The sequence below is a fragment of the Marmota flaviventris genome, chromosome 7 (genome assembly GCF_047511675.1).
Source record: "Marmota flaviventris isolate mMarFla1 chromosome 7, mMarFla1.hap1, whole genome shotgun sequence".
Classification (NCBI taxonomy): domain Eukaryota; kingdom Metazoa; phylum Chordata; class Mammalia; order Rodentia; family Sciuridae; genus Marmota; species Marmota flaviventris.
Genome location: NC_092504.1, coordinates 90,407,976 through 90,552,154, shown reverse-complemented (window position 1 = coordinate 90,552,154; position 144,179 = coordinate 90,407,976). Strand labels below are relative to the sequence as shown.

The following is a 144,179-nucleotide window of genomic DNA, read 5'->3' as shown; positions in this document are numbered from 1 at the left end:
TAAGACCTATTTGAGGGAAGATAGGTAGGGACACTGGTAAAGAGAATTTTATGCTATATCCAACTATAATTGTGGGTTAAATGAATATTATAAACTTGGAGAGTTTGAGTCTGAGTCCACTTTGCTATCATTAAGACAAAGCCTGCCTGTTAATAAAGCCAACATAGAAGAAAAATGTGAAAGGATAAGAAAAGAAGTGCTGTCCTGATAACATCATGGATAGCACTGGATTCAGTTATGTCAGAGTCTCTATACACTCATTGATAAATGCTCTAACAAAGATGTCTAGGAAGGTGGTGGAATAGTGGAAAGAGAATATAACTGGTCCAGCATGGATTCAAGTTTCAGATTGTGATATGGCTACGTGTAAAATCAAAATTTAAAAATTATCCAGAACAATTTTGGCCATAATGCAACGGCTTGAGCTCCATTCAACTAAATAAGCCTCCTGCAAAAAGCTACTATAAATTTGGATAAGAACTATGAAGGCATTTGAGATCAACCAACTCAGAAGAACTTGAGAGATGATAATACTTAGGAAAAGAGAAGTAAACAGGCAAGTTCCACATTAAGGTTACATATTCTTTGAATGCAATTTCCACATTGTGGGGCAGGGGAATAGCACCTAAGAAGATAGAATCGATCTCATTAGCAGTCTAGACAAATAGAATTTGAAAGGAAAACTACTGAGGAAGATTTTTATAATGATAAAATGATAATATTAGGGATACTAATAACAAATACAAAGGGATGATTAGGCCAAGTTCTGGCCTAAGTATTTTGCATATTATAGTACATTTAATCCTCATTACAACTCAAAGATATATGTACTCTTGTCAATGATATTTAGTATATGAGAAAAGGGAATTACAGAGTGGTTCAATAACTTGCCTACAGCTAGAAAGAGTTAAAGCCAGAATTAAATTTCTGGCACCATGGCTCCAGGTTCCATACTATTAGCTACTGATTATACTGATCCTGAACACATATGCAAGAAGAGACTCTGAAGATTTGTAAATGGTAGAATATAAATGAATACATACACAGAAAATTTTACTTCCAACCCATAAACATTATACATTTTCAGCTTTTCTCCAATCTCACAAATATTTCCCACACTCCTCTACATCTCCAGCTCAAGCTTTTATCCTGACTTGTCTATCTATTTTACCCATCAACATCTCAATCTTCCTTTGTTGAAACATCATACTCCTTTACCCATAGTCCGGATGTGTCCTGTATCACTTTCTTTTTCACTCCCTGCATCAGACCTATCAGAAAATTCTGTTTGCCTCATCTTAAATACACATTCACAATCTAACCCTACTTCACCACCTCCACCACAATGACCATGATAGAATTCATCATCACTGATCATCTTGATCACTGACTCTTCTTGTTTCCATTCCTGATCCAACAATCTGTCCTCACTCAATAATTAGTGTTTTCAAATGGGTGTAATGACCACCATGTAAATCTTCTGTGTTCCGAAGCTTTCAGTGACTCCTATCTGTGTCACAGTAAAAGCCATCGTTCTTGAAATGGTCTGGAAGGTGTTCCATAATTTGGCCTCCATGGTACTATATTGCCTGAAAGTTTCAGCATTTTCCCACCAGAAGATGCTGCCTGATTGTCCAACAAATTTGCATATGAAAAGATTTTATGAGAAGAATAAAGTTCACAAGCAGCAAAGAGAGTTAATAACAGGTATCATGACACAGAAAGCTATAATAATAGCTTCTGGTTTCCATGCAGGATGTAGAAAAATGGCCAGGGGCGGGGGGGAGGGGATCATTCCCATCCTGATAAACAAAAATTCAGACTATCTAAAAAGTCATTTTTGTTCTTCAACTTCCCAGTGAACTGAGGTTCCATCGTGACCTGTTCTCCCCTAATCTAAAGAAAGACAGGTGTTCCCATTTCATGTCTGGGCTTAAGAGAAAGACAACACTGCTCTACATCTGGGGAAGAGGTATTCAGCAGAAGTTAACAAATTGCCAAAGTCCCAGTATGGGCAAGTATAAATGTATAAAGTCCTTGGTAAGGTGAATATGAAGCTTCAAATATAGGGGAAATTTGCAAGAATTGGTAGGCACTGCTCTATAGATTTCAAGTGCGCTCTCAAGAAAAATTACAGGTAGAAAAGCAAGAAACCTCTTTCAACAGTACAGGCTTAAAGAAGGATCATAGCTGCTGCTTGTGGCACTAAGTCTATGCAGACTCTCCCTCCCACCTATAGAGCAAAAAACACTAATTTGCCCTAATTTGATCTATATATTCCCTATAAACTTATAAAAATCAGAGGAATTTTAGATATCTAAGGACTTTGTACTTATTTGAATATCCCCTTCAAAACTTTTTGAATAGCCATTCTAAAAGTATGAGGAGGTGGGACCCTTTAGAAGCGATGGTCTCCGGCAGGCTCTCCCCTTGTGAATGGGTGAACGCTGCTACACCAGGAGTAAGTTAGTTATTTCAGGAGTGGGTTCTCTGTTTTGCATATGCTTGCCTGCCCTCAGCCATAATATGATGCAGCACAAGACATCACCAGATGCCAGCACCATGTTCTTAGACTTCCCAGCCTCCAGAATCATGACCCAAATAAACTTCTATTTATAAATCACCCAGTCTGTGGTATTCTGTTTATAGCAGCAGAAAATGGGCTGAGACGGGCTTATTCTGAAATACACCCGGAAAGGCAAAGGAGCTGGAATACCAGAAAACATTCTAAGAAAGAAAAACAAGGAGGAAACACAATTTCTAGGTTAAAGGCTTACTATAAAGCTAAAATAATCATGGTACCGGCAAAAGAAGAGTCATACAGAACAATGGAACAGAATAGAGTGCAGAAATAGACTCTCATATCTGGTCAATTATTTTCAATAAAATACAAAGGAAATTTAATGGTGCCAGCTTAGTCTTTTCAATAAATGGCACTGGGTCAAGTGGACATCTACTTGCAAAAACTGAGCCTTGACCCATAACTCCCAACATATACAAACAATAAATCAAAACAAATTGTGGTCCTCATTGTAAAACCTAAAACTATAAAATGTTCAGAAGAAAACACGATAAAAATATTTGTGACTTTGGGTTAGGCAAATATTTATAAGATCACTCTCCCAAAGTATTATCTGCAAAAAGAGAAATTAATATAGTGTACATAAATTTTTAAAATATTTAAAGTTAAAAAAAAATTTAAACCTCTTCTATAGACATTGTTGGCGGGGTGGGGGACGTCAAGCTCGAGAGTAAAATAAATATTTGCAAAGCATATATCTGAGTAAATGGCCTACATAAAGACTATATAAAGAATTCTTAAGGGCTGGGGATGTGGCTCAAGCTGTAGCGCGCTCGCTTGGCATGTGTGGAGCGCTGGGTTCGATCCTCAGCACCATATAAAAAATAAAATAAAGATGTTGTGTCCACCAAAAACTGAAAAATAAATATTAAAAAATTCTCTCTTTAATAAAAAAGAATTCTTAAAACTCAGTAGTAAGTAAACAAATAACCTAAGAAAAAATAGGTGCAAATAGTTTTTTTTTTAGGGGATTTATTATTTTTTTAAAGACATTTCACAAAAGAAGATATAAGGATGTTAAGGAAACACAGAAAAAAAGATGCTTGATATCATAAGTCAGTATGAAAAAGCAAATTAAAATCATAATTAGGTGCCAGTATATACTTATTGAAATGACTGGAAAGAGAAAAAAGAAAAATAAAGGTTACTGTTTGTCGTTGAAGAGGATGGAGAGGACCAGAAATCTCATACATTGCTGACAGGAAGTCACAACTTTGTGATCACTTTGGAGAACAGTTTGGAAATTTCTTAAAAACATAAAAATATACTCCAGCATGTCTCAGTTCTTAATATTACACAGTTATGTAAAAATCTGCATTCATTTAAAACCTGTATGTCTGTATCGATAATAGTTTTATTCATAGACACTCAAAATGATAACTAGCACAAATGTCTTAATTGCAGAATGTGTGAACATACACTGGGATGCCCAATCTATGGCTTGTGACTCAGCAATAAAAAAAGAACACTCTATTGTCTCAAATAAAAGTATGAGAAACAAAAGAAGCCATTCCCCCAACTCTGCGCACTACATGATTCCACCCACATGATGCCATGGAAAAGGCACTATAGGGACAGAACAGGTCAGTGGGGGCCAGAGGCTGGGTTAGAGCTAAGTGGCCAATACAAAGGAAGATGAGGGAATTTGGGGGTGGGGGTGAATTTGAGCTACATATCTGTTAGAGTGGAAGTAACATTGAAAGTGTGTTTGCCAAAAATCATAGAATTCTGACTCAAAAGGGAAACTTTCACTGCTTGTAAATTATACCCTAATATACCTGACAAAATGTACAATATAATAAAGCTGTAGTAATGACAAATATTATGAAATCAGCATAAAACAGAAAACTAGACAGAAGAACACCAGTGAGAATATAGAAAAAGAGGTATATATGTAAAAACTGGATTGATGAATTATCCCTCTTAAACAGTTGGGGAAAATAATGCTGAGAACACTGTTCACCTGTGTGGGGAAATACAGCTCAATCCCTACTTCACACCACATAGAAATGGTGGGCTTCATACTTACAGGTGAAAGGTAAAAACCACAGGCAAATAGAAAATATAAAAATATCTTATGATCCAAGGTTAAGAAATTCTTGAACGAGACTTCAAAACAGAAATCTTAAAGTGAAAATAGCACTTTATCACACAAAAATCAATTATTTTGGAGGAGTGCATGGGAAACTCAAATGGCTAACAAGTTTATTATGGATTTTGAATGTTAGCAGTGAGCAAGTGCAAACCATAGGCACATTTAATACATATTAAAATATAAGCTTGTGAGAATGTGGGAAGCCAAGAATTCTGCCTGTGGCACATCTGTAATCTTAGTGGCTCAGGAGGCCAAGGCAGGAGGATCATAAGTTCAAGGTCAGCCTCATCAGTTCAGTGAAGTGTAGGCAACCCTGTATCAAAGTGAAAAATTAAAAGAGACTGGGGATATATGTCACTGTAAATCACTCATGGATTCAATCCCCAGTATAAATAAATAAATAAATAAATAAATAAATAAATAAATAAATAACAAAACAACTCTCTGTAAAGCTACAGACACAAAAGCTACTTAATCTGGGTTCCTTCACCTACAAAAGAGGAAATAAGAATTATTGAGAAGACAAATAATTCAGTATACATAAAGACTTTAGTTATCTGACAGAATGATAAGTACTCTAGTATTTACTATTTTATTATTGCATAAATATTATAACACAATGATTTCTAATAGTGTTAAATGGAAAAATTAGAATTAAAAAGTTAAAAAGAAAAAGAAAAAAGATGCATAATTCCTACTACTCCAAAGTCAGCTAATTTTGTAAGTTGAAGCTAGAGTATCTCAGAAGTTCATTTTCTTCCTTTCTTATCCTTCTATCACCATCTCAATAAACCCTGAAAATTCTAAATAACTTATCACTCTTCAGTCACAAACTCTGAAACTGTTTACAATAAATTCTGGCTGTATTGTGCTTGTTTCCCCACATTTGTTTCCCACAGATTCTTCCACCCACAGTTGTGACTGCATTCACAGAGGAGCTGTAAGTGCACACCATCGCCCTCTGCTGGATGAACGTTCGGTATCCTACTAAGGGAGGGGCCTCTGAAGTTAAAGGATGTTATGATTAGCTCATCAAATAATATCGATGATATTTAATCTCATCCTTTAAATAGAACTTGGACTCTGGATTACTTGGTTCTTTTTTTCTTCGTTTTAGAAAAGAAAATTTTAATGAATTTCAGTGGAATATAATCATGCAGTGAATTTATCTGCTTCAGATGCTCATGCATTTATGTGGTGAATTTTGTTTTGTGACTGTTTGGGATATTGATATTTTCCCCTTTATACAGAATTGTTTTAGATGACCTCTTTAAAAAATAACATCCACACTAATTACAGCTTTGAAATCTGAATTTATTCTTCCCATCTCATATGCATTAATGTTTAAAGCAGTATGTTCTTTATCTTTCTGCTTCTTAAATTATTTTCTGACACTGAGATTTGTTCAAAGATGGCATTTTGTTTCCTGAGAAAAGCTAATTTTCAGGAATGATAGTATTCATCACGCTTCACAACTATTTCAATCATAACTTTTCTTTGGATTAGTGTCAGCTGCTTATCTAAGGCAGAAAAATTCTATTGTATTGGCTATCAAATACTATTTAATAAATGGATTGAAAGGTAAAGAATTTTGACACTTTGGGGACTTTATTTATTTATTTATTTGTCTATTTATTTATTTATAGATATTTTGTTTTAGTTACACGTGATTATAGGATTTATTTTGACATAATTATAAAAGTATGGAATATAATTTGTTCTAATTCAGTCCCCCTTACTTCTCCTTCCCCTCCCCTCCTTCCTTTCCCTGTTCCCCTCCCTCTAACCTACTGATCTTTCTGCTATTGATTTATAGGTGTGTTTTTTTTAATTAGTGTCTTAGTATACAGATGGTGAGATCCACTGTGGTATATTTATATATGTACATAGGAAAGCTGGGTCAGACTCATTCCACTGCCTTTCCCTATCCCATTCCTCCTCCCTTTCCTTCACTCCCCTTTGTCCTTTTATCCAAGTTTTAAGAAAGGCATGTTTTGAGCTCCTCTAGCAATTACATTGTAGGAAAGGCTTACTCTTCTCCCCTCCCACACTCAATCCACAGTGTCACAGTTGATGAGGGTTCTCAACACAGTTGCTTTAGTTCTATTAAGAATTCATTATAAAGAAATAGTTCCAAACCTTTTCCATGAGTTGGGAGATGATCAGTGCTGTGGTCGGGAAGATCCATCCTCAATAGATATACATTCCAAGTACCCAGAAGCAAATCTCCTTAGCAACAAGAAAAAGGCAGAAAGGGCTGAAGGGGCTCTGAGGGGGAGTGGAGTGAGAGTGTCTGAGGAAGCTCCTTTGAGAGTATGTTGTGTGGGCAAATAGGAAGCCTCTTTTCCAGTGTGATGCCAGGGAAACAGCACTGGGAATGAACAGTTATGAGATGAGACATTAAACTTCCCACAGTTGTGAGACAAAGTAAGAGAGGTGAACTTTGAATCTACTTGATAGAGATCTTTCTAGGGTGTCCACATGAAGTTCTATCTATCTAGCAAGAGGAAGATGATTTTACAAAATCCATAAATGTGAAAATAACACATTTTAGAAGTCACCTATCACAGATCTCTGACTCTACCTCAGTATACCTGAAGCTTCATTGGCTGACAGCCAGGACAAAATGAGTCTACTAAAATTGCCAGAGATTTATTTGCATAACTTTAAAGAGGGAGTGGCAGAAATCATACCTTATATAATATTCTTGCTGTTGTTTGGGTGACCCCCTTTGGTTATCTAGCTTGATATTGCTTACTTATTGAAAGGCAGAACTTGGGGGACAGCATCCATATGCAAATGTTATGATTTTAAAAGACATTATTTTTGTAAAAGGCATTGCATTTATAGAAAGAGTATTTTGATGTCATACATTTTTTTTCCAGTATGTCTAGCAACAAGCTTCCTAAAGCTAGGGGAGGGATCTTGAGAGAGAAGAAACCGAGATTTCTTAGAAGGTAGGTGAAGGACTCATCTAAGAAGGAGAATTCAATGTTCCAGTTTCCTTGTCATTAGCAACAGAGATACCTGACATTGAATTTACTGACTCTTCTGATACCTTCTTATTGATGGTCAATTTGTATTTCTAAGTCTATAAGATAAATATAAAATGTCTAACTTACTGTGTGTGTGTATGTGTGTTTCTAGAACTATAATGGAAACCCAATTTAAGCATTTTTGTCTTTTATTTCTTAGTAGCAGCTATTTCTGAAACAGGATTATGACTAGATCTTATTCTTTCTCCCATATTCCATGACATGAATTTATTTGTTGTTCCATTCGCAACCAGGCCTCCTGGCATTTCTACCTGCTCCTTTGCACTACAGTTGCTCAGAGTAAAGGGCTCTGAGTGAGGGTCACCCTGCTCTACAGTAGCTGAGTGTCAAAACTTTCTATTATTTTTCCAGATTCACACCAAGTGGAAAGTTAAGTCACAGGAGTCTCTAGCATCAATAGAAACCCTCTAACATCCAGTCCCTGAATTGATACTGGTCAAACTTGTTAAACTGGGAAGTGTATTTCCCAGAATCTCCTTCCTGTGTGGTGCAGATTAGAATTGTATAAAGGAAAAACTTTTAGTAGTAAGACCTAGAAAGCAGAAATCAAGCAGATCTCTTTGCAATCGGGTATAGTCAGGGTCAGATTTAAAGATGCGTGGTGGATCCAATTTTCCTCTCTGTCCTCTCCTCTATGTTCATATCTTCCCCATTCTGGGTCACACTGAGCAGCAGTGGGTTCAGCCCATCAACAGATGCTTGATTGTAAACTGGGAATGCCCGGGATCTCGTGGCAAGCCTGCAGGGCATGAACTTTCTTTAGCTGTTCGTCCTTCACTCCATCTTTCAGATCTTCATTTCCCAATTCCTCCCACAATTAACTAAAATACAGTCTCTATAATAAATGTTCTACAACACTCCTTGCATCTCTGCTGCCCCCAGAGGAACATTAACCAATAAAATGGAAATTTGCCCATCTTGATATTTTGAAAAACTGGCCCAACTATCTTTTCACATTTTTTCTTCCATTTCTTCAGAGTTTCAGATTAGTCTTTGTGATAACTCCTACTCAATATTTCCCAAGAGTTAATTAACTCCCTAAGACTAAAATAAACAAATAAAACAAAACAAATTGTCTTTCCTAAAGTCTACACCTGTTCTGACGAAACTTTTTACTACATAAAGGTTAAAAGTCAGAGTTTTTAGATTCATGGATCTATATTGATGTGTTGGTTGACTGACTAGGATGAACCAATTTTTTTTTTTAATTTTTTATTGTTGGCTGTTCAAAACATTACATAGTTCTTGATATATCATATTTCACAATTTGATTCAAGTGGGTTATAAGCTCCCATTTTTACCCCATATACAGATTGCAGAATCACATCAGTTACACATCCATTGATTTACATATTGCCATACTAGTGTCTGTTGTATTCTGCTGCCTTTCCTATCCTCTACTATCCCCCCTCCCCTCCCCTCCCCTCCCCTCTTCTCTCTCTGCCCCCTCTACTGACATTCGTTTGTCCCCCTTGTATTATTTTTCCCCTTCCCCTATGAACCAATTTTTGATTGAGCAGATAGCAATCAATGAAGACACAGTCATTACTCTCATGGAATTTAAGATCAAAGGATTGATTACTGACAAATAGATGAGCATGTGCAATTTGAGCACTGTTATGATGGGGCAGGTACAGAGGAAGAATAGTATCCTGGACTAGCAGAGGAGAAGGTCCAAGGTATTTCCTAAAGGAAGTGGGACCTTCCCTGACATTTAAAAGATTTGTAGACATTAGCAAGATAAGAAAAAAAATAAATACACATTTTCCATGGAGAATAAATAGAATATGCAATAGCCCACACTGAGAGGGAAATGATAAAGTTCTTGGAGAAATTGAATATATTTAGTATACTGAGAACATGGTCTGAGGGGTGACAAGTAACAAAACATTTAACTGGAGAGGTTAGCAGGGATTTTTCAAACTGCATTATTTTAAATGTAAGAAAGAACATTAGTCCAAGAAATTAAGCAATTGTATTTTGTTGTAGAAATATCGCTGTGATAAGAAAAATGAATTAGAAGAATGGATAACTGGGGGTGAGAATAAGAACAAAGCAACAAGTCAGAGAACTACAAAAATAATCCTCCTGATAGTCATCCAAACTAATAGGTATTCAGGATCTGTGGGACTTAACAATTCATTTGATATAGGGGATAGTAGAAATGAATGCCTTCCCAGTTGTTTTATTTGGGCAAATGCAGATTTGGTGATGCATTAAGAAATACAAGAGGATATCTAGTATTGGCCAGGAGAAAGAAAGGAGATGAGAGCAGTTTATGTGTTAGGCTGGGAGTGTCTATGAGGTATCTAAGAGGTATTATTCTCAAGACACATGACATACGGAGATATTCATGGGAGATAAAGACTTTAGATTTGTGGTGGATGCATCTTATTTTGGCTCATCTAACATCCATTCTTCCCACTCTTGTAACAGAATACCCATTTCTCTTTGAGGAACCACCACTGCTCCACTCCCAACTTAACATTACTCAAATTGACTGGTCAAATTCACAGGCTTTGAAGTTGAACAGCATCTAAAACTGGCTAATCAGAGCCACAATAACTGGTTCTAGAATAGGCAAAGAACTTAACTAATGAAAGACATCCTAGAACTTCTAATAAAACTAAGGAAAAAAGGATTTTCATTTTCCATTTGTCTGTTAATCTAGAAAGATATGTGTTCCTGAAGCTGAAGCTTCAGGTGACTTTTTTTTTTTTTTTTTTTGCACAATATGCAGAAAGCCTATCCATAAAGAAATCAGAGCTTGGAGATCAAATCCTGCTGTATGAGGGAGAGGACAAGTTATTTCTCCTACTGCCACCTTCTCTTTCTAGGATATTAGCAACTTCATCTTTCTGGTTACTGGAGGCAGAAACATTTGTGTGAATTTCAATGCTTCTTTCTCTCACATACTACCTTTCATACTTCAGTAAATTCTCTTGGCTCAACCTTCAAAATATAGAAATTTATTTATTTAAAGAAAATATTGTTGTTCATTGACCTCCCTACATAACTTTGCAATATGACTTTGCAGCTTTTCCCATAAATTGGTAGAATGATTCCCTGTTCTTTTGTTGAATTGTTGGCTGACCTTGTGACTTACTTTGGTTACCAGAATGTGGAAGTGGTGACTGTTGCAGTTGTACCACTGGATCACAGAGGCTTTGTGCACTCTCACTCCCTCTTGAAATTTGGCCACCACCCTGTGAACCAGCTGGGGCTAGCCTGCTGTGGATGAGGAAGCTCGGAGAGGAGATCTCAGTCATTGCAGCTGATGACCTTCCAGTTGGGTTTACAGTCAGCCAATCTTCCAAAAGGAGGGATGGCTGAGATGAACAGAGTTACCTTGTGTCCAACCACAAATACACCAAGGTTCAGCTGAGGTCATGAAAAGAAGACATCCAGATGACCTGAAGATGCCTGAGTGATAATTAATGCTTCTAGCTTTTAAGTCCCTGAGTTGTGTAATGATACATCCATCAATTAGTCTTCCTGATTCCAACTTTTCTCCCTTTATTTTAACAACCAGAATAATCTCATCAAAATATAAGTTATGTCATAATGCTCTTTTTTTCCCCTCAAAATAGCAGTGGTTTCAATTTCATTCAGACTAAGGACCCAGGTTCTTACAAAGGCCCCTCAGGCTGCCCACTAGCAACCCCGCTGTTTCCATCTAAAACTAACTACCTCCGTCACTCCTGCAGTCACCTGAGGACTCCTTGCAATTCTCTCACTCTCTAGACTTACCCGACTCTAGGCATCTGCACTTGCTGTGTCCTCTGCCTAGAACGCTCTGCCATTGTCCACATGGCTCGCTCCTTCAGCACCTAATGATTTTGTCTCAAATACTACCTTCTCAGTGAGATATGTGCCTATTTACAATAGTAGCACCAATCTCTCCTGGGCCTCCCTATCTCCTCTCTATGCCTTATTTTTCTTCTTAGAACTTACCAGAATCCAACCTACAACATTATTTATTTATGTGCTCTTTAAAAATGTGTTTATATTTGTTGATCAATCGTATTTCTTCTTCTGTGAAGTGTCCATTTATTGATTGGGTTATTTGTTTTTGGGGTGTTCAGTTTTTCGAGTTCTTTATGTATCCTAGAGATTAATGCTTTATCAGAGGTGCATGTGGTGAAGATTTTCTCTCCTCACTTTACTAATTGTTTCAATTGTTGAGAAAAATCTTTTTAATTTGAATCCATCCCATTTATTAATTCTTGATTTTACTTCTTGTTAAGGAAGTCAGATCCTAGGCCAACATGATGAAGACGGGCCTATTTTTTCTTCTATTAGGTGCAGGGTCTCTATTCTAGTGCCTAAGTCTTTGATCCACTTTGAGTTGATTTTTGTGCAGGGTGAGAGATAGAAGTTTAATTTCATTTTGCTACATATAGATTTCCAGTTTTGCAGCACCATTTGTTGAATAGGCTATCTTTTCTCCAGTGAATGTTTTTGGCACCTTTGTCTAGTATGGCATAACCATATTTATGTGGGTTTGTCTCTGTGTCCTCTATTCTACTGGTCTATAAGTCTATTTTGGTGCCAATACCATGTCGTTTTTATTACTATAGCTCTGTAGTACAGTTTACATTTCACAGAAGAAGAAATACAATTGATCAACAAATACATGAAAAAAATGTTCAACATCTATAGCAATTAAATAAATGCAAATCAAAACTACTCTAAGATTTTATCTTGCTCCTGTCAGAATGGCAATCATCAAGAATACAAGCAACAATAAATGTTGGCGAGGATGTGGTGAAAAAGGTGCACTCATACATTGCTGGTGGTACTGCAAATTGGTACAGCCCATATTGAAAGCAGTATGGAGATTCTTCAGAAATCTGGGAATGGAACCACCATTTGACCCAACCATCCCACTCCTTGGTTTATACCCAAAAGACTTAAAATCAGCATACTATAGTGACACAGCCACATCAATGTTGATAGCAGCTCAATTCACAATAGCTAGACTATGGAACCAACCTAGGGATCCCTTAATAGATGAATGGATAAAGAAAATGTGGTATATATACTCAATGGAATATTACTCAGCTTTAAAGAAGAGTAAAATTATGGCATTTGCCAGTAAATGGTTGGAGTTGGAGAATATCATGCGAAGTGAAATAAGCCAATCCCGCAAAACCAAAGGCCAAATGTTTTCTCTAATATGCAGATACTATTTCACAATAAGGCAGGGGGCACTAAGGAAGAATAGAGTTATCTTAGATTAGGTCGAGGGAAGTGATGGGAGGGAAGGGGAGGCCTGTGGGGATAGGAAAGACAGTAGAATAAAACAGATGTTATTACTGTATGTGTATATATGACTGCATGACCAATATGATTCTGCGACATGTACACTCAGAAAAATAAGTAACTATATTCCATCTATGTATGACATATCAAAATGCATAAATGTACTCTACTGTCATGTATAACCAATTAAAATAAATTAAAAATTTAAAAATGTATTTATGTACTTATTTATTATAAATGACATGATGACAGAGATTATTGTCTAATTGGTTCACTTCCCTCTCCCTAATCTTTAAATTAGTTCTTGGTGCAGAGTAGGCCTCAATTTAAAATATTAAGTGAGTGCATACATTGAGCACCTTTGTATACTTATGCCTAGAATTTTCTTTTGTGTGAACCAGTGAGAATACATTTTTTAAAAAATTAATTCATTTGCTTTAATTTGGGTTTCTGCCACTAGTCTTTGGCAGATTCTTGATAAAGTGAGAAATTACTCAAGTGAATGGAATCTAAAGCCAAAAGGAAAGTGCCTGGGTCACTAAGGGGAAGGAAAAGGATCTAGATATTTGAAGCCCAGCAGATTTTCCAGGTACAGGGGTCTCAGTATAAAGGCCTGGATACGAGATTGTAGTATATATAAAAGGAGAAGAGAATATTCCAAGAGAAAAGTTTGATAAACCATGTCAGATTTTACCAAAGGGTAAATAAAATAAGACAAGTTGGAGGAGAGGAGATGACTAAATTTCCATCTTTCACCTTCTCGCTCAGCATGTGACCTTTTCTTTTTGTGAAAATTGTCCAGGGGTTCTTTCTCCTCTCTATTATAGAATCAATTTTGTGATTTGTTCTCTGATCGCCTGTATCTTTTTCACATTAGGATTGAATCCCTCCAAGAACTTCTGAGCTCTGCACCATTCTATTTTAGATCATCTATTTGGGTTGGAACACCAGTGGAATGGTGCAACTATAAAGACCAGAATCACTTCACCATAATCTAGCCTTGCATTTTTTCCATATATATTTTTGGAGCTTGATTCATGAACAAGAATCATTCACCCTAGCTGCTTACAATGACTTCAGGGAAGAGTTTCTTCCTTTAGTAATTTTAGAAGCCATGGGGACCACATAAGGACTTTATAGATGAATACCATGAATTAAAAGAAAGAGGAAAGCCAATGGGGGTGCAGGATGGGGGGGGGGGACACTTTATAATGGAAAGTGTTAGCATTTTAAAGATGAGCAGCTGGGATTTCTATATCAGGCAATCAGAGCTAAACCCCTGTGTATTAATGCACTAATGCATTCTAAAGATTTTCTAAAAGTGTTTTAGAGTCAGGCTGTACATGCTCTCTCACTCTGTCTGGGAGCCTTCATGTGCATAATTTCTAATAAAGATGGCCGCGGCTCACTTTTCCCCATACCCAAGGGAATAGTTCTGCTGAATAAAATTTCTCAGTTTATTCATCACTCTACCTTGTGGACTCTGATATGAAGGCTGCACATGCAATCATTCTATCTTTCCAAGTGATAAATTTTATGTTTCTTTATGTTCCCCAAAGATAGCATTAGGCCTTGAGAAGGAATCCTTCAAAACTGGAGTCCTCTACAACCTAGGGTCAGAGTGAGAATAGGGTCCTGGCCACCACTTCTCTAGAGGTGACCACTAGAGTCCCGTCCACTCATTCAGAGATGAAGCCTGTCAGTAGGAAGGAAAAAATGTGTCCCCATGGCCCATTTCCACTCTGAGTCTTTTTTGACAGAAAAAAGACTGCCATTTGGACCAAAGCTGAAGTCCTTTTGTTATGTGCTGGGAACTTGAGTTCTCTGGGAATAGTGCCAAGACCACCAGACATATTGAACTCACAACTTTTTACCATCACATCATCAGAATGAGTTCCAGTCCCTCTGGTCAATTTTGGATTCTGACCAATGTGAGTCAGGTGAAAGGTTACTAACTTAAAAATTACTTTGATTTTTTCCCCCTCTCCCTCCAACCCTTTCTCATTGTCTTCATAATTAAATCGTGTTTATCATTCCTTAATACAAGTTTATATGTCATTGTACACTGCACTCCAGGCTACTGGTTGACAAATGTTTGCTTATCTCTAGATGACTATAATGGTTGACATGACCATTTTTAGCCTTATTTAAGAAGGTTTAGTTTATAGGAAACTGTATGGATAAAAATTTAAAAGTAACTTTAAAATCTGCTTCTCATGTTGTGTATGTGTGCGCATACACACACACACACATACATACACATACTTCTGACTCCTCTTTTGGTCTTGCCTTTCTAAAAATAGAAATGGACATGCCAGTTTTATTGCTTTAGCTAATTAGGGTTATGCCAACAGGGAATAATTACACGGGGTAGGAAAGTAGAGTCAAATTCAATGACACATTAAATTCAATAGTGACACCCATATCTGCGTGAGTGATGATATATTTCAAAATGCTTTCTGTAGCAGCTGTTATCAAATATTTGTTCAGCATTTCATGAACTACCACCTTTCTCATTAATAGTCCACTTTCCCCGTAAAATGAGGATGAGAAATAGTCATCCTTTGTAGGCTTCTGTTTTGACAGAATCTGTTACTGTTACAGTCAAGGAGTATTTACTGAGAACCTATTTTGGGTCAAAAATACATATGGGAAACCAGTTGTTTTTTCTCTTAATGGAATGTTCTCCCCCCAGCACCTACTGGTGAAAGATTAACAGGCAGAGTGCGGTTATACTGAAGCTTTCAGATTCTGTGACTTGAATAAGTTCAAAATAATTAAGTTTAATAGTTCCAACCACAGTAGTTGCCCCAAATTCCTAACACAAAGAATAGCACCAAAAACATATTAATCCCTCAAAGTAAAAGGTAAGTATATTTTCTCTTGATGTTCATAGAGGTACATATTTGGGGTTTTGTTGATTTGTTTGCTTGTTTTGATTTATTTTGTAAGTCAAGGAGTATATTTATTATTTTCCATACAACGCAATGCTTCTCTTTCAGTCTTTCGTACTCTTTTTAAAATATCAATATCACCTTCATATTATCATCAAACATGGAATGGAATTGCCTTTACATAGAAATAGTTACTCAGCAAAGGTCACAGCTGCCTAAGAACCAACACAAAGGGTTGTATCTTAAAAGGGGCTCTCTTAGAACTGAAGAAGCTCTGACTTGTGCTCTCCTCAGCCAAATCATTGGTCTCCAAGAAAGTGCTTTCTTCCCTGAAGAAAACAGGCCAAGCATTTTCAAGTTGGGACACTGTAAAGAGTTGGGGGCTTTTGGCTTCTATTCCCAGTGACACCATTAGTTCATAGAATGACCTTCCATAAGTCAGCTTCTCCATGGAGCTGAGTACCTGGTTAACTAAATTCAAGAAAGAGATAGATGCTTGTGCAATATTTGCTCCAAACATCTTGTCTGAAAGGTGTTGCATGCACTTTGAGAGAGGAAGGTTAGCGTGTGATGTCATTCCTTCCAACATATGTTTAAATGTCAAAGAAAAACACGGGGGAGGGAGGATAACTAAAGCAATACTATTTTCTTTGAGGGTGTTGTCAGGGATTGAATAAGGGGCGCATAGATAAGTAGGTGGCAGATTGTTTTCCTACCATAAAGCACAACTTGTGTATCATGTCATTCTGACAAGTGGAATTTAAAGACTATTTCCAGCAAGGTGTGATGTACACTGGAAATGTTTGATGAAAGAACATGGGGAAGTGATTGGGGACCTAGAAATATGGACTTGATTTGAACCCTTGGGTGAAAAACCCCTTTTTCTGGGTTGTTTCCATGACTTGTAATATTACAGTGATGACATTTGCATTCTCCAGCCCAGGATTAGCTGGAGGGGAAGGAAGGACTCAATCCAATTGCTTTAGTGAACACATAAACTATGAAATCTCCCGAAAGATAATTCTAATTAAAGGATAGCAAACCCTAAGACTATTTGCCTCTCAACATGGGTAACGAAATTATACACAATTGTGACATTTGCCTGAATATGAAGAGGAAATTTTTCTTCATTGTCATCTGCATCCTGGTTTTCAGTTAAAAGAAGCCATAATTTTCAGATGGTGATGTCAGATCCATTCCCACAACAGAGATTAGACAATACCACAAACACAGATTTATGGTTTCATGGGAGATATCTCCTGTTTTCAAATATTTTTATTTTTAACAATAGGCTACTGGCAGGGAGTGAAAGCTACCAGTCTCACATGAGAGGTGGGGTATCTTGTTGTCAATGATAGCCAAGACACAGATCACTGGTTCCTTTCGTTGCTCCCACTTTTGTCCAAGACCAACACTTCTCTTACGTTGGCCATTATACACCAAACTAGCATAAAATAAATGGCTCATTTGCATAGAAGAATTATCAAAATGTTTATCACAGTCAAAAAAGCATGTAAAGTTACCCTGTATTTCTACTAAGGTAATTTTTTTCTTGCCATTTTTTTTTTTCGGTACTGGGGATTGAAGCCAGAGACACTTAACCACTGAGCCACATCCCCAGCCCTTTTTCATATTTCATTTAGAGACAGGGTCTTGCTGAATTGATTAGGGCCCTGGCTAAGTTGCTGAAGATGGCTTTGAACTTGTGATTCTCCTGCCTCAGCCTCCAGAGCTGCTAGGATTACAGGAATGTGCCTAGTTCTACCAAGGTAATTTCTATATCAAGGCCTAAAAAACCCTTTTAAAATCCATATTTGATAGTTGAAGAAACTAAAGCAAACTCATTGTAACTTTACCTTCCTTCTCTATGATGGCAGGATTTGGTTAAAATACTAAAACTCCAGCTAGCTTTAGAATTATCATCTTACAAGTTTCTAACTTGTTATAAGTTGTATTTTCTAATAGTATGATAGCACTGCACTGAGTAATTTCACAATAAACAGCTATAAGAAGTCACTGTCTCCATCTCAGCATTCTATGGTGATCTAGTGCTTTTCTGTTATTGTTTCTTTAAATACTAGATTCTTTTTTATTCTCAAAAGGATTCAAAGGGATCAGTAAATAGGCACAAAATAATGTAACATGAAATAAACTTATAATGAAAGTAAAGGGAAAAGGAAATAAAGGATGGAATTAGAAAGAGGGTAGTGTGGCTGATTAAGACTTTAATAAAGTTGGCTGTTTCCCAGACATGAATCTCATAATTGGATCTCATCTTTCCAAATGCTGGAAATTTTGAATAACACTAATTGTAAGATTCTAGTTTCTCTAAAGCAATAGTTCTCAAAATGTGACCTGAGAATACATGAGAGACCCGCAGGTCCTTTGAGGGTCTGTAAGATGGAAATCATTTTTATTCAAAGCCTTGATGGCCTTCACATTCCCACTCCTTCATGATGGTGTGGAAGAGCTTCCCAGAGGACAAGTGGCATGCAGTGGCACTGTCACCCTGAGGGTCAGTGGAATGTGTGCTATATCTGCTTACTTTAAAATTTTTCTGTTTCAAAAATAATTGTCTCAAATCCTAGCATGGTAAATATTAATAGAGCTAACATAAACAGAAGCACTTCAGGGGACCCCCATCATTGTTGATGATATAAGGGTCCTGAGGACAGTTTTTAAATGAATGAACAATTTCTTTTTTGTTTCCACTTTCCTGAAACATTTCCTTTGCATAGTTTGATATTAGTGATTCTATTTGATGATGAATAAAACAAAAACTGGGGTAACTTATGATGAATTATAATCATTGGAAGTGTGATAGATCCCATTGTCCTCTGGTTTTGAGGCTATTTGACAAAGCCCCTTTGAGGAACTGATGAAAACTATGAACCTTCTCACTTCAACATAATGGACACACAAAATCTTCACAATGTTTTTGAACACCCTAGAGTCTGTTTGTTGACACCAGAGAGTTCTAAGACTCCTGCATAAGGACAAAGAAAGTAACAGATATCCTGGTTTCCTATGACTGACTTGTTTGAGTTGCCTTAAAACACACTTTTAGAAGTCTAAAGCACTAGTGAAACTTAAGCAATAAGAAAGACTCAGTAAATGGTTATTACTTTTCTCTTCTCTGTCCTGGGATTCTTGTTTCTCTCTATAGCATCATTTAAAGTGAAGCGCATCTTTGTTAAACTCTCACTCATTATATAGCAGAAAGAAATAGTGGTCTGGTCATGTTGGTGTACGGAAGCTTTTGGAAGTTCAGCTTTGCTTTTATTGGATTCTGAAAATAATTATCTCAATTAGATAGCATAAATCCATTTCCTTGGAATACTGCAATGACCTCCAAATATTAATGCATAACTTTCACAGATCATATAAACTTGTCCCTATTCAGTGAAGTATGCTAGTGTAGGACTGTAGAGATGGTCATCTAGACTGCTAAATTCCAATTACAGTTTATGAATTCATTAAGATATGTGTACTGAGTGTCTACTAGAGTATAGAACTGGGCACTGAAAGGGCTGAGTATAGTTAGACATTTGGCTAAGACTCAAATAATTTATAAAGATATAATTAATAAGTGAAAATAAACATGAATACATACAGATGCTCTTTAATTTAGGATGGAGTTACATATACTGGTAGACCCATCATAATTTGAAAATATTATAAGTTAAAAATGCATTTAGGCTGGGCATGGTGGTGCATGCCTGTAATCCCAGCAGCTTGGGAGGCTGAGGCAAACTGAGGCACTAAGTAACTCAGTGAGACCCTGTCTCTAAATAAAATACTGAGGATGTGGCTTAGTGGTTGAGTGCCTCTGTATCAGAAAACAAAATGCATTTAATACTCCTAGTCTACCGATCATCACAGTTTAGCAACACAGTACCCCATAGAGTGTTTGTCATTTGCCCTCATGATGATGCAATCCACTAGGAGCTGCCTCTCACTACCACTGCCCAGCATTGCAAGAAAGTGTCCTACTCCATATCACCAAAGATCAAATTTCAAAACTCAAAGTCTGATTTCTGTTGAATGCATGTTGCTTTTGCACCATGGTAAAATGGAAAAATCTCATGTCAAACCATGGCAAGTCAAGGACCATCTGTAGATGGGAAATTGTGGAATGTGATCAAGCAAAATGGCTAAGGAAAAGGTCTCCAAATTCAGAAACTTGGGTGGATTCTAGCATTTGCTGATAATGGCTTGAGAAAAATACTCAAAGCTGGTGTATTGAACTGGCATAAAGGCCATATCTGATGCACAGTTATGGTGAGCATTAAACTAAGTAATATATATTAAATGCAGAGAAAAGCATGTGTCATATAACAAGTGCTCAGTCAACGTTATTACAGCAAAGGACTGTGGAGTGGAGTTCAGTGAAAAATGCAATATGAATTTAGAAGGAGGAAAAGCTCACCAGGGGTCAGAGGGTCTAGGGGAAAGTTTGAGGGGGAGGCAAGTCTTCAGCTGTTAGGCTACTAAGTGAAGCGGGGAGTTATAAAGTTCTTGGTGCACCATAAATTTAAAGTCTAATGGAGGAGAGGGGATCAGCCCCAATATGTATAAGCACAAGTGTCAGAAACATGGAAAGAATGCTCAGGTCTCTAGAGATATACATAGAAGTGCTAAAACACAGGCAAGTGAAAAGGATAAAGAGTGGGTGTGAGTTATTAAAATGATTGGAGTGGAGCTAAGCACTACTTATGGGACCAGATTGTTCCATTCATCCTTCCCAAATTAAATTTCACTTTTCTCGTAGGAATCTTTTGAGGGTAATGGTTCCAAAGGGAGGATTTGTCTTTAATTTTATTTATTTCTGAGGAAAACACACCTTATGCAAATGGAATACACACACACACACATACATACCCCCAAAAATGAAGCATCAAACTCTATGTTTATGTGCTTTTAAAGTCATTTATATTTTTTGCTCTTCATTGAAAGAACTGGAAAAAATAAAAAGATTTTGGAAGGAATTTTGGAAAAGACTTACAAGTACATGTTAATGGAAACATTTCTACAGACAAATTTCAAGGATATTCTAAAGTAATGGTTTTGTGATTCTTTGTCAATTTTTTTTAATGGTCATGATGATATATCCTGGCTTTGTTAGTGCACTTTCCCTGATTAAGAACCCCCCATTACTCTAATTAAAATAACACCATCTGGTTTTCATACTGCACAATAAGTCTTATACCCCTTAATCCCAGGGCTGAAACAGTATTCACAATCTGGACCATACTGAGGTCATACAGTGTTAGTTCACTTGCTGCTACAATTTATGAATTCACTGGTAGATGTGTCTGGGAAGTAGTGGAGCTGGAAATTTTTAAAAATGTCGAGAAGCCGGAAGAAAGAAAGATCAGGACAAAATACTGGAGTCCTATGCATAATACTAGATTCTTCTGTCAAAATGGAGACCTTCAGGTTTTAGACCCAGGACCTTTTACAAAGGTAACACAGGATTATCCTCAGGAAGCCAGTCATGACATTTGAGTAGAGATGTGTTTGTGGAAACTATACCAGGCTGGAAGAGCAAAGAAGAGATGAGTTTGATGAAGCAAGCCTGGTGAATTCAAGGAACAGAGGAAAGAAAATAAGCTTGTTCAGAGTGGAGCAAGAGGAAATGGGAGAGATAGGAAACAGGTCAAAGTGATGAACCAGGTCATGCGAGACTTACAGGCTATCCTAGGAGAATGGGAGGCTGTGGAGTACTTGTAGGTGAGGAATGTATGGCAATTAATTTTTTCCCCTTAATATTCAAGAAGAAAAAGCCTATACTTGAAGAAAAAAAAAAAGTGGTAAGGCAGGGGAATGAATACACAAAACATCAGGGAGTGGTGGAAACTAAAAAGGAAGAGAATCCTAGCTCTCTTAGCATCAGTGGATTATCCATAAACAGAACTTCAAACCAGAATCTTCCTAGAATTTGGAGTGTTTTGTTTTGTTTTGCTTTGCTTCACTTTTCAGGAGAATCTAAAAATCCACATCCTATACAGTGAACTTTCAATTTTTTAAATGTTGGCAAATAATTAAATTTTTCCTAGAGTCAGTATATAAGCCAGCCCTCTGACAACAAAACTGAGCGTGTTTGAAAGCCAGATGAAGCCCTGACTCTGATCACTTACCATTGTTATGCTGTTACATCCCGACTCTCACTGATCGTAAATAACAGTGAGAAGGAAAATCAGATTAACAGGTCAAGTATCAGTCCAGTCTTGGGAGGACATAGGTGACAGACAGTGGTAGGGTGACTGAGGGGAGATGGATGAAGGGACTCCTTATGATGGCGTCAGCAGACTTAGGAAAAGGCAACAGGAATGTTGAAGCCCTGGACTAGGATCTGTAGGCATTACCACCTGAAGGGGCTTCTCCTGAAACCCAGAACAGCTGCTCATCCCAATCCACAGCCTGGGTGCAGAAATACAGCCTCTGCCAAAATGTGCAGGGTCAGCGCAAGAGCCAAGAGGATACATCCTCTGATCCCTGTGTCCTCATTGTGAGAGCTTCCTCAGGTTTCTTCCTTTGGACAGACCCAGTGAGGAGCTAAAGGTATAGGGAGCCCGACCACTGAAGCAGTGTATAGAAGATAATCTCCAGAGACACAGGAGGACAAAGAGAGAACATCCCACACAAATCAGGTACCTTTTTAATTTTTCAATATATTACTTGTATTTCAAACATAAATGATTTCAAATATATTACAACATTAATAATTATATCAATCCAGTAAGCAATAAAGATCTCTCCAACTTGGGCCATTTATATGGAAACAATTACAAACTGCTTAAAATCAGTAAAAAGCTACAATCATTTTCTTTAAACTTGCTTATTGCTAGTAAATTATAGTCATTATGCATTTTTTTATTCAAGTTGTTGATTTGTTTAAAAGAAAAAAAAATTGTTACAGAGAACATTTTATAATTTGGTAAAAATCACTCTTCATATCCATGTTGTTTTTTAATGACCAATAATCAGCATCACTTTCCTCTTTAAGGACCTGAACACAATGAGTTGATGACATTAGCGAAGCCTTTGTCATATAAGTAATCCATGTCTTCCAGAAGCTTATAAAATTCATTATACCACACTACACAAAGAAATAAAAAAATAGTAATATTTTTTAAAAATACATAAGAAAACTTGGTCAACAAACAAGCACAGGTGTGAAATGAAATCTTACTGGTCATGGTTTGGGCAAACCTCCACCTCTATTTCTCTGACCCCCAGTGACCTTGGCCAGTCTTTTTGTTCAGTATATTTTTATATTTCCATCCCAGGTGATTGGACATTTAAAAATAGAGATTGATGAACAATTTCATCATGTTTAGTAATTATGTATATTATTATAACAGAAATAGTGTTTTGGTAAGGGGCAAAGAATAAAGTAAAAGGTCAGAATTTTAAACTGACTTTAAAAATTTTTTTTTCAAAGAAATGGTGGTTCAATTTCTACTCTGACCTCTATTTTCACAGCAGAATGTGAGTTGGGGTGGATTGGCAATTTGATTGCTATCAGTGTGTTAATTATACTAAGGCTAATTCCAACCACATACTCCCCATGTCCTGTTTGAAAAAACCCATTTCTCTTTTTATTCACTTAGTAAAATGTTGAGCTTTTATCTTTTTATATATACATAAATTATATATATATATATATATATATATATATATATATATATATGTGTGTGTGTGTGTGTGTGTGTGTGTGTGTGTGTGTGTATAGTTGGATACAATTCCTTTATTTTATTTATTTACTTTTATGTGGTACTGAGAATGGAACCCAGTGCCTTACACATGCTAGGCGAGCACTCTACCACTGAGCCACAAACCCCAGCCCAATTTTGAGCTTTTGAATCACCTTCAAATTGCCCACATATCAAATAATTATAACCTGCAGAATGTTACATATCCATGAACCATTCTTATTAACATCATCCAACTAATAGGGGAATTTGTCCCCTAAAAAGAAACTAACAGGGAGAAATATCTGCTGGGGGAGAAAGTGATATATTAGGCCATTATTTCAGCACTAGCTACTGTGCTTTTGGAGAAATTTAGGGAAGTGATTTAGGAAAGAACCCAAAAAGATTGTAGTGAATAAGTGATTACCAAAGATAGCTGTTATTCTCTGTTCTAATTCTCATAAACTCTGTGTCAGCAAAAAGCTCTAGAGTACTCCACATTATAAAGGAACAGTTAATGAAAGCAGCATATACTAATGTTTAAGAGTGCAAACTAGGGCCCCAGGCTGTCACAGCCTCAAATCCTGACTCCTTTCCTCTTGGCTATAGAGTGGCTGCCGTAAAGAGTGACCCAGGATGATACAGAGGTACCAGTAAGCCAGCACCTGGCACACAGTATACATTTAAAAGAGACAGGAGTTACAAGGTTATTGTAAAAAATAAAGTGTGGAAACACATTTGGTGGCACTCTGAGGCAAAGCAAAAAATCTCAATAAATAAGATTATTATCATTACTATTATGTTTGTATCCTACAGGAGAATTCTTAGGAATAATCTTTCTTGGCAACTGACAAAATAAGAGCTAGATTCTCAGTAAAATATTGGACTAGCACAGTATTATTTAGATAGTCCCTAAATCACTGGCTTTTCTGTGATGCCTTCACTCCTAAAAGTTAAGTTTTTATTGAATTGATTCTAGGAACTTCCTTTATTTGTCTTAATTCAAGGCTAACGAAACTGTTTTTCTAAGAGGAAATTCCATGTCTCCTGCTCTATGAACTTTTTTTCCATATTTTTATTGGTGCATTGAATTGTACACAATGGTGGGATTCATTGTGGAACAATATAAATTGACCAATGTCATTTCCATGAACATTTTCTTGCCTTTACCTGCCCCTTTCTTCCAGATGGTCAGCCTTTTCAACCTATCCTAAACCTAACACTGAGTAGTGCTTTCCTGGGGTGCTTTTTCCCCCCTATGAAATCACAGATACCTATTCTCTTCTAACCTTGAAATAGTATTTTGAGCAACTTCATAATTTTTTAAAGAAATAGATCCTAAGCACTACAAGTTTTCTTTACCCCTTTTATTTTTTATTTCTTCTAATTAATTATATATGTCAACAGAATACATTTTGACACATTTTACATAAATGGAGTATAACTTCTCATTCTGCTGGTTGCACATGGTGTAGAGTTACACTGGTCATGTAATCACATATACACATAGGGTAATAATGTCCAATTCATTCTACTATCCTTCTTACCCCCATACCCCCTCCTCCTTCTTAACTTCACTCCTCTCTGTCTAATCCAAAGTACCTCTATTTTCCCCTAGCCTCCCGCCTTATCATATCAGAAATATGTGGTTCTTTGGGATTGGCTCATTTCACTTAACATGATGTTCTCTAATTCTATCCATTCACCTGCAAATGCCATAATTTCATTCTTCTTTAAGTTTGAGTAAGCAAGTTGGTTCCATAGTTTAGCTATTGTGAATTGAGCTGCTTAAACATTGATGTGGCTGTGTCACTGTAGTATTCTGATTTTAAGTCCTTTGGGTATAAACTGAGGAGGGGAATAACTGGGTGAAATAGTGGATCCATTCCAAGTTTTCTGAGGAATATCCATACTGCTTTCCATAGTGGTTCACCAATTTGCAGTCCCACTAGCAATATATGAGTGTACCTTTTCCCCCACATCCTCATAACATTTATTGTTGCTTGTATTCTTGATAATTGCCATTCTGACTGGACTGAGATGAAATCTCAGTGTAGTTTTGATTCACATTCCTCTAATTGCTAGATCTGTTGAACATATCCCTTTTTTTTAAAGAAATATTTTGCATAGCATCTCCACATTCCTCCACAGCTAACATTGATTTTCATGGTTCCAAATTGAATCCTCTGGTGTACTTGGAAGTTTATTCCCAATAGAAAATTCAAGGTTCCTTGAAATATATACAATGGAGTTTCTCTGTGTGTTCCTCTTAGGAATTATAAAAGCCAACATCACTTGGGAAGTTATAAGGCATGGACACATGTTAAACAGCTTGAACATTACCATTACCAGGGGAGCTCCATATATGTTACTTGGTCTTCATGTTATCTAAAGCAACTTTAAGTATGGCATACAACTGGGCACAGAATCAGTAACTGTTGGGACAGATGAGAACACAGCTGGAGTGAATGATAGACAAGGTAGAAAAAGAAATGGAAGACAAAAGCATCTCTATTTCAAGGTCTGTCTGAAAAGCTTAAGTAGGACTGAGAATATCTTACATGTGCTAGCTGATCTGATGTTCTCCATCTGTTATGAGGCCCTGGAGGCTGACTGGCCATTAAACACAGAATGATGACTGGTGTAGCAGGTGCAGTGAAGTGGGGAGGTGTGGAGCAAATAAAACAAGTCCATGGCATCTATAAGAAATGTTGACCCCAGGAAATTTTAAAAGGTTGTGTGCTGTGGTATCCATGACGTATGTGTGAGAAGTATGATGGCAAGTGCATTTCTCATGCAAGTGCTTCCATTACATGCATACTGTTATTCCTTTAGAATTCCCAGGCCCTGTCCTATACGATTACTTAATGCTCAAAGAGAACCATGACTGGCTTTGACAAATAGGTCTTTAATGCAACTCACTGGCCCAATGTCAATGGGAGCTTTTGCCTGAGCTACACCCTTTGCTAAAGTAATTTTCTAAACCTACTGCTGTGAGTCAACTATCTTCTTCCTGTCAGTTTTCCTTGACACCCTTTGACATCTGTATCAAATTGAAGCTTCTTATTAGCACCTTTTATGACTTCCAGCATTCCACTGATGCATCTCTTTCTAATACTCCCTCTTGAAACTTTGCTCAGTCTCATTGCTCCCTCGGTTCTCTTCTGCACACCATCCTGCGGTCCTCTCATCCCTACACTTCAAAACCTCTTCTCCTAGTGCAGCGAACAAACTCTTTTTGCGAATGTAATCTCCTCTTCACAGAGTTCCTTCTTAAGATCTCAAGATGGCTGGTGAAACATGGAGGGCAATCTTGTAAAAAATTATTGGCATTCTGCTGAGGACAATTCTTCCTTCAAAATAAAAGGACACTATGCAAAAGAGAGATTTTTTAAAAACTTTTCTTGTCAGAAATTTACCTTCCTGTGCTCCTGTTGTCATGCTATACTTAGACTCCTTTTTTTTTTAATTTCACAGACTTTACCTATTCCAACAGCAAATTAAGTTGGATCTATCTATCACCAACATACCCGAAATCCAGTCATGTCCCAGGGTCTCTACCATACCTCCCTACTCCAAGCCACCAGAGGTTCTTGCCCAGATGCCCAAATATCTATCCTTCACACAGCAGCATGTGTGATCGTTAGAAAACATAAGTCAGTTAATGCTGCTCCCCGAATCAAAAGGCTCTGCCTACTCTATACATCTTTCAGAATAAAACAGGATTGTCAATAAGGTTCTACACAATCTGTCCTGTCCTGTGTCTCTCTTTCCTCATTCTTGCCATTCCATTCTGCACCAAAAAAATTGTACCTATTGTCAAGTTTTTGCCTTTCTCTTCTTCTGCCTGGGTTGCTGATTCTGTAGACATTTGCATTGCTAACCCTTTAGTTTGCTCAGGTTTCAGCTCAAATCCTTCCTTCTTTAAGAGACCTTTCCTGACTAGAGTATATAAAATAACACTAACCATTATTTTATTCTCCTTTATCCTGCTTCAGTCTTCTTTACAGTGCTCAACTCTGTCAACTATAGTATTGATTTGTTTGCTATTTAGCTTTCTCTTTTCCATCCACTGTGCTAAAAAATAACTGAAGTGTAAAAATGAGAGCATGAATTTCGTTGGTTTGATTCTCTGCTTTTACCCACTGCATGTACAAAGTTTCTTAGCATGTAATCGGTGCTTGGTGAACATGCAAAGTGAAGAAATGTAAGTTAGGAGTTGTATTAATATGTTTTGCATTATTATAACAAAATGCTTGAGGTATGAACTTTACAAAGATAAAAGATTTATTTAGCCCACAGTGTAGGAGCTTCAAGGCTATGGTGCTTACGTTAGCTCAGTTCTGATAAAGACTTAATGGCAAATGGGAGCTCTTCAGGTAGGACCATCTGTCAGAGTGAGCAGTCACATTTTAGGCCAGGAAGCTGAGAAGATGACAGGTTTCATACAACCCCTTCTGAGGGCATGCCCCCAGTGAGCTAAGGACCTCCAAGTAAACTCTACCTCTTAAAGGTCCTTACCACAGCTTGAGGACCAAGTTCCCAACACATGAACATTTGCAGGGGACATAAAGCATATTTTAAACCATAGCATCGGTAACTTCTGGGCTTTTAGGAATGTATCCTTAGCTAGTATCAGTCGCAATTTTGGCTCAGGAATCTGTTGATGTCCTTCTACAATGAAAACAAATGCAGGTAAGAAGGAGTAAATAGTTCCACACAGCATGAAACAATGGAAACCACACTGTGACACAGATCTACAAAATGCTAGCTTCTAAGAGACTATGGAAGCGACATCACTGGACAGAGCCTATTCTCAATTAAGCACTAGTGGCACTTGCATATGCTAGGTATGTAAAAGAAAAATGAGGCTAACACCATGATGAATTTCTAAACTTGACCAGTTGTACATGAAAGAAGCAAAACCTCAAATACCACTCGTCCTGTAAAAAAAGACAGAATGCACAGGTGGAGTATTCACCCACACTACCATGTTGAAATAACAGTGCCATATTTAACTTCTTGATGGGACATTTTTCCCAAGTAAGCTCAAATTCATAGGCCACATATTCCATATATCTGGTTTAGATTTTTCTCCATCTGTCTTGCTTCACTTGGATTCTGTACATTTCTGCTATGGTTTTGGTAATACTAAGTCTTACGTGTATTAATAGCAATTTGCTTAACATATCTGCTCTAAGAACAAGAGATTAAATATGGTAGCATCTTTTGCGTAATTTTTTGTGTCCTACACATCTACTGTACTTTGTTAAAGTGAGCAATATCAGAAATTGTTGTCAAACTAACAAATCTTCTGAGGCCCTATGGAACCTGCACTCGGTCCAGTAAGAGACTGTCCAGGCATTGTTGTGGAAGGAGTTCCAGCTCACGGAAGTACCAGCACTCCTCTTGTTGAGACAGAGAAGACTATGGAATAATGAAGGAATATAGTAGCCCCCAAATGGAAGATTTTGAATTTTGATTCCTTTGGATTCATTTAAAAGAGAAAGATAACAATTACAGACTTTAATTCCTTTGGACCTCAACTTATTTTGACTTTAATGAGCAAGAAGATTTCATTTTTGTAGTTCAGTTTCTCCTTATGGAATTGTCAATAGAGGAGGAGTTACATTAAAATGAGGGACATTTCTATATTATTGAGACTTTATTTTCTAAATGAATTTTTATATTGTATTATCAGATACTCAACATGTCATTTATTTTCACTGAAAATCTTTAGTAGGATAAATTAGATAATATGACAAACATAATTGAAATGGTAAAAAGAAAGAGGAATTATTTTCCAGACCTGGTTAAAAAGAAAAAGGTCTTGGAGGTGATTTAATTTATATGCTATTTGTTTTTACCCATTTTGCAAATTCTTGGGAACAAAAATCTTCCTGAGAAGATACACAAGAAGGAGTGATTGGCTGTGAGAGGATGATCTTTTGAGAGACAGCCTGTGTTAGTCAGCTTGCCATTACTATAAAGAAATACTTGACACAGATTATGCATGAAGAAAAGGGACTTATTAAACTCATGGTTCTACAGGCTGAAAGTTCCAATGGTATAAGAAGGTTATATGGTAAGGGTATAGCCTATCTGTTGGGTAGATTACCTCATGACATGGATAGCAATCATGGGAACAAGCAAGTGATTAGATCTCCAACCAGGAGCAGCGAGAAAGACTGGGGTCCCCCCATCCCTTCTGAGTACACACCTCCAATGATCTAAGGACCTCCTGGTAATCACCACCTCTTAAAAATCTTGACCATCTTCCAATACCACCATCAGGGGGATCACATTCCCTACAAACATTTCCGGGGAAACAAATATTATTCAAACCATAGACTGTTCCAGTAGATAGCTGATGAGATATCATCATATATCTACTGATTCTAACCCAATCTTCATCATAAACAAATGGTTATGTATTGACTTAAAAATTGATTCAAAAAAAGTGATTCAAACTCAACCTTCATCATAAACAAATGGTTATATATTGACTTAAAAATTATCTGGGGAATGATGTATTTGTGTGGGAAGGACCAGTCCTTCTTTTCTTATCCTTAATGTTAGTTAAATGTAGAGTGGAATAATAATCTTGGTTGACCTGCATCCCTTCCTTGTTTTTCTTATATAATAGAAATTGTCTAGTTTGGTAGAAATTTGAACAAGGTTCTTGAATGAGAAATACATACTTCAGCCTCTTCCCTATGACTTCTTCTTTGGTGCTAACTGCCAGAATGAAGTGTGTCATTCTATCCTGCCCATCCATATTGTAAATTTTACAGGGAAACTCCCGTAGTGTAGAGCTGATGTTTTTAATTTGATAAAACAAATAACTAGGAAAATCCTAACTGACTGTTTAAAATGATGTGGAACTTACCTCAGCAATGCTTGAGGTATCTTCAGCTCTTACCTGTAGCTATGGGACTGGTTTAGCTCCATGGCTACACTTAATTTACCCCACTGTGTTACAGAATGTTTAATCTCTACATCTCCAGACCATTGGTATTTCTAATAAATCATGGCTTTTACAACTATTCTTGGTCTCATAATTGATGAGTACTGTTGGTCAAACCCTCCTGATATCTCTAGGTTCAGAAAGCAGAGGCAAGAACTATTTTCCAGGAAGTGAATTTGAATTCATCAGGGCCCTTACTTAGTCTATCACCATCCACATATAGAGACATCTTGTAGCTTCTTTGTGCTGTATGGAAATGAACCAATCCCTAAGCATGATGGCACCTCCACTTTGGAAAATTTTAGCCCAGAGAAGATTATGAGGAAGATGCTATCTTCAAGTATTTAGAAAAAGTCTGTAGATTCCTTGCTCCAAAAAGCTCCAAAAGAAGAATAAATGAGTGGAAATCACAAGCTGGAATACTTTTATTTAAGTAAAAATTAACTTTCCTACAATTACCACTGTCCTACCATGTAATGAGCTACCTCAGTAAGAATAAACTCCCTTGGATTACCTCATAGTGATATCATCCAAAGAATTCCCACTCAGGCTACAGAGTCAGACCAAATACAGTTAAACCATGAAAATTATGGATCCATGAGAATTTTCCCCATAAGCAAAACACAAGGAAATTTGAATTCAATTTTTTGGAGAGAAAATTTTAATATATTTATCTTATTATACATTTCCCTAAATTACAAAGTCAACAGCTGCAAATATATTCTGCTACAAAGCTTTCTGTAAGAAATATCTCTATAAGAAAATACATCTCATTAACATTTCCTGTAAATAAATTACTTCAAATAATAATTTTGAAAGGGTGAACATAAGGGAAATAATGCAGAAACCAGATTGTAAATGTAATTGCTATATAGGAAATGTTTGACTGAAATGTTCCATTTTCATGTCACTAAGCTTATATAACTTGTTGACACAAACTTTGGCTCTTGGATAAATTAGCTTATAATTTTAGTTTTTGTAGACATGTGCAGAAAACGTAAGTCTTCATCATCCTAGTAAATGTGTGTGGGAAGCTGAAATTCTTAGTAGATATCCATGCTCAGATTCAATTTCTACCAGGAGAACTTAAATTTGAGATTGCAGATGGGGTTTAAGTAAAAGAAAATTAAGGTGTGACTTGCAGCCTATAATAGTTTAAAATAACAACTATAAGATAACTTTCTTCCTTTTATGCTGTAGACATAATATTTAGAACTGGTTAAAAATAAAAGTAGCAAAGTGGTTTTGAAGAATTTAGAACTGTGGTTTCTATAGGTTAGCAATATGTAGATTTTACAGGTTATTATGTTTTTTCAAACCTCAGTGGCTGCAAAACCAGATACTATATCTTTGACAATAAAAGGCTGTTGCAGAGAGAGGTTGGTGCAGAAAAATTAGATAGCAAAATCAGATGGTTTATCAGTTGATTAGAAGCTTAAGAGGACAAGGAACCTCATGCACTGTCTATCTCATGAGTAGTGAGACATACTCATAATTAAGATTCTTTTAGTACCTCAAAAAAATAAAATAAATATTTTGAGGATAGGAAGGGCAAGTGAATTCACAATGAACTCATCTGCATAGTAAGGATTCTAATAGCGAATACCATGGAGAACTTCCATGTAGGTTTGCAGTCTCTGGTTTCAAAGATGAAAAAAAGTCAGCTTGTGCTTCAGACATATGATGTATATTTATATAGATCTATGTGTTGCCCAAACCTGGACAATTGACAAAGCTTTCCCCATTTCTTTACTGTGCTTCAGTGCAATATAGATATTACTCAAGTTCCTATTATCAGCTTCACTCTAGTCCATTGCAGAGCATGTAAAAAAGAACCATATTTATCAATCTAATACTATCAAAACTTAGAGTGTGTCAAACTTTTCAAAATAATGATGTCTCCATTAGCTTAATTTCCCACATATTTTGGATATCTTTAAACATTTTGCAATCTGTGAAAACTCTTCTCTGTGCATTTATTGCACTAGTCACAACTAATGGATACAGTTTGGAAAATAAAATGTACTCAGGGTAGGAATCTTATACAATCAAGAGAGATGCCATGTCATTCCTTCAGAATCAAGGAACTGTTTTTTATTTGTGCATTTAATTATACATAAAAGTGGGATTCATTATGCCATATTGCTGCAAGACAGATCATATTAAGGAACTGTTTTTTATTTTATATCAGTTCTTATTAATTACAAGTGAAGTTAAATTTTTGAAAACAATGTAAATAAGCAGTTTGAGGAAGAACAAGTTTGTTTTTTCCAAAGATCTTGATGAAAGACCTGGTGTTATTTTGAAATCATTTGGAAAATATTGACTGCTTTTTTTCCTTCTCTACCCAAGGCCTTTAGTTGAGCATTCAAAGTAGAGTAGCAAATTAAAAAGTGATTCTCTTGCAAATTAACTCTGCTTTATGTTTTCAATTCCTGTTTATCAATTCTTTCCATGTTTTATACATCAAAGTAAACTGGGGGTATTTTGTTAAACTAGAACTTTGAAAAGAAATATGGATTTTAGGTTATTTTTATAGGCAATCACCAACCTGAAGGAACTCTCTCCTCCAGCACAACCTAAACTCTTGGAAATTCATATGGAATTCAGTAATTTCCACTATGTGCTTTTTTCCTTATTAATAGCATTTTCACAACTGTGTACATTATTTACATAAACAAGTTGCATAATGGAAGCCTGCTGGTTGCGCTGAGTTTGACACCCTTCCAATTCATTCAGTCCTCCTTTCTTTCTTTCTTTCTGTGGTCTATATTCTTATCACCTTCATCATCTACACCATTCTTATGCATTCCAAACTTTATTTTCCACCATGCCATAATGCGTTAAATACATGAATTCACAGTCTCTAGTGGTGATTCTCCTCACTGGTGATCAGATTTTCTGACACACGTGGAGTCTGGCTTTGGAAGAGTAGGTGGCATCCTTCCACACTTTGCAAGACAAGCCTTTTGCACAGTCACACCGCTGGAAAATTTCCAGCCCATGAGAGCCCTTCTTGCGCTGTTTGGTACAGACTTCGCCCTGATGGAGCACTGGTTTGCAGATTTTGGTCCAGAAGTGACGAGCACAGCAGAACCCTTCAATGCAGTCTGATGATCGCAGGCAGGGGTCTCCTTCATGCCCTGCAGAGACCACCACCAAAAGATATCACTGTAAAATGTTCCCCTTTGCAATCTGAAGCACATAAAATACTTTACTTATAGTATCTTATACAATTTACAACGAAAAGTCTTGGATTCATACTATCTGTCTCTCCCTGTGCTCATATAAATCCATTATTGTCTATTTCCATTATTTGCTATCTGGATATAAAACTTAATGATTAGCCAGGATTGTGCTTCATCTCCCCTTTACTTTATGACGGCCTACTTTTAGATAGTTCCCTGATCATTAACTATTTTTTTTCCTAGAGGGTAAGTGACAAAAATGTAAAATAACTGATCTCAAACTAACTTTGAGATCCACAAAGTAAGTTTATTCTTCTTGAGAGATCAGAACAAACTTCTGATTCAAGGAGAAGGCTGAGATGCTCAGGGACTCCTCTTAAGACTACTTTACTTATCAATTACAGTCAGGAAAACAGAAACTTTAAGTGTTCAAACCAGAAGATATTGTATGCATAGAATTGGTCACACAGTAGTGGTTGAGCTAAGAATCACCGGAGGATGGTGAGAAGATGCTACTACCACATTTAGGCTGGTTGAACCAAAGGAGGAGGTGATGTCAGAATCCAGAGGCTGGATTCAGATGCTAGCCAAGGTTGGCATCCTAACAGGCATACCTATCAGGAGCTAAAGTGACAAGGAGACAGCGCCCTGCCAGAAATACTACCTGAAGCAGTAAAAATGGGAGAATATGTTGGCTCAACGAGCCAGGTGAATCTGACAGGGAGCCCAGGCAATGCAGTCTATAAAGAGCTGCGACACAGAGCAGAGTAGAGAAAGGGCAGTTAATCCATCTGAGAGCAAACAGGCTCCAAGGAGCAACCAAGGACCCCTTATAAGAACATGTGGAAATACAAATCTTGGTATTGTATCCAGAAGTCAGCGAATAGCCCACCCATACATCATGGTTGAATGGATCCGTAATCCATATAAAGCAGAGTTTGGCAAACTTTTCTGTAAAGTGCCATATTGTAAATACATTAGGGTTTTGAGGCCATATGATCTCTGTCACTCCTCAGCTCTATTGTTGCTTTGCAAAAGCAGTCACAGATAAGACCCATATGGACAGATCAATCTGTTTTCCACTGAAACAGGTAGCAGTGCAGAAGGGGATCACAGGACATAGTGAAGTCGTCTCTACGTCTGAAGGGTTATCTGTTATCCAAGATGAAGCTAGTCCCACTGTGAGATCTGGGAACAACTCATTTGCCTTTCAACCTAAGATTTCTATTTGTCATTCAAAAAATTTTACATATTATTAAATAAAAATGATTAATAATTTTAAACTACTGTGAAAAATAAATTTAAACTATGGTGAAATATGTATCTGTTAGAATCAAGAAATATACGAATGTAACAGTAAGTGGATTTGGTGGAACAGAAACAGGAAAAGAATATAGGACCTCAATGAGTGTAGAGAAAGATAACTGAAGGGGGATTATTTGTCAATATGTTTAGCACTATCCATGTGATCATTAACAGTCTGAGTCAGACTAATGGATCAGATATTCTCTGGGATACTAGCTCTACAGTTTTTGTGGTCAAACTATAGAAATACTGTGTTTAAAAAGTTAAAACCAGGTTTTCTCATTGCTAGATTTCTCAGAGACTTTGGTATACCCATGTTTATTATAAATGTCCTGGAAAGGGGAAGATGTATTATTATGAAATTCTTTTAGACCTAGGGCCCTTTTGTTCAGTAACATTTTGAAAGGGGGTACTCCACAGAATACACTTTAGAAATGCTGCATTTTATAATGAATATTGAAAACTTAGGGATTTGTGTTTTCAAAATTTTACTATTAATGATTCAATCTCAAGAATTTCATGCTTTCCAAGCAATTAGGTTTCCAAAGTATTCTGATGCAAGGAAGGGTATCATATGGCCATACAAAATCTCAAAGTAAATCGACAATATGGGATAAGTTGGTTTATAAATAGCACATCATATGGTTGCTTAGTGAAATAATATTCCTGAATCTGCAAAGGTGAGAAAATGACTCATAAGCTTAGTGGTTTAATCATGTAGCAGCAAAGGATTTTTCATTTATTTTTTAATGTATGTTTGTATAGAATATTTCTCCTAAATTTCATATTAAAAGGAAGGCCTGCTTAGAAAATGATCTGAATCATCAGGGTACTATGATTTTCATAATATTTATTTTCAAACAATTTAAGATTGCTAAAGAAACTCTAGCATCTTCAAAAATAAGAATGAATTCATTTTAAATCTTGCCGTTACTTTTTTCTGAAATCAATGAAATTAATCACCTATAGTTTTCTTTTACTTATTTATGGAAACAAGAAAAAGTAAGCACAGAGGTACAGATAGACCCTACCTTTTATATGTGACATCTTGGTGTGTGGTCTTCCGAGATTCTGCCATCCCAAGTCATGGTTTGAATAATGACCATGGCCTCGGTCTCTATGCCTAGTGCCATCCAGAGCTGGGATGTGAGGGGTTAAGATGCTCTCAGTGACCGGGATGCAGATGCCTGAAGATGTGATGCACAGATTTAGAACAGCTCAATTCTATAAACTTGGCACTTACCGAGAGATGAGGTATTAAGTCATTTATCTGTTTACTATCTGTCTCTCTGCATATTCACCCATTCATTCATTCATTCATTCATTCATTCATTCACTTATTTACTAAGGTTGGGTATAGCATACTTTGGCCCTAGAGCCAGGCTTTCTTAATTTGAATGTTATATCCTTCAAAACCCAAGTAACCTTGGACAAAATGAGAATAAAAACAGAATTGGGGCTGGGGCTATAGTTCAGTGGCAGAGAACTTGCCTAGCACAAGTCACATACTGGGTTCAATCCTCAGCACCACATAGAAATAAACAAATAAAATAAAGGCATGTTTTCCACCTATAACTACAAAAAATTTTTTTAGAAAGAATAAAAACAGAATTATCTTCACTGAGTTACAGTAAATATATGCAAAATGTTTAAGTTATCTGCTAAAGAATTAAATTAATGTTAGATATCGTGTTTTTAAAATCATCTGACCAGATGACCTCCTTGGGGATTCAGGGTTGTTTTTGTTGTTGCTGCTGTTGTTATTAGCAATACAATCTCTGTCTAAACTGCAAACTTCTCTAATGGTATAAGCTTTTTCTCCACTTACTTTCTGTGCAAGGTACGCAGAGTAGGTCTATGCTAGAGGTCAGAGCATGCATAGTGATATGAACTAGACTCTGTTATTATGCATGACAAATTATATGTTTCTAACTACCTTCTGCTATTACTTAATATTTTTATGTATTGTGATTCTTCATTTAATTATTAATGCTGAATTGTCTATTTCTAACTTCATTGAAATTGGATGAATTCAGGCTAGGGGATAGAATCTCAAGTCTATTTTTGGAGGAATTTTGTCACCATGCCCCATGACATCTTCAACATAAGAACTAAAGCAGGAACTGGCATGAAGCTGGAAGAAGGACTCACAACTGCATTACTAAATTACAGCAGGTTACCACCTTCTTTTGCATTTTTGCATGTATTTGCTTATGTGCTTTGCAGAACAGAATATCTATCTATCTACGTGGCAGTTCCATTTTGCAATATCCTAGATCAGCAAACAGCAGAAAATACAGATGGTGGTCAGAACCCAGAAAAACTAAGATTTCAGAGGTTATCCAGGTAATCTTATACTACCTAAAGCACAGGTATTCAGAAGTCTGAGTAAAAAGTTAGACTAAGATGGACACAGTGGCACACACCTGTCATTACAGCTGTTTGGGTGGCTGAGGCAGGAGGATTGCAAGTTCAAAACCAGCCTTAGCAATTTAGGGAGGCTCAAAGTAACTTAGAGAGAGTCTGTCTCAAAATTTAAAAAATTAAAATAAAAGAAGGCTAGAGATGTGTTTCAGTAATTAAGAGCCCCTGGGGTTCAATACCTGGTACTCAGGGATTAAAAAAAAAAAAAACAACTAACTTGTAAGACAGTATTCTTAAATGAAAACCATAGAGTCCCACAAACACTTAATGCAATCATTTACCATTATTGCAGCGGTTACCAGGGCAACACATGCCATCTCTATGACAGCGCTTCTTTTTCCTCCGACATGCCATGCAGGCTGATGACCCTTGGTGAGGACTGTGGCAGTATCTCCCAACTTCACATTCCTTATCACTGCTACAAGGATAGGCCTGCAACACAAACAGTGGAACAACACAAAAAACAAAGGATGAGGTCCTGTTACCCTTATGGTCTTATAAATGTACCAAAACTAAATCCCAATACTTCCCTTATGAAAAGAAATATACCATTGTAAAAATGTTCAGAACAGAGATCCTCCATAGTGACACTTAATTGAAAACTTTATAACTGTTGATGGCTGATGGTAACAGGGATGAAGGTGACACTATTTATGCATTCTCACTGACCCAATCTTGGGGTTAAGATTTATACTTTGTGCCAATTGGTGAAACCCTTAAGAGTGACTTTAAGGACTCAGAAACAGCCATAGTGTTGTATTTTCACTAATTAGTACACATGAAACAGTCATCCCAGTATCTCCAGTTTTCATCCGCTAATGGAAGATGGGGAAGGTAGTAAAACAACAAAGAGATGTGCTAGAAGCTGACGCTCAACTCCTGTCCAGTTAGGGAACAAATATTTTAAGAGCAAGTCCTCACAGTCCCAACCTGTGAAAAGCAAAAAGGAGAAGTACTTCCAGAATAGTCTGAAACAATGAACTTAGGGCTACAAATAAACCAATGAGCAGAATCCTTATTCCTGCTGCTTCCCATGACTGGCAGTAGTGTTCTGAGTAACCAGAGAGATGCTTGACACCAGTTGCACCAGCACATTCTCAGGAAGCGAAAAAGCACACTCTTGACCACAATAATCTATGGGTACTACATCCTCGATTCATGCGGAAAAGACTTTCTCTGCCAAGTGGTATATTCTTAAAGCTACATAAGCAGTGTCAGATAATATCTCAAATATATATATATATATATATATATATATATATATATATATATATATATTTGTGTTTATGTGTATGTATATATATATATATATATATATATACACTATATATATGTATTTGTCAATATATAACTGGTATGTGTGTGTGTGTGTATATGTGTGTATACCAGTTACATGCTACTTGCCAATTGCAAATTTGGAAACATCTAAAATGACACTGTTTTCCGAGATTTGAATATCATACCAATCAAACTTACTCATATTTTAAGACAGAGAAACTTATTTGTAAGACTTTGTTTATTTTAAGTGAAATTTTTTCCTGATTTTCAGAGTAATACATTACTTTTATTTGAAAAATACAAAATATGTTTTTTTCAAAAGCCATGTGCCTATTTTTAAGCAAACATATATGCTGTGAAAATGAAGATATGGATAATTTTTTTGTAACTCTCAAATACTTAGTGTGACCGGATGCCATAATATTAGATTTGATAGCCTAACATGGTATTCATCGCTCATTCTGCTGTCCCTGTTTTCTCCTTGTCCTCTTTCACTCTCCATTCTTCCAGAACATTTTCTTCCCCTGTCCATCTCATGTATATATGTGGACACATTCATCCCCTACATATTTTCCATTTGATTCTGATCATATTCAGTTAGAAAGAGGAACTAAAGATGAAGTTTATGTATGATTCTGGGTGAAAAAATATATATTTGCTCATCATTACAATGACTGGTTAACCCTTAAAAGAATTACACAGAAAAAAGATGACCTGCAAATCAAAGGGATTGTAAAGAATTGCACAGTGGCAATGTTGAATGCATACATTATAATTGAAATCAAATAAAGCTGTAAAATGAGTTCACGTATTATTATTCCGCTCTGCAAGTCCATCATTAGACTTCACACAATCTGAATGAAGTTGAATTCATAGTACAAGGCCATGTTTCAAGAATCCAAGACTGATGAAAACAAAACAAATGTCCCCTCCAGCCCGCCTTACCACACTCTTTCCCTCAAGCACTTCACCCCTTCCTATTTAAAACCAGTAATTCGAATTAAAATACAATTCACATGTTTCTGATTCATTTACATTTATTTCACCAAATTGTTTTGCAAGAAACATTTGATGTCTTACAAGTTTCTTTCTTTCTCAAAAGTAGGACATGTTCTTTCAACGGAAATAAACACGTGCCCCCTAATACATCACGAGCTATTTACAACTCCAACAACAAATCATCAAATGATTCTGAATATAGAATAGTACTTGGCTCCATCCCTCAACAATAGTCTAAATGGTAGAAAGAAAGTTGTTTTTGCTAAAAGTAGCAGTTTGTTTATGCAGAAAATTGTAAAGGGGCATCATCTTTTTCCCATTTTCGGTTGATGAGACATGGAAAATATTGAAGTGACAAATAATTGATACAGATGACATTGAAAAAGTGGTATACACAGTAGTCTTACTTAAATGGGATTACAGTAAAAGTCTCAAAACCTAATTTTTGAGAGAGAATCCTATTTTGTCTAAGACAGAAAATATATTAGAGGATATGTAGTTTTATTATGTGTCAACATATTTTATTTAGGATAAAGTCAAAAAGACCCAGGCAAAGACAGTACTTAGGAACTCTTTTTAAAAGTAAAACATTATGAATGTTGTGAACTTGTACTTGGCATTGAATCCCAGAACATAAATTCTAGGGGGGATTTTTTGGAAAATTTCAAAAAGTAAATGTTAATAATTTAAATGCAAAGTTATATTACACAGCTTCTAGTACGCTTAAAACTCCTGGCTCCGATAAACAATTTTCATAGATGAATAAAAACAAGAATGAATAGAACAAATTGATAGAAGCAAGTTTTTGGTAAAAGAAGTGATATTTGGAGGCATACTCACTTTCAGAAATCAGTGTCCCCTGGCACAAATTTGCTCAGCCACAAGGCTTTTGTTCATTTGGTTTTGCATAGCCATGAATAAGAAAACATAGACTATGAGAAAGTGCAGATCTAACCTAGTAATAAAAATTCTCATGTCAGCATTAATGCATTATTTTTCAGTAAAGATTTTTAAACAGGGCATTTTCAACTCAAAAATTACAAGGGCTTGGTTTTTTGCCTGAAAATCCTCTTAAAGTGTCTGGGAATGCTATCACCACAGGACAGTGAGAAAGAGACACAAGGAGCCAGGGAGGCAGGCACAGGGTTAACAGTCATTAGGAGAGACTTGGAGGAGGCAATGACAGTGGCAATGACTGGACCACTTGGTGGGAACTATGGATGTTAATAAAGTTGGCATTTAGGAAATTCTATATGGGGGCTGGGGATGTGGCTCAAGCGGTAGCGCACTCGCCTGGCATGCGTGTGGCCTGAGTTCGATCCTCAGCACCACATACAAACAAAGACATTGTGTCCACTGAAAACTAAAAATAAATATTAAAAAATTCTCTCTCTCTCTCTCTCTCTCTCTCTCTCTCTCTCTCTCTCTCTCTCTTTAAAGAAAAAAGAAAATTCCATATTTTCCTTTACTTTGTTCTCCAAAGGCTGTTATGTGGTCCCATCTGATGATGCTTTTGTGACAAAAATGAGTTTGAGCCAAGCACTGTGGCAAAAACCTGTCATCTCAAAGATTTGGGAGGCAGAGGCAGGAGGATCACAAGTTCCAGGCCAGCCTCAGCAACTTAGTAAAATAAACTATCTCAAAATAAATTAGGTTGGCAATATAGTTAAGGGTAAAGCACTCAAGTATTTTCTCCCCAGCACAAAATAAAAACAAAGTGAGTTTGAGCACTAAATTTTCACTTAACAAAATCAACCATCATGTTCATCTGGAACTTATTTTAGAAGTGAATAAAAAGGCTGATTTTTTTTCCACTTGCTATAAGAATTGACTTTATGGCTGTTCATTTTACTTGGACTATAGGTGAAGAGATTAGATAACTTTTCTTTTTTGTCTGAGGATCAGTGATGGTCTATGTGAAAGAATGAAATTTAAGTGAAAGAGTTAGGGGAAGACTTCAGAACATGTTCCTGCCCTGCTAAAACATCCCACAATTAAATCAGAAATTCTGCCTTGTGAATATCCAGAGAAATTTAGCTTCATGCAAAATAATCCATTAACCAGCCTTGATCACAGTGAGAAGAAAAATTAATTTGGGACACGTAATAATAGCAGAAGATTAGCCATAAATTAAGAATGTATGAGAGCTGCCTGCGATCAGGCCAAAAAAACAGTTTGTCCAACCCCCTCCTTCCAGGCTAAAAATAATGTGGTTTCCATAAATAGCAGTGCTAGTGATCATTACAACCATGACATGAACTAAAAAAAGAGAGAACACATTGGGCACAGCTTGAAAATAAAGTCTATCAGAAATTAGCATTTCTTTTCAATAGAAAGTATTTCTTTTAAGTCCATTTCCTTTGTGCTAGTTTGAAGTCATTATTCAAAATTTTAGCAATGAAGCAAAAGAGAGGTTCAGTAACTTCTGGAATCAAGTAATGCACTCAGTGGCAGAGAACTGGGGGATTCTGAGCCCTGTCCTGGCTTTTAGGTCCCAGTGTGTCATGACAGAGCGTTTCCTAGGGAGGGCCTGAGGTTCATAGAGACAAAGGTGATTGAGTGGAGTCCTATGTGCCAAATTTAGAGATTAGAGAAATAAGCTTGGCCACATCTCTTTCTAATACCAACAGCATGTCCTGCTGCAGCTGTTGGAAAGACAGAATACTGGCAGGAATCTCTGACAATGCTGTAAACAACATTTTCTCGCTCCATTTCTTGACAATAGTTTTATGTCCATTTAAACTCAGTGTAAATCAGAGTTAAAAGTAGATGCTAATCATGCAAATCATGATAATTAAATGATATTCTAATAAGCAAAGTAAAATGAAATGTAGTTGATCCATTTCATTTGAAGTAATTGGTCTTTATTTCCCCAGTTATTCTCAAGACAATAGACTGAATCGGACATAACTTTCCTGTGTTCATATATGAATACGTGACTAGTGAAACTCCAAATCATGTACAACCACAAGAATGGGAAGTTATACTCCACGTATGTATAATATATCAAAATACGTTCTACTGTCATGTAAACCTAAAAAGAATAACAACAACAACAACAACAAAAACTGCAGGCAAAAAATACCTAGTAATTCAAGGCTTACATTTAGGATTTAATTTATTCTTATTTTTCAGCAACTGCTCGTCCCTTAGAATTTGCACATGCAGTGAAGTAATCAGATCCCCAAGAATAATGAGATGAGGAAAATTGTTGCAGTATCTGAGCAGCACTGAGCACTGAATATAACTTTGTATATGGCTAGAACCTGTTTAGTTCCTAAGTTGTCAAAATAATGATATTGTTCTGTGTAATGATTAGCTGATTAATGATGAGGAGGGACAAAAAAAGAAGAAGAAGAGAGAAACATCACACAGTGTTCATGTGGGATGGCCACCCATACGGATGCTTGCAAGACCGCCCTAGTTTTGTTGTTGTTGTTTTAATAGGGACAATCCTTGTCCCCACAAGCACTGTTTGTAACAATCTCTCGGAAGTTTTCTGGAGCCAGAAAAACGTCATCAATTGGTCAGGCAGAAGAAGCCTGCAGGGGACAACCCAGCTGTGGGAATAAATAACATTTGAGTGGACAGAGAGAGGTAACAGCAAAGGGCTGAGGGTGGGAACATATTGGGGGTTCTGGGAACCCAACAAAGGTTGGCAACTACATTTGGGAAACCAGATCAGATTGTCTTGCCCCAAATCCTCAGAGAAAACATTAATTTCCCTTTATGCTATTCCACATGGTAGAAGTATATTTCCACAAACACACAGAGTACAATACCCTTAAGGTGGTCATTTTGAAATCAAACAGTAAAATTGCAACCTTGGAAGGTGCAGAGACCTAGAATTCAATCTGGCCATGTGCAGTTGTATACTGTCTGCCAAAGGCTGTGTAATCATATCTTTTCCTATATTTTCAATTACCTCTAGGGGTTAGAGGTGTATTTTATGCATCTTTGTGCATTCATGAACATCAAGCCAAGAGGCCTAAGCCACATTAAATCTGAGGGGAAAAGTTCAGATATTTCATGTTGGTGTTCATAAAGGTTCATGAAGGCAGCTGCTTCAGTATCAGTTCAGCTGATAAATATTGATTCAAATTTTAATTATTGAACAATAACTATGACCCAGATATTTTTAACAACTAGTTCAGTGATCTGCATATTTTCCCTATTAACCCTAAGATAAATTTGAAGAATAGAATCTCATTCATTGGAGATCTAAAATTTTTTGGCATGTGTTTAAATTTGTTTTATTTAAAAATATGATACCTAATGTTAAGCATTTTATAAGATGAAGTTCATAGCAATTTAATATGATTCAATAAAATATCTTTTAACTACTTAATTATTTACTGATCCTAAAATTAATCACAAGATATATACCCATAAGCATTTTTCCTTAAAAAATAGTGTGAAATTATTAAGCTAAATTTTGACATATACAAATCACCACCACTATTTTGAATGTTTGCATCAGAATTTCCAATGGGGGTTAAGTGTTACTTAATAAGGATAAGCTAAGGAAAGAGAGTTTAAGACAACTCATTAATAATATATTTATTAAAATAAAAATTCCAGATTTTATTTTTGTTTGACATACAAAACAGTTCTTGTTCCTTTTGGCCAATGCAAAACTTGGAATGTGTTGAGGGATTTTCTTTTAATTTTTACTGACAAAATTAAAAAAAAAAAAAAGCTCTCACAAACTCAGGCATATTCCTGGACAATTTTAAGAACAAATAACCATGCAAATTGAGAATCTGGAAATTGACTCCATTAAAGTAGCTAAGACTGTGCGCCCCATGAAAAATCTTTGAGTACATTTTACATATATTTATTTTAAAGATAAGAAAGGTAAAAAAAAAATCTTTGCTGCACAGGTTCAAAGCCAAGAGAATATCTACTGATACTCCCTGGATTACAAATGATTAGGAATGATGGATTTCTCACAATAGTTCATTAGCTTCTCTAATGTATTCAGAATCTGAAGAAACAATAATTATATGAAATAAAGACATGTGCTCTCTAACTTTGGTTGCTTCATTCTGTTCTCTGTATATTATTAAGCAGAAAGGATATTCTAGGGACTTTTTCACTTTGAATATAGATCATGTTCTCAACTGTGACATGATTGATCATGGAGTGAATGGGGCAAGCTAACCTTTTCCATATAGTGGTGATACCAAGAGAAAGCAAAAAGATGTGGTTTACCTGGCTCCTACTTATCTTTGTTCAGCTTTCAGCCATCCCCCAATTTAAAATATATAGAACAAAACACTTTCATGCCATGCTCACAAAGCAGTATCTCAGAACTTGCAGCAGTGGCTGGAGCCCTTTATCACTTGTATATAATTATGAAGTCCTTCAAAATTCTGTGACTAGTGAAGTACAACCATCCTGGCCTAAACAAAGGAAGAAATTGCACAATTTTAAGGTCTCTCCCAAATCTGGGATTGATTGTCTATAGTAGAAAATTTTCTTCATAGTTTTACAAATTTGTCTGACCTCATGATCTTCAGAGATATATCATGGTAGGACAAATTTTGGAGTCATTCTATGTTTTAAATTATGCCTCCAAAATTAGTATGTTTTGGTATCCTTATCTAAATTACAGAGTCTCAGTTTCCTCCTGGTTAAAGTGGATGTAGCATTTCTAACTTCAGCTATATTTCCATACTTAACTAATCGTAAAAAATTCCATGGAGTCTCTTTAAAAACTACTTATTCACAGATTACTCTCCTAGAGATTCTGTAAGACTGGATGGGGTCCAGGAATCTGTATTTTAATTCTCTCTTGTTGACCATACAATCAGGTAAGATAAAGAAACACTGCTTTAAAGAATTGTTGCAAATATTAATGATAGACAAGGCTCTAATGGGGGGGGGTGGTGGGGGTCCCTGACAGCACGAGTCTCAGTAAAAGATTCCCTGACAACAACCACTATTTCCAGGAAAGTTCATCTTTGCTCCTAGGGCTTAGCCACTGGGCCTAAGGGCAGGCTTGAGAATTTCTAAAGCTATATGAAAAAGTAAAATAACACATAACAAACACACCAGTGCACTTTAGGAAGAATGCAGTGTGGACTCAGAGCTGTCAACACACCCATTATGGCTGGATTGTCTCATATCCTCATGTGGTATACACCTGTGTCTTGTTGGCAGCACATAACTTTGTGGGTTTTTCTGTATCATATATCCTGTGGGTCTTTACAAAACAAATACTTTTCCTCCCCATACCAAGTATGATAAATAGATGATGTATGTTTTTATTATTTTCTATTATTTGTACATAGAATCAATCTTTCCTTTTCCAGTGGAAATTACATTCAAAATCCAAAAGGTGATATCCAAGTGTATATGAAAACATATACTTTCAAACTGTTGCTTAGAAAAGAATTTCTTTATGATAATAGAATAGGTCAAGGTTGGCAAATATTTCTCTGCCCAAAATGTAAACACTTGTGTTTTTAACATTAGATTAGTTTGATTAACTTTTGCTTGCAATATCATGGATTTAAAAGTGAGGATATGAGATTCCAGTGTGTATGTGGGGTGTGTGGGAGTAGATATATGCACATATATATGTGTGTATAAATTACCTTAAGTAATCTCAGGAAACATATTCAAGAAATATGTAACAGAGTTTGCCTGTGGCAAGGTGGACAGGATTATTGAGAACGGAGGAAAGAGAAAAATTTAGTTTACATGGATGCCTTTAAAAATATTTTATTATTTCCACTATATGCATGCATTGCTAAATAAAATTAATACAATTTTTTAAAAGAACTAATATTTTAAGACTCCAAATAAATTTCTTATTTGTTGTTAATTTATGCTTTATTGTTTTATATTACAAAATCTTGGAAGAACTTGGGCTTCCTGGAACCAGAGCTCATAAAAGCGATATTAATTTTTCATATTAGTTTTTTAAATGTCACACTATCAGCAGAATAAGGTTTTTCAATGAAATTTACAAAAATATATACATAAGCACATGCAAGCATACATTCACACGTGTGTGCACACACGCACACACACATACACAAAATGCATGTTTAGCCGATTATTCAAGTGAGCTAATGTTTATTGTCTTGGCTGATTTCACTTAATATAGACCATTCAAACTGTAACACTTCTCTAATCTTTAATTTTTTTTTAATTTCCTCTAGGAATTATGCCAGACTAACCGTCAAGTGACCATTGGCCATATTTCTATTCTGATTTTGAGAAAACAATTTGCAGAAACAGATAAAATTTGAAAGATTGGTCTTTTAAGGTCAAGAAGATGGGAAAAGAGCACAGACAAACATAATCTGAAGTATTCATTCTTCAGTAAAAGGAATTTTTAATTTCTGTTTAGGAGATATGCTAAGCTTGAAGCACATATTTTTCAAATGTTATAAAATGTTCCCATGTGAGCTTCGAGGGCTTTGTAAACAAGAAGCTAGGCAGCATTTTATCCTCCCAGGTGTGCCAGTGTGAAGATTTTTGTGGTGGCTTAAAGAAAGGCTGACCCCCATGATCGCCAAAAGGGTTTCAGCAAGGAGTTTACTTGTAGCAATCAGCACACAGAATAAATTACTAAGAACATTTTGATTAAAAAAGTAGGACAAGGAGGTGGTTCAAAGTGCAAACACAGAACTCTGCCAAAGTAACCCCTCTATTTCTGCCTCTGTCATTTGGAAGAAAATAAACTGTAAGTCTGTGAAAAGTACTGGAGTGGAATTATTATAACATCTCTATATGAGAAGAGGAAGGACTTAAATTCGAATTGTAACTGCAACAGAATGAAGGATTTTAACTCCCAAACTTTGAGAGAGAAAGAAAGAAAGTTATCTCTTATGATCTGTAATTCTACCATTCTTATTCTTTGCCATTTTTGAGCCTGATTTCTTTGCTAGGTATCTCAATCCTGCACTTGTATAACCTTTAAAATAATTAGAGATCTGTGCTCTGTGCTCATATTTTATTCTCATTTGTTTGGAATGTTCAGTTGACAAGACAGACCTCCAGATAAAAATTTATGCAAGGAGCACTCCAAGTACACTTATATTGTCAATCTCATCATTTCTGGGTTCCAAAAGCCAAGATAAACCATGAGAGAGACTGAAGCAATCTCGCAGTCTCAACATCATTTAGGTGAAAGCATCCCAGTGGAAGAGGGACTTGATGTCCTGACAGATGAAATTTTACCAATAGTTGAGGCTGTTCATTTATTTCAGACATTTTCAAAGTGATTGGATCAAAAAGCTTTGGCTTGGAGAGTAGTTTTAGTTTTAGTTTTTGATAATAATAGTAATATGGCCACATGTTGTTTATTAAAGTAAAATATTTTTTCCAAAAAATAATCAATATCTCAATACACATATGGATTTGCTTCTCAGCCTTCTACCCCTCCATGAACCAATTTAAATTTTTTCTGTGTGGAAAGAAAGGTCAGCACAAAAGGACAGAGGAAATTTGTGTCTAGAGAACAACATGGTATAAAGACATCACTCTTTGTTTTTTTTTTTTTTTTGCTATCAAAATATTCAATTTAAATTCTTTGCTGGAGGATCAGAAAGGAGAGAGCGATGAGCCAGAGGATGATGCTTTGTATTTGTGCGACCCTCATGTTCAAATATCAGCTTCGGAAATGTGGTGCATCTTGTGATGACATACTCAATGTGTTAGTAATCCCAAAGAGAACATATTGAAGACGTTGGTCCCCCACACCACCCACATCCCAGTCCATCTGCTTTGGTGTGGTGACCAGTACTTTCTGAAGAGTGCAGGAGAGGTCAGAAGACTTGTTACCAGATGATAAAAAATGAAATCATGTCTCTGGGTTTCAGTCACTTTCCCTCTGTCCCATTGATTCTTCCTGCCTGTGCAGAGTAGACTCCTGTGGGTTTCTGCTGATTCTCTTGTAGGCCCCTATTTGTTACTGAGAATCCCCAGACACATGGGCATTGGACACTTTTAACACTTTCGTGTCTGGCCTCCGATTTCAGTAGGCTTTGCAGCAAATATGGGGCTTGAAAATGTGCAATGGAGGGAGAGTAGGAAAGAAAAGTGGAGTGCAGCTAAGAGACCAAAGATCCCCACCAGGGACTAGGACAGACATGTCCTACCTCAATACAACCCAAGTGCTATTTTGGTTCATAGAAGTCTAGACAAACAAAGTGAACAAAATTCATTAGCCAAACGTCTAATGAAAAGTTCTAGACAACGTCGCTAAGGTCATTCTGTAATCCTACACTTTATTCAAAATATTTTCCCCCTCTCATCAAACATTAAAGTGTATCTGGAACTGTGTATAGAATGATATTGTGTCCAGTTTTATGTTTGTTTGGTTGTTTTAACCAAAGAAGAAAGCTACATTACAAATGAGATGACCCCAAAGTGTCCTTGTTATTGGCACAGTATGTGATCCGTGTAATTTCTACCTTTTCCCCCAACTTTTGCATTATATGCTCCAGCTACACAGGGTGACCTGTGCATCCCTTAGTCATCTACACTCTTTCATGACTCAACGTATTTTGCAAGCATTTTCCCTCCGCCAAGAACACCCTTCCTCCATTCACTTCATCATCAGAATATTTCCAACACATCATCCAGAGATTATATCAACTGACTTCACGTTTGGGAAATCCACCAGGCTGGCTCTCTAAGCCCAGCTGAGTTAGATGCCCCATGCAACTCGTACCCCGATGATACTCCATGCTTATCTGTACCAGAATATAGATCATGCCTCATTGAATTCTTCATCTGCCTCCTTGAGTAAGGAAATCTTTTTTTTTTTTAATCTCTGTATCCCCAATGGCTATACACTTTCTGAAATAACTTAGTATTCCACTATTTGTTCATTTATGAATCAAGGAATGAGATTTTGTTGCAACAGTAGTAGGACATTTATGGCACTGAATTGACCAAAAAAAAAAAAAAAGCACCAAGAAGTGGTAAAAAGCAAAAGCTTGAAAATTAAGAGTGACTTTGAAGATATTTTGAAATTATTTTTAAAAAATCAGTCACATCCTCTATGAGCCATTTATAATTGCAGCTATAGAGAAAAAAAGCAATATATGTATTTAAGAAGACAGGAAATTGGCTGTTGAGTAATTTTCTGGCCAGCAACTTGGCTGCAAATGTTTCATGTTAAACCACTATATTCACATTTTTTAGTGCTATCATCAGTTCCTTACCTTACATTCCTCTGCTGAACATATTTTTCATGTATAAATTATATGAAGAGAAAAGCAAGCTCTTTCATGTGTAATATAGATGATGTCTGCTGCAGCAATAATGGTCCTCTTACAGTCATCCAGAGGAGCAACTGCATTTAATCTCTTTCCTAATTGTTTTCTGGAAATGGTTTAAGCCACTTAGCAGATGGGAGCTGTGACAAAGGGTACTTCCAAGGACAGGAGAGAGCTGGTAACACTGCCCTGCCAACTGCTTCTTTCTTTTCTTTGCACTTGTCTATAAATACAGTTCTGTTGGTGGATTATATCTGATAGTCTTCTTTCTCCTAGTCAATCCACCCCTAAGAAGCACTATTGCAAAGCAGTAACTCACAATGGCTTCCTTTCGACATTTTGGTGGCATATAGATTTAACATCTTGGTGGTATTATAGGGATCTGATTTCTCAATGCACCTTGGTCACAGCAATATAGTATCCAGCACATAACTAAATATGGCATGTAACAAATTCTTGCTTCATAGAATGCCATCATCAAAATATTTATCTGATATCTGTTTAAGATCCTAAAGTAATTGAATTAAACAAGGTTTTCAACCAGCCACATTAAATTAGTGTAATCTCATTCACCTGCCAATTTGCAACAAAAATGTAGATTGTGATTCTAGGTTTTGAACAAAATTCATTTCAAATATTGTCTATGATTCTTTATACAGCTATCCAACTCCCATAATTATGTCCACACTTATTGAAATTTTAGAAACACCCATATGTTTTTCAGGTTTAAGAAAATATCGAAATCTGCCTAAAGAACTTTTTTTAGCCGATGTTGGGTGCATATTTAAAATTTTTGGAAAGATGATATGAGCCTATTAATTGGGAAATGAGGTAAGAAGAAAGAAGTCTACTTCGTAGGTTAAATTCCCTAAGATCCATGTTTGCTACATGTTTTGAGTCCAGGCAGGGATGTCACTGTGCATTTGAAAAGGTTAAGACCTTGTAAAACTCCTATGCAGTCTGGCTGCACAGATAAAGGCTAGAGTGATTGGATTCCCTTGTTGTATAGGAAGAGGAAAGATACAGCCACACCTGGGCACAGCAGGTATCAGACAGGATGGATTACGGTCTGACTATAACATTTCCTGGGTTTAAATGAGATCACCAGAACTTTATTCACACAAACAATTCAAGTTGTTTCCACATTAACATTAGATGAAGTGATTTTTATTACAAAACCCAGCACTAGCCAGACCCTGTCTGAGGGCAGATCAAAAGCACAACAGTCTGCTCATGGGCTGCTTTTCATCTGCCCTCCTGGAACATAGCACTGTCTAATACATGCTGATCAAATTCCACCTGGGATTTTAAGTAGGATGGTTTGAAAAAGCCAGGAGTGGGCCCTTGAACTAAGATGGCTTATCCCATGGTAATAAGAAAGGGAGCTGTACTTTTTATCAATGGCACATTGAAAACCATTTACAACTTGTAAATGATGCTTTCAAGAAACAACAAAATGCTTTTCTTACACAGAAACATTAATAAATATCAGCAAAATTTGCTAAAAAGTCTATTCCTGCTGTCTGCGGAAACTTTCAGTAAGAATTCAGAGATCTTCAAAATACAATGTCCCAGAACGAATCAGAGCAGTAATCAGCCACTTACTGATTATATAATAATAATTAATATTAAACAGAAACTGCAATAGATCTTTGTGTTTTAAAAGTAGTGTTCTGACTCTTTCTGATGCAAACTGCCAATCCATGTTTGGAGAGCTCCAAGAACTGTGTTTAACATTCATGTGTCCTGTCCTGTTCATATCTGCAATGGCATCCTTCCATGGGTAGATAAACATGCTTGGATGTACAGAGGTGGGGTAAAAACACACACCCTGTCCCAAGGTCTGACTGGATCAGCGCTAAGTTCTCAACCAATACCCAATCAAAGACAAAAATAGGTTTTGAGTGATAGAGAGGTATGGTTTTCATTGAGGACAAATTTAGCTGAAAAAAAATACAGAAATTGGGAATTTAGGTGCATAACCTGGGTATGGTGAGGATGAGCTTTTCACATTTCTTACTAGAGTTCAGCAACTCTACACATAACCTCAGCCCAGCCATGGATCCTTAAACTCACCATCCCGCCAGCCAAGAAGACTCCTCCTGCTAACAGATGCCACAGTTGCTACAGCTTCTCTACAGACTGCACATATTTCTATGAGACCCTGAAAATAACAGGCTCCTGGAAACTACAGATAATTTGCAGATGTGCCTTTTACAAAATGATTTCACAATTTGCCTAGGCATTTAATGTGTCACTTTACAGATGAAAACAGACCAACCACTGATCTTTATTACAAAATACACGTTTTAATTGTATCACACTTTTCCTTGGTGATTTCCAAACTTGTGAAAATTCAAGAATTTCCTGTACTAGATATCTAAAGATATGAAGGAATTACTGTTAATTCTTAGTTTTGATGGTAGTATTACATATTTTTCAAGTTCTTTCTTTTTTTTAAAGAAACAACTGAAATATTTATAGATGGGATAATAGGATGTCTAGAATTTATTTTAAAATTGCTTCCTGGGAAGCAATAATAAGGTAGAGTGTGGATAAAAAAAGATTAGCCATGAGTTAAAAGTTGCTGGACCTGCAGGATAAGCATGTGGGGTTTCATGAATACTATTCCCTCTCCTTATGTTCTGCTTGAAATTTCCATTTAAAAAAAAGAAAGAAAGAAAATCTGCAGTATAGGTAGAACTTCACAATTAATTTTCAAGGAGCAGCCAACTCTAGCCATGATCTCAAATCACTTGGTTTCTCCACAGAGCATGGGCAGCATCCGAAGAATGTAGAATCAAATTCTCTCCTGGTTCCACCTTGTGCTTGAAGAAGCTAAAAAGTCAACCCTTAACAGGGGGCATCAGGCTGAAAAGACCTCTGAGCTTCCACCAGATTGATCATAATCCATTGCACAGAGGTAGCCATGAGTTAACTGGTCTGAGATATTGGTGCTCCAGCCTGTGTTCCTCAAATTCCTAAAGACCAGGTTATTCTAGGAGGAGCCAAGAGGAAACACACTCACTCCCAGCCATTGCCATCCATTGACTATTTACCAAAGACCTAATGCAGGCATCTCAGTGCAGGTAAAGATGCTTAAGACATTGTCACTGCCATTAAGAGATGATATAATACAGGGAAGAACCAAGACATTGATTTTGTGTGTAGTCACCCAGATGGTGATGAAGCTCTCAGCCCATCTTTTCATAGAATGCACAGGAACTCCATTCTCTTAGAGTTGGCAGGCAAGGGAAAGAGAAGAATTACTATAATTAGACTGAGTAAAAATTTTCTAGCTACGTGGAGTGTTTTCATTTTTTAAATTTATTTGTTGGTCTTGGAATATCTGGGGTGTATATATGACCTGGAGGTACAGGATGGCTTTTCTCAACACTATCCATACTAACCACATCCCTTGCCATTAGTGTCCCCTTCTGCCTACTCCAGCTTCACACTAAGACAGATGCCTATAAGCATTATAAAGCAACACTTGCTAAATGTCTGTCTAATTGAAACAACAACGCTCTCTGTTTAAGAAGAATGAAAGCATCTAAGTACAACTACTTTCAGAACATAGACACATCTGTATTGCACCTTCTGATTGGCAAACAGCCTTCATCCATGTTCTCTCATCTGACTAGGAAAGTGAATTGAGTAGGTTTATTTAAAAAAAATATATTGGGTACAAAATGCACACAACACGTAATTAACCATTTTAAAGTGAACAGTGGTATTTAATAGATTCATGCACTCACAATTATGCAACCACTACCTCTATTCATTTTAAAACCCTTTCATCACTCTAAAATAAAACCCCATGTGCATTAAGCAGCGTGGGTAGGCCTTGACAACTTCATTTACAGGTGAGGAAGCCCCCTTAGAGACTTTTATGTGACCTGTGGTTGGTAAGTGTGAAAGTTGCAAACAGAACCAGGGTTTTCTAAATTCATTACCAGAGCAGAGGGTTCTTAAACTTCAGTCTCCATTCGAATCCTCTGGAGGATGTGTCAAACACCGATTTCTGGATTCCATCTACCATCTCTCTGATTCAGTCTGTAGTCAGGCCTGAGAATCTGCATTTGAACAACTTCCCATGTGTTGCTGATGTTGGTACCCTGACACCTGGATTTGAGAACTGCTATGCTGTACTGAGTAGCCCACTCCTTACTTTCCTAATTATATGTTTTGTTAAATGAGTCAAGAATGGTAATATAGTCTAACAAATTAGGCTTATAGAAAGTACATGATTTCTCTACCACAGAGGGTTTTTGGCTATATCACCATTAAATAAATAAACAATATAGGTAAAAACACTTAACAGTTACCAGTGGATTAGAATCTTATTTCTTGCAGAGGATCAATGATCCTTTTCCCTAAGTAGCTGAGTTTATTTATACCTCTTCTAGGACCTGTTGAACTCTGTGCAATCGTGGGTCAGAAACCAAGGTTAGGTCCTGGAATGAATGTGGGAACAGTGCCCGGCACACAGTAGTGTTAACTGCTTGTTGACTGAATTTGCTTACGTAACAGTGAAGGTAAGAGGGCTTCTTTGGTACTACTTGAAGTGCTTTGAAATACATGGCTGTGAAGCAAACTTTATGATTCATGTTGTGGGTAGAGGTTTGTGAATATTTAATCCTCCAGCAAGTCTGGTTCAGGCCAGAGTCCTGGTCTAAATGCACTAAGAAGCCTTCCTCAGGGCCCTCATTACGCTGCCTGGGGCATCCCCTCTTCTCTTGAATCCCTGTATAAGTTGATGCCAGTGTTTGAAGGTTCCCGGGTGTACATACATGTGTATAGATGAAGTTATAAAATAGCCAACAGATATTCCAACATCTGCCCACCAGATCTGTGAGTGCCCTCCTGGTCACTCAGCTTGAGATTGGGGTAAGGTGGAGCAGGCAGGAGAAGCCACAGAGGAGCTGACAATGTCTTGTTTCTAAAGTGCTGGGATCCTTTAATCTTCTCTCTTCCTTTGATGTCTGAGATTTCCTTCTTCAGGCAGTGACACTGGGACTAAATGCAACACCAGGAAACCATTTACCAGTAAAGGGTGTGTGTTACAAACACCTGCAGAGACCCTGGTACCAGGTGACTTGAATTACTCACACATTTCTAGATCTCTGCTCTCTGGGTGGGTGGCAATTTTGACTTTTTTTTTCCTTGGGTAAAAAGATGATAGCTCTGGTCATACTGCTATGACTTCTATTTACTTGTTTGCCCACACATCAAATAAAGGCACAAACCATCAGGGGGAAAACCAACCTCTGTAGCGCTTATGTGTATAAAAACAGTTCCTTGCAAACACATCGAATCTTTTTACAAATGGTTTGTGGATTCAAACCAGAGAGGGAACATTTTGTGGTCAAAGTTGCTGTGCAGTGGGAGACAGAATTTGGGGTTCAGGTTCTGACCATCAATGAGCATGTAGGTTTTGCACATATCACTTAACATTTGTGGTGAAACCTGGTTTCATCTACAGAATAAAGATCAGCTTCAAAAATGTTAGCTGTTTGTTTTTGTTTTAAGCAAGCTGTCTTTTAAAATTGATTAAAAATTACCATATTCCCAGGGTCTATTTTTCATCATCTTATTTTCTTTTGCATTACAGAAATAATGGGATGTAACCTCCTTTTTTTTTGTACTGGAAATTGAACCCAGGGGCACTTCACCACTGGGGTACATCCCCAGCCCTTTTTTGTATTTTATCTAGAGACAGGGTCGCACTGAGTCACTTAGTGCCTCGCTGAGGCTGGTTTTGAACTCGTGATCCTCCTGTCTCAGCCTCCAGAGCCACTGAGATTATAGGTGTGCACCAGTGCACCTGGCTTATGACCTCTTTTGTGTGTGTGTGTGTTTTTTTTCCATCTCATAAAACAAACTGGACATCTAGGTAAACAGAAAAAAATATCAACTCTGTCCACTTAGCTGAGCACTACAGAAAATTCTAACAATTGCCAATTTGTATTGTTTACAAGGTCTGGAATTATGCAAACTTCAAAATTCAATGCCATGTTTTAATGTCAAAAAGCTACAGGTAAATAATATGATTTGTAAAACAAAAAAATCCTTATATGTAGGAAGGACATTATAAATGCTATTTTATTTCTTATTAATAATTGCCTTCCTCATCACAGTAAATGGAAAGTTTGTAATAGCATTTGCTCAAGCCAAAAAACTTGGAGCTATTTGAATTTCTTTCACTCCTCATTTCAAATCCATCAGCAAATCCAGTGAGCTCAGTCTTCTTTTCCCACCATCGGCCCTGCTTACACTCCACTCCAAGACTCTTCATCCTTACCCCTCCAAGCCTGCATTCTCCAATATCATTTTATTCTCCACACAGCAGCCCAAGTGGACCTATTAAAATGGAAGTTCCACTGTGTTCATGAACTTGCTGAAAATCGTCCACCAGCTTTATGTTTTGCTCAACATGAACACCTGTGTCTCTTCTGCTTGGCATAAGCTGACCCTGTGCTGCTTTCTCACTTCTCACCCCTTGGCTCACCCTCCTGCAGACACACCAGTCTCCTTGGTACACACCAGGCATCCTTGGAGTGAGGTCTGAGCAATAGCTATTCTCTTTGCTTGAAAGACTTTTTCCCAGAGAATCACATGGCTCGTGTCCTCCTCTCCTTCATGGTTCCATACATGTTGCTCCATAAATTATTTTTCCATTCTCTTGTAAAAAAAAAACTCACTACCTAAATAAATTGATTGTTTTCCTGAGTTTGAATAATGAGTTTAGTTAGAAAGAAGTAGCATATTTATTTCTCTCTACTAGCAATTTTTCTTTTCCTTGCAAAAATTTCATATTGAAAAAAATTTCTAAATTTACTCATTCTCTCATCCTCTCTGGAAAGAGGAGTTGACACAGAAAGCCTCCTGTTTCTGCCCACTAGTATATTATATCATTTAATATTCAACCTGAAATCTAAGTCCACCAAGGTACAGAGGAAAATCACCACTCAGCGCTGGTTATATTTAGCCTCCTAATGGTTAAATTCAAAGGGTTCTCCTCTACTGTATCATCCTCTCCTCTTTCTATAGGAATTTACTTTGTGGACAACCATTTCCCCTCAGCTAATGGTGCAAGTCTTCTGGGTTTTCACCTGTCTGAAGTGAGTCCTCCATGTTCGTTCACCTTTCTAACAATAATTCTTAATAGGTTTGGTCTTGGATTTCTTATTCTCCTATAAAAATTTTCAAAACTCCAGAATTTCATTCATTTATATGGTTTCAAGTGCCTTATGTGGAAGGAATTCTAAACAATAATGACTGAAACTTGTCTAAGATTCTAGACATCCCCAATTCATGGCCTCAGGTCCTCTGGATCTCTCCTGATGTCCCAAATGCCATGTGCTTACATCCATACTCATTAAGATCAGGTCAAAACTCACCTCTTTTTCATGATGCTCCTATTTCTCTCTTTAGAGAGAAAATTTGGGAAGGTCTGAAAAGGTTTCAAAGGAGACCTACAAAACCCATAGCTAAAGGTATGGGGATGAGATTGAGGTTGGTGAGGGAAGCAGTGCTCAGAGTATTCTTAATAATAAACATGTTAAGCCCTAACATTTTATTTTTTCAAGCAAAATGGAAAAACATTAGAAGTCTTACTTCTAGTTGGTGGGAATCAGGGATTTAGTTATTCTTTCACATATTTAGTGTTTTAAAACATCATCAAACATAGGGCTCTTAAGGAAAAATTAATCGCTATGTCTACCATTTAGGAAAACATTCATATTACATAGAAAATAAAGCAGCCAATTGCTTTATTTTTGAATGTCATTAAATGAAAACAAATATCTGGTTACCACCGCATGTTTGGTGTGGTGTCGATTAAACCACAGAGCTGAAGAATCATAGCTTCATATGTGAGCTCTGCAGTTTTTTTTTGACTCAACATGAATCTTTTACACAGTGTCTTATATATGGCTTTTCCAGCCTGGGCTCCAGGGAGAAGCCATGACCTCAAGGGGCTTTCATTTCATTTTAAAAATGAATTTCTGAACTCTCTTCTCTATGTAAAGGAAAAGTCTAATTCCCTTTCAAGTACTATCTAGTTTTCCTGGTGCTTTGTAGTACATTGAGCAGAATAACTTGCATTCCTGTTGGTCCAGAGATTTCATTCAACTCTCTGAGACTTAAATCTTAAAGTATAAGAAAATCTCCTGTTAGTTTGGTTCAATTTGCTTATAGGAAAAGACTTTCTTCTATTTCAGCCATTCTTACGTGAACTCCTCTGAAAGTAGACAGTAAAGACTCTTTGAACACTAAAAAACGGGCAATTTAATAAGCTTTTCAAGTTAAAAGAGAGCAAGGTTAAGAATCATGTTTCATCATGCCTAACTTTTTGTACATAATCTAACCCTACTCTTTTTAAAAGGATGAGTAATATTATAGTCAATATTCTTTATTTGTATTAAGGTTTACAATGAGTGCTACTTCAATGTCAATATGTATTCAGTGATTCCATGGAGTAAAAATAACCTCCTCAAAAATAAAAATATCAGGGCTGGGGTTGTACCTCAGTAGTAGAACACTTGCCTAGCATGTGTAAGGTAAGATGCTGGGTTGGATCCTGAGCACCACATATAAATAAATAAACAAACAAACAAACAAACAAATAAATAAAGGCCCATTGACAACTAAGAAAAGTATTAAAAAATAAAATACAAAAATAAAAATATCATCAAATCCTTAAAATAAAATGATAGTATGTTTAATTTTACAAATAGAAACACAAAATAAAAAGCTATGCATTAATCACTTCTAGAGAAAGACCTGAATATTTTCTAATCTTCAAACACCTTACCACAATGATCAAGATATATAACTCAACTGGTGAACACAGTTGCCACTTCTGTTAGGGTCTGAAGAGACTCCAAAAGACAGTCTCTTTTTATTAGTCTAAATTCTCCAAAAATGGATCTTTCTCTTTCCTAACATGTGGTGGTCAATTTGCTTATAAAAATAGTGCAAAACTTTTAAGCACAGAGTCTTCATTTTACATTTCAGGGACAACATTCTCTTTTATCTATTTTTTAAATCCCTGATATATTTCTTTCTGTCTTTTGCAAGTTGCATCTAATTTCCTGCCTCGGCTTAGCTATTTCTTGGTATTCCTCCTAGGTAACCACTTTTTATTTTGTGGTATTCCCATTTGTGTTTCAACTCCTTGTTCAAATTTTTCTGTAGACAGCCAGCTGTTACACTTAAGAACACCAGATGTTAGTGTAAGATTGGAGATGCTGTTACCAGGGTAACCAGCACAAAGTGCTGGCCCGCCCTATCACTGTGTTCACTACTCCAAAAGGGGATTGGACTTCACCTTTCTCTATGGAAATAAAACAGACAAATAAAACATTATAGAAGGGAGATCAGAAGAGTAGAGGCTGAGAACCAAGGGTGGGGAGGCGAAGGGGAGGCAAAGGGGAAGAATTGGGGAATAAAGTTGACCAAATTATGCTGTGTGCATGGACGAATTCATGGCAGTGCATTCCCATTTTATATATAACTCTGATGTACCAATTAAAAATTAATAAGCAAATAAATACAAGGAAGATTAATAGAGTAGAAGAAGGGAACCAAAGGAAGAAAAGAGGGAAGGGATGGGATAGTATTGGGGAGTGAAATGGAGAAAGTTGTGTTATATGCATTTATGAATATGTCAAAATGAGCCCCCCCTATTATGTATAACTGCAATCCACTAAAAATAAAAATAATTTTAAAATACAACTTATACCACAAACTTAGGCTGAACCTGCTCTTAGAACCCTGCTCCTACTCTCTTTTATGTTCTTTACATACAACAAAATAAGTGTTCTATAAAAGGAAGGGGCAGAGAAGGCTTTTAACCATTATCACTTGGTGGGTCAATTGCATTTTGATTATTTTCGAGGTTATAGATGTGGTGTCTTACTCTGTAGATGAAAGGGGAAAGCGTAGAGGCCCCCTATCTTCCCTAACCTTCCCTGAGAAAATTAGAGGACATTAAGAATTTTTTTGTGTGTGTCCTTGTAAGGCAGTCTATGAGATTCAGGATGTTCCCCACAGAAAGAGCAATACTTCTGTCTCCTCCGACATTTCAGAATCATACAATCCTAGGACAAAGAGCTTACGGTAATGTTGCATATTTCAAGTAATAAAATTCACTTTCTGGTAACAAATATTTTAGCCTTCAAATTTCTACTCATTGACTTTATGATTCTAGTCAATGTTAAGCTCTTGCATCTAGTTTTCTTATGGTTTGAAATTCCTGCTAGGCAGAGCAGTGAGAGAAATCCAGGTTTTGGATAAAATCTAAGTATCATCTATTGCAAATTACCAGGCAAGCCTCAGTTTTCCACAAGTATACAATAAATATATTAGTCTCTACTATTTACTATACCATATAGAGACCAAATGCTGTTAAAGTACATTGTAAAATGTTACAAAAATGTTCTTATTCTCCCTGGAATAGAAAATAACCTGCATGAGAGAAAGTTGTTTCTTTGTCCAGATGTGGCCATTGTTACAGCTGTGCCAGCTAAAAGTTCACAGACAAAAGATTTAGAAATCACACTGTTATCAAAGGCTCCTAGGACTGTGCATATGAATTTTCAAGTTTTGAGCTGCTGTTTTGTTTATTGATTCATTTTGCCTGACCTAATATTATGATCACTTGCTTATATTTCCATTTAAACTACTTGTTTGTTTTATCATAGGGAAATGAGAGAGGAAAAAGAAATGACTGTTACAATTGCATTTTAATCAAGAGCCAATGCATTCTTCAATATACCACTCATTATTTCCAATAACAGCCTAATCAGGTTTCAAAAGTGTCCATTATTATGTGACCGAGAAAAGCAGGTCATTAGCAGTTCGTGTTATACAGAAACCACCATCAATGTTAAATAGAAGGCGAAGGCCACGCCTTCAGGGACAGGAAAGGGTACAGTTCTGGACAATGAGGAGGGGTTTCCCCATTGTGTACTATGACTTCCCAAGTCCGTAATTAATAACACTGCTTTCCTCAACTGGAGACCCTTGGGAAATTCTCAGTGAGGCAACTTCAAATGTCTTCTCAATGGAAATTTGTTTTATTCATAAATCAAGTAACAAGAACAAGACACAGTGTGCTAGATTTTCATGTTAATTATCTTAAAAATAACAACTTACGGGAAATGTAATGGGATATTTTTTTCTCTCTCTCTTAATGTTATACTGATGCTCTCCCAACATTGAAGGGAAAGTAGCTATTTTATCCTACATCCTTCCCCTCCTCCTCCTTCCCTGCCTCTTCCTTCCTCACTTTTTCCTCCCCTGCCCATTCTTTTTACCATATCTTCCCTCTGAAGTTATAAAGCATCTAATAGTAAAAACTTTCTGGAAATAATATAGAGCGAACACATTTGTGAAACATGCTCTCTGCTGGTTCCATTAACTAGCCTAAAGCATGAACTGAGGTAGGGAATCACAGGCAGTGTGTTTGTAGGATAATGATTTTCCCTCTGTGGACTCACACCTAACACACACATCACATCACGTGGGAATGCAACACAACTGGTCTTTTCACATAATAAAAAAATCAAATTATTACTGTTTTCCAATGAGGGCCAACAAATATGGGATATGCCCTAGAAAACTTTGGCAAAATTGCAGCTGAATCGAGATATACAAAATGGATTTATTTGCCATAAACAGAAACACAGAGAGCAAATGAAACACATTTCTCAGCAGTAAACTGTTTTATAAGACTGCTGATAAAAATAGAAATCCTATATTTAAGTTACAACACAACCCAGTGAAGATTTCAGTGACCATTACCCTTCTGTGCATTCTGCTCTTTCATGCCCTCTTTCTGCAACCCAGCCCCAGAAATAGAACCTGGTCCATTGAATTGCTTCATGCTGATTACAACATTTATCACATTCTACTCTAGCTGTTCAGAATTTCCCTAAGGACAGCTCATCTCAATATAAGTGCACATTATAATTTCTGGTGCATGTACAATGATTCAGGAGTAATTATTGAGTGCATTCAGGAATCTGAACTCTAAAGATAATTTAACCCAAGGGTTAAGCGGAGTCCATATATGTTCAGATGATGCTCTAATAGCATTTTGAAAGAGAACAAGAGTTTTTCCAGAAAATTTAACTAACCACATCTATTGAAGTAAAAAAATTGAGAACTCAGAATTGTCTGCATTGCAAAACTACTAGTTTTACAATTCCCATGAACTATAATAGAAGTGATTAATGGTATGATAACATGTATTAAAAGATATATATTAGCACACAGTCTCAACTGAGTAATAAATATAAATCTATCAACATCAAAACTCAATATGAGTAAAACATTACTTCTGGATCAGTTAAAAAATATATATTAGGACATATATTAAAAGATATAATAGGATACAGATCATATATAATTATGTTAAAGAATCTAGGAATGAACTGTTTTACTATCACCTTCAAGAGCTTTATTAATAAAATTCTAATGATCCAAAGTTCAAGTACAAATACTAGTCACAATCTCTTCTAAAGGGATCATTCAAAAATAGGTGCAAACCTGGGAACTATGAGAGTATGCCTAATGTGTAAGATTTGCAGTCTTATTCAAGAAACAAGAGTGATAATGTCACAATTAAGCACCATTTCATAGAAATTGAATAGTAATAATAATCCTACTGTACTGTATATATAGTAAGTAATGTGAAGTAAATCCAAATTCATGGATGCAGACCTAGAAACATTTTCAAAGAACAGTTGATAAAATCTTATTTAACTAAGAAGGACAAAATTCATGCACCTGAGCACAATTACTCCTAATTTTTAGTATCCATTTCACTAATTACCCTCATTCCTAACAGATTGTTTTCCTTGCATTCTTTCCATTCCTTAAATAAAATAAATAAAATGATAAGAAAGACCATTTTTAAGAATTTAAGAAATAAAAAGATATTGAATACAGACAAGTTTAAATTTCTTAATAGCTGATCATATCAAGCAGATAAGATTTTGGAAAAACAAAAATATAAGTTCAGTTAGTGTATTTGACATTTTGAAATCACAGATTTTTAAAAATATCTTTTAGTTGTCAATGAGCCTTTACTTAATTAATTTATTTATATGAGGTGCTGAGAATTGAACCCAGTGCCTCACATGTGCTAGGCAAGTGCTCTACCACTGAGCCAAAACCCCAGCCCCAACAAGATTTCTTTAAAAATATTTTTATTATCAATATGGGAAAATATTTCCAACATATAAAAAGGTTTTCCTGGTAGATTAGGAATGAAATATCTCAAATCTTCACATCACAAAAACTCATTTTATCAAGCTGTTTTTATGAGTGCCTGTTTGCCTCACCTAAGTTTATGTTTTTGATTGATCTCATTCTTCCTTGTCAGGGACTCTAAAAATTGATCTTCCATGCCATTAAGAAATAGTAGAGGCTGTACACAATGCAAGGAAATTGCCCCTTTTCCTTTCATGTAAATCTTTCCATTTGTCTGAGAAGTCTACTTGATTCTTTATGCCTATTTTTTTTCAAATGTTCCCTAAGAGGATATAGACATTAAGTGGGACCCAGATTCTCAATTAGTAAAATTCCCATAAGTAACTCCATATCAGAAAGAGAATGATAAGACTTAAATGGGAATTTCAAGTTTTTTTAAAAAAATTTAATATTAAATATTCTTGAAAAAGAATACAGTAAAAATCCAAAATGTGAGAAAATCCATAATAACAGAATTTTGCAAAAAGTGAGAGTTATTGAAAAAGTTATGGAAAACAAGGGCCCACATCTCTTTCACTTGCTCAATTATGCATTTATTCACCAGATACTTTTTGCATCTTGTGAAACCTGTGAAATTTTTTGCCCTTCCTTCCACAAGATATATGAATACTCAATTAAGTTTTTACACAATGAAGCTTAGGTAACATTTGAAATACAATTTCTGAATTCTTTTCAACATGTCAACTCATGAAACAATTTGTTCACTGATACTAAAACTCAACAGAAAGGTACCAACTTAAAAGAAGGATAAAGCAAGTTAAGCAAAGAAAGAAAAACTCGGATAACTACATATCCATTACAGATTCATTTTATAAATAATGACTTATGTTTTACTAAATCAATGTTTGCCTAGCTCTTAAGACACACTGCCTGAAATTCAAGATGTTTCATATTACATCACTATTGTTACAAAATGTGTTGACTTTCCCTTGTAGCAGTTTTAATTTGTAATTAAAAGAAATGATTATAATAAATAGAATTCTCTTTTTCTACTAAGTTGGTCTTCAATAAAAGTGTGTGACTAAACTTTAAAAGAACAATGAAGTGGGTCAATTTATAGATTTACTATTTTCTTTTTTCCTAATCATTTGTTCATTCTTTTGTGAAAGGCCTGCTCTGGATGAGGAAGTAGTTTAATAATAAGGTCATTGTATATTTATTATAATTATGCATATTTAGGGAGAACCAAGCATTTGAATTTTAATTTTTCTTATCTTACAAGTTAATACATAAAGAGATTAACTTCTTTTAAATTATTTTTCTATTTCTTTCAAGCTTAGCAAGCATTTTGATAAAGGAGAATGATAAAATCAATATTAAATACTAATTTTGACCTGACACTATATATGAATCCTTTTGCCATCTCCCCTCTCCTTTCTCTGAAAAATTAAGAGTTGGCTAATTTTCCTTGTGTTCTAAAATAGTATACTAAACTCATCAAATCTTTCAGAAAAAAAAATGTATTTTGACCATATTGAAATGAAAAAGTGGTACAAGTTATGGGTTGTCCATTTTGAAAAATTTTCAGAGCTGAAAAGTATTTAATATTTAATTATAATAGCCATGTCTTAACACAGTGTTAATTTTCCTAAATTTAAATCTTATTAAAATCTGTAAAACTTTGTCATTTTCATGACAAAGTGGTTCTAGAATCCCAATAGAGTAAAACAACCATATAACAATAAATTTTAAAATGTTTTAACCTTATTCAGAATTTCAAACTCTTCAGTTTGTAGCCACCAACAGCCTGTAACAACAACAACAAAAAAAATGTGGTAATAGTTAAGAGTCATAGACTTTCTTTGCAAGCATAGTCATAGACTTTTCTTTGCAAAAACTTTCTTTGCAAGGTTTATGGGTTTCTCTTATGCATCTGACAGTAACAATTTAGTTAACAATCATTTGGAAGTTGGGTAGACAATAATAAACATGTTATGCAAATTTAGAGATATTCAAAATAAGCTTCATAACTTTTCTTACTAACAAAATAATCTCACATAATCCTCTTCCATCATCTGCTTTACAGCTCTGGACAATACACAGAAGCCAGCAGTTAATTATACAGTTAAAATATCACATACTACTAGATTTCTGGCTCTACCAACCTACAAAACTCTGTGCCTTTAGGCAAGTTACTTGGCCTCTCTGTTTATCTGTAAAATCTCAGCCCCATGGAGATTTTCCAAGAGTGATGAGATGTAACATATGTAAAGCACTTAGGAAGATGTCTGGCACTTAATAAGTGCTGTAAGTGTTAGCTACTGCTATTATTATGCTTGTCATCAGGACAAAGCTTGAGAAAATAAATCCACTGATAATTCTCAAGTCTCAGCTGGTCAAACCATCATTTCTTTCTCATCCAACATTGGTCTGATTTTTAACCAGAAGTCTCTGAGCTCAATTGGAAAATTTTGACAACTTTATATTCACTAACCTCTAACTACATGTCCTTCAATTGTGAATGTGCACAATGGATCACTGAGGTATTAGCAGTGTCTATGACATTGTCAGCAGTAGACATCACAGATATGTCCATATCACATTACGGCTATTTCTGGAGCTCAAAATATTGTTTCCACTCATCACCATTTAAAAATTGTGGTGGTTATTACAACCAGATCTTGTTATTTAGTATGTAAGTAAATGCTTATCTTGCTGTATCATAAACTTGGTTAATCATATCTCATAGATGATGCTCCTTTTTCCATTTTTATGCTAACTTTTTTTTCTTTTTATTGGCACACTGTAATTATACATAACAGTGGGATTTGTTATAATATATTCATATGTGCACACAATAAGACAGTATAATTTGATCAATTTCATTCTCCAGTACCTCCCCTTTCCCTCTCCTCCCTCCCTCTGATCCCCTTCTTCTATTCTCCTGGTCTCCCTTCTATTTTTTTAAAATTTGGTCTAACTAGTTATACATGACAGTAGAATGCATTTTGACTCATTGTACACAAATGGAGCACAACTTCTCGTTCCTCTGGCTGTATGTGGCGTAGAGTCACCAGTAGTGTAATCATGCATATATGTAGGATAATAATGTCTGTCTCATTCTACAGTCCTTTCCATCCCCACAGCTCCACCTCTCCCACACTCCCCTCTGCACAATCCAAAGTTTCTTCATTCTTCTCTACACCCATCCCCACTATAGATCAGCATCTGCTCATCAGAGAAAACATTTCAGCCTTTGGTTTTGGGAATTGGCTTATTTCACTTGCATGATGTTCTCTAGTTCCATCCATTTACCTGCAAAGGCCATAATTTCATTTTTCTTTAAGGCTGAGTAATATTCCATTGTGTATAAGTACCACATTTTCTTGATGCACTCATCTGCTGAAGGGCACCAAGTTTGTTCCATAGTTAAGCTATTGTGAATTGAGCTGCTATAAATATTGATGTGGCTGTGCCACTGTAGTATGTTGATTTTAAAACCTTTGGGAATAAACCAAGGAGTAGGATAGCTGGGTCAAATGGGGTTCCATTCCTCCATTTCTGAGGAATCTCCATACTGCTTTCCAAAGTGGTTGCACCAATTTGCAGTCCCACCCGCAATGTATGAGTGTATCTTTCCCTCACATCCTCACCAACATTTATTATTGCTTGTATTCTTGATAATTGCCATTATGACTGGTGTGAGATGAAATCTAAGTTTTGATTTGCATTTCTCTAACTACTAGAGATGTTTAACATTTTTTCATATATTTATTGATCAACTCTATTTCTTCTTCTGTGGAATGCCTGTTCAGTTCCTTAGCCCATTTATTGATTGGGTTATTTGGTTTCTTGGTATTAAGTTTTTGAGTTTTTTATATATCCTGGAGATTAGTACTATATCTGATGTGCATGTATGCAAACATTTTTATGGAAAATGATCATAAAAGGTCCCTAAGCTTCACAAAATTGGTAAAAAGGGGTCTTGCATACCTGCCTATTGATCTTTATCTACTCTCTTCTTTTTGACTTTCAAATAAAGATGCAAGATACAAAAAATGATGAGAGAGTGAAAAACTAAAGGAAGAAAAGACACAGTTATTTACAGTTATATCCAGAGTTTTCTGAACAGCTATATTTTGAAGTTTGAATTAAGAATATGAATTGAATGAACCAAAAGGGACAGATAAGAAAGTTGAAGGCCAGCAAGCAACTTGGTTTTTGTGATGATTGATTTTTTATGTCACCTTTGGTAAGCTCTAGCCCAGATGTTGCTGTAAAGGTATTTTTTGCATATGGGTAACATTACCAGTTGGTTAAGTTTAAGGGTAGGAGCTACACTTGATAATGGATGGGGGCCTCCTCCAATCAGTTGAAAGTCCCTAAAGGCAAAAAAAAAGTTTCCCATAGAAAAAGCAATTCTTCCTTAGGAGTGAAATATTCTATATTTCCAGCCTACAGAGTTCAGACTTGCCAACCCTACAATCATGTCAATCTGCTACTGATTCTGTTTCTCTGGAACCTCTGACTTAAGTTAAGAGTATTCATTTCCACTGCACCTACTTTATTTCACAGAGTAAAGGGAAAAGAAGAAATGTATTTTTCTTTCTCTTTCCACATTTTTTGTACTTTTACATTCCTTTATATCTTATAATTTTGCTTCTTGATATTTAATATTATCTATTGGAACATTTTTGAAGATACAAAAAATGTTTTTTGCCTTGTGAATTATTCAGATAATTCATATGTCATATTTCTTGAAATAGCTAATATCAACCATTATGTTAAAACTATGGCAACATGCCCTTTTTGTGAAACTAATGAGTTGTATCTCAAAGTTTGTCAGGAACAGGGTTCTCAAGAGCACCAAAGTCAAGAGCCACACAGGTCTTCCTAACCAAAAAGCAATAAAAACTGCAGCATCCCACCAAAATAATTCAAATACATGTCACCTGCCTGGTTTGTTTTTAATCTATCCTATAATTCTTTCACTTTTCTTCCCAAGAAAATTAATTCCTATGAAAAGAGGTTCTTGTTTGTATGTAAAGTCCAGTGGTACGTATACTAACATATAGTAGCTTAAGATTTAGAAATAATTGGGGAGAACATAAAGGATTTTAAGTGCATGATTTCAAGTGAACATAGGTTTGGATGTTTGTCATAAGTCATAGGCAATTAATCTTTACTCATAAGGTAATTTAAATTATAAAATAATGACTAACAAGTAATCTAACACCATTAGATTGCCAAACAGTAGCCATTACACTGATTCTAGTAAAGAGCTGGCCCTTGTGATGTTATGGGGAGCTGCTTCAGAAAACACTCTAAATCTGAATTCAAATCAAAGAGAGCTTTATTTACCTGGCCAGGGACTGTCACCCACCCATAGAGACTGAAGCTCTGTGGGAGAACAGCAGTTTCCTGGCCTGTGTCTTGGGAATTTAAGGATGAAAACCACAGCTCAGGGACTTTCCTCTAGTGTCATGCAAGCAAGTCAATCATAGAAGCTAAGACAACAATTAGCACAGCAACTCAAGAAAATCGCATCTTGAGTTTGAGCAGGTGTTAGACAACCGAATCCTGAGTTCAAGCAGGTGGTTAGTGAATCTACTTCAAAATCTTGGGTCACCAAGACCATCAAATCCTGGGTTGAGGACATTTTCTGGGGTACAAAGTACAGAAAACAATATAAGAAAACTGCTTTCATTTCAGTTTCTCAGAAACAGCTCTTGTAACAGTTTTTTTATAGAGAGCAACAAAATGGAGTCTTAGGCCTGTCTATGACAGTTCTTGCTTTATAATTATCTTAACTCACTTATCAAAATCTTATATCTATAATCTAGATTTTCACTAATCTGTAACCTATAAGTTACACTCTTATTGATTGTATTTTATCAGTTCACACCACAAACAGTGATATAATATGCAATCACCGAAAAGTCCTAATAGAAGTTTCAAGACTCTTCACTTGGAGAAAAGCATGTAATTCATTGGTCCTTTCACATACCTTTCACCTGGTGGAGTTTTTGTTAGACTCTGGCTTAAAGACCAACATTTAATGCAGCATTTAGATCTAAACTCCAGTCACAAGAGTGCAACTGAATACCAACAAAATCAATTGCTGAGGGTTTTCTCATTAGCAGAACTCTTCATCCTTGCTAAATTTTTAACCATTCTACTTTTCCAAAGAATGTACTTGTGTTTTTTATTTAAATCTCACCTGTTAGGAAGCAAATGAAAGGTCTTGACCATTGTTCACAAATAGTCAATGTTTGAAAGAGAATTTGTAAGCCTCTGTATTCTTTCTTTCTTTAAACAATATGCATCCTAATGAAGAACCTGGAAGTTATAATTTTCTGGAGACTGCCTCACAACTACCAGGCTTTGCAGCCATAGGTTTTTGGTTTAGAGTACAAAAAGAAGAAAGGTCACAATGTGAAATTTTATTCAAAGAATTATGTTCATTATTATAGTCTAGGTATTACAGGAGCACAATTTTTTATTTTTAAGTTTTTAATTTGAAGGGAAGAAATACTTTATTGGAAGCTTTATAATTACTAACAGGAAAAAAAAATTGATGGAAATGATGTTCCTTGGTGGCACTACCCGTTCATTACATTGTGCCATCTGTCAACTAACAAATACTGAGCACTTATCATGGTTCCAGCATCCTGTCAGGCACTGGGCAAAGACAAGCATAACATTAGGTCCTATGGAGCTTGCCACTTTGTGGAATAGATAGCAATGCATACAATAAATATGATAAACTTAGAAAAGTACTCTGAATAAATGTGGAACAGTGCCATAGAAATGTAGAGCAAAATAACTCAATCTAGATTACAGGTCAGAGAAAGATTTCCTGAAGAAGTGATATTTGAGCTGAGATCTAAAGGATGTATGGAGTTAACCAGTTGAGAGACCCAAGCTAAGGAGAAGTTTTCAGAAAGTGGAAATGGCTTATGAGAGTCCCTGTGACTGGAGATGGCCCAGTGAAAAGGAAAGCAAAGTGACCCTAGAAGGAGAGAAAGGTGGGGCCAGTGTGAGATGAGGCCTGCCCAGCCACATGCAGAGAGGCTCTTCATCCTGGAGGAAATGGAAAGTTTCAGAATTGTAAGGAGGGTGATGACATGATCCCAAGCCATAGATCTGTCTTCGCCAGTTAAATCTGATCACTAGCACACAATGCCGGACACAATAGAATTGACATAGAAGTGACATTTGTCAAAGGCAAGAGGAAGGAAGGAAGGAAAGCAGGAAGAAAGAAGAGATGGGGGAGGAAGAGAGGGGAGAAGGAAGGAAACCTCAGAATGTAAGACATAGTATATATATAATATTTGGAGCCCCTAACTACTGTTGGGCTCCTTGAACTTTTTCCAGAGCTTCCCAGGTAATCTTATTTTGGTTGTTATCACTATTTTTATGAATGGGGATAATGAACCTAGGATAATTAAGCAATTTGCTTAAGGGCAACCAGTATTCACCTCTAGCCCCAGCCCTCTTGTATATGATTCTATTTATTTATTTATTTATTTATTCTCTCTTCCCACTGGAGTGGTCTTGTGGTTAAGATTTAAAATGAGAGTCAAAATGATGAGACAATGCTTCATATCTTCTTAAAATTATTGCAACTATCATATCTACTTTTAAAGAAAGTTGCTGTGAAACAGTGTGCCCAAAAGTTAGCAGAAATTTTAATTAAGCATAAAATGACCTGATTAATGAAGTAACTGAGACTTCATTTTCCATATGGCTTTCTGGGTAAGTTGGGCTTTGAATGTTTTGGCAAAATTCTTGAGCTGTTGTCACATATAGGGCTTACAGAAAATTGAAGAACTGCCTCTGGTTGTAGATCCTCCAGGTTAGGAAATAAGAGAATAATATCATTGACTCCCCCACTCAAGAGATGATAAAGAGACACTCTTTCAAAATGCATGCTTATCTTCTTTCTCCTTTCTCCATGTTTCCCATTTGGATTTCACAGAAGCATAAGTGGTTAACTGAAAAATACTCCCAGAGTCAAAAGTACTCAAGAAGAAATATTAGCATTTGATCTAGTACAGATTCTAATTTCTTTTCTGGAATTAAGTTAAGTGCTAAGTTCCTGGAGGATAAGGCTGATTTACGCTTCTTGTTTTGTTTTTCATTTAGCAGTCAATTGCTTCAAAGAAGCGCTTTTATGATCTTTGCTCAGAATTGAAGCTAAACTTTCCTTACTTTGTTTGACTAAAAATGTCAGGCTCCAGTTTGAGACCCTCTTGCCTTTCCCATCTCACATATCTCAGGGTACATCCCAGGTTTTCCCACTTCTTGGGATTCATAATAATTTTCCTAGGCTCCTCCACTCTCAAGATGGGTTCTCTCTTTTCTCAATCTATCACACCCATCCTTCCCAAACCTCAAAAAAAAAAAAATTCTGCCTTATTTCCACTCCAGTACTACACAAAATGTTTACTTTGAAAATCAATAAATAACTTTCACCTAGTATCTAAATAGGGGAGAATATGAGGTGAGCATTAAAAAGAAAAAGGAAGGTATGTTTTCAACTTCAATAGCTTTCACCTCTCTCGCATTCTTCTTGGTCTCTGATCATATAATCTTTGAAAGCTTTTCACGTTTATTTTGAGTGATTGTTTTAGGTGTGAGAAATATTCTACTGCTTTCTAAACTAAAGGGCGGGGGATTGGAAACCACTGGAAAGGAAAGAGCCTGACCAAGGGAAGACACAGAGAACCCAGAAATATTCTCAGAATTTCAATTGGTCAGAGATTTCCCTCACCCTCATAATTCCAACCTCCAAATTCAAATCTATGGTTTTTAGACCAGGAGCACAAGATTTAGAGAACTACAGAGTAGCTGAGAAGTAAAGCAGAGAGATTCTTAATACACAGTCTCAGTGATACCGAGTTGATTAACACTTAATGAAACTCTATTGTCATCATTTTCATCAAAGCAAATATTCTGAGCTTGAATCAGACTTCAATACACTCAAGCCAGGTAGCTTGAGTGTGTGTTCTACCATTTATGAGATGCATGATAATTTGACAATTTATTAAAGCTCAGTTTTCCATTCATAGTTCTACCATTTATGAGATGCATGATAATTTGACAATTTATTAAATCTCTGTTTTCCATTCATAGAATAGGGACAATATAGCTACTTCCTTCACAAGGCTATTGTGAAGATTGAATGAATGCAGTAATATAATGAACTGAGAAGATTTTCTGGTACTAAAAAGGATTGTTTAATAAAAAAGATAAATACATATTTGGTGAGCTTTCTGAATGTGTATAACTGCAAGGATGCAAGTTTAATCCATCTAATAGAGACTAGTGGTCATCTAGTTTTGCCATTATCACCAGAAAGGTTCAGTAGGATGATGCATGTGAAATTCTCCTAAAAGTGCTTGGCGTAGAGCAGGCACTCAACAATCATTACTAATGTCATTATCATGATAATTATGATTTTATGATCACATTCTTTCCCATGGCACAAAAAAACATTCATCAATAGTAACTCCATTGTCAGTCCCTGTTGCTACTATAGAAACTCTCAAATGATGGATTCAAAAGGTGTTCACAACTTTTGGTTAAAATTCAATTTTCCTGCTACTGCTGTGGCCCAGTGTGTGAGCCCCTCTCTAGGTAGAGGGTTTATTGAATCTAGGCAATGTTAGAACTGTTGCAACATTGGCATAGCTGGTAACTGGAAAACCTTTAATCCATCCAGTATAATTCCAAAATTGAGGGTCAATACTTAAAACTCATATGGTTACCTTGTCCCCAAAGAGGAGGAAACTGGTGTTCACAATTAACATTTCCTTAAGGAATCTTCCTGTTAAATTCAATCAACCATGTCTTTGAGAAGGACCAGAGAGGTGAAGTTTCTAAAATGTCAAGACGACTATTTGGAAACAGAAAAAAGGAATCAAATAACTGCTGTTGTTATGTTTTAAACTTTTCAAATATACTAAATTAGATTTTGTTTTGTTTTGCTTTACTTTGCTTTACTGAAGTAAACATTTATTTGGGTGGCCATCTTAGAATCCATCCTAGCACTGACTTTTGTCACAGTGTGCAAATATTTTCTTGTTTTGTTTTATCCCTGGGTAAACATATAGAGAATGTGATTTTCCTTATGTGCCCTGTCGTTTGCATTGCTTTGGGAATCTGATTAGCGTGAGATACACAACATCCATGAGTCAGGATAAACTCAGACACTAACTTTCTAAATGACACTGAGCTATTCCCTCTAGAAACATAAATTCTTTGTATTATGAATTTAACGCTCCTAAAAGAAAAGTATTTTATGTTCTACCTTACACTCTCTGTACCATTAAAGCAGCAGTACCCACCTAATTCAATTTCATATATCTCAAAACTAATTATTAAGCAGCTTATATCTACACTCTGTTTAGTGCTGGAGGAGGAAAGGACAATGAGATTAATGGCACACTGAAGGGACAGAGCAGAGACATTTCTACTCCCAAAACCATCAAACCAAAGACATGCACACCACTACCTATAATGCAGAGCAGACCACATAAATGCTAAGTGATGCTTTCAAGTCCTCTAAAAGAATAATGCTTTAACCAAACAAAATCAACCTACATCCAGAGTATGAATGATGCTGTTGTTACTTATGTCTACTTGTCTTCTATTTTACAGTGCTCTTTGATCCATTCTTTGCATTCTTCTTGTCTGAAAGTAATATTCTCGATACGTTTAATAAAGAGACCCCTCCTTTGTTCCTAGAAGCCTTGGCTGCTGATCAACAAAAGCCCTCGACAGACTTAATCCCCTGTGTTTGGCACCACATCAGTCTGGAAGTAGTTTACATTCAGAGCCATTTGGAGTAAATACTCATTAGAGGTTCCGTTGGCTCATTTGGTCACCCACATTTTGCAGTGGGTGGCCCAGTTGGCATCCTCATTATTTTATTTTCCACCACTGAAAATAATCCAGATGTAGTAACCTGACACTGCTTTCTTTGCTACTCTTATTCCATTGTAATGGAGCATCCATTTATTTGTGATACTAGCTAATAAGTCTGGATAAGTAAAAACCTCAGTCTGGTAATGCTATAACAAAATTTTTCATATACTTTTTTCAGTGCAACTTATTGAAATGCAATCTGATCATTCCAAGTATAATTTACTGGTAATACCTCATGTCTGAAACTTAGAATTATTCTCCTCCCTCCTCCTCCCTCCTCCCCACAACTTTACACAAATGAACAAACCAATTCACAGAGGTAAATTACCAAAATTATTGGCAAATTTCACAGCAAAACTCTTGCTACTTTGTTTATTCCTGAGACAAATCTTTACCACCAAGTTTCTTAATTAAAACTTTTAATTTTAACAAGACAATCACTGTATAGACAGTTCTTGTATCAAAGAAGCTAAAGTTTCTATAATGTTATTGTCTTTCTAGGTTTAGCAATGAAAGTCTCAAAATTAAACAAAACAAAACAAAACACTTTCCTGAGTACCTATTAAGTTCAAAGTAAAGTATTGTTAAAATTCAAGGAGGCTAAAACATGTCTTTTTTACAGGGCTTATATTCTTGTTACAAAGCTAGTATGTTGATACCTTTCCCTTATGATTATGTATCTGAAAAATGCTTGTAATAATATCTATTGAATAAGATACTTATTAATACAAGGATTAAAATCATAACATACACCAAGTTCTTAAAACAAAGCTGGGTTTTTCCTATATTTACAGGTATTTGAGAAGTTACTGTATTCTTACCATATGAATTATCATCAGCCTTCCATAAGAAAACATGTAAAGGTTTTTTGTTTGTTTGTTAATTTTAGAATTCCTACAACTCTGAAATGTTTTATTAGTTTCAGTACAGATAACAGGGGATTGATGTGGTATTAGAAGGTGAGGGAATGTGATCACCTAATAGATGTTGGGCATGATATTAGTGTATTCATGTCCATCAACTCAATTAATACTCAAAACAATCACCAAATGCATACATTGCTTTGTCTGTTGAATAAAAATAACTAAAGTGTACACAAACAAGGTTAAATAAGGAACGGTGATTGAAAGCAAACTCTCTAAAAAAACTCACATTCTTTCCATTCATTCCCTGAATTCTAACAAGACTACTTAATATCATTTTTTTTCAGACAGGAAGAGTGTAGGAAGCACCCTGTCATCTTGTGCAAAGTCATACTGTATCTTGGATTTTAACTGCTGCAAAGATTTAATAACTGTGGGAGAAAAACAGAAAGGTATCCTCCTGTGTACTATAAATAGGCCACTCAGTGGTAAATTACATACTCCCGGTTTATCCTAGAAGGAGCCCCACATCACCACTGGACAGTATTGCTGACCATGGCCAAAACCACGAGGGCTTGCACGTGTTCAGGATCGCTCTGCTAAGTGTGCAACACACATGCAGAGGCCGTGCTATTCGTACTACCGACTTACTCAAACTCTCTGCACTCATGCACAGATGCAGTTTCTGTCTTTTCTCATATATCACAGTATCCAGGTGTTTGTTTGTTTGTTCAACCTTAACATTTAGCCACAAGACTTTTATAAACCCTCAAATGGATCCACAGGGGAACAATTCATAATACTTCTCACTTTAAATAGTTCACTACCATCAGTCTTAAGTTACTCATCCACAACCTACACGTAAAACTTCATCTTGGTGCATGTGCTGTGGTTAGTGCTACACCCTCTATATCACAGAGAGCTTTTTCCATAGAGGATGCCATAAAAACTTGGAAAGAAACTTTTAATTTTAACAAGACAATCACTGTATAGACAGATTTATCTTATCCTACTCTTTTGTTTTGTTACCATGTTATTTGAAACAGACTATTCTGAAGCACAAACATTATTAATTTCAATTTAGAATATATAGTTTTATATTGATAATACATCTATACATTTACTTATATTTAATATACCTATAGATATGTGTATGTGTACATATTACACAGATCAAATTTTAAGCATGAAACTCATCTTTTAAGTGAAAATAAAATTTAAGCATAGTATGTATTGATTATATCATGTATACTGTTTGCTTAAATACAAAGGAAAGCCAATGGAAGACATGAAATTTTGATTTTTATTCAGCATTACTTTAAATGTTTCATACCAGAAATAGAACAAATAATGATTCTATGAGGATTGTTTGTTTGTTGTGGATACAAGTAATATAACTTTTTTCTGGTATTGGAAATTGAACCTATAGATGCTTTATAATTGAACTACATCCCCAATCCTTTTTACTTTTATACTGAGACAAGATCTTGCTGAGTTGTGGAGGGCCTCACTAAGTTTCTGAGGCTAACATCAAACTTATGATCTGCTTGCCTCAGCCTCCCAAGCCTCTGGGATTACAGGTGTGCACCACCAAACTCAACACAAGCAATATAACTTCTTAATTCTGGGTTAACTGTGATTTACTATGATTTCACAACACATGATGGATTGTTTTAAAACTAGGGTTCATGTAAATTCACTCACTTATTAACTAACAAACTTATTAAACAGATTCCATGTATAAAGGAAAGTAAATACATATGGTATTGCTGCTATTTTCAATAATGCTACCAATAATAACTTGGTGCTATGTGACAGGTACAGAGGTGCTTGGAGAATGCAAAGATTTATAAATAAGGGCTAGTTCAAACCATCCAAAATTTATTATCTAAAATGTTAGAATAGAGTTCTATTTTTAAAAACTCACAGTCCTGTTTTTTCCTTACAACAGTGTAAGTAAGTATTACTATTACCTTACACTGAAAGAGGGAAATTGATGAGCAAGAATTTAATATAGATAAGGACTCAACTTTTGAACATGCTCCCCACTTGAAAAGTCAACTGGGTGAAAAGAATTTACTCATAATTTTGTCCATGAAAAATTTACACAAGGTTCCCGACTTTTAAAGGCTTGAATTTTCATTTTTGGTGCAAAAGTGCATTTAATATAAAAATACATTCAGAATAAAGAATATTTTAAATTTTAGTTTTTTCCTAGGTTGGCAAGATTTGATAAGACATTCTCTCCCAAAGCTAGGCAGCAAATTCAAAGTGCACCTCTGGGAAGCAAGGGATACAGTATACCACGTGGCTAAGTTGTCATGTTCTTGGTGGGTCAGGTGCAATAAATGCATTTGTAGATGCAATAGTTTCAATTTGCAGTGGGTTTTTCAGGACTGTAACCCTATCATAAATACAGGAGCATCTGTAATATAGTCCTTCAAAAATAATTTAAAGTGTCAGGCATGGTGGCACATACCTATAATCCCAGCAGCTCCAGAGGCTGAGGCAGGAAGACTGCAAATTCAAAGCGAGCCTCATTAACTGAGAAAGACCCTAAGCAACTTAGTGAGAACCTGTCTCAAAGAAAAAATAAAAAGGATTGGGGATGTGACTCAGTAGTTAAGTGCTCCTGGGTTAAATTTGAGGAGGAGGAGAAGGAGGAGGAGTGAAAAAAAAATTTAAAATGCTGATTCTTCTGGTATTTAATTATCAGTCTATATGAGAAAAATGGATGCAATGAGAGTAAATCAAAATAATGCCTAATGGACATTTGAAAGGGTACTCTAAATTAAAGAGTAAAAAATAATTAACAACAAAATTATTCTGATTTTGGTTGACATATTAAGCGAATAATCGTCTCTAGTCTATAATTGAGAAAAATATTTTTCACATAAAAATAGCACCTACTCTTGGGCTGGGGATGTAGCTCAAGTGGTAACTCGCTCGCCTGGCATGCGCAGGGCACTGGGTTCAATCCTCAGCACCACATAAAAATAAAGATGTTGTGTCCGCTGAAAACTGAAAAATAAATATTTAAAAATTCTCTCTCTCTCTCGCTCTCTCTCTGTTTGAAAAAAAAAATAGAACGTATTCTTTAGTCTGAGATCTTAAAAAAACAATTGCACATATCAAAACATTCCCCTAATCTATATAAAGTCAGTATCCTTTTTTAAATTCCTTTGGAAGCTGTTGAGAGTATGGGGTCTAAGGACACTCAGGCACCTCTCCACTAGCATCCCAAATTCCCCACCATTTACTTGTTCCCTCTGTATTTGAATCTCTCCCTTTTGAATCATTATGCCCAGTTTTTCCTGTTTCCTGAAACAGGGCAGCCTCCTGTTCTCTCCATGCTATGCCCTTTTGACAGCAGCCAGTCATCTTATACATTGCTATGACTGTCTGGTCTTTGACTTTATGTCAAATCCTAGCTACCCTGGGAGGTTCACTACAAAATTCATCTTTCTGATGTTGCTTCAAGGATGATTTCTACTCTCACTGCAGAGAGAAGGGATTTTTTCTCATCACTGAACTAGTTTTGTTTTAACTCTATTATTTCTCCTACTTATATGATGCTGATTTAACATGTTGTGTTTATTTATAATCTCATCTCTCCAGAAAAATTATAAATTCTTGAAGATTAGAAATTATGAAATTTGGGGGTGGGGGAGTTACAGGAGTGCATAGGATGCCTGTTTAGCCATTTTCCAGTGCACAATTCAGTAGCACTGAGCGCATTTCACTATGCTCTGTAGTCATCACTACTCTCCATTCCTAAAACAAAATCATCATCCCAAACAGAAACTCTGTACTCAGATAATAACTCCCATTTCCCTCTCCACCCAGCTCCTGGCAACTTCTATTCTCTCTGTCTTTAGGAATTTACCAATTCTAGGTCCCTCATATGAGTACAGTTATACAATATGTGTCCTTATAGGTCTAACTAATTTCACTTACCATGTTTTTGTGGTTTACTCATGTTGTAGCATGTATCAGAATTTCATCCTTTTTAATGCTAAATAATGTTCCAATATGTGTGTGTGTGTGTGTGCGTGTGTGTGTTCTGTGTCTGTCTCCACCTTTTGACTAATGTGAACAATGAATATTGATGTCCAGATATCTGGAGCTGCTGCTTTATTCTGGAGATGCTTTATTCTTAATAGCCAAAAACTGAAAATGAACTTAGATGTCTTTCAACAGAGGAATGGTACATCAATACCACAGAAAACTATTTCTAAATAAAAAGACATAAATCATCAACACACATTAGCACAGCCTACAATCCCCAGAAAAAAATTGTTGAATGAGAGAAGTCAATCCCAAAAGACTATATGCTATGTGATCCCATTTAGATAACATTCCTGAAATGACAGAATTAGGACAGGAGAAAATTGAAAGTAACTGTGAAGGCAACTTGAGACATCCTACTGGTGATGGAAATATTCTGTCTATGACTCTATCCATGGTGGTATCCTAGTTGGGATGTTGTTCTATAGTTTTACAAGATGTGATCACTGAGGGAAAGTGGGTAGAGGGTCTATCTTATCTCTCTGTATTATTTATTACAACTTCATGTGAATTTACTATTATCTCAGAACAAGAAAAGAGGGAAGGACAAGCAGAGAAGAAGGGAGGAATGAAGCTCACCAAGAAACTAGATCCCAGTCAGGCAGGTGTACTTCATATCACCTCCTAATTGTGGCCCAGGCACAGTCTGAATACTAAATCATTTCTAGAATGGAAAGGGTGGTAACTCCAATGGATTTGAATATCTACAGTGTCCTGTCCAGAGTGAAATTATAGACTGACAAAATTTTCATTTCCTTCTACTCTTATTTATTTATAGAATTCCCTGCAAAGTTTTGCCAGGCACTATATTTTCATGCCAAATGGCCACCATCAATGCGCTAGGAGCTTCTCTGAGTTGCGATGTGTCATGGAAGCAAAGGGTATACTCTGATTCTTTTTCATATTGTATGAATATTTGGCCTTTTACTAAAGATTTCCAAAGAGGGAAATAACTTTCAGTCTTACTTTAATTGTTTGAGGCCTTGCTTTGACAGGGATAATTATTTAGTTTTAATGAAAGACATTGTTGTGAAGTGAAAGCAGAAGTATAAAAAAAAAGAGAGAGTTGGTTCCTTTTAAGTTCCTGGGGTTGTCATGCAACTCTCTCTTGATGTTCTTTTAAAAAGTCACAAATTTCAATGCAGATAGGCAATCTTAGTGGAGAACAGCAGTTTACCACAGAAAGTATTTCTCTGTAAAGTAATATTTCAGGGAATTATTCTAGATTTTCTGATTACACACAACTGAAGTGACATTCACACACATCATCATCATCATCATCATCAATGAACTCATGTCAGAAGAGTCTACAGTCTCCCTAATTTGAAGCAGCTGTTACATTCTAAATATGGATAGCCCAGTCTTCTGAAACTATCATTAAGAGTCAGAATCCTCAATTTAAAGGTTCTTTATTATTCTCTCTGTAGGGGGATTTATATCACGTTGCTGTTGGCTCTCCCCCTATTGTTCTCAGACTGTCATACGTAAGATGTCAACAAGGGTATATTTCATTCATACTCTAAAATTAAATTCTTTATCCCACAATTAGACATAATCATGATCACATACGACTATGATTTAACATAACTAAAATAGATGGTGTAAGATTTATTGTTGGCTTGTGTTTGAAATAATGAAGGCAGATTTTTTAATTTCATGCTAACTATTTGGGACATAATTCCTACTCATTTTGTTTCCATATATCTCCACCTAGTTCGATAGCACATTGCTAAAATGCCCTTGTAGTAAAATTTTAAGTGAAATCCAAGAAAATGCTGATAAAAATAAATATTTTTCAGATATATTCACATATGTGTCTGTATAAAATAAGCTCTTTGAGAACCTGATCACTCTTAGTAAGAAAAACAAGCTGGATTGTGAGCTCTTTCTTCTTTCTAATGATAACTTTAAAAATTATGTCAATTGCCAGGCACAGTGGTGTACGCCTATAATCCCAGCAGCTCGGGCGGGAGGCTGAGACAGGAGGATCAAGAGTTCAAAGCCAGCCTCAGCAAAAGCAAGGCACTAAGCAACTCAGTGAGACCCTGTCTCTAATAAAATACAAAATTGGGCTTGGGCTGGGGCTGGAGCTCAGTGGTTGAGTGCCCCTGAATTCAATCCCTAATATGCCCCCTCTCAAAAATTATCCTAATTGTACCCATGTCAATTATCTCATTTGAACATCATAATGACTCTGTAAGCCAGAAGTCTGTAAAACACTTCTGTTTCTTTTACTTGTTCTGAATCCATGCCCTGTTCCTACATTACACCACCCAATTTTTTATTTAAATACTTGGCCTCCAGACTTGACTGGAGTTTGATGGGGCTGTGCCTGGGAATAACCTGCTTCTCATGCCCTCCTCTGACCAAGGAGAAGAGACATGCAGGACCCCAACTAACCACCCAAATGTTTTCTTGAATGTGCATTTTGAATAGAAAGATGGGATGCAATCTGAAGACCTCTTTAACTTTCTTTTTTTGTGTGGTGCCCTAATAATGCCAATGCACCTTGTTCCCTGCAAGCCCAGAGCCCTTTGGATTCATATCCTTCCATGGCTAGTTCTGTCCTTTATTTGGTTCCATTGGCTAACACGTATCCTTAAGAGCTGACTTCCATTACTGATACCTGAAAAACCCCTAAGGGCTATGGTGTTTCCCTCTTCTTGATGATGAGGAAATTGAGGTATAGAGAGGTAAAGAAATTAGTCTACTTAGTTAACACAACTGAATACAGGCCTGATCCCAAGCTTTGCTTTTAAACTCCACGTTACCTGTTTCCAGTTTCTGAAAGGTTCCAATGAGAGCATGTCTAGGGTCATCATACCATGATACTAAGTTAGATGGAAAGTATAAAATGGATATGGTAGGAAGCATCCCTTCCTTTGTTACACTGAATTGGTCAGTATTTATTATACACCAAAGGATTCCTTGCACTAAATAAGGAGTACAAAACCAGGACCAACTTTGCAGTGATCCTGGAGGTTCCTGTAACTCTCTTTTTAGTGGTTAATGTCACACAGCTATGCACTATTCCAGACTTAGCATGGGTTCAAGAACAGGACCTACCTGCATCTAAAAAAAATTTATTTCACATTTATTTAGCAAAGAAGGATACATAAAGTCTAGTGCAAAGAGTGCTAATGTGTGTAAATATCATTCTAAACCTTCCACGAAGAACTACACCAGTCAGTCAGAATCAAATGCAGGAGAATCAAATCATGACTAGATTGAAAATGAGAATGGGCCTTAACATGTGAAGTCTTCAGCCCCAAGGTCAAGATCCTTCATCCCATTTGTGACCTGGGTACAGTTTATATCTTTGAGACTCTGTTTGCATATGCTTTTAAAGCATTCTATAAAGGAAGCAAGACTATCTCATGGTCCACTTAGCAGTAAAATTAAGGATCAAGATGAGGTGGAACAAAACCACAACTGGGGTTGGGGAGAGCTCAGCTGAATGCCAGATGCCCACATTAGCTGGACTGATTCCACCAAAACCCTGGCTGTCCCTTCATGTTCGTAACCTGAAAAGCCACCCCTAGAAACCACATGTCATGGAAGTGTTAAGCCATGGTCTTTCTAGGATTACTTCAAAGTGGTTACCCCTGAAGCCAAGAAAGAAATAGAATTTGGTCTGAGGCATTGGTGGGGGAAACACACTGAAGACCCACTTTTATTTCGAGAAGAATCTTAAAATCAATATCTAATAAATCAACAAATTTCCTCCATGACTTTTGTTTCAAATTCATTGGAATAAGGAATCTTTATTGTATGGTGTGCTGGGAAAATCCTGGACAGTAAAGTCAAGAGAACCTGATCTTGATTCTGGCCTCTATGTTTACCAGCTGTGACATGAGCAAGAAATTTCTTTGTGCCTCAGTTTTCTGATCTGTAAAATAAGGTATCTCAAAACACTCCTATCTCTCAGGATGACTGAGTTGAATTGAATATTCAAAAATTATTGATAGATACTTAATAATAGGATTATTTCCTTCCATTCAGGAAATGTTTTTAGAGGATAGTCCACTCTAGTGCACTACACTACAAAAATCCTATCAATTGTTAGGAAACATCATTAAAAGTTAGTGCCCACTGAATGTATCCCACATTTGGGATACATTTGGGTATAGTTTAGAGTGGAACTTTCCAACAATAGGAGCCATACAGTAATTAAAAATTGTCTTATTTAAAGAAATGAGTTCAAGTAGGGCATGGTCGCTGAGGCAGGAGGATCTCGAGTTCAAAGCCAGCCTCAGCAAAAGTAAGACACTAAGCAACTCAGTGAGACCCTGTCTTTAAATAAAATACAAAATAGGGCTGGGGATGTGTCTTAGTGGTCAAGTGCCCCCGAGTTCACCCCTGATACTCCCCAAAAAAGAAATGAGTTCAATGACATTAATAATTTATTTAGTTCAATCCAACATATTTTAAATGTTATTTTAATAGAAAATGAATATTAAAAAATTATTAGTAAGATTTTTTTTCATTGTTTTCATAGTAAGTCTTTAAAATCTATTATATATCTTATATTTACAGCCCATCTCTGTTCAAATAATAAATCCTGAAGTAAAATGAAGTCCTATCAATACAAAAAAAATTATTTAATGAAAAAAAAGTTGTTTAATGAAAAACATTTAAGATATTTTTGCTTCTGAATTTTAATATTAATTAAATAAATTTTAATATTAATCTTAACTAAATAAAGTACAGAATTCTATTCCTCAATTACACCACTATGATAGTCACAATATCAAACAGTCAATAGGTAACTAGTAGCCATAATACAGGATGGTTCAGGTTAAGAGAAGATGTAGTAACCTGAGAGGTTCAAGTCAGATAACTATTATCTTCTTAAAAGCTGTGAAGAGTAAGAAGAAAAAAAATGGTGAAATTGATGAGAGTTACTTATATGGAGAGAACCCCATCTATGTTCCTTCAGTTGAGATTCTCAGCCAACCTGAGAGCAATCTGCAGATGGAGCCAAAGAAAGAAGTACCTAGAACCACATCCCCAGTGGCATGCTGATAATGTGACTTTCCAAATATGAAAATCCCAATTTGTAGCACTTGCTCATTTTCACAATATAAATTCTCCCACTATGACTGATTATAAGCTAAACATCTGTCACTGAAGTCAGAGTTGGGGGAAGCTATGCCGAATTGGCTTTCTTCAAAACATTCCCACATTGCCTCCTGCCATTAAATCTCCTGGTAGAATCTCTCTCTCTCTTTTTTTTTTCCTTGTTGGCCAAAGTCAACCGGTAACCAGAGGCAAGGGAGCCTTGAAATGTATTTCCTACAGGCGACCCTCCTAGGGTACTGAACAAGATGGAGTAGGATCAGAAAGGGCGAGTGGAAAACAAACTCAGTGTTCAGAATCAAGAAAAACAGTCAGCTTTTTCTCTTTGTCTTCTGGACACAAAGCAGACAACAGCTATAAGGAAACTGAGAGTGACAGCACAGACTTTGGAAACAGAATGCTAACTAGAGCAGACATCACGTTATTTATTTCTCAGATGATTTTTTTTTCCCTGTGAGTATAGAATTTGTGCAAAGGAAGATACCTCTTCCAAATCTTCTGAAAAGAATTTTAGCAATTATTAAAACATGATATTTTAATATGAATCAATGAGTTTATATCAATACTGTAATTATTCAATATATTGACAAAACTGATGATAAAATTTTATTTCAGTTAATTATTTTAGCTTCGGTTTTAGGAGCCTGCATTCTTCAACAGCTGTCTTCCCCCTTACACCCAGTGGTCCCTCAAACATTTCCCTATAGTTCCATTCCACTGCAGTAAGCATGCAGGTTTTCATCATATGGCCCTCAATACCACCTGCTTTACCTTTTCTCTCTTTCCAGATCTCCCCACATGGCACCACTAAGAGATTCTTCCTATAATACCACTTTTTATGTGATCCCACTTCCCAAGAACCTTCGAGGACTCCCTATGGATTACCAAACTAGTTGGCATTCTTGATCTCGCCCTCAAAGAACTCCATAACTTGAATTTAACTTACATTTCTGAATGCTCACATGAGCACTGCCATGGGAGTGAGATCATGTTATGGCTGTCTACAGAACACAGGCCACATGTGCCACAAGGTTTTGTTGCATGCTGACTCCTTTTGCCCAACCTCAAACACAGGCATACCACAATACTACTTTTATATATCCATATCCGTATTTTTGCAAATCCCACCCAGCACTAAGGCTCAATCTCAAAAACTGAAGATTTTCTAAGCATTCAGGCTACAGCATCTGCTCCATGCTCTGAACTCCAGTGGCATCTGATCTTTAGGCATGTTTCATCACTGGGATTTACATTAGGGTATTGCAGAAATGTTAAAGGTTTGGTTTAAGTACAGCCTGTAATTAAGTGAAAAAATTAATTGTTTCTATATTTGCCAACAACTTTCTGATTGGCACATGGAGTGCAGCCTCGCTCACCTGAGCCAAGTGTCTCCAGTGTCCCCAGTGTCTCCCTGGAATTTCTGGAGTAACACCCCTCCATGCCTGCTGCCTCCTCCCTACCTACTGGCCATTGAAAGTTTACTTCTGAATTTAGGATATTTACTGAAGGCCCAGAGAAGGAACTTTCAATTTTTGCTTTATGAACTATCAACAGGTCTCAGTGAAGATAGACAATCTGTATTAAAATTAATTTGGAAGATACAGGCTAGAACAAAGATAAGTTTCTTTGCTGCAGGAATTCTCTGTTTTTACTTAGCTAATTAGATATGTGAATCATTAAGAAAAAACATAGTAGATAGAATTGCACACAAATATCTGAATATAGAAATTTCTCTTCACAATACCCTGGCTCACAAAACAGGCTCACCCCACAGGGTTACTTAAATTAGTTTACTTGAGTTAGTGTGTGGGAAGCACTTAGAACAGTACCTGGAAGAAGAAGAATAAAGTTCTTTGAGCTTTGTTGGTGGTGGTAGTGTCACATAAAGGTCTAACTGGTACCTACTGTGTGTCTCAGGGAAGAAGCAGAGTTGCATATAGATTGAATCTTTCCTAGCAGATTTAAAGATGCCACATGGATACTGCACAGCATCAGAACAGACTTCTCTCTGGGGTCCTATGAGTCAGACACTAGTTCAAGTGCAGAGAAGAAGTTTATTCATTTCCACTCTTTCCAAAGCCTAGCTAATGAGGCCTTTAGCAAGGGCTTAATTAAGTACTGCACAGTAATAGATCAGAGTACAACCTGAGTCTTACTTAAATTTTGGTTTTTCCATTAGTGACCATATAAACTTGGGCAGATTGTTTAAAGGATCTAAGTCTATAAATCTATAAAATTTGAATAATTTTATTTACCTCTCTGGATTATTATCAGGAATTCAGGAAAAATGTCTATAAAATACTTAGCTTTGAATCTGTGGTAAAATGATAAATTTATTTTTCTGGCTTGTGAAATACCAAAGGTTCACTAGTGAAGCCATTGCTACAGTATCCATGAGGACTTCATATCTAGTAGACATCTAGTGAATGTGTTGGCTGCTTGAATGGCTAAAGTAGGTCTAATGGAGTAACTTTCCACCATTAGGAACTACAGAGCTCTCAGTGGCCACCACTCCGAGCAGCCAAAACAGAAATCAAACTTCCCAAGATCCAAAAGTAATTTCTGAAATAACTCTGGGGCTCCTTTATTATGTAAAACCTTTAAATAGTTTCTACTATTATGCATAAAGATTTGGTTCCTAGTTAAAATAAAAAAGTCTTCCCATGTTCATTGCTTTGATTGTGAACACTGTGAGTAATACTTTAGTTATTCACAATCCAGTGGTCGGAAGCTATGGGAAAACTAATTTTAATTTTAGATGTTTCATGCAACACTGCTAATGTTATCTATCCTGTTTGGGCAGGGAGAAAACTGGCAGGAGCCGTGAGATGGGGAATTTATGTGAGTTAATGGAAATGTTGTGGCTGACCAACAAAGGAACTTCCCCAGCCAAAATCAAAACAAAGATATTAACTTGGAGGGAGGAGAAAGCCTGCGGCATAATAATATCATGCATTGTAACCTTATCTAGTGGTTGAAGTAATTGGGTTTGAAGAACTTAAAGAGCATTTTGTGGTTTATGTCAACTGCCAGCAGACACTGTATTTAGCAGCCTCTCCACTATTAAATTCACATACTCCTCTCACCAAGAAGGGCCATTTAGCTCTATCTCTGGCTTATTAACAATGTTCTTGAGACCTCCTGAAGACAAAAGCTAAGTTTTCAGAGCCTGCACTAATGCCCATGCATTGCTGGCTACTTGTGAGGAGCAAAGTAGCTGCAACACATCTCAAAGATTTGCTTATATTCACTTGAGATATTTTTTCAGAATATATTTATTTTACATCTAAGATTAAGACATAATCATCCCTCTTTCCACCAGAAAGATATCTTTCGAAGCTCTCTCTCTCTCTCTCTCTCTCACACACACACACACACACACACACATACACACCCCAAAATGACCCTCAGAATAAGTTTATAATTTAAGTTTATAACAATTGCAAGTTAAAGAATTCAAAGAGTGAATTATACTGAGTGAATTTCTTACTTAAGAAAAAAATAATAATTTGGAGAGCAGAGAATTTTTTTCTGTTTTATAATCCAATATTATGACTTTCTTTGTGTAAATAACAAGACAATAACAAGCAAGAACAAGAGGACCTTGCTAAGAAACTTACCAGTTAACCTTTCCATGCTACCTCTGGTCCACCTGTCCCCAAGTGGCTCTTCTGGAGTCCAGATGCTCTTGTGAGGAAAGTTCTAGGCACTCAACACTAGAGAAGCACTGGTGGGGTTCCTGTTGGACCAGAGTCTGGGCATTCTCAGTTAACTCTGTTCCAACGCTTTTAGGGAGATGGCAAATCTCATTTACTCATTTTTTTCTGGTAAAATAAATTCATGTTCTACCATGGAAATTTTCTTAAGACTGGAATATTGTTTCATAAAAATATGATTTTAAAGATTACAGATAATACTTTTGATACTATTAATTATATATAATACTAGAATTACTACCTTAAATATTAATTTGCTATGGCCCAATTTATTTCCTTTTTAATAATTACTAGAATTTAATATTATGAAATATGATATTAAGATTAATAACATCCCTTATGTTGTTTCCTAGGGCAGCTCCTTGGAGCACTGAGTCAGGAATTAATATGTATAGTATGTTTGTTAATCCTTTTATGTCATTTCTCTTCAGCTGTGGACACTATTGGAAATGTGTTGATTAGAGCTCTAGAGTTCCTTTTCTTATGTGAATTACATTTTATAAGAGTTTATAAGTTAAAATTGAAGCCTTATCTCAGACTTCAACATGTCCTATTTGGGTTATGCTTTTAGATTATATTTTCAATGGCTATTCTGTTGCTTGTCAGGAAATAAGAAAACAAGAACTAAATTTGCCAATAATAATTTACATAATCTTTCATTAGGGTAAGCAAGAAAATTAATCATTTTCATGACCAGAAAGTTTTACTGAGAGATAGGACCATACATACTTTTCTCAATGAGGAATCTAGGAGAAACTTTGCTTCCGTATTTTACATATTCAGCCTTGTGAATATCTGTCTCGAACTTTTAATTATGTAATATTGAGAGATTTCAAAGGGTAAAAAACTGTCCCGAAAAAAAATTTTTTGAAGACCACCTTTTTTTTTTTTTGTAATGATAATCAAAGAGAATATGTATGGGCAATGTCTATTTGTTATTCTGAATCTTCGGAGTCACAAACCTCTTAAATGACAACAGTGTCCAGATATAAAGCTGTACAAACATATAATATTTCTAAATCAGTTCAGTTTAAGGAAGACATAGAATATACAACTCAAAGGAAAAAGTACAAACTTGGAGATTTCTTATTTCAAAATTTTCTCATCAGGAATCCATCTTATTTCCAGGAAACATCATTAAACACCTCTCATAGACAGCAGATTGTGAGGTTAGTATGCTATTCAGAAAGTTTTCAAATGGAATTCTTTTGAGCTAAGGTAACCTCTATGAAATCATATAGATTTTGAAGGTGAGAGGTCTTGGAGGACACAGCTACTCTTGTGCCCCATGACATCAAAGAAAAAGCAGTAATGTCAGGTGATTAACCTCATGCACAAAATTACAGGGTCGTGGGGTGAAGACAGGTTTTCACAGTTCCCTTGGTGACCTGTTCTGCTAGTCCAAAACTTAACAGGACAAGGAAAAACAGCTGCATAAGATTGGCTCTCTCTTTTCTAAGGCAGTTGTGACAGAAATACAACCAGTGTGTTTATTTCCTACTTTTCTGACACCTAGTTTAGCCTTGCTCTGTAATCCAAGGTGAGCTCTGAAAATATAATCTTAATTATAATACAAATAAATTACATTCTATATTTTAAAAATCACTAAGATGAGAAGCAATTTAGGAATGTTTAACAACTAGCATAGACTAAGGATTCTCTACAAATTAGCACTCTCCTAAAAATTTCTATAACTCAATATAGCCCATTTATTTTTATAAAATCTGTGATGTCTACAAATTTTTTACCTCATGCAAAATTTAGGTTTGAATTACTCTAATGTTCACTCATTAGTCACAGTTCTTCCAGTTACAAAGAATAGCTATTCCCATCATACTAACAAGCAGAACAGGAACAAAAGACTCTTAATAAATATTATTCAATGAATAAGTGGATGAATGAATAAATAAATTATCTCTTCCTATCAATACTTAAAATGTTGCTACATGTTCTTTTCTGATTAAAAAGTTTCAATTATTTTATTTGCTCTTCATGTTCGAAATGTCTTCCAAACATTTACCATCCACGTGTTGTGTTTGTAGCATATACAGATCATTCTTACGCCTATAATGTCAATATGAAAATTGATTAAATTCCTCCCAAAATACAGGAAATCACCAAGAATATCAGCAAAATAATCTAGAGGCAATCAGGTATGCAGGTACCCAAGAGATAGATTTCCAAATTTTCTTAACATTTGACTCTTTTCATGCCAATAAAAAAAAAAAAAACTTTCTTGCCAATTCATCCCCAAAATGTTAATTGGAGAAAGAAACATGGTCCTCAAACCAACATATCCATGCTATTCTGGTAATTTATAAATTGACTTTTCTTCTCAAGAATATCCAAGACTTCAGGTGTATTGAAAACAAATTCAGGTTTACAATTATGTATGTATGGGTAATCAGTGATTCGGGAACTTTAATAGGTTTACACTGGCTTTTCTCATTTTAAATAGCTGCTTCTTTTTCTCTTTTATGATCCACCAAATTACAACTGACTAAATGTACCTATTTAGTGAAAATGGATTCCATTAGAGTGTAATCTTACCCAACCATTGTTTTCTGCTGGAGGAAATAATGGAGAACATGTGTAGATGCTTAACATCAGGCTCCTGTTTCTAGAATTACAGTCTTAAAGCTGTCAGAACTGTTCAAGAATAAGGATGATCCGGACCTCACTGGGCATATGAAACACCCTTTTTGTGAACATTTAAATAGGTGAGGCAAGAGAATGCTAAAAAACTGGCATGGAGAACTTCAAATATCCAAGCAAAGAGATTTTTTTTTTCTTTTCTTCTCATTTGCCAAGACATCCTGTTTTTCCACAAAAATAAATGAATCATATTTTTCTAATCTACTTTGAATGCACTGGTTTTTTTTCCTAGTCCATGCTGTTTCAGTCTCAAAATATGGTAGCCCTCAATCTGGCCCCAAAACAAGATTATTGCTTAAATTTTTCTTGGAAGAAGAGTGCATAAGTGTATTCACATTCCTCATCAAATTGCTGTTATCACTTTGGTTACACAGGGCCATAAGGATTTATTTGAACACCATCCTTTACTCCAATAAAGATAACCCAGTCAATGTTTCTCCCAAAAGCAATCACTGATAAAGCAGTTTATGATGAGCTCACTTAATTCAGTAGCTCAAGTCAAAAAAGAGTAGTGGTTTAAAAATATAATAACTTCAAATGAAAATCTCCAGTGGATTCTCAAGAGAATAATTCTATAAAGTATCAATAATCCTTCTTAAAAGTATGTGTTTAAAAACTGCATTGTCAGCTTTTATTAAAATGAGCCATATCAAAATAGCGAGAGCTACTGAGGAAAAAAAAAAAAAGGTTCTGTGTTTGTTCTGTATAAAGAAAATTTTCTGTGTAAAGAAAATGTTCTAAGAAAATCTGTTTGTTTGAGCTAATTCCAGAAAATACAGATTACTACTTCTTATTGAAGACCTTAATAGAGAGCCTACATTTGAGGCAATAAATTACCAGGTAATTTCATGTTATCTCATAAATCAATCATATTGTATGTATATGATTTTACAACTGATCAAAATAGGTTTCTGATTACCATGTGGAAATTTCCAGAGAGACAACTAAGACATCAGAAATGGGCAATAACTAACTTAACTAGTAAGCTCATAAAGTAACTTCTTAAGTTCTGCTTAACTTCCTTTAGGAAAAAGAAAAAGAATTGGATTCAATAAAAGAACACAAACCTTAGTTTTGAATTCTTTGGACAAAAATCTGGATTAATATCTTGCCCCTGCCCATTAGTCTTTCTGTCCCTAGAGAAGGGTCTCTACTTTCCTGATGATAATTCTATGCTTACCTTCTAGGATTGCTCTATCTCCACTGAAGTATGTAAACCACCCAGCAGGAGGTCTGGGTTATTATGGATTGCAGAGTTCTAGAATGTATTCGTAGTGAGCCTATTTTATAAAGAAAATTTATATGTATATGGTTTTAAGTGAACATTTTTTTCTAATTAAAGTTGTATTTCCTTAATTAGAAAGGATAAGTCTACATAACAAGAAAACAATTTTAAAAATCTGGTCAAGTTTTTGTATATTTTAATTTTTTTGGACTTTTTATTCTACAGTCATACATATTAGTAACACAAATAAATTTTAAGTACAAAATAAAGTATTTAAAGTATCTTGAGGTTTAAACTTTTCACATAATTATGGCAGAAAGAACTGTGCCTGTGAAAGGAAGGAGACTGTTTTGAAATCTTATCACTATGAAAGTGAATAAATGTGATAATGAAACATGAACTGTGAAAAGAAATACAGAAAGAAGTGATAAGAGCGTATGTAATTGAAGGAAAGTGTGTAAATGGGTGATAAAATAGAAGTATAAACAGCCACAGGCCAAAATGTTTAAAACAATGCCTAGTTTTATGAATAATCCAAGATAAAAATCCACTAAAAGCATTTACTAGACCTAAGATTTGCTCTAACCTTAATACATTTTTCAATTTCATAAGCTTCCTCCTTGATTAATAGCAGTTTTTGCTTTTAGCACGGATTCCTCTTTGCTGGTAATGCCGACTGAAAAACACAGTTAATAGCTTTAAAATGATGTTAATGATGAGAGATTAAATTAGTGTTTCTGTTTAATTCATCAACAACATAGCACTTATTTCAATTAGGATAAAGAATGTTTACAACATTTGGACAAAATGATTATAGGTTTTCAAGCTAAGCAAAATTTATACCATCCATATAAACACTAGATGCTGAGCTGCTGTTAAGCACCTGAAGACTCCTAATGGAGTTGAATTCAGGGAGCAAAGGGGCCTGCTTGCCTCAATTTGTTAGAAGCACTTGGTAATGATTCCGTATCTTTCTGGTCTGTGCAATGGTAATCTTTTTCCATTTTACTGTTTCTCCTGTTCTATATGTAAATCAAAGATTTTTTTTTTTTTTTTTTTTTTATTTTTTGGTACTGGGGATTGAACTCAGGGGCACTTGACCACTGAGCCACATCACCAACTGTATTTTGTATTTTATTGAGAGACAGGGTCTCACTGAGTTGCTTAGCTCCTTGCTGTTGCTGAGGCTGGCTTTGAATTTGCAATCTGCCTGCCTCAGCCTCCCAGTTCAAGATTCTTAATTATGACCCCATTGAAGCCTTATAAGCCAAAGGACAAAGAAGGGGAACAAACTACTCTGGTCTATTGTGTGTCAGGGATGGTGTCAGACTGTGTACCTCATCTCATAAAATCATTGTGCAAGCTTTATTGGCACCATTTCACAGATAAAGAAACCAAAATGTGAATTTTCTTCTTGTGCACTGTCATACAGCTGGGAAGTTCAGATTTCAGTAACTTCAAATATTCTAAATTCCACAGCTACTTGAACCGTTCTAGTTTTAACTTAATCTCAGTCATAGTCTTTATGCTTTCTGAGAGAGGGAAAAAGAGGAGTTGACCATTTTCACCTCTCACCATGTTGTAAGGATAGGATTCTTCTCTCTGCTGAATGAAAACACATACACTCATACCCTTACCCTGGCTGAGAAATATCAAACCAAGAAGACCAGGCCTTAAAACTTTCCAGCATTATACATTGATGCCATATACAAAGGAACACCCAAAGCCAAGAATTGTGGACAACCATCAGAAGAAGCCAGGAAGAGGCAAGCGAGGATGCTCCCCCACAGCCTTCAGAGAGAACATGGTTTCACTGACTCCTGGATTTCAAAATTCTCCCCTCCAGCCCTGTTGTTTGAAGCCACCTAATTTGTGGCTTTTGTTATAACAATCCAAAGAAATTGATAGGAAATTTGGTAATTCTAAACCCTTCTTCTCTTCTAAGGATTTTCTAAGCAAACAATGGAACCCTCAGATGATAATAGTCCTACTTTGTGATTAAATTAAGGAGATAGGTTTTTGAGGCAACTGACCTGAAGTCGAAATCAAATAAGTACTATTGTTGCATTAAATAATATACTTCAGGCTCTTATCTCAAAACAAGGGACGGGTCTGGAGCTCAGTAAAGAAAAGTACATTGTCTTTCCATTTCTCCCCTTTTATTCCTGATTATTTGCGGGGGTAGTTATTTATTTATTTATTGTGGCACTGGGGATTGAACCCAGGGCACTCTACCACTGGGATACATCCCAGCCCTTTCCTTCCTTCCTTCCTTCCTTCCTTCCTTCCTTCCTTCCTTTCTTTCTTTCTTTCAGATAGGGTTGCCAAGGCTGGCTTTGAACTTGTGATCCTCCTGCCTCAGCCTCCTGAGTTGCTGGTATTAAAGGCATGCACCACAATCCCTGGCTTCATTTGCAGGTTTTAAAGTCCTACAGTACAAATAGCATGGCTTACCACCTCTCACTCCATTCAGCACATTATCTTGTTCATACTTTGTATGTATAAAAAGGATGAAGAATTACAGAATTATATTTTTAACTTAAAAGAATAAAAGACTAATTGTTTTCCATAAGAAAAGGCATGTAACGATGTATTGATGCATTTAAGACTATTACTGGAATAATTAGGAAGAAACCAAAATTTAAATTTCACAACAGAAATAAGTCATTATCCTTTGGAACATGAAAGTCTTACCATGACATGATCCCATTGACTACTACACACCTCAGCCTGGAAAACTCACTTGTCTTTCCTGACAAGAAATACACTCACCCAATCAAAGTTAAGTAGGAAGTGAAATGATACATTCCATGAAAATCTTACTCCAAACTTAATTTTTTGCACTTGGTACATAATGACTTTTCCATCTTTCTTCAAAGGAAAGAAATCTTTGATTTCAAAACCATGTGTTAGAGAAATTAAAAAAAAAAAAAATCTGTCCTGAATTATCTCATTCTGAACTAGCTACAAGACTCTTTCTTCACAATGCCTGATTTTCCAGAGCACAGATATGCAAACAAATTGTTCAAATCTTTTAAGTGTACATTTTAGTACTGCTGAACTCTTAAGTATCATCCCGTGGCTCTAGAGTTAGCAGACCTACTAGTTGTCTCTGCCTTTTACTTGCTTTTTCCATGAGCAGAAGCTGGATCTAATTTCCAAATAAAAGACCTCTTCACCAAAAATTTATTTTTACGAAGGAATGGCTTTACAGTGTTTGCCATTTGGGTTCTTTTATTTGGCTTTTATATTCTCTTCAAAATGTGAATGGAAAATGTTTATCTGCTGGAGGGCTTCACATGCTTCTGCTTTGCGGGTTCCATGAATTCTACTTCCAAAAAGAAAAAAAAAACTACTAGTCACAGAACAAATCTTGAGTCAAAAGCAAATTCAGTGCAGCCTAAGAATGTTATAAAAAATTTTAAAATTGATCTCATTCTAACATTCTGTCTGCTGGGCCGAGAGATCTAGGTTTTCTCCCCATTAAAAGAGTTGACATAGTACAGTGTTGACATAGTACAGTGATTAAGAATGCAGGTCCTTGAATACTGTAGATGAACTGTGCCACTTCAGAATCATGTGAACTCAAGCTAGGTGCGACAGTTGATATATGCAATCCCAGCGACTTGGGAGGCTGAGGCAGGGAATCACAAGTTTCAGGTCAACCTCGGCAACTGAAGACCCATGTCAAAATAAAAATCAAAAGGACTGGGAATACAGCTCAGTAATAGAGTACTCCTGGATTCGATCCCAAATATAGAGCAAGGATCCAGGGGATCATGTGACCCTGGACAACCGTTTAGCTTTTCTTACCCTCACTTCTTTTTCTGTAAACTGAGGATAATGCTCATCTGTAGGTACTATTATGGGGATTAAATAGGATAGCATATACAAAATGCTTAGCATAGCATCCAATAAGTAATCCCATTTCTTTGATGGATAATAGTACCTAGCTCATGGTACCTACTACAAGATTATGGGTATAGAGACTCTTAACTCAAGTGCACTAGACTCTTGCTAATTAAAAGTGTCAGGACAGGTTCCTTTTGAGGAAGTGGGAGTTGGGAGAGAATCTGTCCCATGCCTCTTCCCAAGTTGGTGGTAGTTTACTAAGCAATCTTTGGTGGCACTTGGCTTGCAGATCTCTGTCTTCATTATCACATGGCATCTTCCCTGTGTATGCCAGCTATCTTGTGTAACATTTATAGGGAACCAGCTACAAGAAGGTTCAGTTTTTCTTTGCATACCTAGGTCAAGCTTCTAATCTGCACACCAGGACCAATAAAGCCCTCCATGAGAGTTTACTCTGGTTTCACCCTACTCAAGCATAGTTCACCATCTTTTGGGCCCTAATATTGTGTCCATTCTATTGTCCTTGGAACTATGGAAAAGATTTTTCTTCCAAATGCACCCCTAGCTGATCAGAAAGATCTGAGGATCTCAGCAGGTGGCCCCACCAGCTTACACCTTCACTGCATCATGAGCTCTGAGTCTTAACTCAGAGCCACTGCCCTAAAGTTCTGTTTTGGAGGGATTCTGACTTAAGGGTGTTCATGCTCCAGCTTTGGCCCACGAGTTCCTCAGCCAAGTACATATACCAAATGCCTGAACCTACAGGTTCCATTCTTATGGAACAGAATTACTGTGGCAACAACATATCATCTATAGAATAAAACGAATTTTATCATGACTGGGTCTGGCATCATCATATCACCTGGGAACTCATTAAATTATAAAATAGTAGACTCTAGTCAGACATGCAAAATGGCAATAATATCTTCAGGTAATTTATATGCACATTAAAATTTGGGGAAGCACTGTTCTGAAGTTATATAAATTCTGTATCCCAAGCTGAACTATGAGATGGGCAAAAAGTCATCAATATGAAATTCATATTCCTTATTTGTTTATTTACAACTTGTCACAAGGGATAGTAAAAAATTAGAATTTAATGAAGTAATATGGTTCAATATTACTTATATTTATAATTCTGTGTGGAAAGAAATTGAGGGAAAGGGTTAAGGATAGGGAGAGAGGGAGGAAGACAGAGACAGAGACAGGAGATACAGTAGAATGCAAGAGAAAGAACAATTTAAATTAAGTTCATCATGTCTGACTATTTAATCAGTCATTTCTGGAGTTCTTCTCAAACTGTAGGCATTTTACTTCACTGTAATTCCAGTGCTTAGAGACAGGCATTTTTAGTCTCTAACTACCATAGCACCAGATGCTTAGCCAGATCACAATTCTAGTGATCTATTCCAGTACTAAAAGAAGAAAATAATCATTGTGTTGAATATTATTGATAGACCTATGCTGGAATTTTCAATAATGTCTTTCTAAGAAATGTTTCAGAGTTATTTAGAATTCCAATTATGAATCTATAACATCTGTTCTACCACAAGTAGAACACAAGATACTTTATTGTTTACTGTTCATGCTATTGCCAAGAAATACTAATAATAAAATTTTTAAATTTACCTCATTAAATAATTTATAATCTGTAAAATTATACAAACTGGGGCAAAACAAAGTAAAGGTCACCTATATTATAGAAAGCAGAATAATGGGCCATAAAGATGTTCACAGCCTAATTTCTGAATCCTGCAAATGCGTTACCTTACATGGCAAAAGACATTTTGCAGATGTGATTAAGTTAAAGACTTTAGAATGTGTTGATTGTTCTGGAATATCTGAGTAGGCCCAACCTAATCACATGAGACTTTAAAACTGGAGAAGTTTTCCAGGCTATAGTCAAAAGGAGATCTGCAAAGGAAGGAGGGTTGGAGAGATGGAACTTAAAGAAGAATCGATCTTTTGTTGCTGGCTTTGAATGAGCAGGAAAGAGGCCTTGGGGCCTAGGACTAGGGGCACCCTCTAGAAATAGGAAAAGGCAAGGAAATAGATTCTCAGTAAGCACCCCCAGCAAGGAGCTCAACCCTGCAACACCTCCACGTTAGCCCAGTGAGTCCAGTTCAAAGTTCTGACCTCTAAAACTATGAGATAATTTGTTTGGCTTAAGCCACTAAGTTGATAATTCATTACAGCAGCAATAGAAAAAAACATAGGAAATGAAAAAATGTGAAAAAAGCAAAAAGCTTACATCTGATTCTACCTTATGGATGCCTTTTGGGCACAATTCTCCCCAAAGAACTGGAGATATTCTGAAGGTGCTCCAACATCCTTCTCTTCTTTCTTCTCTGAGTGGTATTTGGTGTGGATCATTTTCTTAATTCACTTATGTACCTTGTGAATTATTGCATTATTGGTCTGAACTTGCAATTATTGGTCTGAACTTGCAATTAAAGAGATGGATAATATTTTTCAAGATTTAAGCAAGGGGATAAAATGAGATTTTTCTTATCTTGTTATTTTTAGTTTCTACTGGACTTATATTATTAAACTATATTATGATCATTCAATTATCAGAAAAAAAACTCCATGAAGCACTTTCCCTGATTAAGTTATCCTTATTAGAAGTTATTCAAGCTCATCAAATAAACATTTTGTCTCTAGAATAGCAAATTCCCAAATCTCACAGGCGCATATCAGAAACACTGGAGAAAATTCTCAGAGAAGGCTATTGTCCTTGTTTTAAAATAGCTTAATTAAACAAAAACTAGAATTGTAATATCATTGGAAATATAAAATACATAGCACCCTTGTGGATGTAAACCTGTCATGACTTCAGATACCAGTCCCAACATTTAAGAAATTGTTGAAAATACAAACGACAGTGCTAGCAAGTAATCAGGAGCACAGAATGTAGTCAAGGAGCTAGAAGGTAAATGTTGGGAATCAAATTCAGGAGATGAGTAGTTTTCTTGTGTTTCGAACAACAATCGTGTTTTAATGTATAATTTAGGTAATGGGAGTAGATTGTTTCAGCATGATTCAGAAGGAATTATTTCAACACCTCAAGAATGAGTTCAAAGCAGTTAGTCTTTCTGTGTCTTTCCAACCCCTAGGCAGGAAGTCCTCCTTGGTCTCAGATCCTCTTTCCATTCTTAGCAACACCTGGCTGTGGGGAAAAGAATACCTTTAGCAAACAATCTTTTGGTAACCAACAAAGTTTGTTTGTCAGGGTCAAATTTCTAGACTCTGGTTGAAATCTTTAGTGACTCCAAGATCATGTTAACTGCACATATTTGTCAAGTGTTAAATTCTATATGATTCATTTGATGGCTGAATTGAGTGCAGATGGTTTTCTTTTTACTTTCTGCTCCCCCTTCCCCACAACCCACACTGCATACCTCTCAGTTGGACTCAAGTGAAAGACAAGTGAAAGGACAGCTGAGAATATTTGGCTTGTGTCCTGAAAATTTGCAAAACAAATCAAAAAGTTAAAGAAATGTGTAACTGTTAAGTAAGAACCAAAGTGTTGTTCTCCAATTTTGGTTGGGGGATGCATCATTATGAGAGCTAACTGAAATAAATGTTAGCCTAACTTTAAAATAAAATGCACCTATTTTGGAGGGGATACTGCAGGTAAGTTAGCAGTGTTAATATGAGAATCATGTCAACCATTGATAGACTGAGCAAACTTTTCAAAGGAATGCGAATGGAGAGTAATGCTGATCACAAATATTCAGAATAGCAATAATTATAATGAAACCAAATGCAAAGTGCTACTGGAACACCTATCGTTTTGTTTTGAGAACTTTAAGAAAGGCTTTCTGGAAAAAGTGACAATAGGATCCTAGACTGTACAATGGGAAAGAGTTATCCAAGTAAAACTGTAAAGGGAAAATTTTAAACACCATGGTGCTAGCCAAAGATAAGTAGTCTTGTAAATCATGGGTATGTAATTCATATTAGGGCAGTTAAACTTTTATCTTAAAGCAGAGAGACACAATCAAAATTGCAATTTTGAAAACAAAATACCAAAGATCAAAGGGAGGGGGTTAAGTTTTCTTCAGCGTCTCCAATGCACAACATACACACACACACACACACACACACTTTCAAATTAAACTTCTCTAGATTTCAAGTAATTTCTTCAGTGTCTAATTAGACTTACAGTTGTTTCTACGTTTTTAATTTTAATAGTATAAAAATTATGAAATCAAATAAACATACTTTAATAATGGTAATAAAATAGAGGAGTGTCCTAAATTTGCTCTTATATGAAGCAGAAATCCTCAAGAATAGATAGAAATGAGTAAAAAACATAATCAAAACTGGATTATTTAACAAAAATATAAAGTCCTTACTCTATAACCAAGAATATTTGATCATCTATAATACCTTTTAATAAGCTGCCAAATAACAAGAACTTTTCTGTTTGCAAATTTGATAGATAAATGGAAACAAGCTTGGAAATTAAGGGCTAATTATAATAGAATAAGTGTATGTTCTCAGCACCTGAAATGTTTTCATACTAACATTTTTTAAAGGAAGGGATTATAGAATACCACAGGATCAATTTGAAAGGTAGACAGTCCTACCATCTTTGAAAATAGGAAAAAAAATTCCCTTTTATTTCAACACTAGAAAATTGTAACATAAACTTCTTTGGCTAATGCTCATTTTGTAATGTTTTGAGGTTCAAAGGATTAAAAAATAAAATAACTATAGTGGAATTCAAAAGAACATTGCAACTGAAGGGGGGCCTGGGCTAATCGCCACTGGCCGTTACCAGAACAGAACCACTGTGCGTTGGTGCAGCAGTGCAGGCTTGGAAAGAAGTATCAGAGAATCTGAACTTTTGTGGTGTTTTTGAAATATTATTGCAAACAAAAATATTAAAAAATAAAAAAAGACAAACATAAAAGGCTAGACCTCTACAGCTGGGAGGGGATAGGGGAGAAGATGAATTCTCATTTTATACATATTTATTAATTATTACACATATCTGGGTAGGAGTTTGCAGCTGGAAGAGGTAGAGCAGAGGAAAAATGAAATTTTGTTTCAGGATAAGTTTATGAAATCATACTTCAACAGAGGAACTTGCAGCTGGGGGAGGGCAAAGGGACAGCAATATTTTTCAAGCAAGTCACTCTAATAAAATACACAAGCCCTCACTTTGACACAGCATTGGAAGGGACATTGTTGAATCAGTATCAAAGTGGAATCAGGCATTTTTTTATTAGGCAAAAAAGCACTTTTAGGCTTCTTGGCTAGCAGAGATTTTTCTTTAAATGAGTATTTGCTAACCAGTTTCTAAATCTCTATAATTCTATGGGAATTCTCCTCAAATTACAGGGAATAGGAATTTGGCCCCAGGTGACTGGTCCTCAATTCCTCAAATTTGTACTTCAAAAGAATTTATTTTCCTCTAGGGATCCCAAAGCATTTTGCCATCTGTGAAGTTTGCCATTCTTTTATGTCCTTAAATTATCTGCTTTGCACAATTTAAAAAAAAATAACCAAAAAATAATAGAACAAAAAAACTGTGGGCGTTTTCCTTTCATTTCAATGATTTGATTTACCTGTGCGTAGACTGATTTCCTGAAAGGTAGAAAACAAGTAATGACATAATGTCCACTCTCATGGAGTGCGATTTTAGTTAAATCACAACCATGATTCTTGATTAAAGCTCCTGTCAACTTACAACTGTAAAAATCCAAGGTTTCCCTTTTAACATCTTGGTTAACATTTATTAAAACAGCTAGCTATGAAAGTCATTAGACTTCAGAATAAATAATACGTTTATTCCTATTTTCTAAATTGAAACGGTCTACTAAGCAGACACCAATGTTTTCACACAATCCTTTTACTATTATAAACTTAAGCTAAATATTTAACTATACCCTTTAAGAGAAGACAGGAACATTTGATGGCTTTCTGTATTCCCAGTTCTAGGACAATACTTATTACACAGGAGGTTCTCATTAAATATTGATTACAATAATGTAGAGTCCAGCCATAGTATGAGGTGTTAAATCTCAGAAACTGGAACATCCAATTAAGAAGAATCGATCAAGTGCATTTTTCTTATCCTTACGTTAAATTCTAAAATTCCTAAAAGTTTCTATTTACTTGAATTCTAACCACGGAAAAAAGAACAAGAATTTATCTTCCTTAAAATTGTTCTCAAATTATTGAGTTATAAGACCCTGGTAGAATCTTAAACTATTGAAGACCTCAAATTATTTTTGTTTACCTTAGTTTTATCAATCCATAATTACTATATTAAAAGAAAAACCTGAAAAATTATAATTATGAAATTCACTTAAAACAATAACCATATTATCATTTTTAATGAAAGGACTATTTTTGATAAGCAAAATTGTCTTTAGAACCATGGCATTATTTTAGAATTTAAAAAATCTCTTTAACATCTGACTTAATAGAAGACAGCTGTATACTGTTACCTGCTTCTGCATTCAATCTCTGGTAATATGTTGTTTTGTTTGAAGCAAAGAAAATCTGACCTCATGCATATACAAAGTTTGAATTTTAATTGCTCTTCTATATAATTGTGAATATTCTTTGATAACTACACCAAACAGAAGATAGTTCCTTACATGTTAGCGGCTATATAGAATCTGAAATCTTAACAGTGAACATTTCGTACTCTGTGACAATAAAATCCTTTGGTCTACTTTGCACTATGATTTTGCAACATCACCCATTAATTATTAGAAGATGTTGGTTCATATTATTATGTAGACCTTGAAAGCTCAGATCTTACCATGGCAACAAATATTGTGAGTTGTTCTCTTTGAAACAATAGATTCGCTTTGTTCATTTCTGAGAAAATACTTGCTAAACATTCAAATCTGGATAACCACAGTTTATTTGTCATTCAGGTAAAAAGAATTGTATTAATGAAAAAAAAGCAGCTAGTTTAACTCACTGTCCAAGTATATACAATCACACTTTGGTATGCAGCAAAAGCAAAACACACTTCCCACCCATGACACAGAATATTTAAAAGATGTGCACTCAAGGGTTAAAATATAATAAATTAACTTTTCTGTCCGGTGTGGTAGTGCTCCCCTGTAATCCCAGCAACTCAGGATACAGAGGCAGGAGGATCCCAAGTTCTAAGCCAGCCTTAGCAATTTAGCAGGGTCCTAGGCAACTAATCAAGACCTTATCTTAAAATAAAAAATAAAAAAGGACTGGAGATGTAGCTCAGTAGTACAGCATCCCTGAGTACAATACCCAGGGGCAAAAAAATAAAGTTAACTTTTTCTGCTTCATCAAGGATATATGGGAACTGTTTTTTGTTGTTGTTGTTGTTGGGGGTGTTTTGTTTTGTTTTGTTTTGTTTTGTTTTGTTTTGTGTGTGTAAAATTTCATTATGAAGCCAGGCATAGTGGTACATGCCTGTAATTCCAGCAGCTTGGGAGGCTGAGGCAAGAGGATTCCAAGTTCAAAGCCAGCCTCAGCCACTTAGTGTGGCCCTAAGCAACTTGGTGAAACCTTGTCTCAAAATATTAAAAAGTGCTAGGGATGTGGCTCAGTGGTTAAGTGCATCTGGGTTCAATCCCTAGTACAAAAAAAAAAAAAAAGAATTCATTATTAGTGTGTTGACGAAAAATACAATGTACAGAAAGTACAACTGGGTGCCACTGACTTGATTCCTGCCAAGACATCAGTAGCTTTATGCACCATTGTTTAGCACCATCAACACAAATGTCAACACAGTGAGAAAAAAATACATGACATCTGAGTTTTATTAGTGAAAGAGTTTTGACCTTTTAGACTCCTTGAAAGGATCCTGGACACACCCAAGAGTCTGAGGACCAACTTTGAGAACCACTGTCATAGGCAATTTTTTTTAATCTCAATAAAACAGAAATGGTAATTTTCTACCTTGCTCTTAAAAGTATAATAGCATTTTTTCTTATCATCTTTTCAATAGGAAGTTTTTTGCTAGATAGAATTTATCACTTAAGTAACACAAATCATTTTAACCACACACTTCAGGTACAGCAAAAGATTTCACATGCCATGTGTATAATGTTACTAAAGGTCAAGTTTATACACAGATTTTAAAGAGATCTCAGTCTGTATTACTACAATTTAAGAATTACCACCCATTTTATAAATAAAGAACCCAGGGAGTAAATAATGATTTTTGCAATAGAACAATTCAGCAACAATTTTTGTAAATACGATGAAAATAAATTTCGCCAGTGTGTGTGTGTGTGTCAGTTTCAGTGTTGAGAACCTAAATTCATTGTTCCCCTCATTTATCACAAGCGATTTCATGTTTATACAGTTTCCCAGGAAGTTGCAGCAGCAGGGTAGAGACATGCTTTTGCAGAAGGGGTTGTTTCCAGGAGCCATGAATGCTTTTGTAAAAGAAAACTGTTTCCAGAATAAGGTATAAAATATTCAAAACATGATGTTTTCAGAGATGGTGATGAGGCCGAGTGAGTGATAGAAGGCCCATCTGTCAGGGGAATGTTTCTGTGGGTGGGGATGTGTGAGTGGGAAAGGGGCTCCTCACTGGTCAGGGAGGAAACTAATAAAAGCTTTACTGCCTTCTCTGAGGTCCAAGTTCTTTTACACAGCCTTCTCTAATACGTTAATCATGCTATTGTCAACATATGGCCTCTAAAAAATTACTTGTAAAATGATGACACTTTTTAAAGGGTGTGCCTTCCAACTCTCATGTGCAGTTACACCGCCAGAATAGAAGATCCCCAGGCTATCCAGAGGTTCCCAAGCCCTCCTTTGTATAACCTTTTAAGTTTATATATTTTTAAATATACTAAAATGTATTTGACATGTGCAAAATATATTTAAATATATTAAATTTAGGTTAACAAATAAAACCTAAACATAGCTTTCAACCCAAGAACTAGAAAAATATGAGTAACTTGCTTCTATTTCATATATCTCCCTTATCCTAACTCTTTTGCCTCCCTCCAAAATTAACACTATCCTCAATATTATTTATCTTTTCCTAGATTAATTTAAAAAAAAAATTATGACACACACACATACCCAAACACACACACATACACACAACCTCCCATCACTAATCATTGTATTTCAAATCTTCAACACTTCCAGCTCTAGTTCATTTATTTATCCTCATTGCCCCATAACACTCCATAGTGTTAATCTAGCATAATACATAGACATTCTCTTGTCAATGAATATTTGGGTTGTTTTCTGTCTTGATATTATCAGTAGTGCTGCTTGGATCCTTCTAGTAAATATTCTCGTGCACATGCTCAAACATTTCTCTGGGTTATATTCTTAGAATTGCTAGGTCATAGTGTGTATGAATGTTCAGAGACACAAGATATTGCACAATGTTTTAGTGATTTCACTCCCCTAAACAATATGCTAAAGTTCTACACATGCACCTGTATACTTAGTATTGTCAATGTTTTTAATTTTTGATAATCTAATGTTATGAAATAGAGGATCAACATCTTAATTTGCATTCTCTACTAATAATAAGATTGAGACTCTACTCAAATATTTATTGGCTATCGATTTACTCTTCTCTCAAATTCATATGTTTTGTCCATTTTGACTGGATTATTTATCTCCCTGATAACTCTTTATTGCTTTACAGATATTTGTTGTATATTCTCGACACAATCTTTAATCATATAAGATTTGGGTTTGTATATGTACTGCATGCACCTCCCAGTTAGTAGCATGTTTTCTGCTTCTATTATGGTGTACTGAATAAATCAATCCTCCTTCTTTTAAAATACTAATCTATTGTATTGATTTTGTACATAGTAAGGTACCGTTCCAACAAAAATTTTTCCCACATACTTAAAAAATAATTTTCATCATGCCAATACCAGATAAGGACACATCAAGGAAAGAAAAATACAGACTAATATCCTTGATGAACTTAAATACAAAAATACTGTTATCAAATTGTGTTTAACAACATATTAAGAAGATTGTACACGATGACCAAGTTTCATTCCAGAGATGCAAGGATAGTTTAATATATACAAATCAATAAATGTAATTTATCACATTAACAGAATTAAGGAAGAAAATTACCTAGTAATCTCAATAGAGAAGACCTTTGACAAAAATCAGCATCCATTCATGATAACAACAAAAACTGGGGATAGAAGGAATTTATTTCAACATCATAAAGGCTGTATATGAAAAACTCAGAGTCAACCTCACAGTAAATGAGAAAAAAAAAATGAGAACATTTCCTTTAAAATCTGGGACAAGACAAGGATGTCCACTCTTAACACTCCTATTTAATATAATGCTAGAAATTCTAGTCAGAGCAATTAGGCAAAAGGAGAAAATAAAAGGGATTAAAAATTAGAAAGGAAGAAGTCAAATGATCACTGTTTTTGAATGATCCTATAATTAGAAGATTCAAAAAAAACTTTACCAAAAGACTGCTAGAGCTAATAAACAAATTTGGCAAAGTAGCAGGTTACAAAATCAACGGACAAAAATCAATAGCTTTCCTATATACCAACAACAGATCTGCTGAGAAAGTAATCAGAAAACAATTCCATTCACAATGGTCTAAAACAAGAAAAAAAAAGAAAACCTTTGGAATAAATCTAACCAACGAGGTCAAAGATCTCTACAGTGAAAATAGAACATTGAAGAAAGAAATTGAAGAAAACCTCAGGAGGTGGAAAGACCTCCCATGTTCATTGATAAGCAGATTTAATATTGTTAAAATGGCCATACCACCAAAAGCCATATACAGATTCAATGGAATCTCCATTAAAATACCAATGACATTCTTCACAGAATCAGAAAAAAATAGTCCTAAAATTCATTTGGAAGAATTAAAGACCCAGAATAGTCAAAGCAATGTTAAGCCAAATAATGCTGGAGGCATCACAATACCTGACTTCAAATTATACTACACAGGTATAGTTACAAAAACTTCATGGCACTGGCGCAAAAACAGAAACATAGATGAATGGTACAGACTACAAAACACAGAGACAAACCCACACATGTATAGTCATCTGATCCTTGACAAAGGAGCTCAAAACACACTTTGGAGAAAAAGCAGCCTTTTTAACAAATGGTGCTAGGACAATTGGTTATCCATATGGGATAGCATCAAATTTAAAAGTTTCTGAACAGCAAAGAAAACAATTAGGAATGTGAAAAGAGAACCTACAGAATGGGGAGAAAATCTTTGCTAGCTACTCTTCTTGACAGAAAATTGATGTCTAGAATTATAAAGAGCTCAAATAAAGTTACACCCCCAAATCGAATAACCCAATTAATAAATGGACAAGTGAATTAAACAGACACTTCTCAAAAGAATAAATACAAATGGCCAACAAAGACATGGAAAAAAAATTCATCATAAGCAATTAGGGAAATGCCAATCAAAACTACACTGAGATTTCATCACACATCATCCAGAATGGCAGTCATCAAGAAGACAAATAATAAATGCTGGAGAGGACGTGGAAGAAAAGGAACACTTTTACACTGTTGGTGGGAAAGTAAATCAGTACAACCACTATGGAAATCAGTATAGAGACTCCTCAAAGACTGGCACAGAACCACCATATGACCCCGGTATACCATTTCTTGGTATTTACCCTAAAGAACTAAAGTAATCTTAATGCAGGAAGCCATCCGTGAAATACATGAGGACCTTCTCTTGGCATGGAAGCAGGGAGGGATAGGCCTGGCACTGGGAACTTTCCTTGACTCTCCCAGGCAATAGATCAACCCATGCACGTGACCTTTCTCTCTGCTCTGCTAGAAAGTTTCCTTGTAGTAGTAGTATCAGAGATGGGCATATCCCGTTAGAAACTGAACAGCCCACCTTTATTCCATTTTGGTGAAGAAGATTCTACGGAAGGCCTTTGATGTTTACCAATATGCATAAAGCAGGCATAGTCTCCATTTTGGTCCAGAAGGTCCATCTGTCTGATCAGCTTTCCCATCCTGCCCCAGCTTTTGAAACTACTTTCTGTGTTCTGTGGGTTTTTTTGCTTTTTATTTCTCTTAGCTTTTATTTCTCAGCCAGCCCATTCCACCAAGGGGAACTCTATTCCCACCACCCACGCAGGACGTAGGTGGGGTTTTAGTACAGTGACATATGCGCACCCATGTTTATAGCAGCATAATTCACAAAGCCAAGCTATGGAACCGAACCAGCCTAGGTGTCCATTAACAAATGAATGGATTAAGAAAATGTGCTATATATACACAATAGAGTTTTATTCAGTGATAAAGAAAAATAAAATTATGGCATTTGCAGAAAAATGGACGGAACTAGATTCCATTATATTAAGAAAAATAAGTCAAACTCAGAAGATCAAGGGTTATATGTTTTCTCTCATATACAGAAGCTAGAGAGGAAAAGGGGAAAAAGAAAGATAGGGGTGGATCTCATGAAAATCAAAGAGAAATCAATAGAGGAAAGGGACCAAGAGTTGGAAAGCAGGGAGGGAACAGGAATGTGAGGCGGAGTGGTACTGGTCAAATCGTGTCATATATTGTGTACATGTATAAAATGTAGCAACAAGCCCCATCAATATATGCAAGTATAATTTACCAATAAAAAATATGGGAAAAGAAATTCCCAGAATCAGTTTTGAAACAGTGCCTTCTTCCCTCAGTGATCTATGTCTCAATCAATATCTAGGTTCTCTAGTCTGTTCTATTGGTTAATATGTTAATACATAACATCAATTAATAAGCTTTGAATTTTTCATCTCTCTTAAGATACAAACACTGATTTCTATAAATCATACATAGCATGATCTACATTGGAGCACAAGAAGATGCTCTTAGTTGTTAGAAAAGAAGTATAATTTTCCTCAAATATCTATGTACCAGCATGGTACATAAGTCATCATATTGATGACATGAGTGAAAATTAAAGGAGAGAAATTCAATAGTCATGGTAAAAATTGGAACCTATGATAAATGGCATGATAACAATATCCTAGCACTTCCTGTGTGACATCATTTCCCTTAAGCCTAAGCAAAGAATAAATTCTGCCCTTCCAATAAGTCAATACAGCAAAGACATTTGAAAAAAAAAAAATGGTTTGGGGAGCTGAGTCACATCTCATTGTAAGACCTTTAGAGAACATCATAGAATATCTAAGAATTCATTCTCCTTGTCTCTTCAGCTTACATTACTATCTGTATGTATAGCTACCATATTTAGAAACTAAAAAACTGAAAACCCTTTAAAAAATTTGGAAAGTATCAAGAAAATGACTAATACAGAGGTTTTGATGTTGCCTTGTCTCTAAAAAAGTATTTGAGGAATCCTATTATTAGTGAGAAAGGACAAGATTCACAGCTTTTTATTTTTCTTTTATAGGTATGGTGTAAAAAAAAATGTTATTTAAGTACTTCTTCCAGCCTTGGCCATGGCACACTTGGTGATTTAATTGGTTTCTAGAATACCATTTTTGAATGTTCTAAATGTATACAGATAAAATAGATCCTAGTCTATAAATTAAAGATATTTCTCATGTTAGGATGAAGTTGTTTTCTTAGGAAGGTCTGCTTTGCCTTGTGTGTATCCTTTTCAAGCCAATTTAAGTTCCTTTTATTTTCTGTAATCTACTATGAAATCACACCTTTCTAGGAATGACCTTTTGGATCTAAGGATTTACTTTGAAGATAGATCAAAAGGAGTTAGTTAGGCCTCTCCCAAGAGCTTTCCTGATGGACTGAATGACAGCATGAAGGAAAGAGAAAAGCTACAGATAAATCCAAGGTTTTTGGAAGAACAATTTGAAAATCAGCCTTACTATCAATTGAGATAGAGAAAACCATGCAGAGAAAGCACGTTTGGAAAAAGGAAAAGATGGGGTTTGGATTTGGAAATGCTAAGTAGTCCCTTGAATTTATTGTTAAGGAGGCACTGAAGCTCAAGAGCGGTTTTGCCTAGAGATACAGACATGGTGGCTGTTGGTATATAGTGGTATTTAAAGCCACAAGAGCATTAACTCATGAAAGCAGCACCTACATGCATCAAGGACTAAACATCACACTGTTACCAGTCCCCCTGTTCAAGAAATAATACAATTAGTTTGCCCTGGTTTGTTGTGAGTAAACCTATATTGTTTCTTAGGCACCTCTATTTCCTAAGTACTTAACTTTATAATCGTCTCTGGAATGTGGCCTCGAATCAGTATTGAGTTCATCATTTTGTAAAAATAAACTTCATTTTTTTGAAATCAGCATCTCTCTTCAACATTATATGATTCCTTTTAGAGTAATGGCAAAGGGAATATAATTATTTCAAAGTAGTAAACTTTCAACTTCCTACTGGGCTGAATAATCGCTTCTGTTTCTCTCAGGGGAGAGCCAATTGATTTTGTAGGGCATACTTGAGTGGAGATGAGTAGTTTTTAATAAATGAGACATAATTTTCAAAATTATGTTCTTGTGAAGGAGAGAATCAGAGACAGGGAAAGAACACTGTCTTTAGACGTGTCTCAAATGTGGTAGGATCTCCTTCCCTCATCCATTTCCACTTTCCCTACTTGGCCATCCTCCTCAGAAGCAGTTAGAAGCAGCTGTTGCTAAGATGGAAAGGACTGGGAAAGTTCTTAAATATTGCTTTCTTTAAAAAGAAAGAAAGAAAGAAAGAAAAAGAAAAAAACCAAACTTCAAAACATCTGGGCTCTGCACTGGGAAATATTTTTGGTGAGACTGAAATGATTATGTAAAAGATTATGCAGAAGGAACAGCAACTAACTCTCTTCTTTATTGCCTACATTTTTGAAATCTTCTAGTTCCACAGTAGTTTTTGTCAAATGCTATGAAAACTTTAATGAATTTATCTTCTTTCGTCATTTAAAAATGAACCATATTTTAAACCCTTGAAGACTCCTAAACTTTGGCACATGGTTGCTCAATATTTACCAATAATTAGGAAACCCACCCATTCCAGGACCATTTTTAGCTTTGTCTGTCTGTTTGATAACTGCAACTTTTTCCCCCTCAACTGGACATTTCCACCTTTCTGAGAAGTACCCCCAAATTCTGAGAGGTGAAGGGAGGACTCATGAATGACAATATGCAATATAAAAGAGGAAATCAAAACCAAAAAGTTGGCCCAGACTCTCAGAACAAACCATCCAGCCACAGTCCCAGCTCAATCTGAGACAGAGGGTTCTGTTATCACCTTACTTAGAGCTGTTATTGTTAGGAGGTATATCTGTTGTCACTGGGAAAATAGCAAAGCCAAGTTGTGCTTCCCAGTGGAGGAGAGTGTGGTGTCAGAATTTCAAGAAGGTCCAAATCAGGACACCTGCGTGCCAGATCGGCCCAGCTGCACAGGAGGGCTGGCCAGTGCTGCAGAGTTCCATCTGCTGAGCACATGAAATGCCAGTTTCTTTGCTGAAGATGGGTTTGAAGGATGGGATTCTTTAAAGAGAAAGCTCACAGCTCGGCTGTGACATCCTTAAACTTTCTCACATTTTAAAATAAACAATTTTAGGAAGAGGGGATTAAAGGCTTATGTCTGAGAGATGACAAGTAGGGTATATTGCAAGCTCCAGAAGAATTGCCTCAGAAGTCCTTCTTCAGATCGGCATTTGGCTTTTCACTCGGGTGACTGATGAAGTATGACTATAACTCTCAGAAAATTCCAGGTGTTAAGCATGTGCACATTCCAAAAATGCTCTATGTTCCTGTTGCTGGGTGTGTAACAATTGGACCAGCCAGGGGATCTCTCTTTTCCCTAGCTCTTCTAAAACATAATGAGACATTTGGCCCACACCTTCACTTCCTGATCAATGAAAATCCTGTCAGAGACAACATGGTGGGCAATCCAGACTCTATTAAAATATTAGTATTTAACTGCTTGTTTCCCCCTCACAAAAACTAAAAGTATAGGAAAAGTATAAGCTAACACTCCTATAAATTTTTGGGGGGGTTGGGGGCTGGATTTCCCACAAACTATCCTCAAATTCTTGTTTAGCAATCTATATCTTTCAGTAATTATCAATGAGTATCAGATATTTAACATGTTGGTTTGGGTTGATGGTATTTGGGGGAGGGGGTTGTCTGCTTTGTTGTTTTTAATGGAGATTTACAATCTGCACCCATTTTAGATTCCTCTGCAGAGATGAGAACTTCAACAATGTTTCCCAAGTGTGCAGGTACAGTTCTATAAAGTTTTTAACCTCCAAAAAGTAATCAAAATAAAATTCCAATATGGCGGAAACAATCTCATCCACTTTTACAAAAAGAAAAAATAAAATTTAAATGGTCTTCTTACTGAACTCAGCAAGGCAAAACATTAAACTGAAAACAAATAACCCTGAGTGTGAGGCTTAGTCATTATGGGACAAGAGATCCCAAACACTGAGCTTGTTCATAATATGGTCATGCTTTTAGCATCTTCCTGCCTGCCTGAGTACTCTGCACATGACAGAAGCTAATACAGTATTGAGTGACTGATATTAAAATTAAACAAAATCCTAGCAAAAAGTAGGTGTTCAACAAATGTTAACTGTCCCTATCTTCTAGAAGTAAACATGGTTCCAACCATATACCTTCCAACCCACAAATGCTAGATATAGGATATTGCTAAGGATAAACAGGAGAGGTATAGTGAAGACATATTGAATATCAGACTGTACTTTCCACAGATAAATAATGACTAGGATTTGTATATTCTACTTTATTTTGTGTATGATTCAGTCACAAGTAGCTATCAGCGGTACTCTTCCTTCCCTCTCCATGCAACTCAACTGCAGAATATCACACTTTCATGTCCTTGCGTTAAATTTCACAGTGATGATTACTCTTACATTAAGTGTGTAATTCTTAAATCTGATGGCACATATTTGAAGTCAATCATTTGCTCATTGCTTTGGCCACTTTCCCTCTGTTTCCTAAGATATTTTAATAGCTTTTGAAAATCCAGAACACCTTGGTCACACCATCAGAGCATTCTGTGTCTGTCTCTGACTCCCCCAGAATTGGACTTAAAATTAAAAAAAATTACTGGTGTGGTTGGGTTGCACTCTTCTTTACTGATGTTTACTAAGAACCAGTGTTATATTTTTAGGTCTTCATTTTGTAAGCTCTGGGCCATCAAATATAGTTGTTCTTTTGTGTTGAAAGCTTGTATTTTCTAACAAGAAAATTCACAGTGCACACTCCAATCCAATTCGTAATCAATCTCTGGGGTGGCTGTGGCATAAGACCTGAGCATTGGTCATTTGTGCTTTTAACAGTAACCAACAGAGGCTAAAATTCAGTTACAATGCTTCACAGCTGCTGTGGCTAGGACCCCCTTGGAAATGTAATTTCAAGGGGATTTTTCTTATTAAAAAGTCATTTCCTCCTGAAGAGTGTTGGGAAGATAGCAGCAGGACACATAGGCAAGCAAGAGAATTTACAAGGATTTCCAAAGAGCATTTTGGAAGCATTGTATTAATCTGAACAATTGCAAAAGTGTTTTTACTGAGTTAAAAAGTTTAAAAGCCTTTTCTCTGAAAATTTAATAGGATATGTTTGCATTTTTAAAAGTAATTTTTGGCAGACTTTTTTTTTTTTTTTTTTTTTGGTCTCAGTGCATGCATTTTAACAAACAAGTCACACATGAAGTAATGTGTGTCACCAGATTGGACTCCAGGGAATTGCACTGGGCATGATTTGTTCCTGCCTCTTCTTTCAGGAAAAGAGTGGGCTTGGGATAGAGAATGTACCGCTGGCCTACACTCATCAACTACTTCCGGAACAGTGTGATTCTCTCAGAAATAGGAACCATCTTACATAAATGCTGACCAGGTTCTTCCAATGGTGAAGACCTGATTGCAAGATAATACAAGACATTTTCTTTTTCAATGTTAAGATTTATAAAAACAAATGAAGGTTTCTATCTTAAAGTCAATGAGATTGAAAGACTTATAATTATATTCATATTACTGTCTTGGCTTAGAATGTTCTTTGGAGCTTTTTGGATTTTTTTTTTTGAAAAATTACACCATATTTCTTTGATCTTCTTCTGTGAGGTAGTAGGTATATGAAAAATCAAAAAGCCACTCAGAACCAAGAAATTTGGATGCAACATGTTAATCAATATGCACAACATTGTTTATGGTCATAAACTATGACCTAAAAGAAATAAATATATAAATTACTTTTGAAGTTAGTTTCCAAAAATGGTCTACATGACAATAACAAAGGAATGAGTTTTTTTTGCAGTGACTAATTTTGAAAAATAATATTGGCATATGCCCGTCTTAAAACTCTGTGACAATGTTTTGAATGTGTATTTTTATCAAATTTCATTTTTCAATATATTTCAACATGCATTCTGTTTCTGTGCCCTCCCTGTAGCAAGATCTCATCTGCTTGACTTGACATTCTTCCCACCAATCCATGGTGAGGTCACTGCTGACTTCAACACACCATCTTTGTTATTTCTTCCCATACTTCTAATTCCTTGTAAGCCTGCCTTTTCCCACTAATGTTTCTTTAGTCCTTTCTAAATTATAAAATTAGAATCAGACTTCCTCAGGGAGCTGTGAGGTATTTACAAAGGAAAAAAAAATCTCAAACTTTAATTCCTCCTAAAATACTTGGAAAATAAAATTTTGACCTCATTTCTTTACATTATTGCCATAATATCCAACACCATCATCCCCCTGCATGACTTTTTATGGAGATAATCACCCATACAGGCCATCCTGATTTCCTGTCAATGCATGTAGAGTGTAATCGGTGAAGAATAGCTTGGTTATATTTTCTGTTTATGAGGAAGTGTTTTTGTGTAGAGATTGATATGAAGCTTTATGTTATTAATGAGTTATTAATCTACAATAAAAAACAGAATGCTCTCTATTTAAACATAAACAGATTACTGAGAGGCAATATAAATGTCCATCCTTAGAAACTTTTGTGAAAAAGGAAATTTCATTAATTCGTCCAGTACTAACATTGAATTAGAAACAGAAGCATGAACTGGATGATTTTTTGGAGCCTCTTTTAACCTTAAAAGTTCAACTGAATTCCTCAAGTACATAGTGTCACTACTACATAGGCCCAGGACCCAACATAACATATATGCCTTCTAAATATTTGTTGACCATAATTATAGGTGTCTAATACACCTAAAAAGTAAGCAATTAGCCAGCTGATTCAGGTAAGTTAACTTACCTGCAAAAGTTTAGTCACATCTAAATTCTGCAAGGTACAAATAAAAGTTCTATAGTTTATTTCTCTGGCCTCTGACTTATATGAGTGGCATAGCACAGTAACTGATTATACAGAATCAAGTAAAATGCTTGGTTTTAATCCTCAGCTCTGCTACACATGAACTATGTAGCTTGGGGGACAAAGTCGAGAAAGAAACAAGATAATTGATGATGTTGAGTGGCATGCTGAAAAGTTGAGACTTCATGTGGGAGAAGTGGGCATAGATGCAAAATGGTCTGATCAGATTTTTACCTTAGGAAGTTTACTTCAGAAGAAGCGTGGAGGACATTTTGCAGAAGTGCAAAACTTTTATAACATTGTATTGGTCTATTGAGAGATAGTAATGCTACTGTATGAATCAAGACAGTGGCAATCAGGATGACAATAAAGGAGCAAAAGAGATCAATATTAAGGAACAGGTAGGATCTTATAAATAAGGGAATAATTGCCTTAATGGAAAGACAGAAAGTGGGGAATCTAAACTTCTGAAATTAAACAAATAGTTGGGTGCTGATCCCAGTCTTCCTCAGGGAGCTGTGAGGTATTACAAATGACTTGTAAGGAAGATATAGGGGAAGCAAGTTTTAGAAAAATAAAGGTATTTAGTTTTGAGAATTTGAGTTGTCTGCCAGATGTCCAAGTGGATTTAACCCATGGGAAGATTGACATATGGATCATTCCCTGAGAATCTAATCATATTATTAAAAATCTCTAAGCTTTTGCCTCACTTTTGTTACTACAGTCTCTCATTTTGCAGTTTTTAGGAAATTGCAATCAAATTTTCTTCGTTTTATTAAAGAACAATAATCATGTATACAAAATTCATTACTTTTGCTCATTTACCAAGGAAACTAGAAGTTAACAATTATACCCAGAGTTGGCTAAATTAGGACTATTCATTTATATTGGAAAGTAATTTAGAGTAAAAAAAAAAGAATCACCATGAAAACATATGGAAAACCCTGTATTATGTAGGTAACATACTATAATTCTAACTATGTGATATCCTGGGGGAAAAAGACAGTAAAAACTTGTTACCAGGGCTTAGGAAGCAGGAAGAGAAAAATAGGTGAAGCACAAAGGATATTTTAGGGCAATTCAACTATTCTGTGTGAATACAATGGTGAATACATGTTCTTATACATTTGTCTAAACTCATAAAACGTATAACACAGAGACTGAAACCTAGGATAAATTATACTTTAGTTCATAATAATGCATCCACTCATCAATTGTAAAAAATATACTACCCTACTGCAACTTGTAAATAACAGGGGAAATGGGAAAGGGGGAGGAAAAGAAGCTCTTTAGAGCTCAACTCAATTTTTCTCTAAACTTAAAACAGTTCGAAAAATAAAGTCTATTAATAATAATTTAAAGAAAATCACACTAGTTCTCTGAACACAGTTTTTGCCCTAATATTCTAACATGTATTTTTACTGTATTTACTAAACTGAGATCCCTACACATGTAACACAAATAATCAGTTATTGCATTGCTTGATAGGAAATGCTGCTTAGTAATATATTAATGTGTTTTTAGCAGCTTTGAAAAATATCTGCTTTCCTGTTTGATAAGTTCTTGACAAAAGATATTTCCTCTGTCCCAGTCTATGTGGTTCCAAAGCAATATGACTTGTCTTTACTATTACTAATGTCTCTAAACATTATCCATTATGAATCCTAACCCTATATGTCCAAACTATGGTCCTCAAGTAGTTTCAGAAGCTTAACAATACATTGATTTCTATTCCTGAGTCCCTTACCACACTTTTCCAAGAGGTTTAAAAATACACGCACACACACACACACCCATCCTGATGATGATAGGAAAAAAAGGCCTGGGGCTCTTCTTGAATGCCATGGGCAAGATATTCTAATAGCATTTCAAAAAAAATGGAAAAAAAAACCTAACTATTCATTAGAAACATGAAAACATTACTACAATACTGAAATTTTTGAAGAAATCTAAGAAAATCAAAACAAATAGACCAAAAAAGGGGGAAACAAACCAAAAATAGAAGAAAGAAAACTACTTTCCACTTTCAATCTCTCTGCTTTTATTTTTTTAAAAAAGGCAAATCAATCAAAATGGAAATTATTTATGGCTTTAGAATCACAAATTATTCCTGGGTTGATGCAATCCAGTTCATAGTTTGCTTTCATAAATTCAGGGTGAAAAGGTCTCAAATTTGCTTTTGGTAAACAAATGTTAATGATTTTGGCACAAAGAAGCAATGTTTTATGGTTTCCAAAGTGACAGGAAAATATACTACTATTATGACAATCATTATACCGATGAGAAAATTACAGCTTTAAGGTATTAAGAGATTTCTTCAATATTCAGCATATTAAACAGTAGGCTAACCAGGTCTGCTGAATATATATCCAGTGCACTCTCAGGCTCACTGCTGTCCTAGGCAGAAATTATAATCATCTTCAACAACAAATTCTTAGAAACTAAGTTATATGGTATATATGGCACTTACCCAGAGGGAACAATAATCATGTTTAGTAACAGATGCAGATTAAATATGTCATAAACATTAAATGTCACATAGTTATTGCTTGCATACTGCTGAAAGTGGAGAGGCAGGAGAAGAGGTTAAGCCACCTGCACAGGTGAAGAGATCCACCATATCCCTTCCAGAACTAACCTGAAGTTACAGAAGAGAAAGTGGAAGGGACCTGAGAAGGTGGACACTTCTCTCTACGAAGGTCTGCTTGCCTCTAACATCCCTACCTGGCAGACTGAGCATCTCCTAAAATAATGCTGATCTCCAAGCATGGTATCCCAAGATCCTGCCTAGAAAAGGCAATAGTCTAATGGGCCAGTAGTATTTAAACTGCAGATTTTGATCAATCAATTCAAGGAGTCACCAGCATAAAGAAGAAAAAAAAATAAACAAACAAATAAAAACCCAAAACAATAGAAGATCACGGAGCAGAATGGAATGAAAGAACTAAAATTGTAAAATGTCAAATTGCATTACCTATCATAAGAGTATTTACATTTGAAACTGTTTTCAGGAGTGTGGGGGTGGGGGTAATACTGATCACCATGTAAAATATATTTATTTCTCTGGCAGAAAGTTTTAAAGCCTTTGGCCTCCATCTCATGATGTTTGGACCAATGCCAAGCAATCTGCATTTGCAGCAGGCTGCTATGGCTTGCCTTCCTTTATGCCTCCTGCCATTCCAGAGCAGCTCTTCAGCCAGGATTCTTGCTAATCACATCATTAAAGTATCAGAGCTGAGAAAGTGAGCAAGGACAGCACAGTCAAAGCCACTTCCCATCGTTAATTTTGTTTAAAACCTACTGACATAGTTGTCAATATGGCATTCTAATCTTTGATAGTATATTTGAACATGCACAAATGTGCAGCTAAAAAAGTTTTATATACAATTTATTTCCCATCATCCTTTAAATCAACTCAAGACAATTGAATTGAATTCTTGCACAGAGCTTTGTTGATGTAGATTTCACAAAAAGCATTGCTTTTGGATTTTGAAAGGCTTGCTTTAGGAGTCAGAAGATTCAAGTTCCAGCAAGAATTCCTTTGTCATGGGAACCAACTATCTTAGTACACTGGTCAGATCAATAAACATCTCCAGGCCTCATTCCCTCAAGTATAAAATGAGTGAGTTAAACTAGATGACTTCCATTGCTCTTGCAGGTCTAACCATATCCTATTTAAGTCTGTCATACAAGTTTTTGAAATATTTAGATGAAAAAGATTCCCTTGCTCCCTTCTACAACTCTCTCCATATTGAATAACAATGATTAAAAACATTTGAAGAATTTTCTTACTTGGTTATTAAATATTCAAGAATTTTTAAAAGTCCATCAATTTAAAGTAAATAGTAAGGGACTTTTTCACACTGAAGGTAAAATCATCATTTATATATAGCAATTAGCACATAGCAAAAAAAATACTCTTCAATACATAGTGCAAGCAATAGAAATAAATATTGCACACTCTTTGAAATATGTATGCATATTTTATACTATGTAACATTTTATGAACATAAAGCATAGTTACTTGCATAATCCAGTCAGGCCCAAGTCCTTTAACCACAGATTTACCAGAGAAAAAATTGGTCATTTAAACTCCAAGCATTCAAATAAATAGGGTTAGAAAACAAAAGTCTTGATGGGGACACAGTGTTCTTTCATAACCAGAAAGTGCTGAACTAGAACAGAACATGGGAATAACTGTGGACAATAACACTTGATTCTTATAGTCTGCGTTAATCTGCAGGTTTAAAAAATAGACATAAAAACTCAATTACCTGGATTCTGAGTTTAGACATAAAAGATTGATCTTTTGTTTTAGAGGGTTTTTGTTGCTGCTGCTTTTGCTATAGCTGTTATTTCTTGAATGTTTTCTAAAATTTTTGCGCAAGAAATTGGACTCAGAAGTTTGTTAGGCTAAAGGCAGGTATCTGTGTACATGACCAATGATTTTTTAAAAAGGAGAACAATACCCAAAAAGGAAAAAAAAAATGTGTCACCAAAAGAAAAAGAAGCTGTGAGAAAATGTCCATGTTTATGAATAGATGATTGGAAAGGAATTAGTGTGTGGAATAAAGAAGAATGAGACAGAGAAGAAAACAAGTTAACATAATAGCATAAAGTAAATGAATCAGGTATAAAGAACAGATGACAGGCTGGGCACAGTGGCCCATGACTATAATCTCAGCAGTTCAGGAGGCTGAGGCAGGAGGATCACAAGTTCAAAGCCAGCCTTAGCAATTTAACGAGGTCCTAAACAACTCATTGAGACCCTGTCTCTAAATAAAATACAAAATAGGGCTGGGAATGTGGCTCAGTGGGCAAGTGCCCCTGAATTCAATCCTTGGTATCCAAAAAAAAAGAACAGATGACAGGTGAGAGAGTACAGAGGATGATTATTGGGGAAAAAAAAAGTTGTGGATTTCAAGACACTAACACAAAGCCGGGAGCCAAATGTCCACGGGTTCAGATTAAGTTAGGATGAACAGGTGAAAACTGTTATTGGAAAGTGACTATAATTTCAGGTCATTGAAAACAGTAACCTTCCCCTCTGCCCTCCCATTTGGATGAAGTTTTCTTGTCCAGACAGAAACATTTACTGGAAGTTTGTTTCTAATGTTAAAAGAAACTTACTCCACACTTTCATGAGATGAATTTCATTCTCAAACATTCTTACAATATCCCAATTTACCTAAATCATGAAAAATGTAACTCAAAATTTAAAAAAGTAAAGGAGATGAAGGGATAGGATAGAAATGAGTCTCCAGTTTTTGAGTCCTTCCAGAACAGATGGCTGACACTCAACTAGGATTGTCAACCTTCCAAATTCCCTGCAAACTATATGGGCCCAGACACTCTGCAGGGCCTACCTTACCATGGACAATATCAAATTAATGCTGTTGAGAGAAGATGCTCCCATGTTATTTAATTGGTTCCTGTGTTTAGAAAACTAAAGGCAGGTATCTGTGTATAAGACCGATGATTTTTAAAAAAGGAGAACAGTATCCGAAAAGGAAAGAAAAAGTGTCACCAAAAGAAAAAGAAGCTGTGAGAAAATGTCCAAGTTTATGAATAGATGATTGCAAAGGTCTTTGGTTCTTAGGACCTCCAATTTACTGTGATTGTATTTTTAATGTCTGGGGTACCTTTGCCTCTACGCTCTTTCTGCATTTTCATCAATTATTCAATTATGTGCTCCTTTGCTTATTTTCTACAAGACAACACTGATTTAGCATCCCCCTTAATATTAACACTCAATATGAGGAATGTGATAGCAAGCGTGTGGTGTGTGTGGTTATTTTGTCTTGTTTTGTTTTACAGTTCTTAGTTTTGGTGTAATTGAGTTCATTTGTTTCCTTCATGAACATCATATGCACTAGTGTAGTCAGCCCTGCCTTACTTTCTAGGGAGAGTAAGCAGCCACGTTTTATTTGGTGCATGAACACTTACTTCCGTAACAGTGGTAGAGATAAATGATATCAGTACATTAACTAAGTGTGCTTTCCTCTTATTTTTTAAACATTATCTCGTGAGATTCTCATTATTGCCCAGTAAGCTAAATATTATTAGGACTATAGTTGCTGTTCTTATTGTTATCATGTGATCCCTATTTTGCAGATTTGATGGGAAAAAATCGCTAGGGATATTAAGTGACTTTTCCAACACCATTAATCTAGCTGGTGGTGAGCTAAAATTTGGAACCTATTAGGAAACTGTAGTGCTATAATGTCTGCACAGACCATCTGATTTTCTGAAAGTAGTTAGGAGGGGACAAAGCCAAGGAAAAAGCAAAAGCAACAGCAAGCTCTAAAACATGACAATCTCCCCCGTATCTGATGAGGGTGAAAGGAATGCAGCTTGATCCTGGTAAAGAAGCCATCAGGAAGGCCTGTGTGCATGGCGGTGCTCAAGTTCAGGGAGATGGGCATTGGGAAGTGTGCTGTTGGCATGAACATAGAAGAGTTCATCCAATAGCATCCCCTTCTTCTAAGGGAGACGCCATCCTTCAATCAGAAAGAGATGTGTTGGGGTGGGGTGGGGTGGGTTTTCCTTGACAAGAGTGAAGTCCTCTGACAGGGTGATAAGTGGAGGCTGAGATGAAAATCATGTACTGCTTTGTATCCGTGGAATTCTAACATTCTTTAGGCTACCCAGAGTAGCTTTTGGCAGAAATAGTGGGTTTGGGTTTCATTGTGGATTTCAATAAACCTGGAGTTATACCCATGTCATTAGGAAGTAAAAGAAAAGCCCAATGTTCCTTCTTAAACCAAGAGTAAGTTTACTATGTTGCAGCAACATAGCCAGGTAATTGAGTATACAGGTTAAAACACTGAATTGCTTAGGTTTGAGCTTTAGCTTTCTTACCATATTGCTATGTGAAGTAAACAAATGGCATAATCTTTCTCTGTCTCTTGAAAATTAATGTTTCCATAATTTATCAAATATTTCATTTATTAAAAGAAGAGTGAGATTAGGATTAGCCTCAAAAGGCTGTTTACAGGATCAAAAGAGTTAATGCAACCTAAGCATCTGGAGTAGTACCTGGCACAGAGTAAATGATCAATCCATGGTACATCTTACTATAATTTAATGTGTACCATAACCACTTGCAAGTCAGTTTAAGGAATAAAACATCTGAAGATCACTCAATTCATCCATTCCCCAGAAGAATGAACATGTGCTTTATCTTATTCCACAAGATAAAGTATTATATGAAAAGCAAGCCTCTCTTAGGATAGGTTTGGGGCAGGGGTGTCAACCACATTTAAAAGCCACTTCCCCTAAATGTAATGCTTTGAATTGTTTTGCCATTTAAAGTGCTTATTTATTCATTAATTTTTAAATTCATTTTAGACAGGGTAAGGGCAGTTAAAAGTATCATTATGACACATTTAATCTAATCTGTGTACCAAATTATAAATACATCAGTGAATCAACTAGATTATTATTGAAAGCCACAACTAATAAAATTAGATACTGAAAAACATTTTTAAGTATATCTGATATACATTGTTCCATTTCAGTGAGAAAAATAAAAATATTTTTAAAATTTACTATTTTTTTGTATTTGCTGATTTCATTTCTGCATTTGTTTTTGAAGTAAGTAGATAGATATAAATTAGCATTAAGAACCCACAAAAGTAAACTGTTGTACAGATTCAATCATTGTAGAATATGTGCTAGAATTGCAATTTTGTTTTTAGTGCTGCACAAGTTAATTACTTGAGTTAAAATATAACAATTTAGATACAATATTGAAATTCCTAGTCTTAAAGGTTTATCTGATTTGATTTACTATCTCTCAGAAAAGAATTTATGAGATAAGCCCTCCAAAGGACATCTGATTAGATATTGGTGTTATTCATGGCCTTCCCATCATTGGTTTGAACCCAAAGTGGGCAGTGACCCAAGTCAGCATGAGACACTCATTAGAAAGCCACTCTTTAAATATTTCAATGGTGACTTTTCTTCCTGTGGACAGATGTTCCTATCCAAAAAAAAAAAAAAGAAAAGAAAAAAATCTCCCAAATTTTATATCAATTGACCTCTTTGTTTGAATGGTTTATATTTATCCTAACAAAACAATTAGAGAAAAATATGATGTTTTGCTCGAATTCCTGGCAAAAGTAAGAGAAAGAGAAAAGAAAGAGAAAATTGACCTCCACTCACCTTATATGTAATATTAAATTTTTGTTATGCATTCCATATTTAATCTTTCCAGGTCATCTTAAAGCAATGTCACAAAATGCAAATACCTATCCACTAATTATTATTAATCTTATTTTCTTATGGCTTTTGCTTCAGATTTTAAAAATGACTCAGTACAAGGTTCACACAGACACAAATGTCACAGAAATCTTTTCAATAATTAGATAAATAGCTACAAGCAGTTCTTCTTTTTTTAAAAATAGATGAACAACTAGAAATATAATGAACTAAAATAACTGTAACAGATTGTCAGGGAGTGACAAGTAGAAATAAGACAATAATTCATTTTGATGTTACTTCAATATCAAAAAACGTGTAGCCGTGACTAAAAAAAGTAAATATATTAAGGGTATTTCTTCTAAAACTTCACAAATGACTTTATTATACATTTAAATTGATTATGGAGAAAAAAAGAAGAGTAAGTACCACTATTCCCCTTAAATAGAATGAACCCGTTACCCTTCATGTTATTGCCTTATCTTTATAAAACTATAGATTTGAAACATTCTGGGAATGAGGACAGGGGGCAGAAGTTTGTTCAGAATGAAAACTAAAGAAGACTACAGTAGGGTCAGTGTCACAGCTGGAGTGAGTTAATGCACCTTGTCCTCTTGCTCTCTTGAGTCTAGCACAAAAATAAATTAATGGATACTTAGATTATGATTAAAATTCCTTTCTTTCTATTTGTGAGGTAACCTTCTACTTGTATCAACTATCAATCTCCATGATTTAGAATGAAAGAAAAGGAATCATAATGTAGACTGTTACAAAATATTTCAAGTTTTTTGAAAATTTTAACCTTAAAAATATTTGTTTTTAATGTCAGTGAATATCCAGAAAGAATAAGCAGATTATTTACTCTTTAGCAGGGGAAAACTGACTGTGGCTTAAAAAAAAAAATGTCACAAATAATTTCAGAAAGTGAAAAGATCACTTACCAAAGTAGACTGCTTAGGGTATTTCAAAAGCATTTTATTTTAAAGATGCAATCTACAAATAACAATTTTTTCTAATAACTCCCTCAAGTTCTGTTTCAATATATTTTAAGAATTTATTCTAACACATAACTCCTTCTAATCCATTGTTCTTCAAGTGTCCAAGTTATATTAGAAAATCATGAAATCTGAATTTACTTTAAACAGTTTCAGATTCTCTTTAAAGATACATGCCAAGATGTTTGCCTACATTTAAAATAAAGTTGTTTTGTCATTGTTCTACTCATCACTTTTAAAATAATTTCAAAATACTACATTGTATTCAAATTAAATTCAGCTACTAGTCTCAAAAAAAAAAAAACGAAGCAATGAGTAAATAATAAGAAGTTAATAGAAAAACAACTCTAGAAAGTTTTACAGTCACACAAAAGTGTGAATTATAAAGGGAAAATGATTTTTTTCATTGCTTGGACATTTTTAATAATTAGTTTCAAAGGTTGCCTAAAAATTCAACACCTCAAACTCCAGAGGTGATGTTAAACAACGGTATACTCAATCAAATATATTTATCCATGTGATATTGAAAATTTTGTTTAAAACTAGTTTTGATTTTGAACATTTGAAATACTTTCTTTAGGTGTTGAAAAATATATATATATATATACACACACACATATGCATACACACACACACACACACACACACACACACATGCAATAGTCCTGAAACTTAATTTATCCCAAGATATATATACCTGCATGCACTACCTTTAAAAACCATTAGCAGTAGCTGCAAATGAAAAATCAAATTAAAAATTAATGTAAATTATACAATAAAATATTTTTTGCTAATTCTGTATCAACCATTTGAATGCTACCACTCTCAATTTTCTATGTCGGTTTCTGTTGTAACTCAAAACTGTATCTTTGAAAGAAAACCTAAGAATGAGAATTTTAATGCCTTTGGAGAGCAATATGTCTTATCTCTGGGCCCTATAAATCTTTCTTAAAATTTAAGGACAGATTTTCTAGGAGTAATTTATAAATAATCCACCATGACCATAAAACAAACAGAACCCCTATAAATAAGAATGTTTCTCTTCATACGAAATCAGTCTAGAGCGAATCAAACAAATTGTGGATATCATTTATTCTCATTTTCACTTTTGAGATTAGGGAATTTTAAAATTTCTTCAAAAAATTTCTTCAGCAATGGCAGTGAAATTTTTATTTTAATTTTCTATCCTGAAAAATTAAATTAAATATTTGTTAAATTTCCATTTAAGACAAAAATGATGAAAGGCGAATCTTTTAACCTGCCAACTTGAAGTTGCATCCTAAAGTTTCTTATTCCTGTATCTCTGAATGGCATATATTTCATCATCATCAATCATGGACAAAGGGGTTGGGAAAATCAAACTCATTAGGCCTCAGGATGACAACATATAATTAGATACTCCGATTATTTGACACTTGGCTTCCAATCTTCTCTACCATATTTTGTTGTTATGAAAGATAAAATTCAGAGCATTTTAATTTCAAGTCAAGAGATTTCCCTATAAATGGAAGTGCTTTCTTCCCTCTTTTGGTATGCTTATCATTTATATGCTGTTTTTGAAAATAAGAATACTAAGAATTTGGATGACTACATAACTAGTGGAATAAAAAAGATAGCAAGACTAATTAGTATTCAAATAATTCCTCTTTCTGCTCCAAAGAGAAAATCTATTTGGTTCTTCACAACAGTACATGTTTTAGATCATCTGCTAGACAAGGTGGGGAGGTGGAGTATACGAAATGTAGTCCTCCTATTTACCATCTATCCTCCTGCTATTCAATCCAACATTTTGTTTTGCTTTGCTGTTAACTCCAATATGTTACAATCTTCTCAAAACCATAATGTCAAATTTTAAGGACCTGCTACATAAGTACATATAATGAAACATAATTCATAGAACTGCCAACTTATGGAGGACATATCAGAAATTCATCTCATTTGTAAAATAAATAAATAAAACTTCCATTTGAGGAGAGGCAAGTAGAGTTAGAAATCAGAAGCCCTCTGCTTTAGATTAAACTCTAAGCAACATAATTAAGTAAATCCTTGGAGGAATACCAAAATAATTATACATAGTGTGTAACTATTTACAAGCAGGTATACTACAAAACGGAAAAGAAGATGCGACGTTCTGAGATGTTTGCATTAGTCTACTCTGTAAGGCCATGGCTAGTGACAGTGCTAACATAACTCATCAATTGACAGAGGAACATTAGGTATTGGGGTCCAACTGCATGACAGAAACAAAATGAGCTTTATATGAAATCCTGGAATATACATGGAGTAGAATTGAAAGCAACCTCAAAAGATAATCGGGTTCCTATCTCTTTGTAGGACTATACATACCGCTAGGTTAAACTGATAATGTGGAGTTAGAAGTCAGTAGCGTTAAAAAAAAAAAAAAAAGTCCTCTGGTTTAGATTAAGAGTATACATTCTTTCTGCCCATTTTCCATTTCATGATGGACTTCCAAGAGTCCATTAGGTTCATTGCTGTTGAAAGTGTCAGGGTGTTTCCCAGGAAGAGGAAAGGGGTATGAGCGTGGTCATCCAAGAGCTGAGGCATATGAATGTGTGTTAGGATGTGCAAAGGTTTCATAAGTATATGCCAAGGTTTCCTAGTAAGTGCATATGTACATACGTGTATAGCTTATTTTCCTTAAGTCCCTAAACGAAATAAGAAAGAAAGGAAGGAAGGAAGGAAGATGGGAGGCAGGGAGGGAGGGAAGGAAGGAAAGAAGAAAGGAAGAGAGAAAGACTGTGATTACAGACCTTGCAATCCTTTGAGAAAATAGCCGAAATGTTTGACATTTTCAAACCTGGGAAACATTCTCAAACTGCAAAACTAACAAAACTGTCCCCGTGAGAGGGCAGTAGGGGGCCAAGCTATGATTTGAGTTTCCCTGGCGGACCAACCAGCACCAGGCTGGCTGTCATCCTTCACCCTGCCGCCTGGGCTGTAAGCAGAGGCGACGGAGGACTTTCTGCATTCAGAACCACATTTGCAGACGCCTCTGAGGAAGCAAGGAAACAAAGATCTACTGGGCATGGGTCACCGCTGGGGCTGACACGTGCTGTGCGAGGTGCGTGTGCTGTTTGCCAAACTGGCTTTTGATTTTGGCCTGCCACAAAAGGAGCAGAAGGTGGAGCTGTTGTGATTCTCAGTACCCACAGAGCCCCCTCTCCTGGCCGCTGTGCGCCGGCCACAGTTGGTGCCCACAGTGCACGCTTGCGGCTCTGTAGGTATCTATTTGTGTAACTGTTTGTCAAGGTAATTGTCTGTGTGACACAGAGACGCAATCGCCCGCAGGATGTTCCCTCTCACAAAACGTCTCCTTGTTCTATCCGGCGCTTAGGACTCTGTCATTGGCACCTCATCATTTTGCTTCTTCATGGTTGATTTATTTACAATTCTACAGGAGTGAGAAAAGTGCATCTATGGAGCTTTTTTCTACCAGTGACTTTACTTCTTTGAAGGAAGAAAGTGGTTGGGAGAGGAGAACCTGAAAAGAGGTAAATCCCTCTTAAAACCGTAACATGTAATGGGGGCCCAGGATCTGGACTCTGCCCAGTCTGAAATTCTGCTCTGCCACTTACACCAGCTGTGCGCCTGGGGCAAATCACTAATCTCTCAGTGACTCAATTACTCCATTATGGAATAGAAAAGCAACAGCGCCTGTCGTATTGAGTTGTGAACACTGAACTAGTGAACATGTAAAGCGCCTAAAACAGTGCCTAGCACGTAATAGTTGCTATGGGACAGATAATATCTTCATCAGCTGCATCCCCTTGGAACGCACTAGGTCTTAATAGGTGCCCACATCCCGAAGCAAATGTGAGGCGGAACCCTAACCCACCCACTCCATGCAAGCAACAAACACCCAGACACCCGTGCCAGTGCAGACGCAACTTTGGGGACACCCTCCCCAGCGGTGGGCGCGCCACACCTGAAGTCGCGCTCCGACTATTACCAGGCTTAAAGGCAAAGGGAGCGCGCGCAAAAGCGCTGGTCCCTATCTCCCCTGGCTCAAGAGTGTGTTTGCATTTTCCTACCTGCCCCAGGTTTTTGCCCTTCTTACTGCCGCCGAAAGCCAGTCCTTGGTATATGCCCGCAGATCGATTGGCGGCCTGGGCAGGCGTCTCCCCGCCCAGAGAGGACTTGATAGAGTTGAGTTTGGTCCGCGAGCTGCCGAGCTGTGAGCTCTCCACCATCAGCACCGCGGCCAGTAGGAGTAGGCAGCGGGACGAATCCTTGCCCCGCATTAACGCGGCCATCTCCCGGCGAGGTGTTCCGGGGAGGCGCAAAGCCCGGAGGGATGCGAATGAAGGGGTAAGAAGGAGCCCAACACCGGACCCGTCACGTGGGGCGCAGAGGGCTCGAAGACTCTGTTCCCTCAACCCTTCCTGGTTCGGGGACCAAAGACCCAGTGAACTCAGTCTCACGCCTTAAGCCTGGAGCGAGCACCACACCCGCGTCTCCACCAGGGCAGGAAGTTTCTGCAGTAACTGCAAGCAATCAAAGGCGAGGCGCCTTCTCGCCAAGGAGGCGTGACTCAAGGTGCTAGAAGACCCAGCCCGGCGGATCGCACCGCTGGGGTTGGTCCGTGCTTTGCACCTCAGAGTTCACTCCGAAATCTCCGCGGTTCAGTCCTTCTCTTAACTGAGCAGCAGGTCTGCAACAGTTTCTTCGCCTTTGGTCTCCGCTGGGTTTCTCTTCTCTTTTGTCCTATTCTTAATGTCTCAAACTTTGCAGGTTATCAGACTGTATAACGGGGAATCAGAATCGCCTCCAGACCGGACCCTCGAGATCCGAGAGGAGCTGACGTCCCCCACGCGCGATCTCACAGTCACTCTGGGGCGCTTGCTTCTGGTTCACACAGGGTAACCACCCCTGTGAGCAGCGACACTGCGATGCCCTGGGAGCCCACTTGCGCTCCGCGCAGACTAGTACTCTGGCACTCGGGCGCTCCCTCTCTCTCCCTACCTCTTCTCCCTCCCTCTCCCTTCCCCTCTCCCTCTCTCTCCTCTCCTCTCCTCTCCCCCCGCCCTCTTTGCTTTTTATAGCTTTCCACAGTGGGCTTTTCCTCCGCCCCCAATTCAAGAGTGACAAAGAGTGAAAACGTTTCTCTCACCCCCGCCCGCTCCCCGCCCTCCTTACACCCTACTGCTGCAGCTCCTCTGGCGGCTTCCTCTACTTGTTCTCCCGCTCCTCAACCTCCCATTCCTCTTCCACAGTTGGGGGGAAAAAAAAGAATTTACCCCTAGAAGAATGTGAGGCTCCCAATTACTGACCACAGCTTCAAGGAGTAGATGGGCCTTTGGAAACAGGCGGAGGGCAAATGTGTTAAAGGAGAGGGGCAAGCTGTCCCCACGTGTCATGACCGCCACTCTCCTTCCTTACTATACTCCCACACATCCTCAGTCTCTGACTAGGCGAGGAGCGCTAGAAAAGCAGTATAGAGACTTTAAAGAAGCAAACTTATGGGCGTTAATATTGTGTTCTATGTGCGCTCAAATTTGATTTTAATCTGTCCCGCCCAAAGAGCGCATAGGGCTGGCGCCATATAGGTGCGCTAGCAGGTGCCCGAGGGATCCAGAGGGAGATTTGGGGATGGGGAAGGAGAGAACCAGAAGGGGAAAGATAATTCTCCTGCTCCAAAGAGTTTGGTCTTTTCAGTTTCCTCCTTATCCATGCCTAACCCCACCACACATAGTGTATCTGTGTATCTGAGGGACTGTGAGGAAGAGGTGCCCAGGGGATATGTTCCAAGAGATTGGACTTCGCAGCTTGAAGGGGCATCTTCACTGTTCTTGGTAACTGCCCTCTTTGCAAAGAGGAAATCCCAGGCAGGAATGGACGCGGTGGTAAGGTGGGGACTCTGGGGTTCTGACTTCCTCTGTTTTGTATCTCCTGCCCCCTGGGAAATTCTAAGGGCAGTCTTTGCGGTCCATCCTTGAGGCTCCCCAGTTGCAGTTCCCTTCTTCCAAGGTGGAAGGTAGTAAACGCAGGCGCCAGGCGCTTGGGGGCGCCAGTGGCAGCAGTGAGACCGGCGGGGGAACGCTATGAGACTAGCTGTCCTGGAAACTGCTGGTGAGCTTTGATTAGCAATTGTCAAGGTTTCCAAAGTGATGCAGGGGGTTGTTCAAAAGTGGTTGCATTTCTCCTTCGCAGAATGTCCTGGAGCAGAAAAATCGAGGGATTGAGCCACCACTTGGTGTTGGTGATGGCTAGCAAGGGAGGACAGGATTCTAACAACTTTCCCTTTAGAATTTTCAGACCTAACTTTAACAACTGATTCTGGCAAGCACCAGCGTATTTAGGAACACGAATGTAACAAGTCACTCAGTGAAAAGGTAAGTGACTCCTTTATTTTTCACCAAACACTGCTAAAAACCTAAAGTGAGCTTTTTAGTGTTGATCTGTCCCAGACAGCTCCGATTATACATGTTTCTCTTCCTGACCTGCCACCAAACCCTGTAATCAATTGTTCATTTACAGCAAGTTGTGAGGTTTTTGGTTTGTTTTGTTTTGTTTTAAGTACACAACTAAACAGGGATTAAAACTTGTTGAAGAAAAATTCAAATTAATGAAGAGAAAGTTTGAAGATAGTTTGTCTATTTCTGTCACTTCCCTCTTTCTTTACCTCCAACCAAAATAATATTCCAGGTACACACAGGACTAACTTCTTGTAAATACTGCTAAACAAAAATTAATATCAAGTACAGCATTGACTCAAGAACTTATCAGTATAAAAAGATTTTCTCAAGACACCTATGCAACACCCTACAAGCTTCTGAAGCCAGCTTTTATAAATACAGTTAAAATCAAAGTTTGCATGAAATGTAGTTGCTCAAATATTCTCCCATGTGAAACAAAACTACACATATGGAATCAATTGTTAAAACATATACAACTACACCTTAGACTAAAAAAGAGGTAATGACTAATTTTGTTCATGACCCAAATGCTTTCTGTAAAATTATTTGACAGACAGACACAAACACACGTAACCCATCTAGACAAGTAGATATGCATACACAAAATCAACTAACTGCAAATAAACCTAATCCTTTAGATTACTGTCATAATCCCATGCATTCCCCCCACCCTTGTGTGTTCCCCTGAGTTGGAAGACACAAGTTTTATATTTTATTTGGAGAAAAATTAAATTTTATGTCATTGGTAATAACATAGAGAGTAAATATATAAAAACAAGATGTATACAAGTAAAAACACCATTATCCTGGGCAGAAGGAAACTGCTGCGTGGATATTTGGTCTTTGACTGAACATTTCCTCTTCTTTCTGTTTCTCTGTGGGGTCAATCTGGTTCCAAAGAAAAGCCACAACTTTCTCAGTGGGTGTTTCATAAGCCTGGTTTCCTTCTGAATAACCAACTCCAAAGGTAAGTTAAATGCACATTTTGTCATTTTAATCTTGTTTACTACTTCTTACTATTTTTCTTCCTACCATCTCTCTCTCTGAATAAGTACTTCCTACAATGGTCTATTTAGCAGTTGTTCATGCATTCACTTCACATTTTATTAAGCGTGGGGTTCTGAGATGCAGGTGTGGGGTGGAGGCCTTAGTTCTGGCCAGGCATAAGCTCGTGGTCAAGGCCTTAACTCACTGATATTTGCCTCTAGGATCTCTCAGAACTTGTTGTTTAGATCTTTCCTCTATTCTCATCCAATACTGAATTTTGACACTGAGTTCAATCTTTTTTTGATAATTGCAGCTTTCCAAGTAGCTCAAATTCTTGATACTATGGAAATGAAAAGATTAAAGATGTTCCCAGAAGCATATTTCAGAATTTATATGTACATTTTGATAGTGTGCATAGAAACAATGCTTCTACATTGGAGATCAAACCAAAGAAATGACCCATGCATGGTCGCTTAGGTCAGTAAGAACAGAAATGTTATACTGGGGCAAACTTAGGAAGAGAAACTACTATCTGATAAGTTCTATAGGACCCCAAATCAATTTGCACACACAGAATCCTCCATGATGTGGATAGATCTATGGATAGATCTTGATAGTTAAGGATCTGGAAAATAAGGTTATGTGAGTTCCCCCTATCTGTAGCAAACCAAACTGCCTGGTCCCATAGTCTAGTAGTATTCACACTGTGGATCTTATCTCATAGGAGTTCTGTGTTTCTTCTCCTGCCTAAAGAGAACCAGTAGCCTGTGTTGCTTTCAATTACATTTTTTTAATAGAGGCACACTATTACTGTTACCTTATAAATCTTTTGTGTTTCTTGATGGGAAAAATTTCCATATCAGATATGAAAAATTATATCTCATATTTGCTCCCTGTCTTAGTTCCTCTTAACTGTCTCCTGCCTATCTTATGGACAACAGGACCAGCTGAAGAGAATAATTCTCATTGCTTATATTTGTGTCACCAGGTGTGCTTGAAACAAACATTAAAAAGTGAAATGGTTCATGGGATTTCATAGTAAATTAATCAGAAACATAATAATTGCTCAGTAAATTATTTTTGAACCTTGAAAAATTAGTCATTTTCCCATTACTTTACCTGAAACCCAAATGAAAGAAACTTATTGGAGAATATCTTTCATCTATAGCCTGAACAGAATTAACAAAAATGTAAAATATATAAACTGAAACAGACGTTGATGAACTTTTCATGATTCTTGTGCATGTAAGTGACTGCATTCAACACCAAAACCTTCCCTTAATGAGACATGATTTCTATGGGTTCTATGTTTTGTATCTCTTTCTCTGTGATCCATTTATTTTCCCTGTTGAGTTCTGGCAGGTTCACCTTTGGAAATAATACTCAAGTACCGAATAACACTTGGACATGAAAAGGAAGTATGTTTATTTCTTATGTTTCAGTTACAAGATGAGATCTCCTGGATTTTTTAGAATTCACACAAAAATGCTGAAAGCCATAGTCTTTGATAAGACCTTAGAGGAGAGGGATACAGCAACCTTAACTTTTTTTTTAATGTTCTTTTTAAATTTTAAGTTTTAAATGCCCATTTTTGTTACTGTTGTTATTTGAGGGGGGATCATATTGGTTGATTAGTTGGTTTTAATCAACGATTAATTGCTCGGATTTGGAAACCACAGTGAGTTGAGTATGATACTCTAAACCCTCAACCTGCCAACAACAGGATGGATTGATTTTTACCCTGTTGTTGTTATTACAAATATTTCCAAAACAAACATTACTCAAAAGGGGAAACTATTCAAAATGTTGCAATTTAATTCAGTCAGAAATGATTGGGCTCATTTGAAGTGAGGAATATCTAAAAATATTTAAAAATAGGAAGACTTAGGGTAGCTAATCCAATCATGATACAATAATTGTTATTGATTGGTCTGAATCCATGACTAATGAATATGGAAAAAAACTATACTCACACCACAAATAAAATAAATTGTCATACATATGGAAAAACTATTTTCAAAAAATAATAGACTCTCAAATGGTGACTCAAAATCTGTGTGAAAGTTTAACTGGGCTTGGTAACAGAAAATATAAAATGTGTTTAATATATCTTTGGAAGATTATTTATAATGGATTTGACTTTTTGATACTCTAGCAATAGGAGTTATAATACCTAAGCTCAAAACAGTTTGGGATATGAAAAAGTCAAGATAATAAATTTCAATCAACCTAAGGAATTTTATAGGTAACTGGTTTGTAATACATAGCAATAATAAAAATAATGGCAATAACCAAATATCTTGAATGTTTACTATTGTACTGCCAGGATTGTTAAATAGTTTATCCGTATTATTTCTTATTTGTACCCTATAACTCATACCTTTAAAATGATACGTACACAATCCAATGTTAAAATACTACTGAGCAAAGAGTAGCTTGCAACATGGTAAGTCCCCATTTATGGCAAGAGAAACCCAGTATGGCAACGTGTAAAACGCACAGGAGGGAAGGGAGCCATCAGAAGATACTGAGGTGTTGGGGTCCTCACCCCAGGAACCAAAGCTGATTCTTCTGAAGAAACTAAGAAAAGTGACTTGGTAATGGGCTGCAAATAACATAAAATAATATGATAAATAAATACATGTATTGCAGCTTTTCTAGTGTGGTACACATCAGAGAACTAAATGATCACTTAGCAAAGAATCTAAGGAGGTCATTTGCTCTAAGAATGCTCCGTTCAGTTTCTACAGCTTCCATGACAAAGCACTGCCATCACTGACTTAGTGGTTTAAACAATAGAATTTTATTTTTCCACCATTACACAGGTTAGCCGTCCACAATAAGATTAGCAGCTTTGGTTTCTTCTGAGGACTCTCTGCTTGGTTTAGGTTGCTGTCTCGTCACTACATTCTCACATGGTCGTACGTCCCTCAGTCTGTGTCTAAATTTCTTCTTCTTATAAGGACACCCAGACACAATGGATTTTTCCAGGTTTGATGGCGCACACCTGTAGTCCCAGTGTTTGGGAGGCTGAGGTGAGGGGATCGCTTAAGTTCAGGAGTTGGAGACCAGCCTGGGCAGCATACTGAGAGCCCATTTGGTAGTAAAGGGAACCTCATTTTAATTAAATTACTTCTTAAAAAGTTTATGTCCAAATATGGTTACATTCTGAAGTACTGGGAGTTAGTGCTTCACATATAAGTTTGGGAGGTGGGAGATGCAATTTAGCATCTAATAGATGGATTTATAGACAGAGTACATATTAAAACATTTGGGGGGAAGTAACATTTACATACAAAAGACATTTCCATATGGCAGTTTGCCAGTTCCTAAACTTAACAAGGGAACTATGTTATATATCTACCTAAATTAATTATTTAATTTTTTCCTATTACCATTTAACTTCTGGGTGAATGTTAACAATATTAACTCTCTCACCACTGCGTGGGCCCTCTCTCATCCAGCGAGGAGGGTAGAGGAGAGTGTGGCTGTGGAGTAGCTAATCAAGACCTCCAGAGACCAAGCAGGAAGTAGTTACCATGTCTACATACACAGGCAGTAACTAAGCAGATTATATAGGCAGCCGCCAATACAATTTCTTGCCATCTGTCCTTGCAGTGACCAGTGGAGGAGTGGGCCCTGGAGCAAATGCAGGGACTATAACATGTGGCCTCATGCCCAGGGCTGCGCCTATGGGTAAGTGGTTTGCAGCTCACGGGCCTACCACGAGGCGGGTGGTTTGCCACTCAGGCGCCCTTCACATATGCCACGTATGCAATACTCCACTCACTTGTCCCCACACACCTTCCCTCTCTATGTGACTTATGGCTAAATTTGAACTCAGCTAACAGAGTCTGAATGTGGCTGTCAGAATTCCACTGGGGCCCTGAAAAAGAACAAATAATAAGTGCTATTTGCCAATGAGATAAGGTCATTTCTACATTTTTTAAAAAGTACCTAGTTAATGAAAGATGGAAACAATAAACCACAAGAGTCCATGATACAAAAATAAAATTATTGTAGATCAAAGGAAAAAGAAGCAGCAACCAAAAATGGAGTGATGGAGCAATCAGCAAGTTGTTCTGTTACTAACTTAATTTGTCCATTTATTTAATTTGATTTGTTCAATTTACTCAGTAAATTAATAGTCACTTGGAATCACAGTACCTTTAATTAATTCAAGACAGTGCTAAATGTATGAAAGCAGTGGGAATATCTAATTTCACTGAAACTGCTCATGAAATCATTTTTTAATATATGTACTCTTGACCACTTAGTCTTTAAATTATCAAGAAATCTGTGTTGGAATAAGCTCAAATTTCATTTTTTTTATTGTTGTTCATCCTGAAATCCATAAAATGCATTTTGGTTATTAGTGTTGAGAATATATGTGCAGGTTTGTATATGCCATAGATCAAAAATCTTCTAGAAAATTACCACTGTTTACATGTTACAGCTAAAATTGTGTTAGCCTTGTTCTTCAATACTAATGTTGTATTTTTTCATTAACAAGAAACTGATATTGTTAAATCTGGTCAATTTGCATTTCATATTTCAAATTGTATAAATAATGATCTTAGCATATAATAAAATTACTCGGTTTGATAACTACATTTTGTTTCATAATCTTGAATATATTTTTTTTCACTCCTCTAGTGCTAGGTAGAATTGGACCAGGGATATGTAAAGTGGGAACTTTTCTAGAATCAAAAGGTAAAATGCAGTTAGGATCTTCTGAGTACCAGTTTGAAAATCACTGAATTACCTAATTTTCCTCTTACATGTCAACATAAATTAGGAGGTTATTTATTTAAGAAGGCCACAGAAGGAAAGTCCAAACAAAAGTTATATTTGTTACACTCCAACACTCTTTATTCTCTTAAGCCAAGTATAAACACAGCTTAAGACTGCTAATTTTAATTTATACAATATCTGTCACTTACTTATAAATAGGGCATGGTCATCTGATTTTCTGCTTCAGTGGCCATTTACTGCTAGAATGCCTTTAAGGAACTCAGTCTCAGTAATGCCTCTAACTAAGTAAATCCATATATGTGGGAAATAGTAATTATGACCCATCATGGTATTATTCTTTGACAAGAGTTCCTGTTAAATATTAGTAATGGGTTTAAAAATAATCAGTGATCTAATATAGTTATTAGTAGTCTATAATACTAGAAAAGGTCCAAGTATCTGAGAACAGTAATGCATACTTGCTTTGGTAAGAAAGATGAAGAGCTGGACTTGGAGATGATTACAAAGTAATTTTTCTGGAGAACAATGTTTAAAGGTCATTTCTGTACCAGAGTTATCGGAGAACCAGTGAATAAATTCACCTATTCCTCCCATGAAAAGGCTGCAATAATCCTCAAATAAAATATTCCAAATATATTCTTTATCTTTCTTTCATTTAATTCGTAAGTTTTTCCTGTATCCAACTATAGATAAGAAGTCAACTTGTGTTGTCAGATCTATGCAGGCATTGGTTATCTGGCATTGTAAAAACTCTTCCAAACTATCCAAAAGCTAAGTTAGGTATATGATGTTGCAAATAGTTCAGTGAATGTGCAGGATGCTCTGGAAATGAACACCTACTTAGTCTCACTTACTATTACCTTAGTATCTGACTTCTTCTAGCCACCTGGAAATAATGCAACAAAATCCAAGGACCTTCAGTACTTATACCCATTAGAACTATCTATCACCCTAAAGTGTTTGTATCTTTTTGTTCTAGTTCTTTCAAAATCTACTTCAATGAGCTGTTTCTATCCAGACTCGCTTCATCCTGTCTTTACCTCTTTATGAAGAACCATCAATTTAAGCAGCCCAACCCTGAGTAAGCAAGCAGGCAGGAGGGGTGTAACAGGAGGAGCTGCTGGTTTTAAAAATATTGTATCAATAAAAATCTGAAAGGAGAAGCTGGAAACTCCTGATGGCATAGTTTTTCTAATTCCTATGGGGCCACATAAATTCAGAATAAAAGACCTGAAGACAACAAAACCAAAAACAACAACACAGAGAGACATCCTGATAAGATTAGGTAAGAAGATGAAGGAATGAAATCACTCACCTTGAGATCTACTTGTATCCATTTCTGTGAAAGAAGGAGTTTGAAGGAAAGTCATGGGATTCTAAGAAGAGATTCCTCAGCTCTCTAACAGGTCCACAGTGGAAATCATACTACTAAGATGAGAATAGTAGAATGCAGGAGGAAATGTTTCCTGTGGGCCCTAAATCAAGGAGCAAAGCCCCTCAGTGTGGAGAGATTGTTGGGAATAGAATCCAAATGAGCAGACTAGGGACAACAGGGGAAAAGAGAAACAAACTCTACATAAAATTGAGCAGGGGGAGGAAGCAGAGCTCAAAAACAAGAGACCGTGTTAAAAACCAATTCATAAGAACAATATAAGAGGAAATGCCAAGAGACATAGAACTAGAAAAGTTGTTCTGTCCCAACCCTCTTTGCCTTTTATGCCAAAGAGCAAAGATAACTTATTTGACTTAAAAGTAGGCAATCAGAGAGGACTGTGGCCCAATCCTGTATAAATTTAATATGAGCAAAAGCGGAATAAGGACTAGAATGGCATCACTAGAGGCAAGACAGACCAGATGCCCAGAAAACACTCCAAACCAGCAACTTAATGTTTCAGAATACTCTAAAAAAATTAAGAAAAATATTAGAGCTATGAACAAGCATCATAAATCAAACTTAGAAAAGTTCTAATGGTATGTTTCTAAAAAACAAAGATTTGAAAGGGGATGTCACACAAAAAGCTTTTACAAAAAATGAAGATTAAACTGGAAAGAACAAAAAAGCAACATAGAATGCTTTCAGGGAACTATAAGATGCAAAGGAATAAAATTAGAAAAGTTGGAAATAAATAATGAAAAGAAAGAGATTTTTTTTAAAGCTTAAGAAAAATAATAAGTATGAACGAAAAGGAAGATACAACACAGTTATAATAGCTTTGCCCAAATAAGATACCCAAGCAATAGAACAAAACAAACTAAAAACAAGATTTAAAAGTTTTTCCTAAAATTACACAAACAGAAAGACTCGAAATTACATATTAGAAACTTTCACAGGTTAAAATAAATCCAATGTCATAACCTACTGTAGTTAAAATATTAAATTTCATAAAGAAAATCCTCTGGGTAGGGGGGAGAAAGATTCAACCACCTACAAGTGATATTTCAATATCTATTTTTTTATCAGAAGACAAGTAACATATTTAATATATTCAAAGAAAGAAAGTGCGAACCAAGGGTTTTGAATTCAGCTAAACTGATCTTCATGTACAAGTTTCCAAATAAAATGGTTTTTGAATGTATGACAAAGAATACTATCACATAAGCCCTTCATTAGAAATTTACCAGGAAACATAATTAAGACAATCACAGTGACTGGAGAAACATTGAAAAAAGTATTGGTATTTAATATGCAATTACCTGTAGGACAAAGACTACATGATGGCCTTCAGAGAGAAACATGATATTACATAATTACTATATGAAGTAATAAATTATGTGGGAAAGAGAGAGTAAAGAGACCAGTTTTCTTGTGAATATTGATGTGATGCAATTGTAAGGAAAATAGTAATAAAGTAAATCCAATAGCCCTCTTAAACAGTACACCATGACTAAGGAGATTTATTTAGAAATGTAAATTTAAGAAATCCATAAGTATGTGCCACTAGTATAATAGAACTAAGGAAAAAAGTTACATGAATATTTCCATAGGTGCTGAGAAAGTGTTCAGATACATTCAATGATATCATTCATATTAAAATTACTCAATAAAATGAGGATTTATGTATATGTATACATGGATATATGCCTCATTATAAAAGTTACAATTGTTACTTAATAGAGATTCACTTGATGTTTAAATGAGAAAGTCAGAAGTAAGTCAAGGAGGCCCGCCATCTCCACTAATGTGAGAACTAACGTTAGAGGTAACATTGAATTAAACTAGAAAACTTAATTATGGCCATAAAAATTAGTAAGCATAAATAAAATTACTTTTATTGTAGATGACATAAGTACATATCTGGAAAACACCAAAAACAAACTTACTAAAAAAGAGTTTTGAATACTAAATATTTAATATTAATAGTCCTTTCATAAAAGAAAAAAAACATGTAGAAGTTACAATAGAAGATAAGACTTCTTGTCAATCTCCAAAATTTAATAACATAATAAACATAACCTGAAGCATAAAAGAAATCAACACAAAAATAACTGTACTACTTATGAATGATGAAGACTATAAAAATAAGCAAATAGAAAGTTATGTTCATGGAGTAGAAGAATTAAAATCACAAAGATGTCCATTATCCCTGAGTTAATGTATCTGTAATTTGATACAGTTTCACAAAATGCAACAGGTTTCTTTTTCCTGAAATTCCTGGGAAATTTTATTTATAAAATGTATTATATTGCATCAATATCTTTTGGGAAAGTAACAAAGTACAATCAAGGAAATTCTAAATAAAAAGAATACAATTTGGAAGGATAGAGACATACCTACCAGAAATTCAAGCCTTCTGAGAAAGAGGTTTATTTGTTATTGGTCCATAAACACACACACAGACTGTATCAGCCAGATTCCTGTACTATAACAAATACACGACATAATTAACTGGTAAAAGCAAAGGTTTATTTAGTTCACAGATTTGGAGGTTTCAGTCCATGATCTAGGGACCTTGTTCCTTTGGGCCCTAGGCAGAGTGCTGGATAGCTATGTTAGGGAGCATGTGGTAGAGCAAAACTGTTTACATCATGAACCAAAAAGCAACAGAAAGGAAGAAGGAGGGCTGGATCCTATAGTACCCTTCAAGGGATGTCCTCAATTATATAAAGGCCTCCCACAAGGCCCCACCTTTGACAGGTTTCACCACTTCTCAATACCACCACACTGGGGACCCATCCTTTAATACATAGAACTTTGGGGATGTTCAACCTCCAAACTATAACACAAACAAACATTATACAATAGAAAACTCCAAAATAGAGTCAATTGCATATAATCATTTAATATATGTGATAGAAGCAACTGATAGACGTAACTGTGGAGGAAGGATGAGTTTTTAATAAGAAGCATTAATTTATATGAGCAAAGTTACAAATGGATCCATTTCTTCACACTCCAAATACTATATTCTAAAAACATAAAAATTTAAATATAGCAGAAATGAAGCAGTGTAAAAGGTAAAAAGAAAACAGATGAATTTCTTTATAAAGTGAATTCCTTCTTAACAGGGCATTCTTACTTTTGACTTAAGATCCAGGAGAAGTAAAGGAAACGATTAGAATATTTGATTTTATAAAAATGACTTTTTCCCCATGACAAAAATCACCAAGTCAAGTTAAAAGGTTAATGACAAACAGAAAAAAAAATTTCATTTTATATCAGGGACAAGTGGTGAATATCCCTAATATATAAAGAGCTTCTAAAAATGAAAAAGGAAAAGTCCAAGAAAAATTTTAAAAAGCCTAGATATATTAGTAGCAAGTCTAGACAAAAAAAAGATTTAAAAAATATATTTTAAAATGTCATATAAAATTAATGAAATTTGAAATTATACCAGAGTACCATTTCTTACCTATTGACTATAAAAATCCAACAGTTTGACAATATCTCTGCAGCAAGGCTACAAAAAGCAAGTGCCCTCACCCATGGTGGCAATATACAATGGCATCACTTCACATGGAGGGGAATTTGGTTATCTAGCAATATTGCTCATGCATTTGCTCTTTAAATCAGTGTAATCACACTTTCAAGAATCTATTCCAAGATATACTAGTAAAAATAAGAAAAGACATAGACACATGGGTATTCATTGTAACATTTTGTAATATCTAAGGACTGTAAACAATACAAATGTTGATGGTGGAAGAAACTCAGGACATATTCATAGTACACAATGAAATACTTTACATCTATAAAAATAAATGAGTAATATCTTTATCTATTACTATTACATGACTTTCAAAACATATCACTAAGTAAAAATAAAAATAAAAACAATGGCACATGCCTGTAATCCCAGCGACTCAGCAGACTGGGGCAGGAGAATCCCAAGTTCCAGGTCAGCCTCAGCAATTTAGCAAGACCCTTTCTCGAAGGAAAAAAAAAAAAAAAAAAAGGCTGATGATGTAGTTCAGTAGCAAAACATTCCTGGGTTCAATCCTTAATACAAAAAAGAAAAAGAAAGATAGAAAGAGAGGGGGGGGGAGAGAGAGAGAGAGAGAGAGAGAGAGAGAAAGAAGGAAGGAAGGAAGGAAGGAAGGAAGGAAGGAAGGAAGGAAGGAAGGAAGGAAGGAAGGAAGGAAGGAAGGAAGGAAGAAAGAAAACATGTATAAAACAAATATGTATGCTATCATGTATCTAGGAAAGAGTATGTTGGAATATATATTAACATAGCTGTATATGTCTTTGCTATAAACCACAAAACTCAAAGGGAACATGGATATAAACTAGACTTATTTCCTAAGAGTTGTCTTTGTAGTCATATTAATATTTTATGTAACTATGAAATAATTTTTCATTATTAAACTATTTTCAATAATCATATTCTAAGAGGTAGGGTTGCGTTGTTCTGTAGCTTCTATGGGATAGTAATTACATTTGTGCAGTCAGAGACTTGAATTTGGGGTACTGGAAAAAGAAGGGACAGATGTAAGCTTTAGGAGGCTAAATAAAAACAAGCCATGTATACCAGCACTTACATTTTTTATTACTCTAAACTTCCTGCTAAAAATTCCAGGGCTTTTTTTTTGAGAAAAGGCTTACTGCATGTCTGAGATGAGAAATGTACAAAATTGATCTATCATCTTGATAAGATTGAGAGCAAGGAAATTATAAAAGACAACTGAAATCATGTCAAGATCTAGGAGCCAACGTAGAGTCTACACTGAGAAATTAAGCAGTAATTGGATGAAAACTGCAATGTATTAAAACTGATAAAATGTGGTTGGACCATCATTAATCATAATATTTACAGATCATCCATCACCTCTGGAGGATACAAAGTAACCAGATAATTGGAGGGGGGATAGTAGAGGATAGGAAAGGCAGCAGAACACAACAGACACTAGTATGGCAATATGTAAATCAATGGATGTGTAACTGATGTGATTCTGCAATCTGTATATGGGGTAAAAATGGGAGCTCATAACCCAATTGAATCAAAGTGTGAAATATGATATATCAAGAACTATGTAATGTTTTGAACAGCCAACAATAAAAAATTAAAAAAAAAAAGAGTGAAAAGTAAGCATCTGTCCTCTCTTTTTGAAAAGTAAGTATCTATCCTATCTTTTCTATTTTCACGATTCCTCAGAATACCAAATAAATTGTTGAGAAGTTTTCCTTCTATAGAAAATTCTTTGCTCAAATTTCAGGTATTTCCATACATGAAAATAAATGATAGACTATTATCACATTGCAGTCGCTAAGGATTTGTGGAATCTAGGTCATCATCACATCACCAGTGTTTGATAATGCTACCGAAACTATGAAAGCCAACTGTTATGGGTTGCTTCATTCAAGTAGGTCACATAACCACCTTTCATACAGCCTTGTCATAGAATTTAACTTAAATCTCATCAGTCCTCCAGATTGAAGTACCCAATTTCAGATATACAGGTGAATGTGATTGATGTGTTTCACTATGGGGATGGAACCAGTCAAATCCTATAGTGAGAAACTATATAGCAAATGACCCAGTTTTTATGAACAGCAGCAGCAATAACAATAACAAACCACAAGGAAAAAGGGTGTTCAGAGGAGGAAACTTGTAAATTCAAAGACAGGAGATGTATTAAATGATTGTAATGCATGGATCTTAAATAAATGGGTTCAGTTCAGGGGAGGAATAAGTGAATTAGAGCATAGGTCAACGAGGTAGGTTATGAGTTGGTAACTGTTGAAGCTGGGTCATGTGAACATTTCCAGTTCATCACTAGTTAGGTATTTTAATTGGTTCAGATCACAAGGCAGTACTCTATATAGAGGAAAATGGATAATGATAATATGAGCCCAGAAGCTAGAGACCATCTTTGAGAGGCAGGTTTTATCCCTAAATTGAGTCTTTAAAAGAGGAGGCTTACTAATAAGTAGACATTTAACTGAATTGAATACCCAAGAAGTGCATATCCCCATCTCTATCCCAGAGAAACTATTTCTTTGAGAACTTCCCGTCATCTGTTTCTTGTGACTGCAGGGTAAGGATTTGGTTGGTTATTTTCATACAATGCCATCTGTCTTCCTGAGCACAGTAGATGAATTTGGTATCCCATTTAATTCAATCCAGCAAGGCCCATGAGTTCTTGCATTGCTTGTGAAACAAAGTGTTGTCTTGGGAGTTCTTGATAGAAGAAGATACAAACTCAGACTGTAAGAGCAATATTTTCTGTCTTGTGAACTGAGAGAAAAAATTTGTCTTTGATTAGACAATATGCAAATGAGCAGAAAGAGATGGAGATGAATGATGGAGAGAAGAAACTTACTAGATAAAGTGAGGCAGACAGATATATTATACATGGATAGGCAAGTATGTTAGTAAAAATATAGAGATAGAGCAATATGGATAAATAAAATCACCTGCAACTCTTTCCCAGTTAACTATACAGTTACGTAAGAATAAAAAAAACCAAAACATAGTCTGTGTTGGTATACATGGGCACAAGCATTCAACATTTGAGTGAAAGTCAG

General features: G+C 36.0%; 1 protein-coding gene and 1 non-coding gene across 2 annotated transcripts; one reads left to right on the top strand and one right to left on the bottom strand.

The window, feature by feature from the left end:
• Positions 1-31,193: 31,193 nt before the first annotated feature.
• Positions 31,194-128,568, bottom strand: Dkk2 (dickkopf WNT signaling pathway inhibitor 2). The gene is made up of 4 exons (XM_027935540.2): positions 128,090-128,568; positions 37,754-37,904; positions 36,080-36,235; positions 31,194-33,698 (listed from the first exon to the last, which is right to left on the bottom strand). The coding sequence occupies exons 1-4, from the start codon at positions 128,309-128,311 to the stop codon at positions 33,448-33,450; spliced, it is 780 nt and encodes a 259-aa protein (XP_027791341.1). The 5' UTR covers positions 128,312-128,568; the 3' UTR covers positions 31,194-33,447.
• On the top strand, positions 79,961-80,076 carry LOC114092914 (U5 spliceosomal RNA). Its single transcript, XR_003582823.1, has one exon. It is a non-coding gene; the product is annotated as a U5 spliceosomal RNA (small nuclear RNA).
• Positions 128,569-144,179: the final 15,611 nt, after the last annotated feature.

Excerpts from the sequence above, each read along its gene's own strand:
- Dkk2 (XM_027935540.2), bottom strand. The coding sequence starts at position 128,311 with ATGGCCGCGTTAATGCGGGGCAAGGATTCGTCCCGCTGCCTACTCCTA. Across the intron at positions 36,236-37,753 it reads TGGTAACCGCTGCAATAATG|GCATCTGCATCCCGGTCACT; the intron begins GTAAATGATTGC and ends TCACATCTTCAG. Across the intron at positions 33,699-36,079 it reads CAAGATGTCACATATAAAAG|GGCATGAAGGAGACCCCTGC; the intron begins GTAGGGTCTATC and ends TGGTCTCTGCAG.